At 49.8% G+C, this 142,793-nt stretch overlaps 2 protein-coding genes across 2 annotated transcripts; both read left to right on the top strand.

Moving 5' to 3' along the window:
• The first annotated feature begins 1,960 nt into the window (after positions 1–1,960).
• Positions 1,961–29,462, top strand: CRCP (CGRP receptor component). Its single transcript, XM_075565014.1, has 6 exons — positions 1,961–2,093; positions 12,601–12,637; positions 13,930–14,028; positions 15,476–15,570; positions 21,253–21,310; positions 28,080–29,462. The coding sequence occupies exons 1-6, from the start codon at positions 2,086–2,088 to the stop codon at positions 28,227–28,229; spliced, it is 447 nt and encodes a 148-aa protein (XP_075421129.1). The 5' UTR covers positions 1,961–2,085; the 3' UTR covers positions 28,230–29,462.
• Positions 29,463–64,584: 35,122 nt separating this feature from the next.
• TPST1 (tyrosylprotein sulfotransferase 1) lies at positions 64,585–141,751 on the top strand. Its single transcript, XM_075565013.1, has 6 exons — positions 64,585–64,799; positions 87,288–88,244; positions 112,945–113,143; positions 137,621–137,671; positions 140,598–140,650; positions 141,241–141,751. Exons 2-5 carry the CDS (start codon positions 87,400–87,402, stop codon positions 140,613–140,615), a joined length of 1,113 nt encoding a protein of 370 aa, XP_075421128.1. The 5' UTR covers positions 64,585–64,799; positions 87,288–87,399; the 3' UTR covers positions 140,616–140,650; positions 141,241–141,751.
• Positions 141,752–142,793: the final 1,042 nt, after the last annotated feature.

Raw genomic sequence — 142,793 nt, 5'->3', positions numbered from 1 at the left:
TATATGTACATAGATCAATACCCCTATCACTATTTATTAGTATATTTACAAATGTACGTGCCTATATTTACACCTCTGTATATAGACTTTGCTTCCTAGTTCTTTCTTCTATTTCTGCTTACTTTCCTCCTGCTCCACTATCATGTTTACCCTTCATTCAGCTCTCAGAAATTCCTCTCAGCTACGTTATAATTGATTAAACCCCACCTGACACTCCTTGCCACTGATTTTAGATCCCTTGTTGTTCTCTTGTTCCTGAGTTTGTTGGCTCCCCACTTCCTTTCCACTGCCTCCTCCACTCCCGTCTCCCCAGAATCATCGGTCCCATTGTTTTCTCATTGAGATTGCTTATCCTGCCTATCTTATATAGACATCAATTAATCAATCAATCAATCAATCAATCCTCAAAATAGTTCTAGGTCTATCTGTTGACTTTAATGAATGACTTCCAAGCAGGTCTGATGCTGTGTCAAGTACTGTCCCCGCACCCCACCCCACCCCGAGTCAGAAGTCTATTTTCGGAATTCCCCAGGGACTTGGTGGTTGTGCTCCCCTTGCAGCTCTGTTGGCTGGGCTCCCTTTGTGATATGCCCATTGTGGGGCGTCGTACTTTCAATATTCTTTGCCAGCAGGCACCGTAGTTCAAATGCACCAACTCTTCTTCAGTCTTCCTTAGCAGTTAATATTTGTTGAGTGCTTATTCTGTGGGGGGAACTTTACAAATATTACTCACAGAGTTATGGTTTACAGATCAGGGAGCTGAGGCTGGGAGTTGTTCAGGCCCCAAAGTCCAACAGCCTTTAAGAAAATGCTGGGGGTTGATAGAAACACAAGCCAGTTTGCTGCAAAACCTGTACCATTAACTGGCAACAGAGTGGACAATTGCTTAGCAAGGGCCTTGCAGACAATGAGTTCAGAAACTGAGACTAAACAGTGAAGTACAAAAATTCAGGGGTAAAAATCAGTAACTGACTCCTTATCCACAGGGACTCTATTGATAGTTGCATACTTCCTTCTCATCTTTGATATTTTAAATCTATCAAATAGACAATAATATTTGCCATGACCCCTATTTTTAAATACATAAAATGTAGTAAATCAGATAGCTTTACCTTCCATACCCTGTGGTATTATTTTTCCTCTAGAAGTACCTTGGAAGAAAGGCCTGGTGATCTTCCAAAAACATCAGCTATTGAAAAACCCTACGGACACACAGTGAGTCACTATTGATCAGAGCCCGCTGGACAGCAGCAGGTTGGTTGGTTGGTTCTTTTCCTAGAGATAATTAAAACCACACATCCTTTTTAAATCTTTTTAAAATCTTATTTTGAGCATTTTCCTAGCATACCAGATAATTTGCATGTCATTTCATTTCCTGGCTGCATCTAAATCTTACAGGGCTGTAACATAATTGAATCCGTTTTGTTTTTTTTTCCAAGCATCTGATAATTCCCTTTGGTTAACTTCTCAGAAAGGTTCCAAGGTCACGGCCTGTGCTGGTCTCTATGGCTCATCCTCTCTTTTGGACCCAAATTAACTTTCAGTGAAGAACAGGAATGAGGTGGTGGCGGCGGCAGCGGCCGAGTGAGTGTGTGTTTTAACTTCTAAAAGAAGTCATATTCAACTATCACACACATGCCCAAAAGTGTTCACAAGTGTGCAGCTCACTTAATTTTCAGCAACTGAACACTTGCGTTTCCATGACGCGGATGAAGAAATCTGAACATCTCCAGGCCCCAAACCCCTTTTCCATCTTTTTCTCGGAGAGCTGGGATTTTAAAGCCACAAGCGCCTATTAAACCGAGTGGCGCCTTTAGTTTCTACTGACACGTTGGCCAAATCTAGACTACGGACCCTAGGGAAGCCTGCGAACGCCGCGGAGCCCAGGTGGGCGGAGATCCCCGGCCGTCCCTAAGTTGCCCGGCAACGCGGGGGCGGCGGTCCTCAGGGCTCCCGGCGTGCAGCGCGGCGATCCCGGCGTGCCCCGCGACGCGGAAGAGCCGGCGAGAAGCGGTGGTAGCGGGACGCAGTGTGGCGCGTGCTCCGCGGGCGGCCGGAGGTGACGAGTCGCGAGACGGGGACGACATGGAAGTGTAAGCCGCCCCACCCCCCTCCCCGGCGCGCTTTGGGACTGTGGGGCCGCTTAGAGCGCTGGGACCTGAGCGACGAGGGGACGGAGGGACAGTGAGAGGCCGGGGGCCCGGACTGCGACCCTAGAGACGGCACGTGGGCCGGAGTGTGTGACAGGCGGAGTAAAAGCCCTTCCGGCAATTTAAGTCTGCGCCGGCCTCTCCAAGATTGCTTCCAGAAGTGGGTGGACATGGGAGATTCTCACTCTGCCTGTGGGCTTTCACGAGGCTGACCCTATCGTGAAGACATCCTTCTGTCGTGTTACCTGTTACCCACTGCGATCGAGTTGATTTCCTGCCCCTCAAACATACACCTGCCTGATAGCCCCACCCACCCACACACCCCTTTCTTGGCTTCTCATCCTTTTGCTAACTCAGCTTGGGTGCCCGTTTTAAAAATTGCCTTTCCTCTTCAATTAATCCCAAAGGAGCCCTCATTTTGTTTCTCAAACAACAACAGCAGCAGCAGCAGCAAACAAACAAAAAGACTAACAACCCGGATGGTGCATGGTTTAAACCCCGCGCTGGTAAACGGGAAGTCAATGATTCAAGCCAGTCAACTGCTGCTTGTTTGTAGAAAGATGAGGCTCCCTGCTTCTGTGAAGATAGGGAACAGCCCTCCCCTCTGTCTTACAGGGTCTCAGAGTCAGAATTGACTTGATGGAGTGGGGTGGGTTGGGATACAATGGTTGGTCAGTCTTATCTATCAAATGGAGCCCTGGTGGTGCCATGGGTTAAGCCTTGGGCCTCTAACTGAGAAATTGGTGATTTGAACCCACCAGCCTCTCAGAGAAAGATTATGTAGTCTGCTTCCTTCCAGATTTACAGGTTTAGAAACCCAGAGGGGCCAGTTCTACGCTGCCTCCTCACTGCCATCTAGTCAGTGCTGACTTAGCAACACCCCCACACACCCCTGGTTTTCCGAGACTGTACCTGTTTACAGAAGTAGAAAGCCCAGTCTTTCTCTTGTGGTGAACTGCCGACCATGGGGATTGCAGCCCAACTCTTAACCACTACACCAGGGATCTTATTCTTTCTGACAGGTTTGCTATGAGTTGGAATCGAATCGACAACTGTGGGTGGATTTGCCTCTCATAACAAATTGGTTTATTATCCAAGTAAATAATTATAAGTTGTCTAATAGGTACGTGTTTACTTGTTACTGGGTGACTTGTCTCCCTGAGAGACTAAGTTCCATGAGGGCCAGGACCCTTATTGTCTCTCCGCCTTGTGCTTAGTGCTGCATCTGGCACCCAGTAAGCATTGAGCAGACAGATTGAATGGAGTAATGCAACAGTACTCTATTCGTTGAATAAGCAAACATGAACTCACTCACTTCCTAGCTAGGAGCCCTGGTTATACATTGGGCTGCTAACTGCCAGGTTGGCAGTTCAAATCCACCAGCCACTTCTCTGGAGCAAGATTGGGCTTTCTACTACTGTAAAGAGTTACAGTTGGGGAGGAAGAAAAAAAAAGAGTTACAGTCTCAGAAACTGACGGGTAGTTCTACTCTGCCCTTTATAGGATGGCTATGAGTTGGCATTGACTCGATGGCAGTGAGTGAGCTTCCTAGCTGCTAGGCAGATAAATTTTTTCTGATTTTTCTAAGTGACCCAGCTTGAATTGTGGCTTTTTATTTGTTGACCTGGGTTTTTACTTGTTGAACAACCTGCCTGCTTCCCCACGAAGTCAGACTTAAAGCCAGTCAGGAATTCTGCATTTCGTAGTTTGCTGGGAAAGGACATGTTTGGAGGGAGGCTGTATGGACTGGAACAGAACGTTCTGGAGGCCTGGCTTTCGGTTCCTGCTGGTCCCATGATATAAGGAAATCTGCTCTTGAGGCTCTTCAGCAGAGTGTGGGATCTCCAAGATGAGTGAGCCTGGGGTGCCTTTGCCGGGCTCTGGTAGAGTCCAGAGCAAGGAGTCCAGAAGGGAAACTGCCCCAGCTTGGCCTACTTTTTTTGGGTGTTCCGGTCATTGAGTGATTTGTACATAAAACTACACGTGAGAAGGTAGAGATTCTCTATTAAACCCATACCCCTACAGGGGACAACACTGGAGACACAGCATGGAAATTGCACCCGATCTGACCCCACCACACCGAGGCAAAACACTAAGGGCATAGAACAGAACAGCAAGGGGAGCAGAACAAGGAAGTCCCGAGGGGCCAGGGCTTGGCACCCCATCAGACTTAACCAGAAAACACTGCTAAAGGTCAACAAGCCCTTGAACTACTTACAGGCATTTTTTTTTGGTCGTTTGTTGTTGATTTCTTTTGTTGCTTGTTTTGCTTTGCCTTGTTTTTTTGCGTGTGCATATTACTATCTCTGCAGGTCTATTTAGATAAGCTAGGCTAGATAAACAATGTGGAGGAGAAAACAACAGGACTGATGGTTCCAGGGGGAAATGGGAGAGGGGGAGGTGGAGGAAAGGAAGTGGGTGTTAACCAACCCAGGGACAAGGGAACAACAAGTGATCCAAAATCAGTGGTGAGGAGGGTGTAAGAGGCAGGGGCAATGTAACCAAGAGGAATTACTAAAACCCAAATGAAGGCTGAGCATGATAGTGGGACAAGAGGAAAGTAAAAGGAAATAGAGCAAAGAACTAGGAGGCAAAGTGCATTTATAGACGTCTAAATATAGGCATGTACATATGTAAATATCTTTATATATGATGATGGGGAAATAGATCTATGTGCATATATTTATAGGTTTAGTATTAAGGTAGCAAATGGACATTGGGCTTCCACTCAAGTACTCTCTCAATGCAAGAACACTTTGTTCTATTAAACTGGCATTCCTTGATGCACCTTCCCTACATGATCACTGGAGACAAATGGGTGCATAAAGAAATCTGTTGAAGAAAGCTGATGATGCCCGGCTATCAAAAGATTTAGTTAGCACCTGGGGTCTTAAAGACTTGAAGATAAACAAGCGGCCATCTAGCTCAAAAACAACAAAGTCCACGTGGAAGAAGCACACCAGCCTGTGTGACCACGAGGTGTCAAAGGGATCAGGTATCAGGCATCAATGAACAACAACAAAAGATTGTATCATTGTCAATGAGGGAAAGTGCAGATTGGGGACCCAAAGCCCATCTGTAGGCAATGGGACATCCATTACAGAAGGGTCATGGGGAGGAGACGAGCCAGTCAGGGTGCAGTGTAGCAATGATGAAACATACAACTTTCCTCTAGTTCTTAAATGCTTCCTCCCCTCTCCACTATCATGATCCTAATTCTACCTTACAAATCCAGCTAGACCAGAGGACGTAATGGAAACACAGTAACTGGAAATCCAGGAAATCCAGGACAGATGATCCCTTCAGGACCAAGGAGACCAGGAGGGTGGAGGGATGGTGGGGTAGAAAGGGGGAACCAATTACAAGGAGCTACATATAACCTCTTCCTTGGGGGATGGACAACAGAAAGTGGGTGAAGGGAGACAGCAGACAGTGTAAGCTATGACAAAATAATAATTTATACATTATCAAGGGTTCTTGAGGGAGTGGGGAATGGGGATGGGAAGCTTTACATTTACTCTCTTAGTCTTGAAAAGCAATGTTCATATTTAGGGAAGTGGACTCAATTATCTTCTGCTTGTGCTGTTCTGTCAGTGTTGAACTGCTAACCGCAAGGTTAGTGGTTCAAATCTATCAGCTGCTCCTTGGTAGAAAGAGGAGGCTATCCTGCTCCTACAAAGACTTAAAAACCAAACCAAACTCAGTGCCATTGAGTCCGTGCTGACTCGTGGCGGCCCTGTAGGACAGGCTAGAACTGCCCTCTCAAGTTCAAGACTGTAGCTTTCTTCAGAAATCCAACATAGGAACCAATTACAAGGATCTACATGTGACCTCCTCCCTGGGGTATGGACAACAGAAAAGGGTGTGAAGGGAGACGTCAGACAGGGCAAGATATGACAAAATAATTTATAAATTATCAAGGGCTCATAAGGGAGGGTGGAGCGGGGAGGGAGGGAAAAAAAAAAGAGGACCTGATGCAAAGGACTTAAGTGGAGAGCAAATGCTTTGAAAATGATGAGGGCAAAGAATGTACAGATGTGCTTTACACAGTTGATGTATGTATGGATTGTGATAAGTGTTATATGAGTGCCTAATAAAATGTTTTTTAAAAATCCAACATAGGATCGCTGTGGGTCAGAATTGACTCTGTGGCGGTGGGTGGGGCCAATCTTTTATGAAAACAGAATGTTGAGACGAACCGATGCCTTTAAACTGCGGTATCGGCGAAGAAGGTTGACTATACCATGAACTGCCAGAAGAATGGATACCTGTCCTGGAAGAGGGACAGCCCAGAATGCCACATAGTTCATCTCGCATATTTGGTGGCATTATCAAGAGGGACCAGCCCTTGGAGAAGGACAGTGAAGAGGAAGACGAAGGAGCTGACGCCATGCAGATGGTGCGCTTGTGCAGATGGTGCGGGACAAGGCAGAGCGTTACTGAGTCAGAACTCACTCGGCAACACCCGACCACCCTCCTTTAGAGGCTGTGTCAGGACTTCGGTTTGTAGCTGGGATGCTGAGGCACAGAGAAGTCAGAGAATCCATTCTGTCAACGGGCCTGACAAAAGGTTACGTGTCTGCTTGCCACACGTGACATCGTTAATGGATCTAGTGCTTTTCCAAACATGACGAGTTGGTGACTGGGTGAATTCGATCAGTTGGTTCATCATTGCACTAGCAAGCATTAGCCTGTGTGGCAATGAATAGGGCCTGTTTACTTGGTTTTCTGTACACGCAAGCGCACTTCTAAGGCAAGTCTCTGAGAGATCACTGTGTTCTGTTTACTCAGAGTTTGGTTTTCCAGAGTGGTGTTTACAGCCTTGAAGTGGACTCCGCAAGCCAAGCAGATTTTCCAGGTTAAAGTTCAAACAGCAAGGCAGCTTCTGTCAGCTCGATCATTCTTCCAGGAGGCTAAGTGACTACCTGTAGTGGCGATTCAGTCTTTAAAGCAAACTGGGGCTATTTACTTTACGCACCTGTACCTAGATGGGCGCTGGCTTGTGTAGCCGCGCAGGGAAACACAGAGTTCAGTGTAGGTGCGCAGCTTTGAGCGTGTGATCGCTTGTGGATGCGGTATATGCTCACAGCTTTAGCTAAGCAGCAGTATGTCCTGCTTGCTAGCAGACCGTACCGGGAAACATCCCTTGGACAGTGGATCAGTTGCTAGATCCTAGTAGAACTATAAAAGTTGGAGAAAATGCATTTTATGTTTTTTGACGATAAGATCTAGTAATGTCTTTTTACCAAAAAAAATGTTTTTAATTGTATGGCCTTTTTTTGGTTGTAGTTTTTCACATTTCTGTTCTCAGGTTTCTGGCCGGGACAGGCACAGATCTCTGGGACGGTTGTGAAGACAACGCCACAAATACCTGCATTGACCTGGAGTTGCCTTTGGTTCACACCGTCCTCTAAACTCACTGTCAGCGACTCAGTTCTGACTCGTAGTGACCCTGCAGCACAGGTCCAAGACTGTAACCCTTTACAGAAGTAGAAAGCCTTGTCTGTCTGTGCCAGGTGGTTTCGAACTGCTGACCTTGCAGTTAGCAGCCCAATTTGTAACCACTACGCCACCAGGGCACCTCCCATTTTGATATACTTGCCTTACTTGTCTCCCTCTTTAATGCTTCCTGGGAGGATTTGTCCCTCTCTCTGTCCCTGCCACTCAGACAAGTATGCGTGTACACATTGTCCAAACCATTTGAGAGTTGGTCGTAGACATATCCAATGCATGGATCTAATAACTCAATAACATAGAGGCTCTAGTCCAGTGCCTCCAACTATCCCAGTAATGCCCCTTTAGCTGGGAGTCTTTCCCCTTCCATAGCCCAGGATCATCATACCTTTCCTTGTGTTGTCCAGTTTCTTTCATCTCCGTTACTCTAGAACAGTACCCTAGCCTCTTTCCGGGACATATGCCCCAGAGACGTTTGAAGAATCCAAGCTGGTTGTTTTGAAGACTGTCCGTCCGTTTGGGTTTGTCTGACTCTGTCCTCGTGGCTGGATTCAAGTGAAGCAGTTTTGGCAGGATTGAGATGGGTGGCGGGGTGTCTTTCAGCACATCACACTAGGAGTGCTCTTCACTTGATAATTTGACCAAGCTGATGGCTGTCAGATCGCATCATATCCCTATCAGGTGGTGGTGGTTAGAGCCCATCTTGATAAAAACTGCCTTTATTTTCTCAATCGACACGATACGTGTAGGGTTTCATAGGAAGTAGACACTTCATTCACTCCCACTTACTGCGGCTGTATTGAGTGAAGGAGGCTGGCACACATTACCATGGCTGTGTTGCTGTTGTTAGCAGTGATTCCCTGGACGACAGAGCCAAACACTGCATGGTGTCCCGCGCCGCCCTTGCAATCATTGTTCCGTTTGGGTCCACTGTTCGGCCAGTGTAGCAGGGACTTCTTCACTGACCCTCTCCCAAGCATGATGTCCTGTTCCGGGACCCGTCCTTGTTGATCACGAGTCCAAAGTCAGTGGACAGAGTCTTGCCTTCTTGCTTCCAGCGAGCATCCTGGCTGTACTTCTTCCGAGACAGATCTGTTCATTCTTTGGGCTGCACACAGGACTTTCAGGGTTCTTCACCAGCATCGGTTCTTCATGTCGTCGTCCTTAGTCATTGTCCAGCTTTCCCACGCATGTGAGGCCAGTAACACTTGAAAAAGGCCCAACACAGCAGGTCACTGGATTTCCCGTGGACATTGATTGTGGATCCAAGTGAAATGAAATCCTCGGCAACGTGGTCTTTCCTGCATTTCTTCTATGTTGAGGTTGCTTACTGGCCTGCTTGTAGGCTGTGTTTTCTTTATCGTGAAGTGTGATGCACACCGCACTCTGCAGTCTTTGCGCATCGTCTGTAGGTGCTTTCAGCAGGCACAGGTTGTTAACCAGCCTTTCTCGAACCCTGATCTGTGTACGTCTTCCTCTAGCCCAGCCTCCCTGATTATTTGTTCAGCACGCAGAGTGCAGAAGTATGGTGCAAGGATACAACCAGGCCCTCCACCTTTAACGGGATTTAAAAATACATGCTTATCTACCTAAAAAAGGAAGAACTCTGACCGAGTCAACTTCTGCCGGCATGAGCCTGCTTTGTTTTCCAGTCCCCAGACCAGAAGAGGGTGGCCCTCTTCCTTTGTAGATTGGTTCAAGAAAAGGCCGGTCTTTGCATTAACTGCATAGTCCTGGGTTCTGGGGCAGTAATAACTTGGAATAACTAGAGCATGGAATATTCCACATGCTGCGGGAGGGGAAGGCTTTGGAAGTGCAGGTCTGGCACTGGTGCCCCAGATGGCTCCATTCGCCTTGATGAAAATTAACATTTACAGTTCTCCCCCCCCCCCCAACACACACATATACATACATATACACACCCACACACCCACACACCCCCTGCCTCTTCCAGGAAGGATTGGATTTGGGAGAGCACAGGGAATTATAATTAAGTTTTAAGCCTAGATAGGAGGCAGCCTGCCTGGCCGACTTCCTGATTCAATCGGCAGAGATGGCCTGTGGTTTGAGTTGCTGTCTTCTATTGTATTTGAGCCATTAACCCACGCACTAATTAAGCACAGGCCTCCTGCCTCAATTAGCTTCTTTGCCCATCTCACTGTATTCCATGTGACCTGAGTGCAGTTAGGGACATTTGGGCAAAGGGGCACTTTTGTGAAACCCTGGCAGCATTTGAAAACCACCTTCCTGGGCTGGCTTGACCTCTGTGATGACATCACTGCCTGGGTGAACCCCAAAGCCTGTGTGGGGCCTGGCTCCATCCCTGCTGGGTTCTCTGTGTGGACTGACTGTGGGAGAGGCATCCTTTGTCTGGCCCTCTCAGGAAGATACGTGTCAGCAATGCCATCTTACACATCTGGTAGAAGAAAGCATAGTCCCTGAGTTACGAGGGGGTGCCGTCCCCACGGACCCGTTTTAAGGCAGCTCTCACAGGAGTAGCACTGAGGCTGGCTGTCCCCGTGGAGACTGGTGGTTCGGAAGCCCCGGGGCAGGTCTGGAGGGTCTCTAGGAGTCGGGATCCACTTGAGGTCCGTGACTTTTTGTCAAGTGGCCACACGAGATGATACCATTAGCAAGTCATACAACATTGTACGGAGGACATCTTATTAGTGAGAAGATGGCAACAAACACACTCAGGGATGACCCAAATCGGGGTCTACCAGTCCTCCCTCTTGCTCATTAGGTTCGGCCAAACTCCTGCCCCTGAACTCTGCGGGTTTCTGTCATCCGCTCTGGTCTCCTCTCCATTCTCCATCATGGGCTGCTTCCATGTGACCTCGAACAGGTTGCCTAATCTCTGGGCTTCAGTGTCGTCATTAAAAAGTCGATCCTCCTAGCAGCTCTTTCCATGCAGGGTTCTTAGTGAGAATGAGATGAGGCGGGATCTTCAGAAAATAATAGCCCCCTCGGGTACAGAAGTTCTTCGAGGTACCAGTGGTGAACTTGAAAAACTTAAATTGTCTCCTTATATTGTCCTAGCAGCTGCATGAGCTAGGAGGTGGCTGGTTACATGATGGGCTGCTAATTGCAAGGTTGGCAGTTCGAAATTGCCAGCTCCTCTGGAGAAAGACAGGACTTTCTAACCCCTGTAAAGAGTTAGGGTCTCGGATACCCACAGGGACAATTCCACCCTGTCCAATAAGATATGGGTCAGCATCAACGTGGTGGCAGTTGAGTTTGGAGGGTGTGACAAGCTTGTGCTGCGGCCGTAATGAGCACCTGATGAGCTGAGAGGCCCAGCCTCACAGCCGGATGGGTCTGAAGGGGCGGTTGTATAATTGAGTAAATTAAGGAGACATGAGACAAAGCCTGCAAGGGCTCCCCTCTTCCATGGAGACCGGAACCAGAATGAGACAGTAAGCACATATGTAACAGGAAGGGGTTATATTAGAGGATTCACGAAACAGGAGGGGGATGAGCTAGGAGTAGACACGCAATAGGAAGGAGAGGCACTAGAAGCATACATGTGACAGGAAGGTACATATGTAACAAGATGGGCTGATCTAGAGTCAAAATGGTAGCCTAACCTTGGTCATCCCTGAGCTCTTCTCCAGGGGAATAATCTGTGATCCTTCATCAGAAGGGATTGGGCCCTACTTAGGGTGGGATAGACAATAGGGTCAGATTGCTCTCGCTGGCAGACAATTTTCAGGCAAGCAGTCTTCAAGCAGTTAACCCTCAAGCATACATACTAGCAACCAGTGCTTGCAAGTAGCCCCTTAAAATTGGCATTACGGGGCATGCGGTGGGGCATCGTGGGGAGTAACTTTTATTTAGGAGAATGTGAGTGGAACACGTTTCCAACCTATGAAAGTGAAGGTCTCCCTCCACAGGAGCTCCGGCCGGCTGCCCAGATTCCCTAATGTATGAACGGAGAGAATTTGTCGAATACACTCCCATACTTTGTGAGTGTTCATTTAGCCCTTATAAAGTGCCCTCGGGAGGAAGATGAGGCTGTCTACTCCTGGAGAAGACTGGTAGTCTCAGAAACCCAAGGGACAGAGGCTGTGAGTCGGGCCTGACTCCCTGGCAATGAGTGTTTGGTTCTAGTGACCCTTGGTGGCTCTGTCAGTTAAGAGTCGGCCTGCTAACCACTAGGTCTGTGGTTCAAAACCACTAGGTGCCCCAAGGGAAGAAGATGAAGCTGTCTGCTCCTATAAAGACCAGACCCTCGGGAACCGTTTCTCTGTAGGATCAGGCACATTGCAGTCCTCTAGGCGACGTTCGTGCTAACACTTTCAGGAGGTCTGTGCAGCAGACCGGGAGAGTGGGGCATTCCTCGTGTTTGTCACCTGCTGGACTCATTTGGGCAGGAAAGATGACAATTTTCCTTCAATCAGCTGTCACTCAGGAGGACCAGCCTGGCCACGTGCTTTCCACTTGACTGCATAGCTGGAGAGGGCCTTCCTTGGGGTCTGGTGGCTTCCCAGCTTGATTCCTGTGTGTGACCATGATTCCGCGGACTGTGCCGAGGAGCCGTTTCTGTAGATTGAGCTGCGGCCTGGGCCGCCCCAGTCTTTGTCAGTGGCAAGTAGCCTTGGGGAGGCCATGAGTATAGGAGATGCCCACTCTTTCATACTTCCCATACCTCTGACACCCCCTTCCTGCTCTTGCCCCGTGTTGGCCCTGTGCTCCCCTTCTACCCACTGGCCTGATTTGTCCTATGTCAGCCTGACAAGGCCTGCCACCAGTTGGGTGTTTTTCCCATCAACCTAGGGAAGGATGTTCGAGAGCAGCAGTGACTAAAATGGAAAGTCTGTGCCCAGACAGTGAATGTCTAGCCACAGAAACCAGGGAGGGCTTAGGGAGTGTCCCCATTTGAGGTTTTCGTCCCCAGATGCCAGACCTGGGTCTGACCCAGGAATTGCTGGACAGCTAGTGAGTGAATACCCACAAAGGGAGGAGGCTCCGACTCACCACTGCTTTTCTTCTGCAGGAAGGACGCCAATTCTGCACTGCTGAGCAACTACGAGGCAAGTAGCTGTGATGGGGACCGTCGAATCCTACTCTCCCAAGTGTTTGCCCCTGGCAGGTGACTCCTGGCAGGTGGCAAGCTGACTGGGGTTAGAAACGACAGCTTGTCCTGGGGTTCCCATGTATTTTAAAGCAGACAGATGACCCCATCTAGTGGACTTGGGACTGTTCTAAGCTTGTAAATGACACTCCGGGGTAGGGGGGCACTGTCAGGTAGGTGTTGGACTGCTGAACCACAGGGTCGGTGGTTCAAGCCCACCAGCTGTTCTGTGGGAGAAAGATGAGGCTGTTTGCACCTGTGAAGATTTACAAAGCCCTGGAAGCCCAAGATGGGGATGCTATGAGTTGGAATTAACTCAACAGGTAGGGGTGGTGTGGTGTGGTGTGGTGTGTGTGTGTGTGTGTGTGTGTGTGTGTGTAAAAGTAAGTAAAACACCTGGTATTTCAAGGAAGCTGGAAATCCTTTTGCTTACAGGAGGCAGTGTGCTGGACCTCCCAGAGACTGGCTTTGAAGCTGTGGGAGGTGGCCTCCTGGGCCAGTGTGGGATTTACTCCATGTTCAAGTGTTAGCCACTGGGGAAACACACTATGCTCTGGGTCTTCTGCTGTTACTGAAAGGCAGGCGGACAGGGACAAGGGGCAGTTGTCTCGGGCAGCAGCCTTGTTAACCTCACGTGCCTTCATGCTTTGGTATCCTCTGAAACAGTAAAGGGGTCCCCTCTTCTACCCATTAACCCTCGGACCCCACTGACGTTGTATAGCAGAGTTTCTTCCCTCTTTTTATAACGTACCTATGGTCACTTTCTTTTCCATGTTTATTGTACCAGGTTTGCCTTATTAGAGAATCAGAATCATCGTGTGTGTGTGTGTGTGTGTGTGTGTGTGTGTGTGTGTTTTTAAGAAAATTTGTTTTTGAGATCAGAAGAGATGGCTGGCATGGGAAGTGGGGGGTAGGGCACAGAGAACTTCATGGAAGAAGAGAGCTGAAAACTGGCTGACTTCCTCCGGGGCCTGTTTGGAGCCCTGTTGGAGTGATGGGGGACAAGTAACTTGACGGGTTTGTGTCTTTGACCCGTATGAGAGTGCTCCCGCTGCTGCTCTGTAGACCTCCTCCTCGTTCACAGTAGTCAGTATGTCCTCCGCCTGACTCACTCTGCCTGCGTGAAGACTGGAGCCCGCGTGGGGGGGGACAGCTGAGCTTCCCCTTTTTATGTGGCCTTCAAAGCCATGACCTGGGAGTAGACACAGGGTGCAAATTTATTTTTAAAAACTCGTGCGTGCCTCTTCCTAGGTGTTCCAGTTACTGACGGATCTGAAAGAGCAGCGTAAAGAAAGCGGGAAGAATAAGCATAGCTCCGGGCAGCAGAACCTGAATACCATCACCTATGAAGTAAGCGGTCCTGCTGCAAGACAGTGCTTTCCTGTGCCACCAAGTCAGGGCGGCTTCCTAGCTGGATTCTACTCTGTGTTTAGAAGTCATTCTTCCCCGTGTTGAAAATCCAGAAAGTATCAAGTAACATCCCGAAGAAAGCAGTTTATCACCTCAATGTCTGCTTGGCATGTTGGTGCCTCCTCTCCCTCATTTTTCGCCCTCAGAGTGGCTGGTGGTTTCAAACTCCTGACTTCGTGGTTAGCAGCCCAGCTCGTAACCTACTAGGCCACCAGGGCGCCTGCAAATATCCTGTAGCTTTTGCCAGTTAATTTTCGCATGGACCTTACCTGCCGTGACTGTCAGTGAGGTGGTTTTCTTTCTCCCGTCTCATTCCTGCTTGTTGCCACAGGAAGAGCTGCCCTGCCCCACACGTGTATTTCCTTATCCCGCCATTGATCTTGGGCCGTCTATACCCGTGTGGACTTTTTATTCCTCAAATTCCCACGCTTAAAAAAAAAATTGTTCAGGAAAGGGGGAGCGGGGAGGGAGGGGGAGGGAAAAAAGGAAAACGAGCTGATTCCAGGAACCCAAGTGGAAGGCGAATTTTGAGAATGATGAGGGGAACGAATGTGTGAGGGTGCTTTACTCAATTGATGTATGTATGGATTGTGATAAGAGTTGTATGAGCCCCAATAAAATGATTTATTAAAAAAACAAAAAACAATATGTAATTACATATTATAAAGTATTTATTTCTAATTACAAATAAGTGAATTTTGTCTTTAAAAAATCAACATGTAATTATATATTGTGAAATATTTCTAATTACAAATAAATGAAATTTTGTCTTAACAAAAAGTTTATAGAAAAAAAAATAGTCTGAAATCGCCTAAGAGCTGCAGTGTCAGAGTTTTCTTTTGAAGAGCAGAAAGTTTTTTCTCCAAATTGTACCAGTCATTTAAAAGTGTTTTGCTTCAGTGATGGGGAGGCTGTACAATTCAGTGACATGGACGGCATTCTTTTCCTTGTGGACCATGTCCACCCTCCTTTCTGAGTGGTCCCTCCCCATCCACATGGACGCAGGGCCCTCTAAGGTTCTGAGCTACTCATGCCACATGGGCCCCACGCAGATCGAGCTTCAGAGCGCACAGGGCTCCACACAGGCAGGCCTTTTTTGGGGTGAGCTAAAAGATGGCACTTGGGACTGGAGGGGCTCTCCTCGGGTTTCAGGCTTAACGACGCTCTTGGGGCAGTAGTCGGAGGGGTTCATTTGGCCTCCGAGGCTCCAGAAAGTCTGAATTTCTTATGACCCTGGCGATGTTTTCCTCTTGAGGGACTTCCTCCTCAGAAAAGGCCAGATGGCCTGCAGGGCTGTGTCATACAGAGGTCAATGCCGAATTATAGCCACAGCCTCCCCACTTTCTCAGGGCTCATTGTCTTCTGCCTGCTTTGCTCTCTCTCACAGACATTAAAGTATATATCGAAAACGCCATGCAGACACCAGAGTCCCGAGATTGTCAGAGAATTTCTCACAGCGATGAAAAGCCACAACTTGACCAAGTAAGTAAAGGTGACCGTTAACTAGGAGGAGGAGCACACGTCAAGTAAAAGGAGAGCTTGGAAAAGCCTTTCTCTGCACCCAGGGATACAAATGACACCTCAGTGTGTCGTGAGCCCTCAGTGCCCTTTTCACGCGGCACTGCTGCCATTGCGGAGATGAGACAGCCAAGACCCAGGAACAGGGCTTTCCAAAGCCCGGGTAGGACAGAGCACCTTTTGTCTCCTGGGCCTTTCCTCGGAGTCCTCCAGAATCTGGCCTGGCTCCTCCAGCATTCAGACCAAGTGGGCTGAAAAGTGGGGCTCACAATGAAAGGACTTAGCACAAAGCTGATCGGTGAGAAGCCGGACGATGTGCTTGCCTGCCCTTCAGAGGGGGACTTTGGTGAATGAGCTGCACGTACAAACCTGTAAAACGCCGTGAAGCATCAGATCAAATGTTTCCCCGGGAAGGAAACTTACCTCTGTTTCTTAGAATTCATACCAGAACGGAAGGCTCCCAAACCTTTTGTCATTCATTCCGCCTCGTCAGTATCTCGTGGAGGGGCTGTTCTGTGACAGTTGAGGCACATGTCCGATACACAAGGAAGTCAACTGTATGATGAACTCCGAAGACGGCGTTGGGTGTGCGAGGTCCACCTAGGAAGGGGTACATGAAAAAACCTGGAAAACTCTGGGCAGAGCTTTCATAGTACGTGTTTTTCCCACCAGGCGAGCATCACCTGGGAAGGTTCTCTGCTCCCAGTGAATTTTTTTGTGAGAGCATTTTCACTCAAACCTAGTTTTTTTGTGATGGCTGATTTAAGAGAACAGCGTGTGACTGAAATGTTGTTTCTCGCTCAGGAAAAATGGCACAAAAAGTGTTGTGATGTTGACCACAGCTTACAAGCACAGCACTATGAGAAAAACTTAAGCATACCCGAGAGTGGTTTTCTCATTTCAAAAAAGGTGAAAAAATGTCAGTTGATGACAAACCTCATTCTGGATGTCTGTCAATTTTCCAAAGGACGAGATGTCAACTCGTAGTGCATTTGGAGTTTGTTCCAGTTGGCAGACTGTTACCCAAGCTTTCTAGTGAAAGGTTCTGAGAAGATTGTGTAACAGCGAGTGACAAAAACAGGCCTGATTTGTGGCAGGCGAGGACCGGTTTTGCTGCCACCATAATGCACCTGCTCGTGCAGTCCTCTCAATGCTCAAAGAAATCCAGCATGCCTCAAGTCTTGCCTCACGCACCTTCCTCACCTGACCTTACTCCGTGTGACTTCTTTTTGTTTCCACAAATGAAGAGGAACATGGAAGAACAGTGATTTGATGACAGAAGAGGTGAAGAAAAACAACACGAGGGAGGTGCTGTCAGCCATCCAAACCAATGAGTTTGAAAAATGCTTCCGAGAATGGAATCGCAGATTTGACCAATGTATTAAGTGTCATGGAGAGTACTTTGAAGGTGGTTTTGTGAAAAAATTTAAATACACAGATTTGGAGAGAAAATGCCGGGTTTGGGGGGTACCCCTTTGTACATTTTACAGTCAGTTGTTTGCCCTTTCACTTCTCTTTTTTTTTTTAATGCTATTTTATTTTATTTATTCTTTTCCCATTTATTTATTTATTTATTTATTTTAAGTTTTAGCAATTTATTAGGGGCTCATACAATTCTTATCACAGTTCATACATATACATACATCAATTGTATAAAGCACATCTGTACAGCCTTTGCCCTAATCATTTTTTTCTCCTCTTTTCTTTTTTTACATTTTATTAGGGACTCATACAACTCTTATCACCATCCATACATATACATACATCAATTGTATAAAGCACATCCATACATTCCCTGCCCCAACCATTCTCAAGGCATTTGCTCTCCACTTAAGCCCCTTGTATCAGGTCCTCTTTTTTTTTCCCCTCCCTCCCCTTTCCCCCCTCCCTCATGTGCCCTTGGTAATTTATACCTCGTTATTTTGTCATATCTTACCCTATCCGGAGTCTCCCTTCTCCCCTTCTCTGCTGTCCCTCTCCCAGGGAAGAGGTCACATGTGGATCCTTGTAATCAGTTCCCCCTTTCTAATCCACTCACCTTCCACTCTCCCAGCATCGTCCCTCACACCCTTGGTCCTGAAGGTATCATCCACCCTGGATTCCCTGTACCTCCAACCCTCATATGCACCAGTGTACAGCCTCTGTCCTATCCAGCCCTGCAAGGTAGAATTCGGATCATGGTAGTTGGGGGGAGGAAGCATCCAGGATCTGGGGGAAAGCTGTGTTCTTCATCGGTACTACCTCGCACCCTAATTAACCCATCTCCTCTCCTAAATGCCTCTATGAGGGGATCTCCACTGGCCGACACTTGGGCCTTGGGTCTCCACTCTGCACTTCCCCCTTCATTTAATATGGTATATATATACATATACACATACATACACACACTTATATCGTTTTGGTTTTTTTTTGCATGATGCCTTATACCTGGTCCCTTGGCACCTCGTGATCGCACTGGCCGGTGTGCTTCTTCCATGTGGGCTTTTTTGCTTCTGAGCTAGATGGCCGCTTGTTCACCTTCAAGCCTTTAAGACCCCAGACACTATCTCTTTTGATAGCCGGGCACCATCAGCTTTCTTCACCACATTTGCTTATGCACCCATTTGTCTTCAGCGATCCTATCATGGAGGTGTGCAGTCAATGATATGATTTTTTGTTCTTTGATGCCTGGTAACTGATCCCTTTGGAACCACTCGATCACACAGGCTGGTGTGTTCTTCCATGTGGACTTTGTTGCTTCTGAGCTAGATGGCCGCTTGTTACTTCTTCACCCACTTTGGCTCCAGCCGTTGTGTTGGGAGAGTGAGCATCATAGAGTTCCAATTTAATAAAAGAAGGTATTCATGCATTGAGGGAGTGTTTGAGTAGAGGCCCAAGGTCCTTCCGCCACCTTAATACTTGACCTATAAATATAGACACATAGATCTATTTCCCCATCCTCCTATATATATTTGCATGTACATGTCTTTGTCTAGACCTCCATGAATGCCCTTTGACTCCTAGCTCTTTCCTCCATCTCCCTTGACTTTCCTCCTGCCCTACTACCATGCTTCATCGCCACCTGGGCTAGAGTATACCTCTTCTCTAAGCAACCTTACCCTTGATCTTTTCCCACCGTGCCTGCCACTCCCCCTTCTCTACCATTTGGGGTCCCATGTTTTTCCCTTGTCCCTGGGTTTGTTAACACCACTTCCTTACCCCCCCACCCCAAGTCCCCCCGGAACTGTCGGTCCCGTTGTTTTTCCTCCAGATAGTTCATCCAGCCTGTCCTATTCAGACAGACCTGCCTTTCACTTCTCTTAACTGCCTTTCTCAGAGCAGACGTTTCTCATTTGGACACACTCAGTTGTTTGCTTTTCAGGTGAGCAGTTGATGTGTGTACAGCTCTTTTCCCAGCTCAGGAATGTCTGTCTACCTTACTCTGTGTTGGACACTGAATCTGGAAGAATGAAGAATAATCGATGCGTTTGAACTAACGTGCTGGTAAAGGGTATGAGAAGTGCCACAGAACCAGAAGAACAAGCACGTCTTCTTGGAAGAAGTACAGCCAGAATGCTCCTTGGAAGGGAGGAGAAGGCGAGAAGCTGCTGCTGTAGACATGTTACCAGGAGAGACCGGTCCCTGGAAAAGGACATCGCGCCTGATAAAGTAGTGGATCAGCGGGAAAGAGGAAGCCCCTCAGCTTGACCCAGTGGCTGTGGCAGTGTCCTCAAACAATTTTCAGGACCTGTTGAAGCCCACCCACCCGAGGGCCTCCAACATCAAAGCTAGTTTTGCTGTTCTACGGCCAACCGGTAGAGGGAGCTGGCAGGCTTCTTTCTTAGGCTGGACCAGGAGGTAGCTGTCATCAGCACATTGGAATTAAAGTGTCCTCAATAGCCGATGACCCAGAAGCTTGCCTGCCAAACGCCATCGAGTGTCAGGACAGAATCAGAGTTGCAGCAGGAACGTCCACGGTGCATCCTGCTCTCTGGGTCTGAATATCCTCTGTCAGGGGAGATGACTGAAGATAGCAGCCCTTACCTGGCCCGGCCCAGCCCTGCAAACTGCTGCTCCGTTCATCTGCATTAGTGCCTCGACCACCAGAGAGTCCTGAGGGCAGGTGCTGTCGAGGCAGTTCTGCCTCACACAGACCCTGTGTACCCCAGCACAAAGCACTGCCTCCCTCACCATTGTTAGGCTTGAGCCCACCTGTGGCTGCGCCACTGTGTCAGTCCATTTCAGTGAATGTCCTTTTTTATCCTTTCCTTTCCTGTCACCCTCTATTTTTGCCAAGCAGATTTCTTGCTCCAGGGGCCGGTCCCTCCTGGTCACATGAGACAGTGGCCCGCCGTCAGGCTTCTAAAGAGCCTCCCGAGGATAGGAACTGTGTTCTATTTAAGTTGATCACAGTCATGTTGGTGCTCAACTTATAGTCACCCTGTCACCTGCCATTTCTTCCATGGCACGTTCCTTCCCCCAGAGCATGTGGCTGTTTGTCACAGAAGGTTTTCCCTCAGGCACTTCGTTCTCAAGGAGCTGCAGCCTGCCTTGCAGCCTCAGGTTCCATCTCCTCCCTCAAGGGCACAGCCACTCTGCCCGGAATAGTGTGAGTACTGGCTGGCTTTCGGGTCCTGACACCAGCTAGCCAGGCCCCTAAGTAACGAGCTTGAAGTGCCTTCAAAAGGGCTTTCGGTGCACAGATTTCTCTTGGGGCTGGGCACTGTGTGCGGGCCATATGCCTTGGGACCAGTGAAACACAGTCAGTGGGTTGTTGGGGTTCCCTCGCCCCTGGGGTGTTCAGGGCCTGGCACCTTGCCCCATGCCTCCTGGAGTTCTCCTTCCCAAGGGGCCCTCCTGGAAGGCAGGAAGTGCCATGCTAATTGGGACGCAGAGGAGAAAGACTGAGGCATCAGGGTGGAGCATCCCATCCTGTCTTCAGATGGTGGCGCTGGCTTTGCTGAAACAGAGTCTGCCGAGAAGCTTTTGCCCTCTGAGGTCATGCTTTTTGTTTTGGTGCCTCTGAATTGTGAACCTTTTTTGTTAATAGTCAAGCACTCAACTCTTAGTGGCATCCTGAGGACCTACTGAGGTCATTCTCTGAAAACCTCCTGGGGCCACAGTGCATGTATTCGTCTTCCTTTCCCTGCAACCTTGCTCTCCGGTGGGTCCTTTCTGCTGCCTGACAGGTCTCGTTTCTTTGTGGGTTGTCAGAAAGAGAGTCTCAGGCTCTTCTTAGCTCGACCTGCCACCCAGGATGAGTGTGTCTGGCTCTGCTCCCTCTGGTGTGTGTTAAGACAGCATTCCTCATGCTTTCCCAGCAGGGATGACCGTGTCACGTATGGACTTCTCCAGCTCTGCCTCTGCCACATTCCATACAGTCCAGGTCTCCTTTCCCTCTGGGATCCCGATGCCCATTTGTGCTCTTGGATCAGCGTCAGGAACATCACTTCTTGGGTCCTGTTCTCTCCTCTTCTGAATGAAGGATGAGGTGTGTTCCAAGTGGCTCCGCCCACACACACACACCAAAAAAATATCCACAGCTTTGGTGGCAATGGCCCTCTCCCATTTATATCTGACAAGCGTGTTCTCGAAAAAGCTTGGTCGAGACTCAAGATCTTTGGAGGCATGAGCTTTTATGAGTGTTTTATCCTTTTCTTTGGACAGAGCTGAAAAGCTGCAGCTGCTGAACCACAGGCCTATGACTGCTGTTGAGATTCAGCTGGTGAGTAAAGGGGTCCCGAGCTTGAGGAGGGTTAACCCCTCCCCTGCTGGGCTGGAGTGTGGATTGGGTGTTGGGCTGAGAAGGGATAAACCTAAGCTGCCATTTCTTGACAAGGCTGCCCAACCACACGTGCCCCCTTCCCACTGCCCACCCCCCAATTTTATAAGAAGGAAGCTCCTAGTTCTCAAGGAGTTAGGAGAAATTCAAGACTGAAGAAGATTCCATTCCTCCCCTGACATGCTCAGGCGCTCTGGCAGGAGGGGCATAAGAGCATCAGACCCAACCTAGCTGCCCTTCTGCTCTTGCTCTGGCTCCTTTTTTGGCTAATGGAATATGCACTCATTTCACACATACATTCCTTATTGTTTGGCAATTCAACGTTTTGTAGGTGGTAAACCTGACCGAACTCACTGCCGTCAAGTGGATGCTGACTCATGGCGAGCCTGTAGGGCAGGGAGAACTGCCCTGGGAGTTTCAAGAACTGTCTATGGGCGTAGGGAATCTTTCTCCCGAGGAGCCACTGGCGGTCTCGAACTGCAGATCTTGTGGATTGCAACCCAATACGTAACCACTACGCCACCAGAGCTCCAGGGGCAACTTGACAGCAATTAGTCTAATCAGCTGTGCAACCCACAGTGCATCAAGACCATATTTCCATAACAGTTGCTTCACTTTCCCTCTTCCTCCATCCCCGAAACACCAGGACCTTGTTCTTTGTACATCTGCTTTTCTTGCTGTTTTATATAAATGACAAGGGGGCTTCCATACATTCTTGGGGCAATTCCATTGTCTTTCTGATTCTCCCCTTGTGCTTTTGTGGTTGACTTACTCCTCAGCATGTTGTTGTTCAACCTCCATCCGTACCGCAGGGCTCAGAACTTCATTTCTCCTGCTGCCTGAGGAGTGCCCCGTGCAGGGACGTGCCACATTTTGCCCATCCATTCGCTTGTCTGCAGACCTCGAGGCGGTTTCTGCCTTAGGACTCTGAGCAGCGCTGCAGAGGATGTTGATGTTCCGGCCTGTTGGGATCTCTGCTTTCGGGTCTGTGGGGCGTATAGAGCTAGGCGTGCAATTGCCTGGTGTTAGGTTAGGGAGATTGCTCTCTCAGAAATCACCACACAATTTTCACAACAGTTGTTCACATTCCCACCAGCACTTGAAGGATCCACTGTCCCACACCCTCTCCGGCATTGGTCATGTTTCTTAGGCGTGTAATGTGAACTCACGGCGGCTCTCATGTGCATCTCCTCTCGTGTCTGGTGACTGTTTGATACCCTCTGGGCAACGTGTCTGTTCCAGACCTTTGCCTGTTTTACAATTAGGCTGCCCTGTTTGTTGTTTGTCAAAATTTTATGTATATTTTGGTCGCTAGATTCTTGTCGGATACCTGGTTTTCCAAAGAGAGTCTCCTGGTTGGTAGCTGATCTTTTCACTTTTTTTCAGTCGTCTTTTTTCTTTATTGGGGGCTCGTACAGCTCTTAACACAATCCATCCATCCATCCATTGTGTCAAGCACATTTGTACATTTGTTACCATCATCGTTTTCAAAACATTTTCGTTCATTCTACTTCGGCCCTTGGTATCGGCTTATTTTTTTTTTCCGAATCCTTATTTTTTTACCCTCCCTCCCTCACACCTTCCCTCCTTCACCAACCCTCAATAATTAACAAATTATTATTATTTTTTCATATCTTACACTGACTGGTGTCTCTTTTCACCCACTTTTCTGTTGTGCGTCCCCCTGTGAGGGGGTTATATGAAGATCATTGTGATCGATTCCCCCTTTCTCCTCCCATCTTCCCCTTTTCCTCCTGGTATTGCTATTCTCATTATTGGTACTAAGGGGTTTATCAGTCCTGGACTCCCTGTGTTTCCATCTCTTATCTGTACCCGTGTACATCCTCTGGTCTAGCCAGATTTGTAAGGTAGAATTAGGGTCATGATAGTGAGGGGAGGAAGCATTAAAGAACTAGAGGAAAGTTGTATGTTTCGTCGGTGCTATACTGCACCCTGACTGGCTCGTCTCTTCCTTGTGACCCTTCTGTAAGGGGATGTCCACTTGTCTACAGATAGGCTTTGGGTCTCCATCCCCTCCTCCCCCCTCATTCACATTGATAGTATTTTTTGTTCTGGGTCTTTGATGCCCGATACCTGATCCCATCGACACCTCATGATCACAAAGGCTGGTGTGCTTCTTCCAAGTGGGCTTTGTTGCTTCTCAGCTAGATAGTCACTTGTTTATCTTCATGCCTTTAAGACCCCAGATGCTGTATTTTTTTTATTTCTTCACCACATTTGCTTATGCACCCACTTTGTCATCAGTGATCATGTCGGGAAGGTGAACATCATGGAATGCCAATTATTAGAACAGAGTGTTCTTGCATTGAGGAAGTACTTGAGTAGAGGCCCAATGTCTGTCCGCTACCTTATTAACATGAATATATGTCCATAGATCTATTTCCCTTTCATTATAAAGATATTCACATATGTACATGCCTGTATTTAGACCTCTGTAAATGCCCATTTGCCTCCTAGTTCTTTCCTCTATTTCCTTTTACTTAACTCTTCTCCCATTATCATGTTAGGCCTTCATTCGGGTTTCAGTAATTTCTCTCATTTACATTGCCCTTGATAAAGCCCTACCTGGCATCCTACGCCCTCTTCGCCATCGATTTTAGAGCACTTTTTATTCCCTTGTCACTGGGTTTGTTAACACCCACTTCCTTTCCCCCAACTCCCCCTCTCCCATGTCCCCCAGAGCTGTCCTGTTATTTTCTCCTCTGGATTGTTTATCCTGCCTATCTTATCTAGTTAAACATGCAGACACATATTAAGCACAAAAACATGACAGAGTAAAATCAAACAACAAAAGCAAACAACAACAACAACAAAAAAAAAACCCAACGACCAAAAAAAAAAGCCTGTGAATAGTTCAGGTCTGTTTGTTGACATTAGGCGTGTTTTCCAGTCCAGTCTGATGGGGTGCCACACCCTGGCCCCAAAGTCTATTTTCAGTGTTCCCCAGGACTTCATTACCTTGCTCCCCTTGCTGCTTTCAGTGGTCTTTTGATGAACCAAAATTTTAAAAACTTGAAGAGGTTTTATTTAATCTTGTGTGCTTTTGTTATTGTACTGATGGTCAGTTAAAGATGAGGTCTGTAGTCGCTGCTTGTCTGAGAGTTTGTTCCTTTGAGTTTACACATTTAAATCTTTCATCCATTTTTGTTTGGGTTGTGGCCTGAGACATGAATCCTCTTTTGTTTATTTCTGCATGTGGAAATCCAATTTTCCCAGCATGTTAAAAAAAAAAACTTTTTTTTCTGAGCACCTTTTATTGAAAAGCCTTCCCTTCTCCCATCGAGTGGACTTAGCACCCTTATGTGGCCATCCCTAGATGCACTGTAAGGGACCCTGGCGGCATGGAGGGAAACATGTTGAGGTGCTCACAGCAGGGTCCCTCCCAGTGGGAGGCGGATGAAGCTTTCTGACCCTGTAAAGATTAGGTCTCGGAGATGCACTTTGCCTTTGTTGTCTGTGCAATCAGACCTCACTGCCTTGGCCTTCTCTAGCAATGTACCATAGACCTGCAGTCACCCCTGTTCACGTGGGGGAGACTGGATCACACCAAGCAGAGCCCCCGGGAGGTCTGTCTGGTTGCTCTTAGAGCAGCAGTCTGTGGCCTTGTGGCTTTGTACAGTCCTTGGTAGTTAGGGAAGCAGGCTCATTTCCTGGACCCGGCTCCTCAGTTCATAGCAGCCAGTGGCTCACGTGCTTGGGGAGTGGGGTGGGGTCGTGGGAGTGTTTTTGCCCAAATGCTGTTTCCTTGTTGTTTTTGTTATTCCACTAGGGGAGGGGGCCCTGACCAATGGTCTCTTTATGCCTCCATTTTCCCAGAAGCCTCCCACACCCTCCTGGCAGACTCCAAAGCCTTGAAACCTGAAAGATATTCTCCCTCCTGTGCCATACAGCTGGGCATCACGCCTCATACTCTGCCTCCTCTCTGCCCTTCTTCTCCCACAGTGCTGAGCGCATTCCTCAGCTGGGTGCCTTCCTCCACAGCATGCCTGTTGCCCCTCTCTCAGCCCGAACACTTGACCCTTCAGTGGGCTCGTCACTGGAAGCCCGACAGCACAGGAGGTCTTAGGTGGCACCAGTCGGCTCTGGAAAGCTTAGGCGAACACAGCGTCAAAAAGACAATGGGATTGCCCACGCCTTTGGGGAGTCAAAAAGACAATGGGATTGCCCACGCCTTTGGGGAGCCCCTCGTAGAGTCAGAGATGGTACAGATGAGCACGTGCTAACGCGGCAGCTGTCTCAGCTGGGCTCTCCAAGACACAGCCTCATTCCTCTCCAAGTGCTACTCAGGTCATTCGGCCCTGAGAACCAGTAAAACAGAATCCCACCATCGGTTTTAGGAAAGACAGCTCTTTGTCAAATCTGCTCTAGAACAATGAGGAAGGACGTGGGCAGTGATGCCTTGATGAGCGGGAAGGGGCTCACCAAAGAGCCTCTTTTCTGTAAGGGGTCACTGCTACACGGCCTTGCCTTTCCTTTCCAAGGAAGCTGGGAAGCTTCCTGCCCAGACTCACTCTTGCCCTTCATTCTGGAGGCAGCCCACATTAAAGCTGAAGCGGGCCTTGTGGGAATCAGGCCTCGGGCGGAGGGGAGAGCCGGTTTCTTGTCCCCTCGTTATTCCGTGCAGTGGACCGCCTTGGGGGTGTAACGTGGAGTGGGGGCGACAGCAGTGAGAACCCCTGCCCTCTGGATGAAGGATCACATGGCGTGTCTCCTCTAACTTTAATCAGCAGCATGTGTTGGTGTGGCTTCCTGACACATGGAAGGAGGCCCTGCTCCCCATCCCAGGGCCTGCAGAGGGCCTCCACCACTGAGGTCAGCTGCCTCTGTGCCCCCCTCGTGCTGATCCTTCTTACCCAGGTAGCCCAGAGGGGAGCAGGGGCCTCACTAATGGGGTCTGGCGGGGTGGGGCCTGTACGCTTCAGAAACCCTTCTTTGTGCCTGCAAGCCCTGGTCTTCAGCCTGGTGAGAAGGTGGTATGGGCCATCTCATCAGGCTGTTCCGGCTCCTTCCCACGAGGCTAGCAGGTCTTGAGAAAAGTCCCGGGTGCAGGCTTTTATCACCAGGCCCCTCCCAGCTGGGGATTGACCATACCTCACAAAACAAAGCCGAAGCTAGACCCACAGCCGTCAAGCTGGCTCTGACCTCTAGCAACCCTGCAGGACTGCATAACGGCTCTGTTGGGTTTCTGAGACGGTAGCGTAGCTCTTCGTGGAGGAAGGCTGCCTCATCTCTCGCCGTGGAAGGCTAGTGGATTTGGACAGCCAGCTGTGCCGTCTGTGGTCTACTGTTTAACCCACAGTGCTGCCAGGATCCTCGGATTGGTCATTCAGCAGGCCCCTTGTGGGAGGAGGGTGAGCTGGTCTGCTCTCGGAGATGTGCGCCCCACGGAGCCCTGGTGGCGCAGTGTGCTGAGCGTCAGACTGCTAGCTGCATGGGCAGCCATTCAAGCTTCCACATGCTCTGAGGGGCAGGGAGGAGGCTGCCTCTCCCCCGCGGGGCAGGTCTCTGCCCTGCAGGCTCGTTGCGAGCCAGTGGGCTCAATGGCAGTGGGTCTGGTCTTGGGTAGCACTGTCCACTCTCAGAGAAGAGGACGACGAGAAAGGACGAGAATCTCCCAGTGCTCATCGGGCAGCCATTTCTTCCCAGGCCTAGAACGGGACCCCGGCAGCCCCCCTTGGCGAGGATGCAGTTGGGAGATGGGTGCTGGGCCAGTCTACCCGCAGCGGAGAGGCATAGGTAGCTGAGTGCTGACTGCTGGGAGCGGTTGAGGGATGGAGGCTGGGGACTACCCTGCCTTGCCGTGTCCTCCTCTGGCCATGGACCAGCTCCCTCTGAACTGCTCACACTGCCCTCCATCTGACACGCAACACAGTCAGGCTTGGTCTCCTGTGGTCCTGCACAGGTGTGGCTCTTTTCCGACAAGGAGCTCGTGGTTGACTTGGGTCCTTCCTTCACCTGAGCCTCCATGTGCTGGGGATGAAGGTGGGAGGAGTCTCCAAGGGTGTCATTATTGCATGGAGCTCTCGGCCTGCAGCTGGAGCTCGGAGAAGAGAAGGGTTTCTGGCCATAATTAGCCCTGGGAGTTAAGTGCTGATAACACGTCTCTAGCAGTGGGTTGGACTAGGCCCAAGCTCTCAGCCCTGTTGCCAGGCGTACATCTGGCAGATGGACACTAAGGCCCGGCTGATGTGACCCAGCGCAGATGGTGAGGCTGGGAGGTGGCTGGATCCGGCCCTCACTCCCCTCTCCAGTTTCCTGGAAAGGGAAGGTCCCTCAGCTAGAGCCAAACCCTCCCCAGCTCCCCACTGACCAGCATCCAAGAGAGGCAGTGATGGGTTTCTCCTGTTGGACAGGGGCTGGGGGGACAATGAGGTTGGGGAAGATTCCACCATCTGGTGCATCGTGGTCCCCTGCCACGGGAAGAGTTGATGCTGCTCTGACCATCACCCATGCTTGCCTGGGGTTCCCGCACGTGGAGGGCCATCTCACGCACAGGCACTGCCCTGGGCATGCACAGTGTAGGGTTTCCTGCCTCCGTGTAAGACTCAGGGAAAAGGCGGGGCTGTCAACTCCTGGAGATGACTGTCAGGCGCCTTAGTTCACCCCAGGGTGGGGTATGAGCCAACCAAGTGGCTGGGGGCAGGGCTGGCCTGTGCGGCTGCCAAGCCCCTGGTGTCCTTGTTGCCCCCAGATAGTGGAGGAGAGCGAGGAGCGGCTCACGGAGGAGCAGATCGAGGCCCTGCTGCACACCGTCACCAGCATCCTGCCTGCTGACCCGGAACCTGAGCCCGAGCCTGCGGGCACTGCTGCCTCTGCCATGGACCAGGAGGGCTTAGCCTAGCCCAGGGCACCGGCCACCCGCCAAGAAGCGCCACTTCCGGGTACCGAGAGGGCTGTGATTGGGTTTCCCTCACCACCCCAGCAGGCCTGATTCTCTTGATTACTGGGTGGAACACAAAAATTCACCTATCTCCAAAAAGTAAGCTAAAACTGAAGACTTGTGCCTCGGGGAGAAGACAGGCTGAGGTAGTCTGGGCAGGGGGCTGAGGAGAGGAGAGAGTATGGGTTGACAGTGAACTCGGCCTTCTCTGTGCTTGGAATACTTCCTGCCCGGCCTTGGTGGCCCTGCAGGAGGTCCTGACACAGCTGCTCGCAGACTCATGTTTCCATGCTGGGCCTTGGTAATTGGTTCCGTGTGCTGCCCGAGGCCCGTGCCAGGGCTCCGAGCTCGGCAGCTGAGAGCGGCCCGAGGTTACCTAGGGGCCCTGAGTGTTGCTTCCCTCCCTGGGATGGTCTCGCATTGGCAGGCCGCCCCGTCTGCTGGCCCATCCTGGTGGATGGCACCTTGAGAGTCTTCCGCGACACACCAGTGGAGCAGTGACACCCATGTCCCCAAGGCCAAGCCAGTTAGTTGCCTCTCTAATGGTCCTGGTTTCTGGAGATGGGAGCCCTGGGAGGGGCCGTCCTCTGGAGCAGGTGAGCTTCGTTTATGTCCTGGGCAAACCCTCCCTGCAGAAGAAACCTAGGGCGCCCTGACCATCCCTAGCCTTGGCCAGGGTTGGAGAACTGGAGGCGATCCCAGAAGCACTTTAATTTGCTGGCTGGGGCAGGGTTGAATCGTTGAAGACACTGGACGCTGACCATATGGAGAGCTGGTGACTTCTTCCCGGCCATGCAGTGGGTCCAGGTCCCCAGGAGATGGCTGCACGCATGCTTTCTGTGCTCGCTCTTTGCCCTGTGTGCTGGGGACAATGTCCAGTGGCTCTGCTTTCTTCAGGGCACTGCTAATTGGATTGCTCCCCCTTGCAAGCCTGAAGCTGTTGCAGGTTAGACCCCCTCCGTTACAAGCAACTGCCTTAGGGCGGTCTCAACCCCGCCATCCACACACGTGTGCAAAACAGGCCGCACAGGCCTCCTAGGAGCCTGCATCTGAGGTCTTGTTGATGTGCCCAGCAAGGTGTACCTGTCCCCAGGTCTTTGGACCGTGTCTTAACCTAGCGTGGGATGGGGTGGGGTTTCTGAACTTACTTGGGGCTTCCTCTAATGAATAAATTGTTTCCTGGTGATTCCCCTACCTTGCGAATCTGTGACTCCTCAGGTTTGCCGAACATCGAGGGCGTGTGTGCTGAATCCAGTGTAAAGGCTGCACGGTGTGGCTCCTGTCAAGCAGCTGGATCTCTGTGGGTCTAAATTCTTTACTGGTGTTAGAGAACATGCCAGGTCCTCGTCCTCGACTGGGGCCTGAGCGCCCCGAGCCTCAGTTATGACTGAGCGAGGCAGGCCCAGGAAGGGTTAACCTTTACCAGAAGCACAGGCCCGTGCCCCTTTCCTGCCCCTTAATGAATGTTGCAGTTATCCAAAGCCTGTTTCCCTAGGAAGCAAGTGATGGGGCAGTCTGAGAGGCTCGGCTCGTCATCTACAGACACCACAGTCCCGCAGGAAAGCAGACCGGTGCTGGCACAGCTGGCCGTGCCAGCACAGGGTGGCCACAAGCCTCCGCTTGTTTGTGTTTTGTTTTTTAAAAGGCTGTATATGCCTGTACCCCATAGCAGAGCGCAGCACACGAATGCGAGGTCAGCTGTGTCTCCTCCGCTGTTCCAGTGCTGGGTCTTGTGAGTGGTCTTGACCAGAACAAAGTGCGCTGTGCACACGCCCGCCGTCCTCGCCTCTGTAAACGGCTACTGAGCGGGTCCTGGACAGTTGCAGGCCCGGGCCGCAAGCAGGGGCAGCACTGCGGAGAGCCAGTGTTTTATCCTCTTTCCCTTCAGCAAGTTGTGTTATGTGCGTATCAAAGGTGGTTCACAAGCCTTTTTCTAACCCTGACGCCCCGTTCTTTATGCAGTTGAGCTGCTTGGATGCTGGTAAAAAGCGTGGTGAGAGGATACACCCCCCACACACATCTTTCCGGATTCGAAACCACACAGCATCTACTTGTTCTGTTCACATGACTACAACTTGGTCTCTGTGCAGGTTCTCTCTGAGAGTCTTGGCATTTCCTTGTTGATCTGCTCTAACAGCTTTTGAATTATGTTCAAGGGAAAGAGGGAGTAAAGCTGCCCAGAGACTTTGTTTTTTTATTGAAATATAACTTTAATACCGCAAAATACACCTTTGAAAAATGTGCAAGTTGGTAATGATAAATATTCTCCCCACGTGTACAAGCCATGACCAACTAGTTCTAGAACATTCTCATCCCCACAGAAAGCACTCCATTCTCTGGCGATCACTCACCACCTCTGTGTTCTCTTTTCATTTAAATGGATTTATATAACAAGTTGCCTCTGGTGGCTGGTTTCTTTTATTTAACCAATCACGTGTTTTCAGAATTCAGCCAAGCATTCTTTCCCACTGAATAGCACTCCATTCTACAATCAACTGTGCCCAAAAGAATGGACTGGTTATTCAGTCATTTCGGAGGAAGCTTCTGCTCAAGCACCAGGGCTTCTGAAGAGAAACGCCCAAGCTGCACTGACGGCATTGCGGGGAAACAAATCTCCGGGAGCTGATGAAATGTCAATTGAGATGCCTCTTCCAACAAATATGCGGCACTGGCAGCGCTAACTTGAGGATGCCAAGAAATTTGTAAGATTTACAGTAGAACCCCGGACCTTGATGCTCATCCTTTCTAGAAGGAGCGTCGTGATGCGATGCAGTTGAGTTCTGAATAAATTATTCCCATAAGAAATAACAAAATGGATTAATCCATTCTCAACCACCAAATTTTTACCCAAACCTTGCCTTTTTATACAGAACATGACACACAAACTTCTAAGTAAATAAGTTTATAGTTAAATAATATAACTTAAATAAGAAACAGCATTAAAAAGGTTTTTTAACAACTGCAGAATGGGCCTTACCTTGAGACTGATGAGGAACTGGATCTGTGGACACACGTGGAGAGGAGGGATGGGAAGAGTCATTGTTTGGAAGGGGAAATCCCCTTCTATAAAATCAACTGGTAGGTGCTTTTCAGTAGTTTTTCCCCTAGAACCTGGCTGGCTTTCACGTTAAAAAAAAAAATCTATGTGGTCTGCTGTTGGCGTTTCCTTAACTTCTATAAAGGTTTACTAAATTATCAAGAATACCGAAAACACAGTTAACCAGTGCCTTATAATGATTCTTTAAAAAAAACCTCTTAGGACCCATGTTTTTTATCTAAAAATGGTACAAAAAACCACAAGATCTAAGAAAATTATAGAAAAAAGCTTGGAACCCAGCTGCAAAAAGTTTAAGCAACACGTACTAACAACACCAGCTAATACTGAGTGACTGAAACAAACTGCGTTTGTTTACAAACCACACGTACAAACCACACGTGTCGGGTTGGATTCTGATGTTTTCTTTGCGCTCCGAGGCAAAATTGTGTGGACATTTCGCGTTGAGATCCGATTATGCTGAGCCCTGATGCGGTCTCGTACTGTTCTGGGCCTGGCTGTCTCCGTGTGAGGTCTGTCTGGGGGCCCATCCTAAAGAAAGGTTGTCAGGGGAAGTCATCCCCTAACACATCATCGTGGGTCCGGTAGGCACAATTGTACCGCGATAAGTAAAGATCATAGTAAAGTCATAGAGAGCATGAGAGGTAGAAGAGAGATATTGAAATAAATTGAGTCAGACACAATTCATAGTAGCATGCTCACCTCAGCGCTGCTTGGTGGTCCACGTGGAGGGAGGGAGAGAGAGTCTTTAATACTAGCCCAGGCTTTTACATTCTCTGGGGATGTGCAAAGCCCCCTAATTACAGGTGATTACATACATCACAGGAAGGGGTTGTGCTAAAGGTAATACAGTAATGGGAGGGGGTGGTCTAGGGGTCTCCACGTAATAGGAAGAGGAGGGATTGGGGGTATACATGTGGCAAGATGGGCGGATCCTAGGTCCAGGATGGCAGCCTAACTTTGGATGTCACAGGTCGGTTTAGCCTGTTCCCTGGCTCAGCTAACAGAGACCATTAATCCATCGTCCCCAGCAGCAGGGAGCAGGCCCACCCTTGCGGTGGGGGAGAAGGCAGTCTGGCAGGGACTGCCTTCAGGGATGTCTGTAAACAGCTGACCTCCCCCCACAAAAGGTGATTTAGCAGCATGGAAATTGTCAAACAGTACCATTAATGTCAGAAGTAAAAATTTGCTGACGCTAATAAAGTTACATGGAGTTGCAGGGGAAAGTAATATATGTCAGGAAGCCTGGCGAACACTCACCCCTAGATGTAAACAGCTAACAGCTCTAGCTGAGTGGTACAAATGAAGGATTTTTCATTGATTTTGTTGAGAATATGCACAGCACAGTGCCCGGTTCAGCAGCTTCTCTGTGTGTGACTCAGTGACGCTGATTGCATTCCTTGAGTTGCACAACCTTTCTTACCCCTTTCTGAGTTCACATGCTCAGTGGGCCTGAGCTAGTTTATTGTGCCAACCTGGCCGATAAACACATGTGGGGCTAATTGAAAGGCATACAAATAAGTGGCTCCATGAGCCTTGCTTTCTGATGGTCGCACCCGGGTGCAGCTGCCTTGGCAGTTCCCTGCTTCAACTGGCAAGGCTGACTTCCTGCAAGACATCCCTGAGGAGAAGCCGCATGGACCTACCCTGATGCAGCCCTGGGTGCTGGAGCAGCCGTGTGGAGACCCCTGCCAGTGCTGAGATGCTTACACGTTCACTGACTCGGCTTTCCTCCTGCAGTCGGCATCATTGCGTGTGCTTTGTGAGATGGAGGAGGACTTCATGGATTGGTGTTGGACATATGGGTTAATGTTGGACTTGGCTTGGGCAGCACTGGGTTGAGATGTTTTCTTGATGCACATTTAACCCGTATATAAAACTCTCTTATACATGAGTTTCTGTGGATTTGTTTCTGTAAAGTACCCAGACTGACACGGGGCCCTAAACTTCCCATTGCTTTTATCTCATTGAGCCCGTAAAGAAGGTTCTTAAGAGCTTAACACTCAAGGCAGGCAAGTTTTTACTAATTCCGCTAAACTATTGTTTGACTTTAAGAAGACTTCAGGGATAGGTGACAGTTAACGTTTAAAGATTCACCCAGGGCAAGAGTTTTCAGGTGTTGATTTGACCCTCGTGGGTCCAGAAAATCTGGGTCCCATGGGAGTCAAATGATTCCCACATTTCCCCTCATTGATCGGGACTCTAATAGAGAATCCTTGACCAAAATGTTCAGTATTTGTAGTTGAGAGCCACCCAATCCTGATCTCATGGCCAGAGGACTGTTCCCTTCTGGTCACTTTATGCTGGGCGTGTTTGTTGGTAGGATCTCAAGATGATGACTTTGATGCATTCGCTCTGGCATCCATTGATGCTTCCTTGAATGGCGACTGCTTGGACACCAGCCTTATTGCAGATACCACACTTGATGCTCAAGGTGCAATGTCTCTGTCACAGGAGGAAACAAATGCTGAAGTGACACAATGCCCCAAGGACTCCCAGCAAGCAGTAGAATTGGGAGTAAACGCCAGCTTAGTTGGCACAAAGCTGGGGCTTCACATGCTACAAGCAGGGAAGCTGGAGTTGATTTTTCCAGCCAGTCTATTTTGGTTGCTGCTCCTCATATTCCAAACGCTGACGGAGGGGAGGGGGTGGGCAGGCCGCCTGCCTTTGGGGCTGCGGACTGGGAATGTTCGGCAGTCAGGAATCCAGAGTCACTCCCACCCCCTTGGATTAAGCACCAGCTGCACAGACCAAGCCCATTCGATTCTTCCTGGCTCTGTCAACGTAGCCTTGCAGGCACAAATGGTCACTTTACAGAGCCTGGAGTTCTCCGTTGTCCTTTCTTAGGAGAGGAAGAGGCAGGGATCGTGACAACCAAGTACCCTATTCTCTCCTCTTTGGGAAAGGACCAGCAGCACATAAGCAGGGTGGGGTCTTGGGTTGGGAGCCCGAGCCCTGAGTCATAGGGAGTGAGGGGCAGGGCAGAGTATGCTGAGCCAGGAGTCCTAAGGGGGCACCACCCTGGATGCTGGACGGGATGTCCTCAGATGCAGGCAAGGTCACGAGAGGAGATCGCAACCGAGGCCAGCCCCAACAGGTCATGATCATGTAGCACTGGGGTTCTATGTCTGGAAATCTCCAGGACTAACAGGGGCCTATACCTGGTGGACTGACCCAGGGCAGGGACGCATATGCCCAGGAGTGGCTAATGGCTCAGCCTTCAGGATGACCTGCCAGGGGCTCGGCCTCAGTGTCCCACCAGCAGGCTGCACATGCCCAGCTCCTCACCATTGATCTTACAGATAGACCACCTGCTAAAACCAAGATTACAAAAAAAAAAAGTGCAGGTCATAGGCATTTTCCCCCCTCAGAGCATATAAAATTTATGCTAGCCTGGTGGCATAGTGAATGACAGTTGAGTCAGCCACAAGGTCTGCAGTTCAAAACCACCAGCCACTCCGCAGGAAGAAGACGCAGTTGTCTACTCTGGTTCAGAGCTAAAGTCTCCAAAACCCAGGGGCAGTTCTACCCTGTCCCATAGGGTGGCTCTGAGTCAGAATTGGCTTGATGACGGTGAACTTTTGAGTGGTTTCTGAAGTGTGCAGTGGCAGTGTGAAGAAGTTGGAGAGATTTCTAGAATGACCAAAGTGTAACAGACACAGTGAGCATACACTGCTACAGAGATGGTGCCCAGAGACTTGCTCTTGACCCTCTCTGGGCCCAAATGGGTATTTAGAACAGAACCAGCGAAGTCTGGTCTCCATAGACTCCACCAAGGGCCTTTCTATATGTGTGAATAATTTCAAATGTATTAAAAAATTGCAAAAAGGTTGATACTGATGATTTTTCTGACTCCTGCCTTCGCTTCCTAGTGCATCAGTGACAGAAATGACCGTAAGTGGATGACTCACAAGCAACTGTTTCTTCTCTCCGCCTAGGGGTCGGAAGTCATGGTGCCAGGTCTAGCGAAGGGTTTCTCTGTTGCTCTGGGGAGAGGTCTCTGTCTCTCTTCAGCAACTGTGGGGCTGGCATTCCTTCAAGATCTCCATGTATCTGGGCATCAATCTTCCCCTGGGTCTGGGAGGTTGTCAGTGAAGGATCCCCCAGTCCAAAAGATTACGCTATTGCCAGCGTTTCTATCTTTTTAAAATTAATTTATCTGTATTTTCCCCAAAGTTTTTTTTTTGTTTGTTTCTGGTGAAGTAGGTGGGTTTACATATCAGATCATCTGTTGCCTTCAACGACTTAAACCATTTTTTAAAGCTTCCAATGGTTTGCTCAGTTGCCCCCACCTCCTTCCTCTCTACCCAAGTTAGGGAGCCCAGGTGGTGTGCTGGGCATTGGGCTTCTAACCACAAGGTCAGAAGTTCAAAACCACCCAACCACTCCACAGGAGAAAGTTGGGGTTTCTGCTCCTTCACGAATCCGGTCTTGAAGAGGCTCTTTCTGGTTGACCCCCCTTGAGCTCTCCGGAATCCTTACCACCCCACTGGCTTATCTCAGCCAAATGTGATGAAGCTGCAGTCGAAGTTAAGCACCTCAAGACCAAACCAGCAGATGATGGAATGGTGTTCATCCAGAGTCATTTCAAACCAGCTACTGCGGGCAGCATGAACACAGACATTGCACTTCAAAGGCAAGGGCAAGTGGAATGCCTACAATGAGCTGGGTGGATGCCATGAACGCTTGCATAGACAAGGTAGAAGAGCTACAGAAAAAGCCTGGAATATCAAAAGGGACTGGATGTGAATACCAGCCAGTCCATGGATCCTATCAGATGCAATGCTTGCTCTTTCTAACATCGTGGTTGAAGTCAAGTCATGAAGGTAACCGGCTAATCCCCCTCCTCAAGCTGTCCAAGAGAAGGCTCTCCCAGGTGAAGAGCAAGAAATGGTTACTAACTTGTGCTGTGTAGTGTTTATTTGTCGATCAATTAAAAATGAATTTGTTACTCAAAATCAATAGAAGAGTTATATAGTCTTGGAAACTCACAGAGGCAGTTCAACCCTGTGCTATAGGAGCATTCTGAGTTGACATTGAGTCGTTGCCAGTGTGTTCGGCTTTGAGTTTTCTACCCAAGTTAACATCTTTCCACCCTTTACTACTGGTTCCCCTGCCCTCCCTTCTCCTTCCTCTGTCGAAATCTCTTTTGGTATGAAAATCTTTCTTGATTTTCTTCAGTTTCTCATATGACATTCTGTCCTTTTATATTTGCCTCTTCCCAGAGCATAATGTCCCCTAAATCCGTGTTCCATTGTGTGGATGGACTGTGATTTATTCCAGCTTTTCTTTCTCGGTGCTAGAGCCCTGGTGGTGTAGTGGGTTACGTGTTGGGCTGCGAACCTCAAGGCCAGCAGTTCAAAACCACCAGCCACTCCAAGGGAGAAAGAGGAGGCTTTCTACCCCAATAAAGAATTACAGTCTTGGAAGCACCCTGTCCTGTAGAGTCGCTTCATGATAAATTTGAATTGACTAAGTGGCTGTGAGTTTCCCTTTGGTTTTGAGCCGATCTCTGTTCTTTCTCTCCTTTGATCACAGCTTTTTGCCTCTGCTCATCATCTCTCTTTTAATTGGAACCATATCGTGCACTTCAAGGCTATGATGGCATCAAGGGTGCCACATTAATCCTCTTCCTGGTTTATCACCTAGGAGGTCATCCCGTGACTTACCACCTCACATTACTACCTGTCAAACCACTGGGCATCCGAGCTCGGCCAAGTTGACGTAGATGTATGTTTGAGGTGGTGGGGAAGACAATTGGATACACCACATTTCTATACAATAAATAAAGGAAACAAGATGTGTGGGGAGACCAGGAAGGTATCTGGCCCCTCATCAACTCCCTCCCCTTCCCCCCCCTAAAAAAAACAACCCCAGAAAAACTTAGCACCCATTGACGCTCCTGGTCTGAGCCAGGCTGTGGCCTGAGCATGACGCTTGCAGAGTAATGCTTTTGTAAGGCCATCATTGCCTCTGTATTTCTCCATTCTGCCTTTAGCTTTCCACCGGACCCAGGAACCTTCCTGCTCATTCATTTGCTCATTCATCTATTCATTCCCTACTCGGGGAATTGACTCTAACGATTCATGACCTAATTGTTTTGGTTTTCCCACTGTCCCAGATTCACCTGTGGATGCTAAGCCAAGCTCGTAGGGACCATCTGAAAAACTTCAGCCCTCTTCCAGCAGCCGACCTGGCCACCCCCACATGGACCAAGGTCAGAGATCTGAACTGTTTGGGGTGTGAGCAGTGCCTGAACGATAACATAGGTTTAGTTATGTCCCTCAAGCATGTGTTGGAAAAACTCAAAATCCCATTTGGGAATAGGTTTTCTCTGTTCGTGGGAAATAGATGGGGCTGGCTGCTTCTGGGAAGATGACAGAAACCCGATGGGGGTGGTTCTACTCTGTCCTTACAGGATGACCACGAGCCTGAACCAGCTAGATGGCGACAAAGTTTGCAGGGGTCTTAACTCGGTCTCTTGAGATGGTGAAATAGTAAAGCAAGAGCGGAGAATAGACACGAAGCCACGTGCACACAGCTGAGGGAAGGAAGCTAAGAAGAGACAAGGGTCTTCTGGAATCGGCTGGCAGTAAGCCTGCCCCTAGAGCTGGCACCCTTAATTCCGACTTCTAGCATTACTGATGAAGGAGCCCCGGTGGCGCAGTGGTTAGCCTTTGGGCTGCTAGCCAGGACAGCAATTTGAGCCCACCGGCAGCTTCAGAGAAGCAAGAGGAGGCTTTCTGCTCCTGGAAAGATTTACAGCCTCAGAGACCCAGAGACCATTCTACTCCACCCTGTAAGGGTGATTATTGGTTCCAGGACAATGAGTTTGTTTTGTTTACTGTGAGCCGCCACTTGTGATACTCTGTGATAGCAGCATTAGAGAACTGAGACCTCAGGTTGACTCAAAGGAGACTGGGAACTACAGTTTCGCAATTGCGAATCTCTGCAGCCCAGAGAGTCGCACCGGGAGGAGGATGGATTGGTGTGGGGTACCAACCTCCACAGTCGAACAGGTCCAAGGGGCAGTTGTGTAATTGGGTAAAATTAAAGAGACATCAGACAAAATAAAGCCTGCAAATACATGACTCTAGGAGCTGGATCCACGCAGAGAGAGCGAACGTGTTTCCAACCAAGGCTTATAAAAACACTCTAGGGGCGTGCCATTCCCTAAGTACCAGACCTACATGCGTAACAGGAAGGGCTTGTACAGTAGGCGTACGAGAGACAGGATGGCATGCACATAACAAGATAGGTGGGCTCTAGAGTCAAGATGGCAGCCTAACCTTGGTCGTCCCTGAGTTGGCTTGACCTTAGGCATCCTTTGGCTCTCCCACAGGGAACAATCCCTTATCCTTGTCAGAAGGGAGTGGGCCTAACTTAGGGTGGGATTGTCTTAGATGGCGAACAGCACCTTAAGCTTGGCATATATCATGGGGAGACATCCTGGGGAACAACTCTCCTGCTTCCCACACATTGGGTGCCGAAGCAGCCCATCTGCCTCCCCCCTTGCATTCTTCATGTGAATGCCCCCCAAATCCACCCAGGTCCTTTGACCAGGTTTGATAACCAGCTTCCCATAATGCTTGGCCCCAACATCCTGAAGTTCAAATGGGAATTAGAAGCAACTCCTCCAGATAGCCTGTCCTCTGGGTCCAAGATTTTCAACCGTTCACAGTACTCAAAGAAAGAAACACAGTTCACGCTATGGTCCGTATAGAGACGTATGAGGGACTTCCATGTTTCATTGCATTATCCCATGAACTTTTTGAAGCCCCCTAGTATGCTTACGAAGCAAAAGTTGCATGAAGCAATCCGTATCTCCACCACACCCAACTCTCAGTTCCTCTTCAGCTGGGCTCTCAGAGAAAGTTGAGGCTGTCTGCGCTTGTAAAGATTCCAAGTCTTGGAAGCCCACGCACAGTTCTACTCTGTCCCACAGGGTCACTACCAGTTGGAATACACTCCGTGGCAGTGAGTTTTGAGTCTGAGATTAGACTCTGTTCTCTTGAACAAAAATGCTGCTTGTGCTTACTAATAAATTTCATGGCTCATGAATGGGCTGTGCCCACAGCAGGAAAACACCCTGGTTGCTAAGGGCTCTTGGTCTCTCCATTTAACCAGGGAATTCAAAACTCAAAAGGGGAAGGTGCCACAAGGACCCAAGCAAACATGTGTCTTCCATGTAGATTGACTTAAAATGACAGACCTGTGACAACTTCTAGCCATTGTTCACAAGTACTCATTCCCTCCTCTGTAAGAGGACCATCCATCCCCAACGCCTTTGTCAACTGTTTCCTTGTGAGGCTTGGCCACATGACGTCTTCCAGCCATTAGGACGTGAGCAGGCATGGCCTCTTCCATGTCTGAGCAAAAGCTTTCGGTGCCATTGTGTTGATCCTTGCGTGTGTTTCCTAGTGATTCTGCCCTGTGCTCTAAGTCTGGTCTGTTCTAGATAGAGCTGTTCCTTCCCCTTAAGTCCCACGGTGCCCACAGCCCACACATAAGCCAAGACATCACATAACATAAGAAACTGATGTTTATTGGGGGAGCCATTGAGATGCTGGAGTTGTTATTACAGCAAACACCGACTAATACAGCTTCACTGTAAAATAATACCATAAAAAATGCAACCAAAGCACCTTTTTTTAAACCTTTAAACATTACAAAAGCATAAAAGACAAAAATAGTTCCTCTTTCATCTTCTACTCCATCAGGCTCACGATGCTGGTATGTATTATTTCAGAGAAGGAAACGTTTGCAGGCTTACTCAGGTAACACTGTGTGAGAAATCGAATCAGTTTCTGAGTTGCAGAAGTAAACATTTCATACGTGAACTATGTATATATACGAGGGGAGGTTCCCCCCCCATGACATTTTTTTCAAAGCTGTGTATTAAAAAAAATTTTTTTTAACAAAACAACCTTATCGCTTTCAAAGTACTCTTCATTACATTGACTACATTTGTCAAATCTGCGATTCCATTCTTGGAAACATTTTTTACACATCTCTTTGGAGCCGACAGCACCTCCCACGTTTTCCCATTTACCTCTTATGCTTACTCACACCGCTGCCCTTTCATGTCCCTCTGTGTTCATGGAAGCAAAAAGAAGTCGCACAGAGGAAGGTCAGGTGAGTCAGGTGCTGGGGCAAGTGAGGCATGCTGTTTTTCACCAAAACCAAAATGGCTGCGTGAGCTGGTGCGTTGTAGTGGTGGCAAAACCAGCCCCCCACCTGCCACAAATCAGCCCTTTTTTGTCACACACTTTTGTACAATCTTTTCAGAACCTCTAAATAGACAGCTTGATTAGCATTCTGACCTGGTGGAACAAGCTCCAAATGCATTATGTGTCCACAGTTTTGTCCTGGAGGTTGACAGAAGTGCAGAATGAGGTTTGTCATCAACTGACATTTCACCTTTTTTGCAATGAGAAAACCACTCCTACACATGAGTTTTTCCTTGTAAGCTGTGTTCAACATCACAACAGTTTCTGCAGGATTTTTCCTGAGAAGGAAACAAAATTTCACAGTGGCACGCTGTTCTCTTAAATCTGCCATCACGAAAAACGAGGTTAAGTAAAACTGCTTTTACGAACAAATTCGCTGTGACAAAGAGAACCTTCCCAGGAGACACCACTGAGTGCACTGACTCAGCAAGTTGCTTGGTGCTCACCTAGCGGGACAAGTGCACACTATGAAAGCTCTGCTCTGCCCAGCACAGTTCCAGTTTTTTTGGAGTTACCTCCCCGTATGTAATATATATATATATAACGTATAAAATATGTATAGATGACATATATAATATATGTGTATGAATAGAATTCACATTTTGGCATCCACAGTAACGTCTTACTGACACTCTGCCCATTTGCCTACATACTGCCTGCGGTGCTTTTGGCCTCAAGCAACAAGACTGAGTAGTTGCCAAAGGAGACTGGTCTGTTATGAGTTGAATTGTATCCACGTACATGTAAATCCTAACCCCTATATAACATATTGCATTGGACAAATCTGCAAAGGGCCTCTTTAAAGTATTAAAAAAAAGCAAATGGCAGTTTAGTATAAATTGTAACTCAACATAAAGGAAACAAAACTCACAACTGGAGCAAATAGCATGATCCATGGAGAAATGGTTGACGTTGTCAAGATTGATTTTGGTTGAGTCCACAGTCAATGCTCAATGGGGCATTCAGGAATTCAATAGCAGCTTGCACCAGGAAGACCTGCTGCACACGGCCTCTTTCCAGTGTTGAGGTGCAAGGGTGCTGCTTGGAGGACGGTGATCATTAGGTTTGTTGTGCCAACCTAGCCAACCCATGGATCATGTCGCCAGAGCTTTAGACCCCTTCAAGACCTGCTTCGCCACACTGCGGGTGCATTCATCGCTTGAGCTTGAGGCTGGTGGATCCTGCTGCCTTGCGTTGCTTGAGTTTGACAACCCTATTCGGGTTTGCTTTGCTAAGCTCTCATGTTACTGACTGTTGCTGACCCACCTGCTGTCTGCGGCAGACTCTGCCTGTCTGCTTCCTGGACCTTGGACCAAAATCCCTGCCGTGAGTTGAAGGCTTTTCAGTTTACTAACTGCTTCACAAAAGTGAGTCGCACTGAGCCCTCTGTACTGCTGTGTGCACTAATTAGCTGTTATGTTCCTTCTCGCTATATCTGCTCTGTTTTTTCTCTAGAGAACTCTGCCTAACAAAAGTACTAAGGTGTTTCTGACACAAGCCATGTATTTTCAATGATCTCGGACGCATGTGCCAGTTGAGCAAAGAATAAGGACCACCACAGAGGAATGGATGCATTTGAATGATAGTGCAAGACGATCGAAAATACCATGGACTGAGAATGATGAGGGTAACAAATGGCCAGATGTGCTTTACACCATTGATGTATGTATGGATTGTGATGCGTTGGATGAGCCCCCAATAAAATGATTTAAAAAAAAAAGAAAATACCATGGACTGCCAGAAGAACAAACAAATCCGTCTTGGAAGTACAGTCGGAATGTTCTTTAGAAGCATCACGTACTTTGGATGTGTTGTCAGGGGAGACCGGTTCCTGGAGAAGGACACGGAGCTTGCTAAAGTAGAAAAACCAGAGAAAAAGAGGAGGACTCTGGACTGATTGGACTTGGTTAACACTGGAGCTGCTGCAAGGGTCTCAGACATGACACTTGTGGGGATGGAGCATGACCACTCAGTGTTGAGTGCTATGGTTAGGTATCCCGGAGTCTGAGCTGACTCAACAGCACCCAACAACCATGACTAAATCAGCTCTTGAACTTGTAACCAAATGGCTACAAATCCTGGACTGCTCCATTGGCCCTCAGGTTTGATGATTTGCTAGAATGACTCACAGGACTTGGGAATGCACCCTGCTGATGCTTATGATAAAAGATACAAAAACAGGACTGATACAAAGCAGGTGTTGTATGGGCAAGTGTTGCTTTCTCTATATAAATGTGACCACATTTTTTTTTTAAAGAAGAGATGCTAAGTTGAGGTCTCAGAGCTTCCACAACAAACAACTTCTCTGGCCTAGTAAGGCCTCGCATCATCTTTCATCAACTAGGAAGCTCTCCTGAACATCGGTGTGCAGAGACGTTTGGGGTTTCATTACATGGCAATGATTGATTGGTTATCGCCCTTGTGGTTGAACTCAACTCCTGTCTCTCTGGCCTCAGGGTGGGGTAATACCCCCTGGTGAGTTATTCTGGGATGGCCTGCCCCTACCTGAGTCCTCACACTCATATTACAAACATTTTCACCATTCAGTAAATTGGAAGGGTTTAGAGCAGCGGTTCTCAACCTTCCTAATGCTGCAACCCTTTCAGACAATTCCTCATGTTTTGGTGACCCCCCCCCCCCAAACATAAAATTATTTTCACTGCTACTTCATAATTGTAATTTTGCTGCTGTTATGAATCAGGTGACCCCTGTGAAAGAGTCATTTGACCCCCAAAGGGGTCGTGACCCACAGGTTTAGAAGTTATATAATTTCATGTCAACTTGATCTATAAGTATAGGGGTGGAGTCTAGCCTGTCAATCAGGTCACAGTCTGATGATGCCTCCTTGTGGGCGTGGCCTTCTCATGAGGACTCTGAGAACTTCCCCTCTCTCTCTGCCTTCGTCTTTCTGTGGACACGCCATGTGAAGCTACACTGAGACCTGAGTGAGCCATGTGGCAGAGACCTACAGAGACAGCCCTGTGATGCTTCCTCTGCCACTGGATCCACAAGACTTTCCACCCACCAGCCTGTGATCTTCCTGCCCTCGCATCATTGCATGTGCTTCGGGAGTCTGAAGAGGAAATTATGAACTAGTATTGGACATATGGGCTAATATTGGACTTAGGGATTTGATCTGGACTAGGCTGGGATGTTTTCTCAATATACAATGGCTCTTCCATAGAAAGCTCTTTCCTATTCAAATATGAATGTCCCTGGATTTGTTTCTCTAGTCAACCCAAAGTGAGACAGAGGTTATCTCTCAGGAACCAAGGACAGAAATCACATTCGTTGGGTGGAGTTATTGAACACACTGAAGTCCCCAAGTGACTTTAAAGTGCATATAGGTTGAGAATCATTCCCTTTTAGACCAGTGTTCTCAATCTTGAATATTCTACAAGTCCTTTGGAGCTCTCATAAAAATGAACATCCGGATTCAGCAGAACTGGCATAGGGACGAGGTTCTGATTTCTAAGAAGCTTCCAGGTGCTTCTGGTGCACGTGGGCCGTGCCTGGACTACCACGCCATCTAGACAACTCCTAGAACGGATTCTGGAGATATTTCTCCTCTAGTTACCTGTTGCCCAGTGCTTCAAACATCAGAACACACTGTGGCCATTTTGCACAGAAAAGACAGCTACTGAGTGGGAATTGAGTGACTCGGCAAAGCACTCAGACCACATGACAGAATCGACCTAATGAGGGGACCAGTCTTCCCACTGCCGGGAACAGAGCCCTTCTGCACAGATGCCAAGGACCCGACCTCACTGTGTCCGCTACTGCCGCCAGCAGCAAAGCCACATGTGTGCCTGCAACACAACCTCACAACAGTTGCTAGGCCACAAAACTGCGTGCCTCTGCGGCCACTATGAAGTGACACCCAGAGCCAACTCTCTCACGTTGCCTATGGCTCACACCGTGCGTGGTGGATCCTGGTCACATACTCGTTCCCTGGCGGCAAGGAGTTAGCTTCACAGACTTTCATCTCGGGGGCTGGGGAATTCCATCCTGCATGAACAGACACCATTTTAAAGGATATAGCGATAACATCCAACAACAACAACCCAGAATATCCAATGTTGATGAGAGAGGAAGTAGATATGTTCACACATCATGTGTATGAAATAACCCCATTTGGTGCAGAAAGGGAGAGAATTTGGGAATTCCAAAGGATGGCGATGGTAATGGATTAGGAAGCACACATTCTTTGAGGGAGGGCAGGAAAAGGGAACATTGAAATTCATGCATTCCTCAGACTGAGAAACAAAACAAGTAAAGTCATTTTTTGAAATGTCTCTGGTACCAGTCCGTTCTGGAAATTGATTAACGAAGGAAACAGTCGAGCGTTTATGCTGCCCTTTTGATCTCAACTCTATTTCCAGGCACTCAAATGATTGATTTGAGTATATCATAAAGAAATTATAAGGTTAGTGTTTGGGCTGGGTCCGGAATAGGCAGCATGGTCTCCTCTCCAGCTCCTCAGGAGGATAGAACTTCAAGGCCCCTGTTTCCAGCCTCTCAGGAAGATAAACGACCTATTGCAGTAGGCATCTTCTGCCCCAACATTCCAAGGAGCTGCTCTCTGCAGACCAAGGTTGGGCAGCCCCTGCCCCAGCACTCCAGGGAGTAGATTGGCAAACAACAAAGGCACTTCCCAGGGATGGCATCCTGACTCAAGTTCCTGCAGCTGCAAGTAAAAATCTCTCTTCTTATTGTCATATATAAATATACTTATATATGTACATGCCTGTATTTAGACTTCTATAAATGTCCTTTGCCTTCTAGTTCTTTCCTCTATTTCCTTTTACTTTCCTCTTGTCCCACTATCATGCTTAGCCTTCATTTGGGTTTCAGTAATTCCTCTCGGTTACATTTCCCTTGATCAAGCCCTACCAGGCTTCCTAAACCCTCCTCACCACTGATTTTGCATCCCTTGCTGTTCCCTTGTCCCTGGGTTTGTTAACACCACTTCCTTTCCCCCACCTCCCCCTCTCCCATGTCCCCATGGAACCGTCACTCAAGTTATTTCCTCCTCCAGATTGTTTATCCAGCCTATGTTATCTAGACAGACCTGCAGAGATAATAATATGCACAAAAACAAGACAGAGAAAAACAAAGCATGAAAGAAAACAAAACAACAACAAACCAATGACAAAAAAGAGAAAAGCCTGTAAATTGTTCAAGGTCTGTTGTTGACCTTAAGGAGTGTTTTCCAGTCGAGTCTGATGGAGTACCACATCCTGACCCCAAAGTCTATTTTTGGTACTTCCTGGGGACTTCCTTGCTCTGCTCCCCTTACTGTTCTGTTGCACACCCTTGGTGTTTTGCCTCAGTGTGTTGGGGTCAGATTGGGCACAATTCCCACACTGTATCTCCAGTGTTGTCCCCTGTAGGGCTATGGGTCAGTGAGGGATGTCATGTCTCATAGTGGGGCCAGCCATATGGTCCTCTCTCTGCATTAGCTGCTCTGAGCAGGGATATCGTCCTCAAGGCTTGGTGGGTCAGGATGTGCTCCACTCTCTTCCTCCCCCTTCATTTGCTCTTGTGTGCTCTGATCAGACATGTCCTCCTCACTGAGCTGTAGCTTCAGTGCTGTCCTCTGAAGTAATTGGGACCAACCCCTCAGACCTCTCAACTGGTTCCCTGCTTCATGCCAGCATGTCGCATTCACATCTTGGAGCACCGGTTGAAATCTTGTCCCTCATTCCCTGTGGAGATGTAAACAACACCCTCCCCTTGGGTGGATTAGTTAGGCCTTTAATTTATGACCTTGGAAACAGGTATTCATTGTAGAATTCAGAGGCCAAGACAGATACACCACATCATTGTTCTCCGATTTGTCAGGCTAGAGCAGAGCCGAAAGCAGGTCCGATCCACTCCAACTCGGAACACACTGTACTCTTCTGGGTCCTTATCTAGTGAGGTGGCCTAGGAATTGGCTTCCGTGCATCCGAGGTCTAGCAGGAGAGCGTCGGTGCCTTCCTCAAATTCCAGCCGTCCTCATGGCGGTGCACTGGGCCAGAGACTAGAGCATCCATTTGGCCCGTAACTTGCATAAGTAGGAGCCATGGACCACAACCTCGGCGATGTTCAAGGATTCTAGAACTTTCAACTCCAGCAAAGTCTTGCTCACTTGCTCCAAGGATGGGATTTGAGATCCATTTTGGTCCAAATACGGTCACCAGCTGCTACATCGGAACCAGAAATGCTTTGGGATTTTTTACGTCATTGGGAGACTTTTCTCACAGTGGGTTATCTTTCCGTTCTGGGCATGCTCCCATCTTGAATTCTTGTAAAACAAACACAGTCTGGCAAAAGCCAGACCTAAGTGCACCCCCGCCCCACCACCCGCCTGTAGTTGGTTCTTCAAAAAGCACAGTACTCACAACAGACTTCATTGGCTCCTGCAACTGCTGTTTTGTTTTAGAAAGATTTCCTACTTTGGCTTAGAGTTTATAGGTTATCTCAGGGCAGCATTTCAGTGGTTCATCCAGCCTCAGAAATCGAAATTCTGTTTTACACATCTAGCCTTCTGATGGGGACTCTCTAGACAATGTGGGTAGTGTCCAAATCAGAGAGAGATGAACTTACTGACAACAGCCAATGAGCCAACGCACGGCAAGCCCGTGAAGAAAACACGACTGGAGGCCTAAGCCATCCCATGGTTCTTTGCGACCCATACGATTTTCCTTGGCTGATCTTCAGAAGGAGATGGCCAGGCCTCTCTTCCTAGTCCATCTTAGTCTGGAAGCTTCCTTGAAACTTCATCTTCCCCCTAGTACTACACAAGCCACCACTGACGCATGCAGGTCATGAAGAAAGTCAATTCTCAAGTCCCACCTCCACCTGCCTAAGTGGCTTCCTACAATACTTGTGCTTTGGTGACAGACTCGTTTCACTTGACCTGATGTTGTCAAGTTCCACCCACATTGTAACAGGGGTGAGTGCTTCATTTTTCAGGGGTGAATAATATTCCAGTGTGCAGCTAGGCCACATTTTGTGTATCCATTGGTCTGTTGATGGGCGCTTGGGCTGTTTTCACGGACAGTGCTGGAGCGGACGTCAATGTAAAGGTCTCTGTTTACATTGTTGCTTGTGATTCTCTTGGAGTGGAATCGCTAGATCTTGTGGTAGCTCAATTTTTAACTTTCTGGAGCACTGCTGAATGTTTTCCCATGACTGTGCCATTGCATAGTCCCAATGGTGAGATGCACGAGGGCCCCAGTGAGCAGTTTTAATTTGTCTCCTTTACTTCTCTAGGCTCCGATATCCATTGTAATAGATGCACAGAACTCACCGAAAAATTCAGGATTATAGGGTTTATTGGAAAAGGCAACAAGTTGTAATGCCAGTGAGAAATGCTCAGGATTGAGTTGTTTATCAGGAAATGTTACAAAGTTCTGTCAAGCCCGCTAATCAATGCCCCAAGGACAGACCACTCAGCTATAAGCCTCAGTCTGAAGGCATTCAGTTTAAGATCAGTGGATCAGCAAGCCAAGCTCCATCAATTAAGCACCCAGAGGCTTCCTGTTCTAATAAGCCTCAGCCTGAAGGCGCTTAGTTTCACTCCCTTGGGTCAGCACGTCCAACTTCCCAATGAAGTGCCCTGTGGCACGCTACTCCACAAGCCAGACTCCTGCCTCGAAGCACACATCTTTACTTGCCCCCTGGGCTGGGGAGTGCATCACTTTGCTCATGCTCTGGCTCCCAGTTCTGTTGCTGCTCCTCTGATGGTAGAGCTGTCACTGCATCCAGGAGGTTCCCTGTGCAGGGATCTCGGGTCCAGGGAACAGGCTACACTCCTGACTCTTGCTGGTTATGCGACTCTTCCTCCTGCTTCTCAGGGAGCTCATGTGGTACACAGAAGGACGGCACTCCTGGGAAACCTATTCAAAATTACCTCCAGGTAAATCCTATCAGTATCTTCTCCCACCTTTTTACCAGATCTCTGCAGGGAAAGGTTGTTTGGTGGGAGTTAGAGACTTTGGCTGGAAAAGGCACATTCAGGTCTTCACCACCCCTGCGTCCAGTTCCTCTGAGCCTTCGTGACATCTGTTGTCCCTGGTGCTCTGACGGTGTGTTTCATAATCATCTGTTTTATGTGTACTCGTAATTGGTAGTGCTTGTCATTTCGATTTACATCTCCTTAATGACTAACGGCATTGAGCATCTTTTCATGTTTGCGGGCCATTTGTTTTTCTTCTTTGGTCGCTTCAACTCCTCTGCCTGTTTTTAAATTGAGTTCTTTGTCTTTTTGTTAAGAGAGAGGGAGGGGGGAGCGGGTAGGGAGGGGAAAAAAAAAAGAGGACCTGATGCAAAGGGCTTAAGTGGAGAGCAAATGCTTTGAGAATGATTGGGGCAGGGAATGTATGGATGTGCTTTATACAATTGATGTATGTATATGTATGGACTGTGATAAGAGTTGTATGAGTCCCTAATAAAATGTAAAAAAAGAAAAGAGAGAGAAGAAATAAAATGATTAGGGCAAAGAATGTACAGATGTGCTTTATACAATTGATGTATGTATATGTATGGACTGTGATAAGAGTTGTATGAGCCCCTAATAAAATGTTTTTTTTTTTTTTTTAAAAAAGTCTTTCCTAAGTGCTTGTTCCTCGGTTCTAGATGTTTCTGTCAAGGAATCAGACTTAGCTGCCTTTGCCTAGAAGTTTCCCTAATTCCCATAGACCATCTGTCTACCTACCAATCTACTTACCCACCTACATCTGTTGAGCTATACCTGCCCATCTTGCTCGCTCTCTCTCTCTCTCTTTCCCCCCCTCCCTTCTTCCTTCTATATCCATCCAACTGCCCACTTACCTACCAGTCTGTCTGCCCTACCACCTACCTAGCTCAATTGCTTGGATTTTTATGTGAGGGGTGCTTTGACATTGAATTGGCTTGTGCAATTGTGGAGATGACCGAGCCCCAGGTCCACAGGGCTGGCAGCCCGGACGGGAGGATCACCAGCAGGTGGGACGCCCGGGAACATGGGCTGACGCTTGTTGACGAGCAGTCAGAAAGGCAGAAAACTCCAGACCCCGCTGCTACTGGGATCTCTGAGCTTAGGGAGGTCGTAAGCCCCTCTTCCTCTCTCTTTTCAGTAAACTTTTTTTCAAGGAAGAGTTTTTGTATTTACAAAAATATCCCAATTTGTTTTCTCGCATTCATTCACCCTTCACATTAAATGATATTGTACGTGTTACCACCCGAGAGCCAGGTTCGATTCCTCATTACCGCCAGAAATACATGCTCTGTGCGGATTCCCTTCCTCTGTACCACATGTCCCAGGAGCCACCCCGAACACCACACCGTTCATTGGGTGGCCCCGTCTCCTTAGCACGCTGGGCTCTCGCCCTCATCCCCTTTGTTCTCGACACCTTGATGGTTTTGAGGAACATGGGCCAGATTTTGAAGGAGTCCTGGTGTCGCGGTGGGTTAAGTACTGGTCTGCTAACCAAAAGCTGAGGGGTGCGGACCCACCAGCCACACTGGGGGGGAAAGAGGAGGCGGTCTGCTTCCATCAGGCATGACAATCTCAGGAACCCTCTGGAGTCGCTCCACACGCTCCTCCAGGGAACCTATGAGGAGAATTTTGTGGCGGTGAGGGTCTATAGAATGGCCCTTCACTGAAATCTGTCTGATGTTGGTTTCAGCGCCAGTGTCTTCGGGGTTAGACAGGTTAGGGGCTCAGGGATTAAGACCCCAGGGGTCCAGTGGCATCCTCATCAGATCTGGTCCTAGATGTGTGCTCTCATCAAGCCTTAGTGCACCTTGGTCACCTGGCGGAGGTGGTGTGGGTCGGGTTTCCACTCTGTCAGCTCCTCCTTTTCTCCCCGTCCAAGCTGTCCTTGGACGGAAGTCACTGGGAGCGGCCGCACAGGGAAGTGCTTTTGTGGAGTAGTGTAGCAACCCACCCACGGCCTCAAAGAGCTCGCGGACACCTGCAATTAGAAGATAATGATGTTTCTCCATGACCTTTTCAAAGTCCTCTCGTCTATTATTTGAAATTCTATGTGGGAGATTTGTCTAGTCGCCAATCATTTATTCATGAACTCATGGATGTTTATTTTCTGTCTTTGGTTTTAATCCAATCTCCTCTAGTTATCTTCTTGTTCAAATCATTCCAGCTTTGGCCACTGGGAACTGTTTCTCTTGGCGCCTGTGCCTCTTGGACGCACTGTAATCCCCTCAGGGCTTCTCTCCTGGAACCCCGAGTAAGGCAGCTAGCCTCCTACAAAGGGCTCAGAATTCCAGAACTTTTAGATCCCCAACGGAACAGTTCAAGATAGTTCTAATACAAAAGTTTATCACCAGGAACTAGATAAATGGAAACAGAGCAATTAGAAGGGAGATGCTTAGCATGTTGACACGTGGTGCTACCTTGAAAAACAAAAACCCCCCAAAAAGGAAAATGAGCTGATTCCAGGAACCCAAGTGGAAGGCGAATTTTGAGAATGACGGGGCAACGAATGTATAAGGGTGCTTTACTCAATTGATGGATTGTGATAAGAGTTGTATGAGCCCCAATAAAATGATTTATTAAAAAAAAAAAGAAAAACAAGAACCCATGTTGACCACCAACTTGAGAAATTATTGAGCTGCTGTGGACAAGGTCGTTGAAAACACAATAAACGGTTCTTAAAAATGTTTACAGTCATAAGACATCAAATAAAAGGCCAACACTAACTCCACCTAATAATTGCACTCTTCATTATTATCAGATAAAATGAATTAAAATTATGTATTACTTAATTAAAAAAAGAACAAGGGAGCCCTCATGGTAACGTGGCTACATGTTGGGCTGTGATCTGCAAGGTCGGCTGTTCAAAACCATCGGAGTACTTTGGGAGGAAGATTGGCCTTTCTGCTCCCAGAAAGAGTGACAGTCTCAGGAAACAGCAGGGCGGGTCCACCCTGTCCTCTGGGGCCACGGTGATATAGTCGGCATCGACTCCATGGCATGAGTTGAGAGTTTGTTTTTTATTTTTTTAATAATATGAAGTTGATACAATGATAAATGAAGAAAGTTAATGGGTTAAAACTGAATATGAAACAGTGTCTTGGGAGTAAGTTATTGGGGGGGGGGGTTGACGAGCAGTTTAAACTATGAAATACAAAGTTAATGCTCTGGAATGTAAACCCCCATCTAGCATATAATTTTAAAAAACGACTTAACAATAGTGTTACTTAATCTTTCTGGGGAAAATGCAATATGTAAAAAAATCTTGACGTGGGAGACTTTTTATTTTTCCTCTCATATATCTCCAGCGGTTGAAAATTTAATTCTGACCCTTTCACTCATATGGGGGATGGCAGAGAGAATTTCCCATACTTTCCCTTAAAATAATCCCCTTTCTTCTCCTTTTTATGTTGATTGTGACTTTATTTATTTATCTTGGCTTTAAAAGAAAAATGTATTTTCTAGAGTTGCTCAGCCTGTCTCATCAAATCATGCCAATAATAGAACCCCATGAAACCCCACCCCCAAGCAATGTCTCTTTCCCTCCTACCTTCTTTCCCTGTCCCTCCCGCTACGATTTCCTGCCCCCGGCCCTGTCCCCAGTCTCCTCTTCATCTTCAAAATCTTATCCTTTGGGGTGAACACCACTTTTCTTTTTCTTCGTTTTTCCTTGTAAGAATGGTGTGCTGAAATATTGATCTTTCAGAGACTGACTGAGTTTGCTCAGCCTCGTGTTCTGGTTCTGTCCAGGTCTTGCAGTCTGGAACGGAACCGTCACGGTGGTTCATTGAGACGTCATGCTCCGTCATATGGAAGTGCCGGAGTCGATGCATTCTTCTGTCATCAGAGTTTGGGATTGTTTTCTTTTTGCTGTTCTGGAAAGTACTACAAGAAACACGGGGGGTGCGTATTCTCATTTCTTGGTAATATTTCCGAGATTTATACACACCGTGGCTTGGGGCTGGGGCTGGAACTTCCATCTTTTTATTGAGGATGAGCAGTGGGGCTTGTGGCCCCAAATTATTCTATTTGCTTTTGGTCTTCAGATTCCTCATAGGAGACAGAGCTTCTCCCGCCGCTCCCGGAGTCCCCTTCGCGCTGTCGTGTCTCCTTGGCCCAGAGTCTGAGTCACTAGGTATATAAGAAGCCTTGCTTTGGCGGTGACGATGGTGGTTTTCCTCTGACTCTTGAAGAAATTATCGAAAATTCTAGAGCCTGGAAAAAGTGCTCAAGGAGAGTCTCTTTGCTCAGGGCCAATTTAAATGCAGCGCGAAACTCTCCGTCCTTTCAGAACATTCCTAATATGGATTTCCAGTTTTCTGACTCATCACCCACACATGGGTTTGTCATCCTGGGGTGGCTTGTGCATTACTTTGATCATGGAAGCTATACCACCAGTCTATCAAGTACCAGCAGGATCACCCCGGACAGACAGGTGCCAGCAGCACGAACACACTAAGACTAGGAAGAAAGACCTGGCGATTGACTGGGGAAATGAAACCAGTGAAGACCATAGAGAATGCGGTGGGATGTCTTGCTGGAACATGAGCCATCTAGGTTGGAAAACAGACAGTGGGCACAACCACGAACTCACGCATGTGGATGGCCTTGAAGAGAATGGCACAAGACTGTATAACATATATGGACCAGACCTGGGGTCAACATGAGTCGGAGCCAACTTGATAGCAATGAGCAAGAACATATGAGGGTCATTCAAGAAGTATTGCCACAGTTGATTCCAAACCAAACAAGTCTTTGCCATCAGTGGACAGCTTCACAAAGGGCTCCCCCAATAATACACTGGGCTTACACGCCCTGAGCGGCATTAGAAAAACAAAAGCGATCCAATCTAAGCAGGGACTTCCTGCAGAACCCGTGAAACCCAAGGCAGAAAGGTCAGCAACCATGGCTCCAGTGACTGCTTCTTGGAAGCTGTGTGAGACCGGGCTTGACAAGAGAAACAAATCCGGAGACAATCCCAAGTGTGTAGGAGAGAGCTTTATATCAAAGAGCAATTGTATTGAGAAAAAGTCATAGGAAGCTTAAATGGCTTTGCTAGTTTGACCCAAAGTCATGGGATGCAGGCCACCCGACGTTTTGACCCGGGAGGTCCTGTGGGTTAACCATCGGTTAGCAGTCGCTCCATGGTTTCCGACAAGGCTCCTTCTCCATCTTGTCGAAAGCATTTTGGCAGTTCAAAGGACGTCCTGACAAGTGAGGTACAGTACCAGGTTAATAAGTTTTTATTTTATCAGATTCTAAACTTTCTAAATGATAATTTGTACTAAACATCTGTAAAAGACAGGTGGGGGGTAGCTCTTGTTGGGAGGTGTGGCTAAGTTGGTCCCAGCTCATTGCAACCTTACGTCCTGGAGACCAACACACCGTCCTGTATCATCCTCACACGGCTCTTGTGTCGGAGTCCTGAGTTGCAGTCCATCTCCGGGGACATCTTCCTTTTTTCCACTGGCTCTCGATTTCACTACGCATGGATGTCCTGCTCTAGGGACTGGTGACTCCTGATAATTTTTCCAAAGTACAATTAAAATAGAGACGAAGGGCTTGGACAGCCATTTCACCAAAAAAGATCTATGCGTGGGCCACAGGCGCCTGGAAAGATGCTGGGGGGCCATCCGCCATTAAGGAGATGTCAATCAAAATACAAGGAGCCATCCCTTTGCCCTCGTGGACGTGACTGCGTTTCACAAACGAACGAGCAGTAAACAGAGGCTGGTGAGGCCACAGAGGGACCAGAGCCCTGGCTCACTGCTTTGGGGTTTGTACAGGGTGTGATCAGTGTGGAAAACAGCTTGGCCGTCCCGTCACGGGCTCATACGCCAAAGGGCCGTGTGATGCCAGAGTTCCGCGTCCAAATTCCACATCCAAGAGAACTGAAAGCAGGAACATGGACAGATCAGGGGTTCACCGAGGTAACATTTAGTAGTCCTCTTCCTAATCCAGAAGGGGGAAGCCATCCCAATGTCCATCCACAGGTGAACAGATACACCAAAGGTGGTCTCGCCTGCCCCACGTGGGACACTTCCTCCGCCTTCAAGAGGAGCGGAGCCCTGAGGCCTGTCACCGCATGGGTGAAACTCGAAAACAAGGCACCTGTGTGAAATAAGGCTGTCACAAAAGGGCAAGCATTGTCGAATGCCATTCTAACGAAATAGAACAGGCGAACGAAGCGTCACCAGGGCTTCTTAGGGGTCACCAGGCCTAGTTTGTTTTCTTAAATACTGGTTAGGCCTTCCCTCCAGGAGAGTAGCCCCCTCTTCCAGAGAGCTCAGAGTGAACTTGGCTCCAGGTAAGGCTCAGCAAATGTTTCTGAGTTGTCCTCCTGCTGCCGGCCTGCAAGGGGCCTGGGAGATCCTGTCACTGTAGCCCAAACAGAGCCCAGGTTGATTTGAGAAAGTCTACGGGAGTCTAAGGAGGCAAGTGCTCATGACAGGAAGCAGCTGAGTGTCTCCCTCCCCCTCTGGACTGCGTCAAGAATTCAGTGGAAATCAAACAAGGCATCTACCTGAAACCATGTGATCAATGGTCACAGAAAGAGGTTACAGGTTTTCATAGCAATCACAGGATACAGTGGAGACTCTGGGAAGAGGCAGATTTCCCAATGCTCCTTAGGCAATTATCTGCACCTACATTTCTCCAGGGGCCATTCGAGCCTTTCCCTGAAGCTTCGTGCGCCCTTCTTTATCCAAACTGGGGTAAGGCTTCCGTGTCTGGCCTTCTCAGACAACCACCCCTGAGGCCTCTGAATGGGGGTGCCCCCTTGTGAGAGAGAGCCAGCTCTCACAAATGGAACGAAGGTCGAGAGGGGCAGGCATGGGCACAACTGAGAAAGATAGATAAAGGATAAGATAAAGTTGAGGCGTAGCTTCTCCAGGCTCCTCAAAAAGAGGCCCAAGGCCCAGAACTTTAGAGAGCAGGCTTACATACAGCTCTTGTCACGTATCCTGCGTTCCATGACAAGTTCTCACATTGTTGACCTTTTCTTTGAAAGCAAACAAAGAAGCAATAATATTTCAGCCGATTGTCTATAGTCTGGAGGGGAAGATAAAGCCCAAACTAGGTCGCTGAACACTTGCAGAATGCTGTGTTTCAGCCTTTCCCTACGGAACAGGAGAGAAAGTTTATCCTAGTCGAAGGTCAGACCATCCAGGGCCTCAGCTCCCTGGGTGTGAGCGGCCAGCTCCTTCCCATGGCCTTGTCTAAACTCTGGAATGTAATGGTCCTGTTCTACTTGAAGGAGGATATGACGTTCAGACTGCCCCATCCATGCACTCTGTTGCTTGGAAGCCTGGGAATTCTGGGAGGCATGGGCGGGGCAGTTTTATTTTGGATTTTTAACAAACTGAATCTTTAATTATATGTCTATCAGTTTGATTCACAGCAGACTAACTTTCTCACCCTAATACTACCAGAAAATACTGCCCTGCGCCACAGCACCCACACGGACACCCAGCCCCCTTACAGTCCAACAGCAGAAGGGCAACTCAGAACTGTTTGCTGAGTTTTACCTGGAGCCTAGGTACTATTCACTTTTAGTTATTGGGAAGAGGGGGTTATTCTCCCAAGGAAGACTCGCACACCAGCCTCCACAAACTTTTTGAAGCCCCTTATAGAGATTGATCTCAAGGAAAGGGCTCACAAGTTTGTAGAAGTCCAGGGGTCAGGTGTCAGACCAGAAGCTTCTCCTGACTCATATGGCTTCAGGTACCGATGGACCCAAGATCATCAATTAGATAGCAGTCTGCTGCCTCACAGGCTATGAGACTATGTTACCTGAGGCTATAATGCCTGAATCAGCAGCCAAAACAGCAGGCTGTTGTCTCAAGCCCAAAGAGCCAGAGGTCAGATGATAAGCCAGATGCCTTTGAGAAAGGGCTGAGGCCATGAAGAGTGAAAGGCTGGCGGCAAGAGAATCATTGCCCGTGTGTGAGTTGAGGCTATGGTCTGGATCCTTTTTTGAAGCTAAAACTGATCGTTTTCACCAGAGTCACCACAAAACCACAAGGGACCCATTCTCCAGGGTGTCCTATCAGCCCCTCTCACCGTAACTCACTAGCTGTCAATCACACCTTATTACAACGTAGACTGAGATTCAGCAGGTCTAGGTGGGGCTTGGGCCCTGGCGGCCTCCTGGGTTGTGCATTGGGCTGGAGCTCCAAGGTCAGCAGCTGGAATCCCATTGGAACCCACTAGCTGCTCCTGGGGAGAAAAGGAGGCTGCTTCTGTGAAGATCGACAACCGCGGAAACCCACAGGGACAGTCCTGCTCTGCCCACGGGGTTGCTGTGAGTCAGAAGTGACTGCATACGAGTTTGTGTTTTTAAAATGAACTTCCTGTACAGCCGCCACTCATCTGTCAGTGGCTGAGATGTTGGAGGTCGATTGCCAGGCCTTTCTTCCAAGGTGCCTGAGTGGAGCCCAGCTTCTGACCTTGCAATCAGCAGCCTAGTGAACACACAGTTGACACCCTTTCCCGCTGCATCACGAATGAGCAGTCTGTTGGAAGATGCTTTGAAACGTTGTGGAAAGATCCTGTTGAATGCATCAAACCTGCTCATACTAGAGCTTGCCAGGATTCCTGCCTGGTCCACTGGCCTTGCCTGTCATTGTGGGAAAGTGGAGCTGGCCTGCTCCCAGGGGCTGTGGGGTGCTGGCCATCACTGGGCAGGAAGGAGAAGCAAACCAGACCGACTGGGTCATGTGCACAGAGCAGGGCTGGAAATTGAAAAGACTAAACAGGAGCAGAGGTGGAGACCTCAGATGCCCCTGCCATGCCCACTCCCCTTCTGAACCCACCTGCTGCTCAGGGCTGCTGCCACAGGCCGACCCTCTGCCATCATACAGCCCTGGATGCTCCAGTTTGCTGGACTCTCACCTCTTTCCGTTGGTTCTGGATTGAATTGTGACCCGATCCCCACTCTCCATATATGGGTCAGGAGCCCTGGTGGCGTCATAGGTTACTTACTGAGCTGCTAACTTCAAGGTCAGCGGTTCAAACTCACTAGCTGCTCCATAGGAGAAAAAGGAGACTAACTCCCGCAAAGATTTACCAAGACCCAAAGGGGCTGTTCCGCTCTGTCCTCTAGGGTCACGATGAGATGGAATGGCAGAGCGATTGAGCAACCTGAGAGGTGCCCGATTGTCCAGGCTAGCTATGAGTCTGCGGATTGTGTAATTGGCCTTCATTTTGTGATGGGATGTCATTGTCCTACGGTCTGTAAATCCTCACCTCTGTGATGTCATCGTCAGGAGAGACCAGTCCCTGGAGAAGGGCGTCATGCTTGGTGGGGTAGAGGAAGATCCTCAAGGAGATGGGCGGACACTGCGACTGCAATGATGGGCTCATACGTGGGGACAATTGTGAGGGCGGCACAGGACAGGGCAAGGCTTCCTTCTGTTGTCCACTGGGTCGCTATGAGTCAGAATGAGTGGGTGAGGGAGGAAATAGGGCCCAAATTAGCCAGGCTGTGATTCTCAGTCTTGTGTGCTGCTCCTCCCTGTTGTGATGAGAAGGGATCCTCCGAGTGCTGTAGATCTTCACCTCACTGGCGTTAATGAGGCAGGGTCAGAGGCAGTTATGTTAATGAGGCACGATGCACTCTCTAGGGTGAGGGTGTATCTCTTTTGAGCTATAAAAGGGATTTAACAAAAGTGAGCAGAAGTCATTGGGACCGACTTCCACTAAGAAAGGAGAGCTTGGAGTGGAGGATGTCCGTTGGACCTCGGGGTCCCAGTGCCGAGAAACGACTAGACCTAGCAGAAGACTGATAATTAGGGGCCTCCCCAGCCAACAGAGAGAAAAGCTTCCTTGAGAACATAGGTTCCCAAGTTACTGGGCCAACTGCCAACTATTCAGAAGAAAAAAAAATTACTCTTCATCCCCCCCACCCCCAGCAATTAAACACTTCAGCATAATAGCCCCAAATCCAGGAGAAAGTGTAGGCATCGGAATTTGCAGTCCCCTGGGATCATTTCCCCCTTTGGGATACACTACCCTAGATCTAGTGCCCTGGCTTTGGACTTCTAGCCTTCTAAACTGTGAGAAAATACATTTCTGTTTGTCAAAACCGGTCCCCTGTGGTATTTCTGTTAGAGCAGCCCCAGGGAACAAAGACACCATGGCACTCCTTGCAATGCCCAGAAGCAGTGGAAACCCACTGCCATCAATTCCAACTCTCAGCGACCCTGTCAGATCAGTAGAACTGCCCCTGTGGGTTCTGAGACTGTGGGTTCTCAAACTGCTGATGTTGCAGCCCAATGTGTCTCCCACGACACCACCAGGGCTCCATCCAGAAGCGGCAGGTATAGTCTTATTTCAGAGTGTTCCAGGGGCAGGGTTTTGGACTGATGGGCCTGGCCTGACCTCCTCGCTGACTCCTTCACTGCCTGTTTGCTTTGCTCCTGCAAATATTTGTTGTGCTGGTTGGACACAACCCTGGGCTGGTGCTTAAGGTGGCACGTTGGGGGTCAGAGGGAGCTCCACAGGAGACGTCTGGGTGCTCCCTTCCACACTCGAGCAAGTGTGAGCTTTTCTGGAGATATTCCATAGGGATGGCCGCTGCTGGGAGCTGCTGGCTGCCAAGCTGTGCCTGCCTCCCAGTGGTCCCGAACACGGCCCTGTGTTCTATCTCCTCCGATGCATGTGGGAGCTGGATGCAGAATGAGGAAGCCTGAAGAAGCACAGGTGCATTGGAATGCTGGTGATGGGGAAGAACATGGGCAACTCAAAGGACAAACCGAGGTGTCTTGGAAGAAGTCCGGCCAGAGTGCTCCTGGGAGGCAAGGAGGGTGAGACGCAGTCTGGCGTACCCGGACATGTTGTCAGGACAGACCAGTCCCTGGAGAAGGACATCGTGCTTGGTCAGGCAGAGGGGCAGTGAAGAAGAGGGAGGCCCTCCATGAGCTGGATGGACACAGGGGCTGCAATGTGGCCTTGAACATGGGAACCACGGTGAGACTGGCGCAGGCCCGGGCAGGGTTGTGCACAGGGTGGATGCTAGCAGTTGGAACTGACCATGGCACCCAACAGGAGTAACGGGAGAAAGTGTCTGTGTGTGTGTGTGTGTGTATGTTGCCTACAGCCATCTGTCAAATCCTTCCTAACGAGCATCCCAAGGCCGATGCTGGCCCATCCAGTGCTTGGTGGCTGCAGGGAACACTCAAGCAGTTGTCCATTTGTTAGGGAGTTGGGGACAGGGGAGTGTCACTCTGTCCCACTGTGGCAGTGTCTCGCTGTGATGCTGGAAGCTCGGTCACAGGCATTTCAAATACATCAGGGTCACCCGTGGTGGACAGGTTCCCACGAAGCTTCCAGACGAAGATGGAATCAAAAGAAATCACTCCTGGTCTACTTTTAGAACTCCCAACCCTCTGCCATCCAATCCAGGCTGACTCATAGGAACCCCTGTGAGCTTCCAAGAAGGTCAATGTGTCTGGGAGCAGAAACTCTGGTCCTTCAATCCCTCGGGAGCAGCCGATCGGTTTGAACTGCTGACTTTGGGGTTAGCAGCCCAATGCATCACCCTCTACACCACCTGGGCTCCTGCCTAGGTCTAGAGCTTCATGAGCCTTCACGAAGCCACGAAGGCCAGATCAGGAGGCAGAATGTCCCCAGCCCTTCCTTCTGAAACTCCCATCATCCTCCCTGTCGCCAAACCTCCCTTACTCCTCCCCCCGCAAGGAGATTGGAATTAAAAGAGCCCCATTCCTGGACACCCTCCCCCGCACCCACACAGAGCTTCCGTGCAGTAAAACAGATACCCGTGGCCCAGTGTCAGCTTCCCCAAGATGCCCGGATGGTGCAGGCACCTAGCTAGGCTTGGCAACCCCCCTGTAGCTCACAGACTGGCTTTCACCCTGAGAGCACCTTGAAGATGTTCTGCACCCCTGTCGGAGGCCCAGCCCGGTCTGGCTGACTGCAGGTGCCCGCGGAGCAGCGGGCATTTCCTGGAAGGGGGCTTGGCAGCTCCAGGCTCAGGAAGCCCCGTGAGTCGCTTCCAGCCTGGGCATGTGGCCCTCTCTCCTTGGCGGCGGCAGGAGCTGCGCAAAGAGGGAAGAGGTATTTTTGGAAGGGGCAGGAGCTGGGCTGGATTTGCAGCTGAAAGTGATGATGTGGCCTGAGGGCCTGACCTGACTGGATGGAGGGGAGGGCCAAGCCAGGAGACGCGCTCCATTGGCCCCCTCTCCCCCCTTTTCTGAAATTGGATGGTCACTTTCCTTCTGTCTCAAGTCCCTCCGTCCCACTGGCCTCCCGGGGACTGTGACAGCCTCCTGAAACTCCCGCGCTCTTGGATGGTGTTTGCACGTAAGTGTTTGGTGTTGGCCCGGCTGAGCTGGGGTCCTCAGGCCCTTGGAGGTTGAGAGTAGGGTTTGCCTTCAGTCCCTCCTCCCAGCTCTCTGGCTCTGGCTAGCTCACTACAACATCTCTGCCCTTACTGGCTTAAGGGGCCTCCTGCTGTTCTCACTGAGTCCCTGTATGGTTCACCTGGGGGCCCCTAGCGTCTGGCTCTTGGGGAGCCATCATCAACTCTTCTGTCCCTCCAGCCATGAGATGTCAAGTGGGCTCCTCTGGGCCATCCTCCCTCTCCATCATCTTCAAAGGTCACCTCAGCCCCCCTTCCTTCTGAGCCACCTCTGCACCTTCTCTGGCATGGATCGCATCCCCCCCCCCATCCTCCTCATGTCTAGTCTGGTCCCAGACCCTTGCTCTTGCCCCCCTCATACTCAATCCCCTTGGGCAGGGACCTGGTGGGGCTCCCATTTCCCGAGGGCTGTGGCCCCTCTTCCTCCATCCTCTCACCACGGCCCATGCTCCAGCAGGAGGGCAGGTCTGCTGGGTGGTTGTCTTTCAGTCTTTCCAACAAACTCCCAAACAGCCACACAAACAAGAGGAGCCTCCACAGCACAGGTGGCTTCGGGTGGCACTGGACTGCTGACCACGAGGTCAACCGCTGGTCCCCCTCAGCAGCTCGGCTGCAGAAAGAGGAGGCTTTCTGCTCGCTCCTCTAACGACGGGTAGCCTCAGAAACCTAAACTCAACAGATGTCAGTGAGTTTTTGTTTGGATGCCAACCCAAAACCAAACCGACTGCCAGTGAGTCCGTTCCGACTCAGAGGGACCCTGCAGGACAGGGGAGAACTGCCCCCTGTGGGCTTCTGAGACTGTGACTCTTTACAGGAGGAGAACCCCAGTCTTTCTCCTGTGGAGGCCAGCAAGCCTCTGAAATGGAAATGGTGCTGCCTGGCCAGCTTGCCTCAGCCTGAACCTTCCTGGTGGTGGAGGGTGGGCGGGGAGGCGGTGGTGGAGGAAAATTTCCTTCTAGGAAGCAGTTCTGTAATAAGAGGTGACACGCCCCCTCGCCAAGCTGGCTACCCGGGCAGAAGCCAGGCAAGGGCTGGCTATAGGGCACCGGCTTTGAGCTCTTACTGGACTAGGGCTCACAGGTATGTCTCCTCCCTCCCTGCACCCGAGGGGGCTGTCCAGGCTGCGGGGGAGAAAGGAACTCTGGGCTTTTCCAGTTGCCCTGATGGGGTAGCGAGTACCTGTTGAAACCATCGGCCACTTGGCGGGAGAAGAGCAAGCCTCTGTACTCCCCTGAAGAATGTCTATCTCAGAAGCCCACAGAGGCAGTTCTACCCTTGAGTGGGCATCGGCTTGACGGCAATGAGTGTGGCTTTTCAATTTGGTTCATGGTGGGTAGGTGTGACGCTCTGTGCTCTCAGGGAGGTGACCAAGGAGGGCAGAACCAGTCACCTGGGAGAAGAGATAAGGCTGGGTGGGGCTGATGCAGAGCCTTGGCTGTGGTTGTCATGGAGTCAGCTGGACTTAGGGCGACCACCTGGACCCCTTTTCTTAAGTCCTTTGTTGTGGCTGCCGTCCCTTTCCCTCTCACTGGGGTACCCCCCCCTCGCTCCCGTGTGCACCGTCTCCTGGCTTTGTGAGCGAGGATAGAATGCTCTTTGTTTAGGCGTGGCGCACTGGACATGAGTGCTGGATAAATCACGCAGAGAAAAGAAAGCAGGCTTCCTATCAACTCTACCCGGTGTCTTCCCGGAGAGCTCTTGGTGGGGGGAGCCTGGGGGTGGGTGGGGATAGACATAAGAATATATACAACAGAAAAGTGGGTGAAGGGAGACAGAGGACGATGTAAGATATGAAAACAATAGTCTATAATTTATCAAGGATTCACGAGGGAGGGAGAGTGGGGGAGAAAGAGCAAAAGAAATGAGGAGCTGATATGAAGAAAATGCTTTGAAAATGGTGATGGCAACAAATGTAGAAATGTGCTTGATCCAATGGATGAATGTATGGATTGTGATAAGAGCTCTAAGACCCACCAATAAAAGAATGTAATAAACAAAAAAATATATATCATATTAATATCATATTAAGTAGAGAGTCCAAGCAAACAGCACAGAATCTGAAGGATGCCAAGGAATAGAGAGCAGACAATAAGCCGCTGCGGTTTCTTTCCAGAAACAACCCCTTATCCGTTTGCTGTGCATCCTTCTGGAATCAAGAGCCATCTGTCCCTGAGAATGACAAGCTCTCGTGTGCCCAGTAGCCACACTGAGCATGCTGACACTCCTAGCTCCCCAGTGGGTTAGTGGAGGTCTGCTGCGAGCCCTTTCCAAGGCCGTCCCTCGGTAAATGAGGTCCCCAGGGCGTTTCTCCCGCAGAGCTGCAGGGTGGGCTTCAAACTGCCGGCCTTTAGGTTAGCGGTTGAGCGACACACCTTGAAGTACCACCAGAATGCTCACGGGGCAAGGACGGCCAGACTTAGTCTCACGGACTTTGGACATGACACCGGGAGAGACCAGTCCCTGGAGAAGGCCATCACGCTTGGTACAGTGGAGGGGCAGCGACAAAGGGGAAGACCCTTGACACGGTGGCCGCCACAATGGGCTCCAACAGAGACCGATGGTGGGGGTGGCACGGTCTGGGTGGCATCTCCTCTGTGCTACGTAGGGTCACAGTGGGGCTGAAGGAACTGGCGTATCTGTCCATCCACCAGTTGCTGGGTCATTTAGGAATGCTTCTCCTATTGCACACCTGTGAACAAGTTTTTGCGTGGCCCTAAAACCGCATTTCCCAGACAACAAAGGGCTCCGAGACAGTGGTTTTGAATACCAGTTAGATTCCCGAACCTCGGCTTTTTCCAGCCCAGGTTAACAGAGTGGAAATGGCCGCTCGGACAGAGCCTGGGGCCTGGGTGTGCGGGTAGAAAAGACCTATCACCCCAAGGCTGGCGTTTGAGATTGGGGCGTCAGTCCTCTTCCAAGCTTCTCTCCTGGACCGTTTCAACCTTGCACGCATTCACTTCTTTTGTCGAGTGGTCCATCTTAAGAACGGACCGGCCTTCGTTTTCATTCTTGTGCAGAAGGGCATCTTGTGCAATTTTGGTGTTTGCATTTACGAGTTAGCGCCAATGAGGCCAAAGCTCTGCCGCTGCTGTAGCCAATCCTTTGGGACTGGTGGCGACCCGGAGTTAAGGGGCGGAGTTGTACCCCATGGAGTTTTCTTCTCTATAACCTTTCCAGAAACAGGTCGCCAGGCTTTTCTTCCGCAACCAACCCTACCAAAGTTGAGGTGAGTAGTTGAGTAGAAACCATTTCCACCACCCCGGGGTCCTAGTGGACTGGCGGAGGAGGGAATTTCTTGGAATTTCCTGAAAATGCGGGTTTTTTGCGGTCCAGAGGCGTCCAGGAGGGGAACGTGAGGGCACTAGGGTTACGGTTCTTTCTTCCGGAGCCTGGGGGAATCAGGGTGCAGTCACCAGCGTGCGGCTCCCTTCTAGCTGGGCCACACGTGTCGTTGCCCGGGCAACCGCAGGCGTGGCCCGGGCGCCCCCTAAGGGAGCACGTAGATGAGCGGCGGGGCCAAGGGCGCTCGCGACGTCGGCAACGACCGGAGGGTCCCGAGCAATTCCGAGGGCGGCAGCAAGGCCCGCCCCCTTGACCAATCAGAAACGCGGACACAGCGCCCGGGCCGCGCGCCCGGCAGCCAATCGCGGCGCGCGTGTCATCCCGCGGGCGCCCCGGCGGCCGGCGCTGAGGCGGCGCCCGCGGGAGTCGCGGCTCGGGCTGCCGCGGGCGCGGGTGGCTGCGGCGCTGCTCTGCAGAGCCGGCGGGCGGACGGGCAGTGGCTGGCGCCTGGCGGTGCGATCGGGCTGCTCGGGCGGCGCCATGGCCCCCACCTAGGCGGTGGGCGACGCAGCTGAGCCCAGGATGCCAGGGCGGCGGCGCGGCGGCTCCTCTCGCATCCCAGGTAAGGGGACGCCGCGCGCTGCGAGTCCCCGCCCAGGGCCCCCGATCCCCCGCGGCCCCCGGTCCCGTTGCCACGATCGGCCTCCGCCCCCTCCCCGTCATCCGCACCACTTCCCCGGGCCGAGACCCCCGCCCGCGGTCTCCGACCCCTGTCCCACCTGCACCCGCGCCACCTTCCCAGCCTCCGCCCCGACCCCAGTGCAGCGTTCCCCACCAGCACCCCCGCGACTTCGCAGGGGTCGTCGAGCCTTGGTCTTCTGCCCTCAGACGCCCTCCAGTCCCCGCGCGTCTCATCTGTCCTCACTGTCCCCCACCCCTGTCTCTGAGACGCCCTTCTACCTGTGGGCGGTCAGCCCCCTGCCTCCCCACCCTGGTGATCCCGCTGTAATGTCCTAATTCGCCCCTGAAAGCGCTGTCCTGCCCCCCTAAAGCAGCCCTTGCCCGCTCTCGGGCACCCAGTGTGCCCCTTGGCCTCCGGTTTTTTCCGTGCACCCCACCTAGTGGGGCCCTCCTCCAAAGAGGGCACCCCAGATGGGAGGTCTCACAGTGAGTGTGGTCAGGGGGCTCGACTCTTACTTCCCCGCTCGCTGCTGTAATTCAGAGGAGCGAAGTGTCCTTAGGCTGCTATTTGGGGAGCTTGACCATATAATTAGTCCGCCCCCACCCCACCATCGCCAGGGTGGGTTGGATCTTGGTGTCTGTTTCACGTGTGGCGCTGTCATCTGGGGCAGTCCAGGTAGGGGGCGGGATGGGGAAGGCCACCCTTTAGGAGCATGGGTGTGTGTGGAAATCAGTGATCAGTTCTGCTGGGAGGGAACGTCTGGCCAAATTCCTCTCTAAGACCACCAATGAGGAATCATCCACCCCCCTCCCCCACCTCCATTCCCCCTTCTTTCTGATTAGCAGAGGAACATCTATACATGTTGGGCTGCTAGCCAAAAGGTCAGCAGTTCAAAACTACCAGCTGATCCTCTGGCGAAAGACCAGGCTTTCAACTCCCATGAAGAGTTAACAGTCTCACCCACAGGGGCAGTTCCACAATGCCTGGTAGGGTTGCTATGAGTTGGAACTGCAGTGAGTTTTCTCGGTTAAAAAAACCCCAAAACTTTCAAAAATTATAAAAGCCACGTTCCTGGCTTCATGCCCTCCTTGCCACATTTGCTCTGCTGGTGTCCAAGCCTGGCTTGCTCAGGCGGCCTTTGCTGCTCCCGGGCTCTCCAGGGTTGACTGGAGGAAACCACAAAAACTGCGGGGAGCTCTTGGAAAGTTCTGGGTTGAACTTGACCTGCATTGTCAGCACCACCTGGATGGAGATCTGTGAGGACTTGCCTGGGAGCGGCCTTAAACAGCAATGAGGGTTTAAAACATTTTCCCTCCCTTAGCACTCTTGTGCAACTCTGCATTGCTCTTGCCTTCGATTTGTTACCTGGACTTCCCAGAAAGGTGGGTAGGCCTCATTGTTGCCCGTACCTATTCGATTTCAGGAGCCCTGGTGGCCTAGTAGTGATGCCTGGGGCTACTGACTGCCAGGTCAGCAGTTTGAAGCCATCAGCGGCTCCTGGGCAGAAAGACTGGGGCTTTCTACTCTTGTAAAGAGACCGCCCCAAACAGCAAATGGAAGCCTCCCGTGATACTTCCCCTTTCTTCTGTCCGAACAACGTGGCATTCCTCGGGGTTTTGCATTTATTGCTCTTCTGTCTGTTGGTGCCCCGCTCTCTTTGCATGCTCACACTTCCCTTCCGTGGCTTCCGATCAGCCCTCACGTGTTCATGATTTTCGGAGTCGCATTTTCCCACCAGGTGTCTTGTCAGTTTGTCATACTGCGGTGTCTTGTGTGTGGCTGTGATGCCACTGGTATTTCAGATGCCAGCAGGGTCACCCAGAGTGAGCAGGTGTCAGTGGAGCTTCCAGACTAAGAACAGACGACGAAGACGGATTCTCTCTCCACCTTGGAGGAGCTCAAACTTTAAAACCAAACTCGCTGCCATCGAGTCAATGCTGACTCACAGTGACCCACTGTGGGTTTCTGAGACTGTGACTGTTGGTGGGAATAGAAAGCCCTGTCTTTCTCTCACGGAGCTGCTAGTGGTTTCAAACTGCTGACCATGTGGGCTGCAGCCCAAGGCATAACCACTACACCAGCAGGGAAGACCACTTCAGAGGAAGGAGCCGCTGAAAGCTTCAAAGCACTGTCAGATACTGAAGGCTGATGAATGGAAGCCAAACAGTGCCGGAGGGTGGGCTCCTTGGTCAGAGGGCACTCGAATTGTGACTGAAGACCCTCGAGGAGCTGGATTGACACTGTGGCTGCAACCATGGGCTCAGGCACAGGGACAGATAGGAGGAGGGTGCAGGACCAGGCAGTGTTTGGTTGTGTTGTGCACAGAGTCACGGTGGGTCGGAACTGACTTGATGGCACCTAACAACAACGGCAAGGTGTCTTTTCAATCCCCATTTCCCTAGAGCTTCAGGTGTCTGCCTTTATGTGTCTATGGGATAACTAAGGAGCCCTGCGCTGTCGTGGCCTCTTGAAGTTTGAATCCAACAGCTGCTCCTCGAGAGAAAGATGAGGCTTTATATTTCCATAGAGAGTTAGTTTCGGGACATCCCCTTTCAGAAGGGTCTCAGGGAGGAGATGAGCCAGTCAGGGTGCGATGTAGCAACGACGAAACATACAACTTTCCTCTAGTTCCTAAAGGCTCTCTCCACCCACCCCACCCCCCACTATCATGATCCCAATTCTACCTTGCAAGTCTGACTAGACCAGAGGATGTACACTGGTACAGATAGGAACTGGAAACACAGGGAATCCAGGGCAGATGATCCCTTCAGGACCAGTAGTGTGAGTGACTATACCAGGAGGGTGGAGGGAGGGTGGGTTGGAAAGGGGGGGAACCGATTACAAGGATCTACATGTGACCTCCTCCCTGGGGGATGGACAATAGAAAAATGGGTGAAGGGAGACATCAGACAGGGCAAGATACAACAAAATAATAATTTCTAAATTATCAAGGGTTCATGATGGAGTGGAGAGCGAGGAGGGAGGGGTAAAATGAGGACCTGATGCCAAGGGGTTAAGTGGAGGGCAATTTTTTGAGAATGATGAAGGCAATGAATGTACAAATGTGCTTTACACAATTGATGTACGTATGGATTATGATAAGAGTTGTATGAACCCCTAATAAAACAATTTTAAAAAAGTTAGTTTCGGAAACCCACAGGGGCAGTTCTACCTTGTCCTATAGCAGGTGTCCTCAAACTATGGCCCGCTGAGGACATTTATCCGGCCCACCGAGTGTTTTTGCCCTGTTTGTTTTTTTACTTCAAAATAAGATATGTGCAGTGTGCAAAGGAATTTGTTCATAGTTTTTTTTTTTTTAAACTATAGTCCAGCCCTCCAACGGGTCTGAGGGACAGTGAACTGACCCTCTGTTTAAAAAGTTTGAGGGGCCAAGTCCTATCTGGTCGCTGTGAGTCAGAATGGGCTCGATGGCAGTGAGGTTGAGTCGTGCCACTGCTAATGGCCCAATCTGATCTGGCCTCTTGTTTCCCTGAAAGACCTTCAATCGCTTTAAACACGTGGCTTCTTGGACCTGGCCCCCCTCCGTCTTCTGCCTCACCCTTTTCCCAGCCCTTGGGTCTAGAGCGGAAACTAGATCAGGACAGTGGGAGAAAGACCCACGGAGCTGAGTGCGAGGTGGCCCGGGAGCAGCACCCCTGAGGGATGAGGAAGCCCTCTGTTCACAGGCTAGAGTCACTGTTTCTGACTAGTCCCACTCCTCAGTCTGGGTGAAGTGATTTTTCCTTCTCTCCTACTGGGGCTGTCTGTTTTCTTGTTTCTCCTCCCAGCTAGTTAGTAAGCTGGCTGCAAAAGGCTCTGTGCCCCGTCTCATTGTGGCTTCAGTTCATAGTAAAGCACACAGTAGGTGCCCAGTAAACTAGGATTGTCTTCAGAAGAGATGCCTCTCCAGCGGAAGCGAGACATTATGGAAAGGAGAGGAGCTGGGCATTTGTGGAAGAGAGAATAAAACTCAATTCCCTGCCATTGAGTCCATGCCAGCTCTTAGCAACCCCATAGGACAGGGTAGGCGTGCCCCTGTGAGTTTCCAAGACTAGCCTTCCAGGGGTAGAACATCCCCTCTTTCTCCTGGTGGTTTCAAACTGCTGACCTTGCTGACCAATGTGTAGCCACTCCATCCCCAGAGAGAATACTACCGTTACAAAAGTCTGTGGTAATTTAGTGCCTTTGAGAAGGAGCGAAGTTTGGAGTGGCTGGAAGGAGGGGCGGTTGGGTTTTTGTGAGAAGGGGCAGGCATCCCCTCGATGGCAGTGAGTTTGTTTTTCTGTTTGGTTTGGAGGACAGGAAGACATGGTGAAGTTCCAAGAACAACCTTCTGCATCAAACACAGTTTGATCCCAATGGGCGTGTAGAGGCTTTGAGGGATGACACCCTGGGGAGATCTCACAGAGTCTGGCTCTTTCCCATCTAGAACTTCTTGTCTTGCTGTGTGTCTTGACTTTGACCTCAGCCACATACAATCCCATCACCATCCCTTGCCTGGGTGGCTCTGTTTGTGTCTCTCCGTCGTGGAATGCCCTTTGCCTGTGGGTGATGCATGCAGCAAAGCCTTCTCATCCCAGCTCAATCCATCCTCCTCCAGATCTTCAGAAAGTCTCTCTGCTGGCTGCACCTCTCCCATCCTCCGACGACGCTTGAAGATGAGGGGGCTGAAATCAGGACTGGTTTCTGAAATTCGTCTCTGCAGGTAGCTTGAATATGCGGGTCAGAACCAGCTTGGTGTTTGAGATAGGCCCCTCAGGGCCTTGAGTTGTGCTGTGGAGAACGGGCTAGGGCAGGGCGAGGCTGGATGCACAGGTCTCCAGGGGAGCGATGAGGAGGCCGGTGAGGCTAAGGGGAGGGAGACGGAAGCTTTGAGAGCAACTCATCCAAAGCACAGGAATCAGCACATTTGAATATTGGAGTTGTCAGGGAGTATTGAACGCACCACAGACTGCCCAAAGACCAAACAGAAGGACAGACAGAATGCTCCTGAGAGGCATTTTTGTCTCATGTACTTTTGGACATGTTGTCAGGAACACCCCCCCCCACCACCACCACCAAAAAACTCACTGCCACCAATTTGATGTCGCTGTTACTCTTTTCAGGAGTAGAAAGCCCCTTCTTTTTGCCAGTTTTCTACCCAGATGTGATTGAAAAATCATCTGGGGATTGTTGAAAGGGTAAGGGCAGGATGCCACCCCCAGACCTTCCGAGTCGGGCTGGCCCTTGTCATTGACGGGGCCAGGTGTGCACAAGGCTTTCAGCGCTGCATCCGTGGCTCAGGCAGAGCAATGATGGTGAGGTGGGCACAGGACCAGGCGTTGCGTTCTGTTGTGTACGGGGTCGCCGTTGGGCCAGGGCTGCCTCCACGGCACCCACCAGCCACAAACAACAAACAACAAGGGATGGTGATGGCAGTTGGGGCCAAGAGCACCAGAGGGGGCGCTAGGGCTCTGAGGAGCAGTCATTTTGAATCCACACTTCAGAGATCTCTGTTGGCTCGGTTAGGACACTGGGACTTGGCACACCTACCTGTAAAATACTCTGTATCTTCTCCTTCTTTTTTATATAGTTATTTTCTGGGGAGCTCTCACAGACATTGGAACTTTCCATAGTTCAGTTGCATCCAGCAGTACTGTACACGTCTTTCCACAATCAGTTTCCAAACGTTCTTCGTCTTGAGCTCCTTGAAGTATCAGCTCCTCTTACCCCCTGTCCCCGTCCCACCCTGGAACCATGATCTCTCCAGGGCACGGTGCAGCACTGAGGAAACACAGAACGGCCCTCTAGTTCTTTACTATGCCCTTTATTTTCAATCATTTTAAAAAAAAAAAATGGGTCAATTTTTCTGAAACCTAAGAGTTGACATCTGGGAGCATGCTTTCCTTATTCTCCGCCTCGCACGGCACTGGCATAGTTTAGAAACTTGATCAAGATTGGCGGAATGAACCCATGGACAAATAATGTGAAACAGATCTGGGACCCACACTTTCACAAGCCCACCAGCTGTGTCTTCCCTGGCTGCCCAGCTGGGCACCATCACACTGGCAGGGTCATCCATCCCTGCGTCTAAAGCACAGGCAGAGCGTCTTGATAAGTGAGAGTGGCCTGCTATTTGTTCCACAACGACCTGCTTGGCTCTTAAGATGGTGACAGGTCACAGAGCTGTGTCAGGCTTTCTCTTTCGCTGAGTTGATCGGAAAGAGACTTCCTGCCCCATTGTTGAGATAAATAGATCTTGTTGTATCTTTTAAAGGGAAAAGGCTCTGGTTTTAAGCAGCTCCGCCCAGGGATTTCTAACGAGAACAAAAACTGGCCTCATGAATCAAAGACCTGGAATCAGCAGCACAGCGATTGCCCTGCAGCTCGGAGCATGAGGAGCGCAGGAGGAATCTGCGCTGAGCTCTCCACCAACACTGGGGACGGGAAGGGAAAACCCTTTAATCCCCAAACATTTTATGTCGGCTGGCAGGCCCCCGCCCCTCCCCACCGTCTCCTGTATCCATCATAGCAGCGGGCTTCATCGCTGCTCCGGGATGGGATATGAATGGTGGCGTCCTTCATCCTCCTGCCTTTCTGAAACATCGTGTGAGCTCTCCACAGAGCAGAAGCATGGCAACACCCCCAAACCCCAACTACAGAGGACTGGGCAAACGTGCTCTGGCACATTCATACTACGGAATTTTATGCATGAGGAAGCAAGGCATGGGCAAAGCTAGAGTGCATTGTGCCTAACAAACCCAGGCCGGTCTCACAAAGATAAACATTTACTATCAGTGTTGTTGTAAGAAAAACAAAAGGTGTTGACACCAATAGACATGACATCGATGACTATGAGGAGGCCAGGGCTAGGGGGTGGGATTAGGGAGGCAGAAGGGGTGGGGCGGGCCCAAAACACCCTGAAACAACGGAGGTTTAAAAATATACATATGAGCTCTTTTTTACACAGGACTCACTGTGGACAGTTATTTTCAGCCCTTGAAAATGCTGTGCCCTTTCCGGTGGCCCTTCAAGGTTTCTGATGAGAAATCCTGCCGTCCTTGCCTTTGAAATCGTGTTTTCCTTTAAGTAAAGGAGCCTTTCTTCCCAGTGGCGCAAGGTATTTCCTTTGCCTTTAATTTTCAGAAGTTTAATTATAACTCGTCTTGGCTTGGATTTAGCTTTTTTTTTTTTTCACTTTTAGTTTATTCTCTTTGGCATCCACTCAGTTTCTCACACTGCAGACGACAAAGCCTTGGTTTCTTCGACTGCTTCTCTTCCGCCTCTCCTCCTCGTGATACATGTTAGATCTTTAGTCACTGGCCCACAGGTCCCGAGACTCTTAACAATTGTTTGCAGTCTGTTTTCTTCCACTTGTTCGCATCAAACAATTTGGATGGTTCTGTCTTCAAGTTCACGGATTTGTCAATTGTGTTCTTTCAGCTATTGAGCTCATCCATGAGTTTTTGGCTTTCTTGGTTATTTTTCAATGCTGTCATTTCCATCTGGTTCTTTCCTCTATCTTCTATTTCTTCGGTGAGGTGCTTTATTAAAAAAATTTTTTTAAATCGGGACTTTATCTGTTTCAAGCTTTCAGAGCCTTGTTAGATGATTTCAGCACCTGAGTCATTGGGCTGTGGCATTGTTCATTCTCTCTGCTCCGTAGTGTTTGTTACCTTGCTGCTCCACCACACATGGCTTCCTTTAACCAACAGAAACGCGTTTAGGAGACTCTAAGGAAAGACTCTCTCGGCTCTGCGGAAAGATCCCTGTCCCCTTTTAGCCCCAGCGATCTGTGTGGCACCGGCATCAACCCTCCCACGGGACTAGGACCTTCTCAGTGCAGGGGCTTACGTGCCACAGAGCCAACTTCCTCCTGGCTGCTCTTTCTTGGTGGTTGTCGGTCCCTCTGATCTCCGCTCGCTTCTGCTTTTCTTTCTTGTCAGCTGAGAGGTGTTGCAGGCCACACAGCCCAGGGAAACTCCCAGCACATTAAGTCAAAGTGTGACGGGGGACTAGGGGTGTCACCCTGCTTTTATTCCTTGTACAGCTGACTGGCTTATCCCCTCAGATTGTTTCAGGAGCGACTGGTGCAGAGCCCCACAGACATCATCGCACAATCGCCAGCCCACAGTATCTCGGTCCACCCAGGGTGGCACATATTTTTCAGGGATGGGGGTGGGGTGCTGGGGGATGCAGTTCAATCCCTGAAAACATTGGAGTCGTGGTCTTGCAGGTACTTGGTATGTTGAGGACCTTTGGGTTATCTCCTGGACATCTTGGATCCTGTTTAAGTTTATGTTGGGGGTATCCACCCTCAGAGGTTTAATGTGTACATTCTGACATACTTTTTTGAGTAACCTCAAGATATACTTGAGTCCGTCTTCACTACTGGTCGATTCCCTATTTGCATATCCACCTGTTTACTAGTATTTGTTTGTAACCTCCAAACCAATATTCACGGTTATGTCAGTCTGGGTTGACAAGCGGAAACAAATTCATAGGCACTCATATGTGAATAAGAAAGAGCTTTATATAAAGGAGCAATTGTATATTAAGAAAACATCCCCTGTATAGTCCAGATCAAGTTCATAAGTCTGATATTAGTCCATATGTCCAATACCAGTCTGTAAATTCCTCTTCAGACTCCCGCAACACATGCAATGATGCTGAATGCAGGAAGGTCACAGGCCAGTGGGTGGAAAGTGTTGTGGATCCGGTGGTGCTGGAAGCATCTCAGTGCTGGCGTGGGTCTCCACATGGCTCTTCCAGCTCCAGGGCTCTGTCTCCATCAGTGTGGTTCCATCTGACTTGTCAACAGGAATGTGTCGCAGAGAGACAAGCAGAAAGTGTATTTGGCCTCCCGTGAGCTATTTATCTCCTTCTTGCCTCCAAATGAGGTCATCAAGCTGTGACCTGATTGACAGGCTAGACTCCGCCCCTTCGCAAGTTGACAGGAGATATGTAACTGCCACGGGGAACATGCATGGTCCTTCAAGGGCACATGGAGAGAGTGGTGTGCACATACCCATCTGAAGTCGCATAAACCATTGGCTCAGTGCTTGTAAGGGCGTCACAGAATGTCACTTCTGGGAATAATGGGAGTTGACTGAGTCACAGGCTGTGTTCTATTGTGCCTAGGGTTGCTATGGGTCAGAACCAGCCCGACGGCACTTAACAACAGATGAGTTGGAAGTGTTGAAGATCAAATATTTATTTGATAGAATTCAATGGAGCGAGCCATCTCTCTGATCCTAGACTTTTTGTTTGGGGAAGTGTTTTGGTTATTGATTTAATTTCTGCTTGTTATAGATCTATTGAGATTTATTATTTTTTTTAAATCACGGATCAAGGTGAGACGCTGTAGCACATGTAATGGATTGCAGCCAAGTGCAAATGTAGCTGTTAGTGCGACAGGGAAACAGAAAACGGGCACGAGTCCTTTTCTTGCTGTAGTCGCGTTGTCACGATGGTCTGGCAAGGAACCTGCATTACTCTGAGGTCTGCCCATGTGAGCTGAGGATGAAGCAGAGGGGGACACAGGGCTCCAGGGGTTCTTGCTGTTAGGTGCCGCCCCATTGGTTCTGACTCACAGCAACTCATTGCTCAACAGAATAGAACACCGCGTGGCTCTGCGCCCTCTTCACAGTCCTGTTGGCTGGGCCCCATTGCTGCAGCCACTGTGTAGATCCATCTCATTGACAGTCTTCCTCGTTTCTCGCCCACCCTCCACTTTACCGAGCACAAGGCCCTTTCCCAGGGACGGCTCTCTTCTCATCACCCACCCCAGGTACCTGAAATTGGGAATGCAGGTTCCAACGTGCAATCTTCGTGTCGCTGTTTCGTGCTCTGTGGGGCTTTCTCCTTTGTTGCGAGAATTGGTTTTGTTGTGGTTGAGAATAGGCACGGCAACAACCAGAGCAGCCAGCCACAGCCCTGCCTACTCACGCACCAAGACATACCCCTGCCACGTGGAGAAGGCAGCCACGCGGAGTCCCTTCCTCAGGCCGGGCACCAGTCCCCTCCGTCCTGCTTGTTCCTCTCCCTTCACCACGCAAGAGCGGTTCTCAACCCGGGGGTTGAGCGACCGTTTTACATGGGTCACCCGATTCAGAACAAACAAAATGACAGTGATGAAGTAGCAATGCAAATAATGCTATGGTTGGGGGTCACCACCACCTGAGGAACCGGATGAACGGGTCACGGAGTGAGGAAGGTGGAGAAGCGCTGCCCTAGAGCACAGCGTCTCCTGGTTGTTCTCTAGTCTTCCGAGTGCCCTTGTCCATTTGAGCGCCTCTAGACAGTCCTTGGAAGCACAGGCATTTTATGCTAGTTCAGCTAAACTATTGCTTGGTGGCGAGAGGACTGCAGGGGATGTTCCTGCACGAGTTTTCTTTCTTCTTTTATGATCATTTGCATACGTAGCTGAGGTTTCGGTGGGGGTGGGGATTTCATTTTGTGCCACTCACTGGGGTCCCTATCATAAGCATTTAAAATAGTTTTCTTGATATCTAGAGGGCTCCCTTCCCAAAAAGTGATGGGAAAAGGATTTTTTTTCTTACCCATGATGGGTTTTGGAATCGTTTTGTTGAGTCAAAAAAAAAAATTCTGTTTGGAATAATGATGGGAATTGTAAAATGTTTTCATTGTTTCCAGATTACTTGGTTTCTGTTTATGTGCAGGCCCTTGTTTCAGTGTTTTGACCTTTGTTGGTTGAACATTTGCTTTGCTTCAGGCAGGTTTGTAAATATGCGAAGGTTCAGTAGAGGTTTCCTGAGTTGCTTATTCATCTGTAAATTCCTTGCTTTCTACCCCATCCAATATCCTTGCCTGCGCTGCACGGGTGGTGGATGCCATGTGGGCTTTACTTTGTGTTTTCCAGGAGCTTGAAGGCTGGAGAAGCAGCGCTAGCGCAGTGGCCGTGCCGCCAGCTCAAGGGTTGATGGTTGGAGGCAGCAGGGATTCAAACTGGTTCAACATGTGTATTAGTCCAGGTTGACTAGAGAAACAAATCCAGAGACACTCGTGTATTTAAAACAGAACTTTATATCAAAGAGCAATTGTACATTAAGAAAACATCCCAGCCCAGATCAAGTCCATAAGTCCGATATTAGCCCATATGTCCCATACCAATCTATAAAGCCCTCTTCAGACTCACGCAACACATGCAATGATGCTGACTGCAGGAAGATCACAGGCCAGTGGGTGGAAAGTCTTGTGGATCCGGTGGTGGTGGAAGCATCTCAGTGCTGGCAGGGGCCTCCTCGAGGCTTCTCTAGCTCCAGGGCGCTAGCTTAGCTCCACATGGCTTGTCGGCAGGCAGATGAAGCAGAGGGTGTATGAGTATCTGACCTCCAGGGAGGTATTCATTTTCCATCACGTCTCCAAAGGAGATCATCAAGCTGTGACCTGACTGACAGGCTAGACTCCACCCCTTCGCAAGTTGACAGGAGATAATGTAACTGCCACGACATGGTTCAGTAGTTACTATTGTGACTAAGGGCTGCCTGTGGGTTGCATGACAACCAGATCTGTTGCCCGTGGGATTTTGGCCCGATTCCAGGCTCAAATCCTGGGGGTGCAAGTGGTCCGGCGCTCCATTGCCAACTGAAATGTCCCGTGGTTCAACTGCTCTGCAGGAGACAGATGGAGCAGTCTGCCCCTGGAAGGACCTACAACCTTGGAAACTCTGTGGGGTCGGCTCTCCACTGAGCAGCACATATTCCCAACAGCTTGGTCCATCAACCACCATCTTTGGGGATGGGGGAGACACGAGCATAGCCATCTGCTTCCTGCTTGGAACAAAGGTCTGTGAGCGAGAGATTTGGTTGATGTGCCATGTGTACTGGCTATTACTGAACCGGTTTGCAGCCCTGGTTGGAACCCACCAGCTCTCCCCCCATGGGGATAAACCCTGGCGATATGCCTGGTAAAGATTCCAGCCTAGGAAAGCCTTGTGGGGCAGGTCCTCTGTCATGGGATATCGCTCCTTAGTCAGAAGCCCCTCAACAGGACCCCATACCGCAGGTAGTCTCGTGGGGTAAACGGACCACAGCTCAGTGGCATGCGTGTACAGACCAGTGTCTTTTTACCAAGTAATTCGAGGACTCAGGAGGAGCCCGGTGAGCTGTTGACCACAATGTCCACAGTTCAAACCCACCAGTGGCTCCGCGGGAGACAGAGGAGGCTGTCTGCTCCTGCAGAAATTTAAAGTCTCAGAATCCCACAGGGGCAGTTCTACTCTGCCCTCTTGGCTCGCTATGAGTCAGAAGGGACTCGACAGCAGTGAGTTTGGTGTTGTGGGTACCCAAGAGAAACCGATTGATTTTGAGGGTGCAGGGAGAACCGTCGGGAGGGCTCCCAAAGGAGCTGTGGTTAAGAGGGAGGGAGAGGCATTGCCTAGGAGGGAGTAGCCTGAGCAGACCAGTGCTCTTAGTGTCTGATGGATTGGGCATCTATCAAGGGGTACATGCTGCATGGAGGGATGAGGGGGGAACAGGAGCCACTGGGAAGGGGCTTGCAAGGCACCTCCACATCCACCCTCCGCCTGACTGTCAGAGCAGCCTCGTGAGGGGAGCACACAGCTGTGGCTTTCTCTCGAGCGTTTCATTCCCAGTCTGTCTACCCCTGTCTGTCATCATCTCTACCCGACTGACTTGCAGAGAGACCATGATTCTCATCATCTGGGTTGTACAGCAGCGGGGACCGATGCTTAGAAAGGTGGGGCTCCCCCAAAGGCCATCTGACTGAGAAAGAAGGAAACACCGGGTTCCACGCGAGAACCCAGGTCTTCCGAGGCAGACAGACATTCTCTGATGCCTCACCCAGCGTCACGCTTCTTTGTTCCTTTTCCTGTATCAGTTAATTCTAAAAAGGATGAGATCAGTCGTGGAAATGCCCACGGCAATGGCATCTGACGTCATCTAACTTCACACGGGGCAGGAGAGAAGCTAGATCAGCATCAGCCCGGTGTAGATGGTGTCTCCGAGATGAGGTCAGACGTCCCTGCCCTCTCCAGTCTTTTTCACCAGTTCCGACACCAACCATACCAGCACTACACTCGACTCTATGGGGTTCGGTTCCTGGTTGCAGTGACCACACAGAACTCCCATTCACAGTACGGGGTTTATTGGGGAAGTAACAGGTTATAGCCTGGGATCAGGATCAACAGGGTACAACTTGGGATCAGGGTCAGGAGATGTCTCCTTTCTTCAGAGCAGGACCACTCCCTCAGCTCCTTTGGGTACAGGGCTCATCTCGGCCCCTTCAGTCTGAGTGGGCCTGCATGGTGCCCTGCTCAGGTGTATAGTCAGTGCTCCTTCGCTCATGCTGACAAGTGCCTAGAGACCCCCCACTCTGCCAGGAAGCCTCCTGGCCCAAGGCACTCCGCCTCCTCGCTCCATGGGTTAGTGAGTTTAACTCCTCCTCTTCGTTCCAGGAGACATTCCACTCTGCCAGCAGACCTCAGGCCTGCAGGTGCTCAGCTCTCTCACCCCCATGGGTTGCCGTGACCACTGTAGCGGCGGCCTCCCTATATGGTCCGGGAAGTCCCCGCACCATCTGGTGCCGGTCTCCTGGTTCTGCCGCTATTACTTCTCTGCTGTGCTTGCCACTGGCCTCAGCATCTTGTGGCATCTCCTGTGTTTCAGCTCTCTCTGTTTCCTGGGTCTAGGAGGTTCTCCGCACAGGGACCCAAAGGCTGTGCTCTACTCGCAGGCCTTCTTTGTTGGCGGTTAGTGAGGTCCCCACTTCCCATCTTTGAAATGGGTCATTTTAAGCTCAAAATATCCAGACTGACGAATCACCTTCTTAGGGTTCATGCACCCTTTAAAATTTTTTTTTTTATTAGGGGCACATGCAACTCTTATCACAATCCATACATACATCAATTGTGTAAAGCACATTTGTACATTCATTGCCCTCATCATTCTCAAAACATTTGCTCTCCACATAAGCCCCTGGCATCAGCTCTTCATTTTACCCCCTCCCTCCCTGCTCCCCCTTCCCTCATGAACCCTTGATAATTTATAAATTTGCCACAGTACCTTATGGCTCCATCCAGTCATTTTGTAGGCGTCTCAGGGCCATGGCCAGAAAGGCCATAGAAAAGCGACTCTGCACTGCAGCAGCAGAAAAACCGCACAAACCGCATTCCTGCAGGAGAACGTATCATTTCAGCAGATTTTGGTTCATTTGGTTGCCTTGTCCGGGGTGGGTCAAAGAGACTGAAAACACACGTTTGAGGACGCTAGAAGAAAGGGAGCTAGCCAACAGTAACCACCTGCTTCAAAGGCCTCACGAGATTCAGACTTGATGACTTCTTTTTTTTCTTTCCTTCAGTGGGTTTAAGAAACTGAGTCCCAGATTGTCAGCTGTGCGGACCTTTTTTTTTTTTTTCATCCTTGCCAGTCCTCAGGATGCATCCAGGGAAAAGACATTCTGTGGTGACTGACCGGGAGCTGACATACGATGGGACTTTCAACAACAGGGTTCATCTGGGTCAGCTTAGAAATTCCTGCTGAATGCCAAACCTGGCATCCAAACGAACCCTTAACCACTTATTCTTCGTCAAGTTCAAGCACGGGATAACCATTATTTTTTCATTTACTAACAAGCTAGACATGACAGAGGAGCCAGCTAGAAGCTGTAGGCACGGTGGCATCACCTGCTGCTATCTGCCACGTGGGTTGGCATCATGGGTGGGCAAGGGAGGCAGAGAGCCAATGATTCACCAAGAACGGGACACCTTGAGGGTGTGGTCATCAGAACAACAGAGCAGACGCACTGCCGTTGAGTCTGGACCAACTCATAGCTACCCATCGCTTGGCCATTTCCCCCTCATCTCTGTGCTTGCCCCTTCTTTCGATGGCAGCCACGCCTTGTGGTGAGCAGCCCCTTCCCCATACAGTCTGCAGAGCTCTCAGCAGAAGTCGAATGTCAGCACTCTCTAACTCTCTGGAGCTTTCTTTTCCGAGAGCCGGGTTTCTGGCCTGCTGGGAAAGCGCAGTCCTATTAATAGTGATTTCTCAGAAGGTCTGATGCCGTCTCAATGCCTCTTCTTTCCCTGGAGAGAAACCGAGGCCGGCATCTGAGGGCTCCTCTCTCATTCAGTCTCAGCGCCGTCCCTTTGAAAGGATATTGTTCCTGTTTGTCTAACATGACAGTGAAGAGGGGCTTAAGGTCATAAGAGAGAGGTGTGTGGGTGTGGGTGTGTTGGAACACACACACGTGCACATGGCTAAATAGACAAGCATCATGGTTAGACCAGCTTTGACTTACTTTCTTCTGAAATCACTCACTCATTGCCACGCGGATTCCACTCACAGCGACCCTAGAGAGCAGGGAAGAACCTCCCCTGCATGTTTCTGAGACTGTCAATCATGATTGGAGCAGGAAGCCTCATTTTTCCCCCATGGAGCGACTCGGGGTTTCAAACTGCCAACCTTGGAGTTAGCAGCCCGACTTGTCACCCTCCACACTCCAGGGCTCCATCTGAAACCCCAGGGCTGCCTTTCCCAAGAATTTGAGAAGAGTCTGGAAGGCCGACAGGGTTTCAAGCTCCCTGCTTTGAGCGGAGGCTCGTGGGCTTGAACTCTTTGAGAGTGAGTGAGGAAAAGACAGAAGCTCTTCTGAAAACTGGCTCGGTAAGCTTACGAGAGTGGGCAGGGCTGAGGATGGTGTGCTACAGGAGCCTCAGTTTACCCATCTGTAAAAGGGGCACGTGGGACCTCGCTGACTGGAGGCCCCTTTGAGCACGGAGGCACTGTGGTTCTGTGATTCCCTGAGTGGAGAAACTCCCAAGGAGAGGAGACGAGGCTGGGCAAGGTCAGCGAGAAGCCATGAGAATGTTTGTAAGGAGACAGACTTCTCGGCCTTGTCAGGACCCCCGCAAGCAAGGCCAGCAGTTCGAAACCACCAGCTCCTCTCTAGAAGAAAGATGAACCTTTCTACTCCCAAACCCACCTGGGACAGGTCCACCGGGTGAGTCTGAGAGGGTGGCACTGAGTTGGAATTGAACTTGATGGCACTGAGGCCACATAAATGACAGCGTGATGGAATCTCCCCAAATTGTGTCAGTCGACAGAGCCGACAAGGGTCCTTTTCCTCTAACTCAGTGTCCCCGCGTGGGCCACCCGCCCCCCCTCCGGGGACTGCTGGAACAATCCAGGCAGGCAGGCTGCCAAAGCAGATACCTACAGGTTATGCTGGATGGTGGGCCATCGTACGAACATGTTTCATGGCCGGAAGTGCCCAGTCATTTTTTTCTGAAAAGGGGACGGCTGCTCAATAAGTTTGCGGACCTACACTCTCCACGGTCCCTTTAGTAAAGAAAGAGTAGGAGTTGTGGGGGTGCAGTGGCCAAGGCGCTGCACGGCTAACCGAACGTCCAGTGGTTCCAGCCCACCAGCCTCTCCCTGGGAGAAGGCGGTAGCAGTCGGTCCGTAAAGATTAGGTCTTAGAAATCCAGTCCACGTGGCTTCTCCTCTGTGCTCCATGCTCCCTTTGACTGGGAATCGATTCAACGGCAGTGAGGTTTGTTGGTATTTGTCAAGGGAATTGTCTCCATTTGAGTTCCGATGAAACTTTGAATGTTAAGACATGCCTTCTCAGTGACTGCTTTAAGCAAGCAAGGCCCGCTTGGGAAGGCTATTTTAGCCTACCTCTTAGCAGTTCCATGTTGGAAGCCTGCTGGCTTTCCTGATAATCAGTAGAAAACAAGGCCGAGAAATTTAACACAGATTTCATGTTGGATGTCATTAAAATAAGCCTTGTCAAAACCGTTTTGAAAAAGTCGTACAGCGGCGTTTACAGTGTGGAGCTCACAGACGGTGAGGGGCTTCCATGACTCGGGATGAAGTTCCCAGGGACAGCCTGGTGATCAAGCGCAGCTGCAGTGCCAGAGGGGAGAAAGGCAGCTTGTTCTCCAGGCGACGCTTGAAGGAGCCCTGGTGGCACGGTGGTTAAGCACTCAGCTGCTCACGGAAAGATGGGTGGTTCAAACCCACGAGTCACTCCTCAGGAGAACATTGAGGCAGTCTGCTTCCGTGAAGACTGACGGCCCGGAACTCCATGGAGAGAGTTCTGTTCTGCCCTCCGTGGTCACTGAATTGGAATCAGCGCAACAGCATTGGGCTTAGGGGGCATGAAAATGAATGAAAGTGTTTCATGAAACGCAAGTGGCAAGAAGTAGAATTCTAAATCAACCCCCTATGTGTTGGTGGAGTGGGGGCCCTGGCGGCACAGTGGTGACGCACTGGGCTGTGAACCACAAGGTCAGCAGTTCGAAACCACCAGTGCCCCAGGGAGAAAGATGGGACTTTCTATTCCCGTGAAGAGTCACCGTTTCTGAAGCTCACAGGGGCGGCCCGCCCTGTCCTATAGGGTTGCTATGAATTGGCATGACTCGGTGGCAGTGAGTTTGGTGTGGTTTTATATATTGGCGGTGTTCGGCACAGTGACTCCATCTATGTACCAAAGATGGAAATACTGCCCGGTCCTGCACCAGCGTCACAGCTTTGGACATGTTCAAGCCCATCATTGCGGCCACCGTGTCAATCTGCCTTGTTGAGTTCTCCCTCTTTTTCACCGGCCCTCCGCTTAACCAAGCATGACGCCCTTTCCCAGGAGCTGGTCTCTGCTGAGGACATGTCCAAGATGTGTGAGACCAAGTCTCGCACCCTCGCTTCTCAGGGGCTGCTGTCGGCAGGCCAGCAGCATAACTCACATGCTTTGATTCTTCTCCGGTCCTCCGTATGCCATGTGCAACTTTCCTGTGCACAGGAGGATCAGGTGACCTCCACTTGTCTGCCAGTTGTCTTGTCTGTGTGTCGCTGTGTCGCTGGTGTTTCAAATAGCAGCAGCATCACCCAAAGGGAACCACTTCCAGCTGAGCTTGCAGGCTAAGCACAGACCACTTGGGAGGAATTCGCCCCGGAAAACCTGGCGAATGGCAGGGAAACCTTGTAAGGGACTGCAGATCTCCCATGTGCTAAGTGATGTAAAATCAGGGCACGTCGCCACTGAAATTAGGTAAAGAATCAGGCGCCTCTGTGGCTGTGCCATCCCTTTTTGCCAGGAGGCCGTGTTTGGCTGTCCCGATCTCTTTGGGTGAATTTCCTTATATGTCTTTGCACACAGATGTCAATAATTTGTAAGATAAATTTTTAGGCAGCTAAAGCAAACACAGATTTAAATTTTGATAGTTGTCGCCAGTGGCTCTCCAAATCAGCTGTTCCTGTTTACATGGAGCGGGGGCATCTCAGGACCATGAGGGGGTGCACACTCCCACTCTCGCTTCAGAGGACCTTCCTGGCTGCTGAGTGGCCAACAGATTCCAGCAAGGAGGGGTAGAAGCTGTTAGCTGCCTCAAGGTGTCCCTGACTCAGGCGGCCCCATGCTCAAGGGCACGAAAAAACACTGTCCACTCCTGCGCTACCCCCGCCATCAGCTGTGGATCGGATCTTTGTCATCCGTCGGGTTTCCTATGGCTGACTTCAGAAGTGGGTTGCCTGGCCTTTCCTCCTGGTCTGTCCTAGTGTTGATGTTCCACTGAAAACTATTCCACATCATAGCAGCCCAAAGCCTGACTTCCGGCTTGACTGACCGACTCGTCTGCCGGTCATCTTAGTAAGAGAGCCTAGGTGTGGCTGGGAGCATGTTGAGCAGTGGTTAGATTGTAGGTACAGTCTGAAGGTAGAATCGATCAGAATTTTTTTTGGTACATTGGATGTAGGCCATGAGAAAGAGATCACCAAATATATATTAAATGCATTAAAATCAAGTACATGCCACACTCCTTGATTTAGCAGTTCCTCTTCTGGAAGCGTTGTTCAAGAAAAGAATCGTGTGTGCAGAAACGTGTGGCTGTATTAAAACACAGGCATCACAGTGGTGTTTCTAGTAATGAAAAATTTTAAATCAGTAAATAACTAATAGTAAAATGGACTAAATCAGTGTTGACAGGTCTGTTCATTACTGTTTATGCAGCCATTTAAATGATGCACAAATATGGTTAAGGAGAAGGAAATACATTAATAGTCCAGCCCTAGTTGTTTGCTTTTGTGGATTTTATTGGGGATTGGGGATATTTTTGCGGGAAGTAAGTAGCCCTGGTGACCTAGTGGTCATGTCCAACTGAGCTGCCAACCAGAAGCTTAATAGTTCTAATCCACCAGCTGCTCCGCAGGAGAATGAAGAGGTTGTCTGCTTCTGTAAATCCACCTGGCCTCTCACTGCCATCCTAACGGCCCTATAGGACAGGGTGCAACTGCCACTGTGAGTTTCCGAGATGGTAAAGTTTTACAGGAGTAGAAAGCTCCAACTTTCTCCCAAGGAGCGACTGGTGGTTTTCACCTGCTGACCTTGCACTGAGCAGCGCAGGTGGAAACCTGCTGCACCAACAGGCTCCTCCTTTCTAGCCTGGGAAACCTAAAAGGGCAGTTCTACTCCGTCCTTCAGGGTGGCTGTGATGGGATCGATTCAATGACAGTGAGTTTTTAGTGGGAAGGTGGTAGAAGGTTTATATGTCAGGCAGTTGCTTGATACAACGGATGGCTGGTACACTAATTTGAAGGTCTGTCGAACTTTGGATCCGTGAATCTTTTGTATCTGATCTGGGCTGAGGGAAGATCTAAAACGAGCGTTATTTTGCTTTTGCACAACCGTATTTTAAATTGTGGCTAAGGTCATTTTGGAAAGAAGGTGAGTCCTTTGTCACCTATTGAATTCTGACACTTAGCCGAATTTGGCACGTCGTCAGGCCATTCAATGTGTCTACCATGTTGATAATACCAGACCGAATGCGCTCAGGACGCTTTGCCATTTTAGAGGATTACTGCTCTTCTCTCCTGCAACATGCATTATGCAAACCCCCTCAGCCAGTGGGATGTGCTGGCAGAGCTTCCCTGGGGACTATCTAAAATGAAATCAGCCGCCGCCGATGTTTACTGCATTGCTGAGAGCACTTCTCCTCGTCCCACTAAGTGAGTTTGGTTTGTTGTTCCAGGTTTAAGTGAATTTTTATTCCCTATAAGTGTCCATTAAGAGGAAAATATGAGATCTCTTTTTTTCTAGGAGTATTTATTGGTTGCTCTCAGCCAAACCTATTATTTACTTCAGGTATTCTTGCCACCCAGTCTCTCACCATGGAATTGTGTTTGATCAGAAACATGAGTGATGGGGACAGAAAAATGACACGTTGTCACCTGTCTCCACTTCCCCCTGCATGGTTTTCATCCAGCTTCCTTTGATTAAAAAATTGGTTTTAAAAGTTATTCTACAGTAAGATTCACTTTTTTCCCCTTTGATGTTTCTTTTAAAAAATCATTTTATTGGGGGCTCACACAACTCTTATCACAATCCATACATACATCAATTGTGTCAAGCACATTTGTACATCCGTTGCCCTCATCATTCTCGAAACCTTTGCTCCCCCCTTGTGATGTTTCATTCTGTGCATTTTAGACACATCTATTGATCCATGCGGGCACCATCAGGATCAGAACAGCTCCGTCACCCCAGATGATTCCCAAATGACGCCCCTTTATACTCACGCCATCCCCTCGTCTCTAGCTCTGCCTTTAGAAGAAGGCCTCATGAATGGGGTCACCCAAAGGATCGCTTTGATGAAGTCACCAGATGCCTCTCAGATTCCTCCAGGTGGCTCCCTGCACGGAGAATCTGGGTGGCAGGCAGTCCACACTCTACCCATTGCCCACGGAAGTACATTTGGCCGCTCCCAATGTGGTGCTTGGGACCCAACCAACCACCCAAACCAAGCCCTTTGATGTCATGCAAGCAATCACGCAGGTCTGGTTTAGAGCTTTCCCATCCCTGCAGAACCTCCCCTTGCGCCCACTTGCAGGCCAGTCCCAGCCTTTACTGCTGTTCTCTGACTCCATGAACTTACCTTTTCTGGTTATTTCATATACATGTGGGCAACTCTTTCTTTTCAGGTACGTGTATGCACATATACATATCCACCCATATTTCTATTTTTTTTTCATTTTTCAGCATTGCTTTCTAGGGATTTCCCCGACGTGATATCCTAGTGGTTAGCCAATGATCGGACGGACGGTACTTGTGAGGCCAGTGTAGCTGTGCGGGAGTAGGGAGCACATTCAAAGTTCAGACTCTTTCCTAATCCGCCCTGGCTTTTACTTCCCACTCGGTGGTCCCTTGGTGCTTGCAGCCTCAGGCTTGACCTTGACCTTGTCTCAAGTGCGTGACTGTGACCTTAGGCTACCAGCAGAGTTGTTAACTCCCCTTGCTGACCGGCTGCCTGGGTCATCCCTGACAGCCCAGCTGGGTATTTGTGCTCACCCCTCCACACCAAGTGGGCTCCCCTCAGCCCTCCAAGCTGTACCCTGCCCGCTCTGCAAATCTGCACCGATTGAGTGCCTGTGTTTGCATCTCCATCTACCCCAGAGACTGACTGTTTCCTGAGAGCAGGGACCAGGCCTTTTCAAAGTTGATCCTCAGCCAAGCTCAAGTGTCTGACCTGCAAGGACCTGAAGAAATAAACCTGTGGTGTGGATAACTGGATCAGCGCTGTCCGTCTCTGCTGGAACTTCCCTTTATGGGGCAGTGTGCAGACTGGCCTTCCCGAGGCTGAAGCAGGCCTGACTAGCCGCAGCCAGCCTGTTTGGCAAGGACTCCCAACATGCTTGGGCAGATTAAGCATTTGCTTGACTCACCGATAGAAGTAGCTTTATTCATTTTTCCATTCTGGGCCAGGTCCACAGTTTCTGAATAGTTCCATTAAGGAAAGCTGTTTCTGATTATAAGCTTTGATTAATTTTGCAAACCTGGGGTGGGGTGGGGGATGGCGTTGGTTGGTTCCAGAACCCCTGCAAATACCCAAATCTGAGAAATCTCCAGTCCCTCATACAAAATGGCTCAAATTCTTTATCTAACATGGCATAATAGTTTCTATAGACCACAAGCACATCCTGCCATATAGTTCATCTCTAGATGAGTTACAATACTTCATGCAATGTAAATGTATGTAAATAAGGTAATGCATACAGCTTCTCACAATGTGAACATTATGCAAACACGATTATGATACCGCTTGCGTAGTAAACGCTATGTAAATGCGATTACTTATAATAACCTATACAATGCACATGCTATGTAAATAAGACTATTTATACAATCTGGTACCATGTCAATAGCCCTTTATGCTCCCTGGACCTTTGAGGGGTTGCTTTAACCATATAATTGCCACCCAGCCCCCTCTGCTCTGCCCCACCCCATCCCCAGGCCCCCTCCACATTCTCAATCCAGGACTGGTGGAAGCATACTTGCAGCGCCCCCCAGATCTGGCGGTCTGGCTATTCTCGGGCTTGACTTGTCTGCCATTGGAACCACACTCTAATGGTGACGCCCGGAGGTTAATCTGTGAGCCGTCGACTAGATGATAAACTAGCTTTCTCCTTGTCCTTCCAGATGCCGATCATCGTCTTCCTCAAGTACAAGCTCCATGGCCTGAACGTTTTCTGAGCCGTGTCTGGAGCGACATCCCTGTGTAGCGGCGCATGCGCGCCAGAACCCCAGCAAGATGGTTGGGAAACTGAAGCAGAACTTACTCCTGGCCTGCCTGGTGATTAGTTCTGTGACTGTGTTCTACCTGGGCCAGCACGCCATGGAGTGCCACCACCGAATCGAGGAGCGCAGCCAGCCGGCCAGAGTGGAGAGGCCGAGGCCCACGGTGGGGACCGCCCTGGACGGCAAAGCCAACAAGACCCTGGCCTACCACAAAGATATGCCTTTGATATTCATCGGGGGCGTGCCCCGGAGCGGGACGACGCTCATGCGGGCCATGCTGGATGCGCACCCCGACATCCGCTGCGGAGAGGAGACCAGGGTCATCCCTCGGATCCTGGCCCTGAAGCAGATGTGGTCGAGGTCGAGTAAGGAGAAGCTTCGCCTGGATGAGGCTGGTGTCACCGACCAGGTGCTGGACTCGGCCATGCAGGCCTTCTTACTAGAAATCATCGTAAAGCACGGGGAGCCCGCGCCTTATTTATGTAACAAAGACCCCTTTGCCCTCAAGTCCTTAACCTACCTGGCCAGATTGTTCCCTAATGCCAAGTTTCTCCTCATGGTTCGGGACGGCCGGGCGTCTGTGCACTCTATGATCTCTCGAAAAGTGACCATCGCTGGCTTCGACCTGAACAGCTACCGGGACTGTTTGACCAAGTGGAACCGGGCCATAGAGACCATGTACAACCAGTGCATGGAGGCTGGCTATCACAGGTGCATGCTGGTCCACTATGAGCAGCTCGTCCTGCACCCTGAGCGGTGGATGCGGACCCTCCTGAAGTTCCTTCACATTCCCTGGAACCACTCGGTCCTGCACCACGAAGAGATGATTGGCAAGGCCGGGGGCGTGTCGCTGTCCAAGTGAGTAGACAATGGGGCATGGTATGTTAACCCTGTCCTCCGCTAATAAAGATGGACCAGTTGATCCATCCAGTCACCTAGCTGTCTGTCTGTCTACGGAAACCACAGACTCTTTTCTGGAACAAATAGTAGCTTAATTGATGGCTGCTTTTATTTGTTAATTCCCTACAAGTTCGCTGTCTCGATACAGGTGCTTTCATTTAATCGATTCATTTATGTATCACGGCCCTCTTTTTTTGTCGTGATAGATGTAAACCCCGCGGACACTAGCCTCGGGTTTTCCCACCGACATCAGGCCTCACTGTCCGCCGGGTGGTTTTCTGAATGATCACTCACATTAGTGAATGCCGTGATCGGAATGTCTGATTTTGAGCTGTTTTCATTACTTCCTTATTAAGAAGTCCATCTACCATGTTGGTCAGCAGATAGTGAGTGTGGAACCAATTAGAAATTTTTAGTGACAGGGAAAATTAAAGGCACTCTAATAAATCCCATTTTTTTTCACAGATGAAAGGAGTGAGTCACAGAAAGATGAAATTTAGATGACAAAGCTAGAGTTAGAATTCGTGCCTTGGTCTCCACACCCTAAACTCAGAACCAAGCGCATTGCCATCAAGTGGATTCTGACACAGAGTCACCAGTTGGCCCAGAGTAGAACTGCATCCTTTGGGTCCCTGAGACTTAAAATCTTCATGGGAGCAGACAGCCTCATCTTTCTCTCAAGGAGCTGCTGGTTCATTTGAACCACTGACCTTGTGCTTCGCGGATCACTGCGTAGCCCGCCGTGCCACCAGGGCTCCTTCGAATGTGCTCTACTTTTTTGTTGTGCTTTGTTTTCTTTTCCCCTGACATTTTCCTACCCGTGTAGGAAACAGCTCTGTTTTGGAGTTGTTGTTTTTTTTTTTTACCAAAGGCGAGTTCATTTCTGGAATTTAGAAACCTAATCCAGACAAGAAGTGCCTTCCGGTCAGACATTTTAAAACAAACAAACAAATCATTGCATTTTGCTTTCCTGCTTATAAAGTGCCGATTGGCTCGATCTGCTCATCGGACTTGATGATTTATATATTTGGGTTGAGCAAAGAAAGACAGAAACCACTGCTGCCAGCAGCGTTTCCACACCAAGAAGACTTGGCTCCCAGCACACGTTAGTTTCTTCTACCTCTCGCCAGAAAGAAAAAGCATTAGACTTCCCTCGCGTGCCCTGCTTGCTCCATTTGAGGATTGCTCCCTGTATGTTTCATCTTTTTTCTCAGTGGGTGGGGCTTTGTGGTAAATGTTGATTCACCATGTAGATCATCTCTAAGGGCCTGCTGTCAGCCTGCACCGAGCTTTCGGCTCGTGATTATTTAGAAAGTCTTCCCTATCATCGCTCTAGGTTGTGCCTATTGATCCAAAGAGAGTCACCTCTAGCTTCTGTCATCACCAGGGCATTTCGTTCCAGCCATTAACCGAGACGGAATTTCTGCTCACTTGCATTCTGCAGTAAGCATCTCCTTCTCTGCGCTGTCTGTCGGCCCGAGACTCGCATGTTAGCGCTTCCAAGAGGCAGCAGATCGGGCTGATCTCCAATGGGGATCGAAGAGATAGGCACAGTTTGGATTAACTTTGGAAACTCAGAGAAAGCTAATTTTAGAATCTCTAAGTGTTCTTCCAAAGCTTGTGGGGAGTTGGAACTTAAAGATAAACGAACTTTTCCCACCAACTCCCTGAAGCCCCTTCAGCTACTGACTCAAACCACACCACGCTCGCTGCCCTCTAGTCGATTGCACTCATAGTGACCCTACAGAACGGAGTAGTGCTGCCCCTTTAGATGCTCAGGATTATAATCTTTTGGGGGGGTGGACAGCCACATTTTTGACCCTCAGTGCTGACTCTGCAAACTGCCCTCAAGTGGATGCTGATTCAGTGAGACGATAGGACAGGGTAGAACTGCCCCTGTGGGTTTACCAGACTGTCACTCTTTACAGGAGTAGAAAGCCTCATCTTTTGCCCTTGGAGCAGCTGGTAGATTTGAACTGCTGGCCTTGAGGTTAGCAGCCCAACTTGTAACCAGCTACACCACCAGGAGTCCCTGTATATTATTACAGTCATCAAATATAAAAACTGAGGACATTCAAAGGAACTTTGAAGGCATGGATTCGAGAAGGGAAAGAGACTTAACTTTGTATGTACTTATAAAATGGAGAACCCGCAAGGCTCTGTGATTTGGCAAGAATCCCACGGACAGTTTGTAACAAAACCACGAGCATCATCTTCCAGAACTTAGGCTAGAATTCTGGCCACTACATCCACCCTTCAGAGAGCAACATGGGTAGGCTCCAAAGGCCAGAGGCCAGATGGTTGTTTGAAATGTGGCATTATGGGAAATGGTGGATGATTAACATCAGATCTCAAAATGTATGACTTTATTACATAACTGCCAAATTCCATCATTACATAACTGCCAAGTCATTGCGGATGTGACCCACATAACCTTAACCTTCAAAATCAGCACGACTCTCTCCTCTCACTTTAGTGTATGTCTAGATGTACGTAGTTAATATACAAAGTGCAATGACAGACTTTACTCACCATGTGGTAAAGGCGAAATGTCAAATAATGGGCCAGCCAACAAGGAGGAGGTGTGAACGATTTTTTTAAATTAGAGGCTTCAAAAAATTCATGGGAAAATTCTGTTCTTTTTCAGTTCCATTTTTCCATGACTCGTATATACATGTGTGTGTGTCTTAGAATCCATGATGCGAATTCTTCTTTAACATGACTGTGATATTCCCACTGGAATGCAAAAGTGAAGCGTGCTGGTTTTTCACAGTTCAAGGAAATGAACTGGATTATAAAATGTATAGCAGATGTGGAAAACTAAGAATTCAACCTTGGACCCCGTAAAGCAGTGGTTCTCAACCTGTGGGTCGCAATCACTTTGGGGGAGCGAATGACCCTTTTCCAGTAGCAAAATGACAGTGATGACGTAGCAACGAAAATCATGTTATGGTTGGGAGGTCACCACCACATGAGGAGGAACTGTGTGAAAGGGTCGCGGCATCAGGAAGGTTGAGAACCACCGGTCTGGAGACTCAGAGATCCGTTTCACATAACCACACACTGCACCAACATGGCCACACTTGAATAATGCAGGAAAAGAAACGCAAAGGTGTATAAAGCTCTTTGAAACTGATCTTCCTCCTGAAACAAAAGGACACACCCATCAAGAATACAGGCAAACGTCCGTGACCTCAGTGCTGGCTCACCCAGTGACTTTAGTAAAACACCCTTAGGGAGAAAGGAGCCCATGTCATTTCATTCTCACATGAGCACTAAGTGTACGGCTTCAGGAAAGATACATTTGACCCACCGTTTTAGGTATCTAGTACTGCTGTGACAGAGCCCCACGAGTGATGACGTTAGCTGACCGAAATCACTTTTCTCCCGCTTGGGAGGCCAGACACCTGGATGCAGCCGCAAGCTGGGCTCTGGTGAAGGCATTCTCTCCAGGTCATCTCCGGGGGAAGGTCCTTGTCTCCTTTCGACATCTGTGGACCTGGCATTCCTAGGTAATCTCCAGGTGACTTGGCATCCATTTTTCCCCACTGGATCTTGGAGGTCTTCAGAGCCGGGCACGTGGGTTCGAAGAACAGCTCTCTGTATTGGCGGTACTCAGGTCCCTTCTGCCTTCTGCTCGCTCCCTTTCTCCCTTAGATAAAAGGTGAGGCAGGCTCTACACCTCGGGCCAGCTCCTTTCACATCCATCGGATCAGGGCTGCGACTTAAGGGTGTGACATCTCACCCTTACTGACGGATTTTTCACATCAGATCATGTCATGGGAGGTGGTGACATCGTTACACAACTGCCAGATTGTTGCTGTTAAGTGACACCGAGTCAGTCGGCTCTGACTCAGTCAGTAGCGACCCTGTGCACAAGGGACCGGAACCACCCAGGCCTGCACCCTCCTCACAATGGTTCCACACTTAACCCCTTTGTTGCGGCCGCGGTGCCCATCTGTCTCCTGGAGGGCCTGTCTCTCCTTTGCTGACTTTACTAGACAAGGCGTCCTTCTTCAAACTGCCAGATAATATCACCCCGTAACTGCTAAACCACTAGATTCCTGGCTCAGTAGACACATATCTAGGGGATACAACTCAATCCACTACATTCACGTGGGCAGGGATGAGCCCATAACAGAAGCTAAATACAAGGCGAATGTCCCAACGTGGAAGCTGCTTTACACATGTTCTTAACTGTAATGCCCCCAATCTGTGCACCAGAATGCTTACTTGGGTCCCCAGAGACTAAGAAACTTCCAGTGTTCAATAACTTGAGACGATGTGATTCATTCTCCTCACTTTACATGGCGGTCGGTATTGTTCTGCAGTTTGTGAGTAAATCATTGAATTTGTAAGAGCAAAGAATAGGAAGGAATGTTTTGTATCTTACCATGTTGGAGCTGAAGAGATCAATGCAAAAATAAAATAGAGTCATTAGTTGTGATGTTTGGTTTCTAACCACTGAATCCCTTTTATTTTTTAGTTTGTTTTTGTTTGTTATGTCTGAATTCCTTTTATGACATCTTTCATTTCTTTATTATAATTACAATATTCATTATGAAACCGGTATCCAGATGGAAATGAGTTATTTAACTTTAAGCAAAATTGGCGAAAGTCCATTCGTCACTGGGAGAGATCACAGAATTTTACATTAACTCTTGCAAGAACTAAGTTCATGGACTTGTTTTCTTTGTTGTAGACTATGCAGAATGTTCTTTATGTGGAAAGTATCATCCAAAACCAAACCGACTGCCATCGAGTCAATATGCCACCTCCTAGAGACCATTTACAACAGCGGTTCTCCATCTTCCTGATGCTGCGACCCTTTCACACAGTTCCTCATGTGGTGGTGACCCCCAACCATAAAATTATTTTCCTTGCTACTTCATCACTGTCATTTTGCTACTGTTCTGAGTCGGGCTACCCCTGTGAAAGGGTCGTTTGACCCTCATGGGGTTGCAACCCACAGGATGAGATCCGCTGTTCTAGGACATCCTTGGCCAGATGGTGCAGCGACCGTAGCTGGGCACCATCCAATTCACGGAGTCAGTTAGCTCCACATTCCATCTCCTCCTCCTCCTCCTCCTCCCATTCTGCGCGCTCTTCTTCCTTCATTGTTCCAGGTGGGTGGAGACCAGCTGTGCTTGGATGGATGGTCACTTGCTGGTTTTGAAGGCTCCTGGCACTGCAGCAAAGCAGGAGGAGGCACAGAAACAAAAACCAGTTCCCTGAGATGCCCCATGCCATCTCGAAGCCCCTGAACGAACAGAGGGTGTATTTGGTCACCCAGCCTCAGAAGCTACACTTTTTATATTTCCATTAAGTAACTAGCAACTTGATATTGTGACAGAGGGGGAAATCCCAGCGTGGACTACTCATAGCTTTGAAAGCAGAATGATAACTTTCCCTATTCATTGAGGGCAACGCACAGATGGACAGTGTGGAGACTCACACTTTATTTACAGGTAAACACTGTCCCTTACGAAGCCTAATGCAGAAGGGCCAGGGAAACACAGAGGCAGCCTCCGGCTCCACAGTGATGTCAGAAGAGAGTTCATGCCGCCGTCCTCACAATGACGTTGCTATTTTTAAAAAGCCACGTGATCCCGTCAGGTCGAATCAGTAAAAGAATTTGAAATTCTGCAGTCTCTGGTCAGCGGTGACCAGGATGTCACTTTCAGTACAGTGACAGTCCTGCACCTGGCCCTTGAGCAGAAGACTCAAGACTTACCCAGAGTGTCTGCTCAAGGAGGAGCCACGGCTAACCTCAGGATCCCAGACTTTCAGCTCCTCTGCTTCCAGCTTGGTCTGCTCTTCTTGGGGTTCTTCAGCAGACACTTGCCGGAAGGTGTGTCACTCTTTTCCAAGTCCATTTCTCCTGGCAGGACCACCTTCTCTTTTCTGATCACAAAAATTCCTTGAGGAATATTTTTCCCCACGTGAATCCGCTCCTCTGTCTGATGTAGCATGAAGTTAGCAAATTGATCAACGCTTCTTAGAAAGCCCGTCGGCATCCTTCCATCTGGAAGCGGGACCGAGTGCTTTCTCTACAAGCTCCTTCTGAAGAGGTGCCCCCCTCCCCCGCTCTCCACCCCACCTAGGGAAGACGGGTCTCATTCCCAGACGTCACTGGGAGGAGATGAGCTACTCCCTGTTAATGTCTTCGGCGAGACTGGCAGTGCTAGGCATACAGTTCATTCGGAGCCGACATCCGGTTGCAGAGATGACGGCAGTGGGCCAGTGGGGTCTCACACCTCTCCCTCTTCCCGGGACAGGGACCCTGCTAGGGACCACACCTTCCCCTGCCTTACAGCTGCTCACCCGGAAACTCCCAGAAGCTCCATGCTGTGGGTCCTCGATGTAAATCGAGCCATCACACGGCTTTTTCCAATTTAACTTTTTATGGGCATACAACTTATCGACGGCAATTACAATACTCAGCTGTGCAGCCGTACCCCAAAGCAATGCTCTTTGCCATCATTTTTAACCTCCTCTCTCCCCTGCCCTCCTGCCCAGGGTCACGGGTAGCAAACGTTGGTGTCTGGACACTGGCCTTTTCCCTGTATTTTTATGAACATGGAGGCAGAGAATGTTTCTCCTTTGGCAACGGACATTTCGCTGCAGATAATGTCTCCAAGCACCGTCCTTCCAGACGTGTATGCAGACTGGGCGCAATTTCATTCTGCATGCATGGTGCATGAGCACCCACTCAATAGCACCAAACAGCAGCGACAAAACGGAGGTTCTGTTTGCCGTGTTCGGTGGACCCCCAGATGGTTCCCCATAGCGGGTCTTCCGTTTAGCACTCCCACCAGCAGTGGCAAAGGACTCCAGCGTCCCATTGTCATTCTTACCGCCACTGCCTTTTCTGTCTCCGCCAGCCTGTTGCTCTTGTTACGAGGTGTCTAGCGCCCTTGAGCCACTTTGGGACTTTCCTTGAGCCTCTGAGCAGCAGAAGGAAGCCCTGCTCCATCCTGCACCTCCCTTCCATCTTCCTTACAGCACTTGTTCCGTTTGAGACCCATGGCGCAGCCCCTGTGTCAGCATATCTCATGGGGGGACTCTTTTCCACTGACCCTCTGCCCTACCAGCACGAAGTCCCTGTGCAGGGCCTGGCCTCCCCTGATAACAGGTCCACAGTACCCGAGGTGAAGTCTCGCCATCTCCCTTCTAAGGAGTTGTCAGCTGAGCTGCTTCTAGGGCAGATTTGTTTCTTCTGGCCACTCAGGATGGTTTTCGTACTTCACCAACGCCAGAATTCAAACACATCAATTTAGCCACCCGAGTGGGAGTGTAATGGTATCTCATTGTGGCTTCGCTGTGCATCTGCGGTGACTGATGATGCTGGACATTCTTTTTTCATGTGTTTAGCGGCTCTAGAAATGCCCTCTTTGGTAAAATGCCTATTTCGGTACTGCCCCCAGGCAGTGAGGTTTATTTGTTTTTAAATTGTTGAGGTCTTCTGTGTTTTGGGTTATTAGATTCTCATCACATGGGTGGTTTCTACAGCGATCCTCAAAGTTGGTATCTTGCCTTTTCACTTTTTTGGTGAACATAAGTTTTTCTTTTTTTTTAACAATTCATTGTAAATTTATTATTTATTTATAATTACAACTTAACTCTTTACAATAAAGTGTGATGATATAAAATATAGTTACAAAGTAAATTGTCTTGGGATTGTGATAAGAATTATATCACTATGAAATACTTCTTTTAAAAAATCATTTTATTGGGGGCTCGTAAAATTCTTATCACAATTCATGCATCCATCCATTGTGTCATGCACATATGTACATTTGTTGTCATCATCATTCTCAAAGCATTTACCTTCTACTTGAGCCCTTAATATTGACTCCTCATCTTTTCCCCTCCCTCCCTAGACCCCCCTTCCTCATGAACCCTTCATCATTCATAAATTATTATTATTTTGTCATATGTTATACTGCCCGACATCTCCCCCCGCCCTCTTTTTTGCCATCCATCCCCCAGGGAGGAGGCCTTATAGATTCTTGTAATCAGTTCCCCCTTTCTACCCCACATTCCCTCCACCCACCAGGCATCGCCACTCTCACCACTGGTCCTGAAGGGTTCATCTGTCCTGGATTCCCTGTGTTTGCAGTTGCTATCTGTACCAATGTGCATCCTCCGGCCTAGCCGGATTTGTAAGCTTTTCATTTTTATGCGGTCCTGTTTGTTGATTTATTTTGTGATTGCTGTGATACTAGATACTTCATTGCTGATAGCTAGGCCTTACAGCCTTGGCCCTGCTTGTTCTTCTGAGAAGTTTTTGGTATTAGTTTGCACATTTAGGTTCTTCATCCATTTTGAATTTGTGTCTGGTATGAGGCAGGGGGTCCACTTTCAATTTTCTGCACATGGCAATTTAATTTCCCCAGCACGATTTAGTAGTTTGTTATTATGTGTGTATATGTGTGTGTATACTGTTTAAAGAGACTCGTCTTCCTCCATTGAATGGACTTGCATGCTTACCCAGAATCAGTTGCTCATGGTTTGGTTTGAGTTTCTCTCGGGACTCTCAGTTCTGTTCCATTGGTCTCTGTGTCTATTGTTAGAGTTGGAACTGTGTAAAAAACATACCAGCAAACAAAGAAACAAACAAAAACCCCAAGCCTACTGCCATAGAATCAATTCCAATTCATAGTGGTCCTATCTAGGGTTTTCTAGGCTGTATATCTTTATGAGAGCAGACAGCCTCATCTTTCTCCTGCAGAGCAGGAAGTGGCTTTGAACTACTGACCTTGAAGTTAACAGCCCAACACTTATGTCCCCACACCACCAGGGCTTCTAGGCAGTTTATTCTCTTATATGCTAGAATAAATGGGATTGTTTATTTCATTTTTCTTTCACATTTCATCTGGCTCGTGTATAGAAACCCAAATGACTTTTATTTGTTGGCTTTGAATGCTGCGCTTTGCTAAAGTCTTCCATAAACTCCAGGAATTTTCTTGTGGACTCTGGGATCTCTCTATGTCAGATCATATCACCAATGAACAGAGATTGCAGTAGGAGCTTGTTGAACAATATCTACTCTGAGTTTCACTCTTCAGATATCTTGAGCAAGAATTCGAAGATTTAAAGCCATTGTGATTAACCTGCTCCCATAGCTTGTGAAATTTTATTCGTTTCCATCAGGGCAATTTTCAGAAGGTTACTAGAGCATCCAGGGTTGTGTCTGTTTTTTTTTCCTTTAATACTTTTATTGGGGGCTCGTACATCTCTTATCACAATCCAGACATTCATCCATTGTGTCAAGCACATTTCCACGTATGCTGCCATCATTTTCTTTCTACTTGAGCCCTTGATATCAGCTCCTCATTTCCCCCCTCCCTCCTCCTCTCTCCCTCATGAACCCTTGATAAGTTATAGATTATAATTTTCATATCTTATCCTCCTCTGTCGCTTGTCACCCACTTTTCAGTTGTTCATCCCCCTGGGAGGGGGTTATATGTTGATCCTTGTGATCGATTTCCCCTCTCTCCCCCCACCTTCCCCTAATCCTCCTGGTATCTCTATTGTCATTCTTGGCCCTGAGGGGTTTTTCTATCCTGGATTCCCTGTATTTCAGGCTCTTATCTGTAGCAGTATGCATGCTTTGGTCTAATCTGATTTGTAAGGTACAATTGAGGTCATGATAGTGGGGGAAGGAAGCATTAAAGAACTAGAGGAAAAAGCACACCAGCCTGTTGCATGATCACGAGGCGCCGAAGGGATCAATTATCAGGCATCAAAGAACCAAAAATCATACCATTGTGTGCTTACCTCCCTGATACGATAGCTGAAGACATATGGGTGCATAAGCAAATGTGGTGAAGAAAGCTGATGGTGGCCGGCTATCAAAAGATGTAGCGTCTGGGGTCTTAAAGGCTTAAAGGTAAACAAGTAGCCATCTAGCTCAGAAGCAACAAAGCCCACATGGGAGAAGCACACTGGCGATCACGAAGTGTCGAAGGGATAGGTATCAGGCATCATCAGAACAAAAAAATCATATCATTGTGAATGGTGGGGGGGTACAGAGTGGAGACCCAATGCCCATTTGTAGGCCACTGGACATCCCCTTACAGAAGGGTCTCGGGAAGAGACGAGCCAGTCAGGGTGCGATGTAGCAACATTGAAAAATACAACTTTCCTCTAGTTCCTAAATGCTTCCCCCCACCCACTATTATGATCCCAATTCTACCTTACAAATCTGTCTAGACCAGAGGATATACACTGGTACAGATAGGAATTGGAAACACGGAATCAAGGGCCGGTGATCCCTTCAGGACCAGGGGTGTGAGTGTCAATTCTGGGAGAGTGGGTTGGAAAGGGGGAACCGATTACAAGGATCTACCTGTGATCGCTTCCCTGGGGGACGGCCAACAGAAAAGTAGGTCAAGGGAGGCGTCAGACAGGGCAAGATATGAGAAAATAATGATTTATAAATTATTAAAGGTTCATGAGGGAGGGGGGAGCAGGAAGGGAGGGGAAACATGAGGAGCTGATGCCAGGGGCTTAGGTAGAGAGCAGATGTTTTGAGAATGATGAGGGCAATGAATGTACAAATGTGCTTTACACAATGGATGGATGTATGGATCGTGATGAGTTGTATGAGCTCCTAATAAAACGATATGAAAAAAAAAGAACTAGAGAAAAGTTGTGTGTTTCATCCATGCTTTACTGCACCCTGACAGGCTCATCTCTTCCCTGTGACTCCTCTGTGAGATGTCCAGTTGTCTACAGATGGGCTTTGGGTCTCCACTCCATGCCACCCCCACCCCCATTCACATTGAGTATGATTTTGTTCTGGGTCTTAGATGCCTGATACCCTATCCCATTGACACCTCATGATCACATGGGCTGATGTGCTTCTTCCACGTGGTCTTTATTGCTTCTCGGCTAGATGGCCGCTTGTTTATCTTCAAGCCTTTAAGACCCCAGATGTTATATCTTTGGATAGCTGGACACCGTCAGCTTTCTTCACCACATTTGCTTACGCACACATTTTGTCTTCAGCAATTGTGTAGGGAAGGTGAGCGTCACCGAATGCCGAGTATGAGAACAAAGCGATCTTGTGTTGAGGGAGTACTTGAGTCGAAGCCCAATGTCCAACTGCAACCTTAATTCTAATGTGTCTGCTTTTAAGATCAGTAAGATACTATTAAAATTCCCTGAAACCAATCCATGAAAATAACAACAACAAAAAGAATAGCAATACTAAAAGACCTACTGAGGAGCTCTCAAGTCTGAGGGAATGAGATAAAAAGCAAGGCAGTGAACAAATGTACTTGTTTGAAACGTGAGAGCAACAAAATAAAACAAAATACAGTGGGAGTCCTTAAGCAGAACAAGCCCATGAACCACAATACAGAGAAGACGGATGCATGCTTAGAGGCAGAAAAGGAGGTAGCAAACAGGTGGGATGGAAAGGGTAATTGAGGTGATAAGGACAGGGGAACGAAGAACAGGAGCACCGACATGACCCAGCTCCTGCTCAGCAAAGCAGGGAATCATCAGAAATCAGACCCAGAGCCAGGAAAGATGAAGCGAAGACTACGCACAAGCTGCTGCTGCTACACAGAAGAGTTGTCTATGAAATTCAGACTATTGAAATGTACATTTCCATGGTGGCATTTAGTTTGGGAAATTCAGAATGCTCATAATATCAGGTAGTAGTGGCCAGAAAATAGTTCACGATCCACATGGAATTTTCCTGACATTTCACGGTGACAGGAATATTAGGAGCAGGCGACGATCGCCTGGCTTCGTGCGAGCTTGGATTATCTGAGCTCTGCTCACTCGCTGTCATGGAACTGGCTCCGGCTCTTCGAGACCCGACAGGCCAGATTAGAACCGCTCCATAGGATTTGTGAGACTATTGGGGAGCGAACAGTCTCATCTTTCTCTGGTGGATTTGAACTGCCCACCTCGTGATTAGCAGCCCAATAGTTTACCCCCTGTGCCACCAGCTCCCCTTTGGGTTCTACATGTTCAGAGTAGAACCTCCCAGAAGAATTTTAAAAGCTTTAAAATATTCCTTCCCCCCACCCCCACATAACTCTTTTTTTTTTATTTTAACAATTTATTAGGGGCTCATACAATTCTTATCACAGTTCATACATATACATACATCAATTGTATAAAGCACCTCTGTACAGTCTTTGCCCTAATCATTTTTTTTCTCCTCTTTTCTTTTTTTACATTTTATTAGGGACTCATACAACTCTTATCACCATTCTTATCACATTCCCTGCCCCAATCATTCTCAAGGCATTTGCTCTCCACTTAAGCCCCTTGCATCAGGTCCTCTTTTTTTTTTCCCCTCCCTCCCCTTTTCCCCCTCCCTCATGTGCCCTTGGTAATTTATACCTCGTTATTTTGTCATATCTTGCCCTCTCCGGAGTCTCCCTTCCCCACTTCTCTGTTGTCCCTCTCCCAGGGAAGAGGTCACATGTGGATCCTTGTAATCAGGTCCCCCTTTCCAACCCACTCACCCTCCACTCTCCCAGCATCGTCCCTCACACTCTTGGTCCTGAAGGTATCATCCACCCTGGATTCCCTGTACCTCCAGCCCTCATATGTACCAGTGTACAGCCTCTGTCCTATCCAGGCCTGCAAGGTAGAATTCGGATCATGGTAGTTGGGGGGAGGAAGCATCCAGGATCTGGGGGAAAGCTGTGTTCTTCATCGGTACTACCTCGCACCCTAATTAACCCATCTCCTCTCCTAAACGCCTCTATGAGGGGATCTCCATTGGCCGACACTTGGGCCTTGGGTCTCCACTCTACACTTCCCCCTTCATTTAATATGGTATATATATACACGTATACATATACACATATATACACATACATACACACACTTATATCATTGTTTTGGTTTTTTTTTTGGCATGATGCCTTATACCTGGTCCCTTGGCACCTCGTGATCTCACTGGCCGGTGTGCTTCTTCCATGTGGGCTTTTTTGCTTCTGAGCTAGATGGCCGCTTGTTCACCTTCCCACATAACTCTTAAGAGAACAAGGCTTTCTACCTTGAGCTACTTGTCTTCTGTGAAGGAGGTGGCCGATCTTGAAAAATTCGAGCCGTTCCTCCAACACGTTGGCGTGCTGGAAATAGGTGCGCTTCTCTTACAAGTCAGAACAGATAAGTGGCTGAGGGCTCGCAGCTGGAGGAAGGGGACTTGAATAAACAAAGGCTACAGTTACTCGCGCAGAGCAGGTGGTAAAGGGAGACAGCATGGAGGGAAAGCTGGATCTCCGGCCTGCTGTCAGTGAAGAACAAAGAGAAGCAGAGCAAGGAGAGCAATTCATAACACGATTCATACTCTCTTTGAGGGAGATGATAATGGATGGTAAAAGTTTAGAGATGAGATCTTGTCTTTGTTTGGATTAGCGTCCTCTGTAAATGATAGAGACCCCAAACAGAAAGGGCTTTGAAACAGACTCATAGCTGTTAGGCAAAAGAAAGCAGACGGGTTGGGGACAGCTGTCTTGGACATTGCCTCTGCCTGCTAGATGTTGGTAGCAGCCGCCTCTCCTCTCAGTTGTGGCAACTCAAACTGAGGAGATGCTGTCACATGTCCCCTAGGAGGTGTAATATGCTTTTCTCCCACTCCTATCCAAGACCTTGGCCCCCTCTTATCCAGTGACCTTGGCCCACTCTTATCCAGTGACCCTGTCCCACTCTTATCCAGTGACCCTGTCCCACTCTTATCCAGTGACCTTGGCCTGCTCTTATCCAGTGACCCTGTCGGGAGCTTTGGGTAGTGGTAGCCAGGGAACATGTGGTCCTTCTGGCCTTAGGGTTGTGGAGACTGGTCTTTGCGTGGCCTCCTCAGACAAACTGCTTCTATGTGCCTTTCGATGGGCATCACTTTTCTTTTCCCTGGACTGGGAAAGACCATTATTTGGACCTTCGATGGCTGCCCATGCAGTTTTAAGACCCCAGCTGCGACTCACCAAGTAAGATGTAGAACATCGTCTCTGTGGACGTCGGTATGCCAAGTGACCTTGGTACCCCACCGAGACGGTGGTCCTGGGCTCTCAGGCCCAGCCATTCATTCCCACAAGCTGCTTGGTTCTCTCTAACATGTGCTTATGACTTGGCCTTTTTTTCTTCTTGACAGCCTTTCTCTTATCAATATTGCCAATCACTTCTCTTGTCAATTAAAAAAGAAACTTTAATAATAGCTTTTCTGTACAAGGGTGTGTTAGTCTGGGTTGACTAGAGAAACAAATTCATAGACACTCATGTGTGTAAGAGAGAGCTTTATATAAAGAGCAATTGTATATTAAGAAACCATCCCAGCCCAGTCCAGATCAAGTGCATAAGTCCGATATTAGCCCATATGTCTGAATCAAGTCTATAAGTTCCTCTTTAGAATCACGCAACCCATGCAATGACACCGAATGCAGGAAGCTCACAGCACAATGGGTGGAGAGTCTTGTGGATCCAGTGGTGCTGGAAGCATCTCAGCACTGGCGTGGGTCTCCACATGGCTCCTCCAGCACCAAGACTGGCTCCATTAGTATAGCTTCATCTGGCTTGTCAACAGGAATGTCCCGCAGGGAGAGTCTGTGTGTCCCGTCTCCAGCAAGCTTTTTTATCTCCAACTCCAAAGGAGGTCACCAAGCTGCGACCTGATTGACAGGCTAAACTCCACCTCTTTGCTCTTTATCGTCTCAAGTAGACACCAGATGATGTAACCACTACAGAGGGCAAGTCAAGAGGCACTTGGGGTCTCGGGCTCCAGTTCACACAGGCAGTGTTTACCAAAGAAAACATGCGCAAACGCACCTTGACCGCCAGTGGATGGCTGCACACTAGTTATCTCAGTTACATTCTCAGTCTCACTAGGCTGCTTTCAAAGGACTTCCTGAGCTGACTCGAACAGCGAGAAAGAGGAAGGTTCCTCGCTCGGATGAGGACACGGCAGCTGCAGCGAGCGCCTCAAACAGCGGTGAGGACGGCACTGGACCGGAGTGTGTTCGTTCTGTCGGCCGCTGGGTTGCCTCGAGTTGGAACCGACTTGACAGCACCTGACATCAAGAACCCCAGCAGCAGATCCCCGCAGAAGCCACTCTGTCGATGGTCCATTTGGTTTGCAGAGCCCCAGTGAGACGAAGACGGGTTTAACTGGGACCACTTGTCAGCAGCCTTCCACCGATGGCAGAGTTGTGCTTTTAAACACATTTTGTTCAGATTAAACCCATGCGTCTATGAACTGGGACCCCAGTCCCAAGGCCTCTGATTCACTCTCTTAAACCCACCTGGCATATACCAGATACGGGATGACAAAGGAGAAACCGCCACAGGTGTTAGAGAAGCTAAAAGAGGTATTGTGAGACTCACTCCATGAAAGTTCATTTGTAATGCATTTCGAAATGAGAGACCACGTAAATGGATTTCCTAGCGAGGCGGTGAGCTGAAAAAGTTAAGTAGCATCAAGGAGATTGAAAAATACCAAAGGCTCAATAGAAAGTAAATGTCTAGAAAAGAATGATGGCAACATATGTACAAATATGCCCGATACAATTGATGTATGGATTGTTATAAGAGCTGTAAGAGCCCCCAAGAAAATGATCTTTTAATAAAAAATGGGGAGAGAGATTGAAAAAGGTTTTGAAGAGAGGCCATTTACAGTGGCCCACACGATTCACAATGGGATTATTTCAAACCTTTAGAAAGAATAGGTGGACTCAGTACTCCGAACTATTTTAGAGCATGGGGAAAAGATGGCAAGCCCTTCCAGTCATTTTATGAAGCCATCATTTAATTGTAAAACCCGATAGAAATTACAGGGAAAGGAAACCTCAGGCGTATTTTCTTAGGCATATAGATGTTAACATCACAAAGAAAAAAATAATAAACAGTTTCCCCAGTATGTCAAAGGCTGATGATGACCAAATCATTTGTGTTCTACAGATGAGAGAACAATGAGGCCACATCGTTGGCTGCGTCAATGAATGGAAGGAGGAGGACCAGAGGGTCATAGCATGGCGTGCAGACACGGCTCTTAGTAAAAAGTCAGTTGCCATCCATAGCGAAAACTCGGGTACAGAAGGAATAGGGGGAACGTGGCTTATCTCGAGTAAAGATGATTTTTCCCAAGTAGCTATCCTGTGGCAGGCCCGCGCCACACCCTGGGGCTGCAGTGGTTGACCAAGCAGAGAGCCAGACCAAGCCTGTCTTCCTGGGACCTGCATTAGCAATAGAGAGCCATCCCAGAGAGACTGGACAGGGGGTCAAGAAGCAGTCAATGCTGCAGGGGAGAAAGCAAGAGCACAGAGAGTTGTCAAAAGCTGGGGTGTAGTTTTATCACCCCAAGGTGCATCCAGCGACACTATGTTCCAACTGAATGATTAAATAATTGGACACGTCCTACAAAAGTTTCTTTTAGCCTCCAGGTTACACAGCTCTCCCTTCCTTTCTTTACCACATATTGTGATTAAAAACAAAACAGAAAAAACAACACCCAGGGCCTCTACCCCTTGTGATGTTATTTGCAGTCTGAATTTTGCTGATGGCAAACATCAGGCACTTTAGGCACGGAGGGCTAATTGCTCAACATTTCCTCTGAAATGCAAATCGGCAGGCGCCTCCCTCATCAGCTGCCAGGTAGAGCTCTCTGTGCCTGTCACCGCTGGGGGTCCCCGTGCCCAGTTGTGTCAGTTAGGCGACTCTTGTGAAGTGTTGGTGTTCTGCTCCTATCATTTCGCTTCCAGATTGCAGCTGAACACAGTTTACAGGCTCGGCCCCTGCGGTTTAGTTCATCTTCCCTTCCTTTTAAGGGAATTAGCGCTCGCCCCCCTCCTAGTTTAATCTTCATCTCTGAAATGATAGTTTTATTTCTTTCTGAGGTCTGTCACCTCATGCATGCCTCTTTTATGTCTTGCTTCGTGTTTTTGAATATCTGAGCTTACTTTGACATCGTGAGTTACACTTGGCATCTTACGGGCTTGCTTTTCTGGTGGCTTCCAGGGTGCATAGGGATGCTATTCTCCTAAGCCTGCTTTTGGTTCGGGGGAAACCCCTCTTAGCCCTGGTGGTGTAGTAGGCTGTGGGTTGGGCTGCTAACTGCAACGTCAGCAGTTTGAAACCACCAGCCACCTTGCAGGAGAAAGATGAGGCTCTCTGTTTCTAGAAAAAGTTACAGCCTTAGAAACCCACAGGCCAGTTCCACTTTGTCCTCTCGGGTCTCTTTGAGTCAGACTCGACTCGACGGCACTGAGTCTACAGAGGGAGAGTCTCAAACACAGAGAGCTGTGGCCTCTTTGGTGGTCTCCTGGGCCCAGTCTGCCCCCCCACCCGCCCTGCCACTTCCTTCCAAGCCTTCCCTTGCAAAGAAACGCTTAGCCTTGTAGGTAGAATTGAGATCACTCTCGCTGGATATCTTCGCCCGCTGCTTGCGTTTTGGGACTTGTGGGACAACTTTGTCGTCTAGCTTTGCGATCAAAGTTGTTCGTGGGATTGGGTCTGGGTTTGGTCATCTTGGGGCGCTTTGTCCGTTTCCGTGGGGGGGGGGTGTTGCAAAAGGATCCCCATAGCTTCTCGAGTTCCCTCTCCTCCTTTCCAGATGGAGGAGAGCAGTGACAGGGCCTGACTTGTCTTTTTTTAAAGGCTAGGCCACAGTGGTGTCATGGAAGAAGGAGGGAGACCAATGTTATGGATTGAATTACGTTCCCCCAAATTATGTGTTGTGCATATCCTCTCTACCCGTGGCTATAATCCCATTGGGGAACGGACCGTCTTGGATATGTTCATGAGTCAGTGTGGTTCCAATCAATCTCTGCTGAGATTCTGAAGCGATTTAAACAGCCAGTGATTAGAGCAGAGGTGGGAGAAGAGAGCCAGAAGCCACCTGATCCCCCAGAGCAGAAGCTCAAGGAGTCAAGCACCTTCCCCAGAGCTGGTGGGGGTGGGGAGAGAGCGAGCCTTTCCCAGAGTCCGCGCCCTGCGTGCAGACTTCTAGCTTCCTAGCCTGTGAGGAGAGTTCATGTGTTGAAGCCACTCCCCTGTGGTCCTTCTGTGCTCGCAGCACTAGAGAGCTGAGACGGCCTCCTAGAAGGGCTTGCCGTTGTTCCGGGCCATCGAGTGAGTGCGGAGGCACAGCGACTCGATGGACAACAGAAGGACACACTGTCCAGTTGTTCTTACGGACAAGCCCCTTCTTACAACCACTGTGTCCATCCATCTCGTCGAGCGAGGGCCTTCCTCGTTTTCACTGCCCCTCGACTTTACCAAGCGTGACGTCCCACTCCAGGGACCCGGAGAGGAGACCTGAAGAGACCCAGTGAGTGAGGATGTTGACTCAGACCAGGGGTCCAGCAGTGGCGTGACTGAGGAGCCCAATGTGGGTGTGTTTTGAAGGCACGGTTCACAAGCTTTCCTGGCAAATTGGATGTGGGGTGGGAGAGAAAGAGCAGTTAAAGAAAATTCTACTTTCATTTATCTCGAGTAAACAGAAGAATGGAGTTGTTTTCGACGGAGACGGGGAGGGCTGTGGGTATAGCAGACCGGGGCGGGGGTGGGGGTGGGATCCTGCCGAGCTCGCGTCAACTGGCAGTTAGACTTCTAGACAAAGATCCCCTTCGTGGGCCTGTGCTTCCTTCCCCTCAATTTCACGGGCTGACAGGACAGGCATAGTAAATGCCGAGACCTGAAGAAAGGAAACACCCTGCTTGAGAGGTCAACACAGAGACACGGAACACGGAGGTAGGACTGAGACAAGGAACGTGAGGTTGAGAGCGGCTTTATTAGGGCAGGGAAAGAGCTCCCGGGGTGGGGGGAAGGGAGAGCAGAGAGAGGGACAGGAGCATCTTGAGCTCCCCGGCGGATTCCGAGACCCAACGAGTTGGGTCAGGGAAATCGCAGCTTGTCGGTGAGGCGGTGGGAGCTTCATAGGGCCTGAGCTAGGGAGGTGTACATTGACAACAAGAAGGGAGAGTTTTCGCTTGCAGCTGCAGGACCTTGAATCACGATGCCATCCCTGGGAAGTGCCTTTGTTGTTTGCCAACCTACTCCCTGGAGCGCTGGGGCAGGGGCTGCCCAACCTTGGTCTGCAGACATCAGCTCCTTGGAATGTTGGGGCAGAAGATGCCTACTGCAATAGGTCATTTATCCTCCCGAGAGGCTGGAAATGGGGGCCTTGAAGTCCTATCCTCCTGAGGAGCTGGAGAGGAGATGGGGGCTGCCTAGTCCGGCCCTGGCCCAAACACTGCTTAGCCAGGCCACAGACATGGTTGGCAGTCTGATAACGCGGTGCATGTATATGCATAAGATAACACAGCATGGGACAGGCTTTTGCATGTCTGTTGAGATTACGTTTTTCAGCCCTCTTCCACAGGGCGCACCTTAATGTTTTCGGATGGTGCATCTTGAGACTGTGCGCGGCGTCGAACGGGGACTCATCCTGTGCTGTTACCGTCTTCTCCCTCACTGTTCAGGTAACATACTGGCCTTCAGCCCGATTCTTTATGCCTGTCCCTCCCAGCCCTGACACTTCCATCCGGAGGACTTACTAGGTTTCCCCTCGCAATCGCTGTGGGTCATAATTCAGGCTTGTGGTTTGGCAGCAAGCATGGCTGTAGTGTTTAATTGACACTCATGGAAAAATCTATGCTTGCATGAGGATCTTGGGGATTATGTTCACCTCAGCAGTGCCGGACTTTGGCAGGGGCCCCACTCCTCAAGGGGGGTGGTGGCTGCTGTCACTCTGACTGCTGCATAGTGCAAGGAGCCCGGGCGCTTGCCAACAGTGAGGGGGAGGGGTGGTGATGGGATACAGAACTCACCAACTCTGCTTCCCAGGACTGCGTCTGCCCTGTGGGGGCACATGAACCGGCGGGGTTGGGGGTGTGTGTGTCAGGGGCTCTGTTTTGAGGTCAAGCTGAGACTCCAGGGTCCGGTGAGAACTAGTTGGTGTCACACCTCCCCATTTCCCTCTAGGAATCCTATCCTTTTGAGCAAGGGCCAGTCGGGACTTTGCAGGCCGCGTGGTGTCAGCTGCCACTGTCGAGTCCTGCTGCTATAGAGTGGACGCACCCACGGAGCATACAGAAGCCAACCGTGTGGCTGTGTCCCAATAAAACTTTAGTTACAAAAACAGGTAGCAGGTCAGATCGGGGCCACGGTCAACTGTGAGACAAGGTTTTCGTGAGGGGTCAGGTCCTGACTCCACTCTCCAACATCCTTCCACTCCAGCTAGCCCTGGCTTTGGGACGGGGCTTTCCTAAGACGGCAGGTCCTCACTCACTCACGTCATGGTCTCTGCTGTCTGAGGGCCAGCCATCTTCTCAGTTCCAACGCTCCACCCCCAGACTCACCAACACACAGCTGTTGAGTTCTGGGGACCCCGTGGGACAGAGCAGAGCTGCCCTGGAGGGTTCCTGAGGCTGTCAGTCTTTCTGGAAGCAGACTGCCTGCCACATCTTTCTCCCACGGAGGGCTAGGCAGGCTCACACGGCGGACCTATCCATCGGAACCTGGCGCCCAACTCTCAGTGCCACCAGCGCTACTTGAAGCCGTGTTGCAAAGAACGCTGCCAAGCCTGTCTTCTCCCCACACCCCAGTGCAGCGTGGGCCCTAGAACAGGGCAGTGTCCGTGGGAAGAGGACCGGTGAGCGCTGAGAGCTGACGCTGGTGCGGACTAGGGCCCTGAGAGGGTGACTGGATGAACGGAAGGCGTGTGTGGCTGGCCAGCCTGGGCCACACGCGCTCCCCTCTCCCTCCTGTCTCACCCTGTCTGACCCGTGAATGCTCAGTCTCTTCTTCCAGCTCTGCCCATCAGTCACTCCCCATCATTTTTTAAGATCAAGCTAACGTCCGGTCATGACATCCAAGGGCCCCTGTGTGTGACCCCAACTGCTTAATGCCAAGGCCTTGCAGAAGTCAAGATTCGGGGGATGTTAGAAAGGCAGTGTGGTGCGCCTGTGTATTGGTTTTAACAGACTCTCTGAGACTATTGGAGTAGAAAGCCCAGTCCTTCTCCCGTGGGGCTGCTGGTTGTTTCGAACTGCTGACCGTGTGGCTCGCAGCCCAACACGGAACCACTACGCTACCAGGGCTCCAGAAACCCATGTGTACACCAGTTCCCAGCTCCTAGGCAGTGAGGTCATGCTGATGGCTTGATATCAGCCCCAGCAGGAGCACTTACACCCTGAGCATCGACACATAGCTAGGACCCTGGCCTTTCCTCCCAGCCATTGATTGGCGTCAGCAGCTGGGCACCATGTGGGTCTGCTCTCAGTGCAGTGCATATGGGTGTGTATTCTGTTGTCAACCTCTTGAGTCATGTAGGTCACGTGGCCGGGCCTTTCCAGGTCACACAAAATGCAAAAGCACCTATGACCAAGGTGGAAGTTGTCAGTGGTAGTTCGAAAAGAAAGGGGACCTTGGATGGACAGACAGGCAGACCTGGGTTCAGATTCAGACTCTCTGTGACCTGGGGCAAACCTCTCCCCTTCTCTGGACCTCCATTTCCACGTTGGAGAAATGAGAACTGATAATGCCTTCTCTTAAGGCTGTTTTGGACGAGACCTGGTGGTGTAGTGGTTAGGTATTGCAATCCACATGATTGGCAGTTCAAAACCACCAGCAGCTGCTCGGGAGAAAGACTGGTTTTCATTCCCATGCACAGTTACAGTCTCAGAAACCCACATGGCGTCGCTATGAGTCAGCAGGGAGTGAAGCTTGTTTTAGGAACATGGTAGTTACATGGTGGGCTGCTAACTGCAAGGTCAGCAGTTCAAAACCAACAGCCAGCTCCAGGGAGAAAGAGAAGACTTCCTACTGTAAACTGTTTACAGGGTCAGAAACCCATAGAGGCAGTTCTGTCCTGTCCCATGGAGTCGCTATGAGTCGGCATCAACTCAATGCAGAGTTTGATTTTTGGAAAGTTGTTTTAAAGGTTAAATGAGATCTCAGATGCCAAGCGACTGGCACAAAAGGGACAGAAAGCAGTCGTCTTTGTTTACCAGAAGGTTGGTTAGTTGGTTTCCTGGGCCAGTTCCTCTCTATTGCTAACTCCCATTCTCTGGAATTCCCGTCTCCACAGTAAGTGTCCTGCAAGTGAGCACTTGGATGCTGGGAAGTCTTTTCATCTTATTTGTCAGTGAGCTGTGCTCTTATGATGAGGACATGTCCTTGACCTCTCCCGAGCGTGTTTATGCAAACTAATGGAAGCTTCTCTTACCGGCAGCTGCTTTCAGTCCTTCATCGACTCCCTTAATAAGCATGTATCGAGCATCTTTTATATGCCGCTGTGCCAGATGCGGGTGATGTTAAGATAAAAACAGCACAGAGCGGCCCCTTACCACCTGGTGGAGTGGTGCTTAGCCGGGCAGAAGACCAGCTGTTTTGATGCAGGGAGATGAGCAGGCGTTTGTTGTTCATCTGGCTGAGAAATGATGGTGACTCAAACCGAGATTCTGGCAACAGGAAAGGGGAGGAGGGCATCCGACTGGAGCTGGCTGATTGGTTGGGGGACGTGTGGAGAGCCTCCTTTCTCCTGCCCCATCCTTGTGGGTGGCAGGACACCAAGGCACAATGGCCACACAACTGATCATACAAACCTGAATGCGTGAAACTTCCACGGGTGAACAGGAAATGCCATTCACCATCATGTTGCAATGTAAACACACCGTCCTAGACAAATACTAACGCCAACTCACTGTCACTGAGGCGATTCCGACTCATAGCGACCCTACAGGACAGGGAGTAGAAAGCCTCCTCTTTGCTCCCATGGATAGGCTGGTGGCTCAAACGGCTGACCTGTGGTTAGTAGACTCATAACCACTATGCTACCAGGGAGGCTATGGTGCTGGACAAGCTAGGAGCCCTGGTGGTGATGTGGTTAAAGAAGTGGGCTTTGATCCACATGGTCAGCAGTTTGAAACTACTGGCAGCTCTGCAGGAGAAAGACTGAGCTTTCCACTCGCATAGACACTTACAGTCTTGGAAACCCACAGGGCTAAAGACTAACAAACAGAGAATAGAGAGAGGGGGGCAAGCAGGGGCACAGTGGAATCCTGGGGGAATATTTAAATGGGGGAAGAGAATGTGGCCAATGAGCTTGCGGGAAAAGCTGAAGGGGACATCTCATCTGTTGCTGCTGGAGGGGCCCTTTGAATGACCGTTTCAGATACAGATGGTCAGCTCAATGAGAGCTCCCAGACAGTCCTGCACTGATCATGCCCATTTAGGCAGCACCCGACCACACACATCTGTGGTCCCATGAGGTTACAATACAGTTAAAGATCCCGGTGAACACAGCAGCGCCCGCCTCACCCCTTAGGCAGAATTCCCATGTCCAGCCTTTTGTATACAAAGCCATTGCGCTGCCAGGCGTAGCATGGTACAGGACATGCTCTTGACGGTCATAAAAATGCCAGCCCAACACATAACCACTATGCCACCAGGACTGGGAGCCTCAAAATCAAAGAAAAATTCTCCAGACTGTTCCAGGATGGACTCCGCTGCAAGCTATAAATGAGGGCAACCAAACGGCCAGGGGAACCTAGATCAGCTATGGAGGGATTGCGAACGAGGCTTGTTAAGGACCCAAGACCAAAGCAAGCCCCTCTCAGGACCGGACAGCGACCCGGCGTGCCAATATCCCATTATTTTTAATTCTCCTCCATAGACATCGAAAAAAAACCAAAAACAGCACTTCTTCTCCTTCTTTGGGAAATTGTTTCCTTTAGGGTGTCTATAGAGGAGTATTTTGTTCGTTTAGTAGATTTAGGACTGGCTGTTTCCCCCTCAATACTCTATTCTGAGAACTTTCAACTGTATAAGAGAATTAAAAATAGTGATACCCGCTGTCCAGATTCTTCCAGTAACATTTCTGCTCCGTTGGCGTCATCACACACCCTCTGGCTAAGAAGCCTTGGCGGTACAGTAGCCAAGCACTGGCAGCTCACAGAAAGACTGGCAGTTCAAACCCACTAGCTGCTCCGCAGGAGAAAGAGGTGCAGGCCACTTCCATAAAGATTCGTCTTGGAACCCCTCTGAGAGCACTCTCTGCCCACTAGATCTCGATGGGCTGAAACCGAACGGTAGTAAGTGTGTAGTAGGTACCCCTCGATCCGTTCCTGACGTCATCTATCCATCTATCTTTTTGTTTGTTTATTTTTGGAGGCGTTTCAGTTAAGTTGGCTGACTCCTTTCCTAAACAGCCTTATCTTTTTTTTTTAAGCCTCATTTTTCTGGATTTTGCAATGAGAGTGTCAGCACATTGTGTGCAGATGTTTTCAGCCCATCCATTTTCCTCTTTCTAGAAATCGGAGGCTGCTCACAATGCCTGTCCAACTTCGCATGTGAAAGAAAGAAAGAAAGAAAGAAAGAAAGAAAGAAAGAAAGAAAGAAAGAAAGAAAGAAAGAAAGAAAGAAAAGAGAGAGAAAGAAGGAAAAAGTCTGGTCAGAGGCGTGAAGAAGGCCCTGAGGGGTCCTCTTTCTCAACGGCTTTAAAATCGAGACACAGTTGTTGTTGTTTTTTTAAAATGTTTTATTAGGGGTTCATACAACTCTCATCACAATCCATACACACATCAATTGTGTAACGCACACCGAGACACAGTTGTTGAACTCCTCCCAAATGATCTCTAGTTCCCCGGTGGCTACGCGCAGGCCCTCACCCTGTGCTGGTTGTTTTCAGAGTGGAGAGATCCACAGACCAAGTCATCAAGCCGGTCAACGTGGGCGCGCTGTCCAAGTGGGTCGGGAAGATTCCTCCAGACGTCCTCCAGGACATGCCAGCGATTGCGCCCATGCTTGCCAAGCTCGGCTACGACCCCTATGCCAACCCTCCCAACTACGGAAAACCTGATCCGAGAATCCTCGAGAACACTCGAAGGGTAAGTGTTTTTTGTTGTGTTTTATTTCAGATTGACTAAGGAAACCGGGACGTGCCATTTGGATCCTGAAGGGGTTTCCCTTTTCTTTTAAGTTCATTTTGTTGGGGCCTCTTGCAGCAATGAAAGCAATCCGTACATCACTTGTGTCAGGCATATCTGTATGTATGTTGCCATCATGCAAAGGTTTTCCTTAGTGTGTGTCTTTGTTTATAATAAGAAAATAATTTTATAGTTGAGATGAATTCACTTTGTAGGGTGCTTCTTTCCCCAGCGTCTTCTCATGTATTTTTATTTAGCCATTTTATTGACATAGATTCATATATCGAATACATCAGTGGTTCGAGTACATCAAAAGGAATTGTGTGATCATGACCACAATCAGTTCGGGAACATTTCCTTCATTCTTACACCTGTTGTTATTAAAATCTCCCGTTCCCCTCACCTCCCCTGGGGGAACCCCAAGGAACGGTTGATCTAATAATTGTCTCTATAGGTTTACCTATCCTGGATTTCATACAAAGCAAATCTTACCAAAAGATCCAAGGATTCAGAATGGTAAAACCCAAGATCAGAGGAGGGAAGGAGACTAGAGCTTTCATTGTGAACACTCGGTTGGCAGAGGCTACAGATGACCCATGGGGAAAGCCTCAAATCCACTTGTTCCGATGGGTTACGCCCCTGTCAAATTCTCTCAAGCCACTGAACACGGATGTGAGCCACACCCGGGGGAAGTGGAAAGTGAACTGCTGCAGACACGGTTTGGTTTCAGCTTGTCACTGGTTTCCCCTTTAGATCCATTCTTAACGTGTCCTAGTTTGTACTATTTCTGCTTTCTTTGGGAGTGGGATTTTTCTGTGTTCCAATGTATTTTAAGGGTCACCCTGATGCCCCCATTGCCCAATCCCTGGGGAAGGCACTCACTGGGATGGGGTGGGAGATTGGTTCTCAGAGCTGATTGTCACTCGTGTGTATGGACACCAGCATTAGGAGTGATCCTGTTGACTTCTGCTTTTCCCTCTCTTGAAATCCAATGGCGACCTTGCTACTGAACCCTCGCTTAGATGAGCCTCGCTTTCCTGGCTAAGGAAAGCTGAGCCCTGGCTACGTTAGAGCCTTCAGCAAACCTCAGACAACCAAATGGCCCCTCGGACTGAGTGAAATGTGCTGTCGAAGTGACTTTGGTTTTTCTCGCAGCAAGTTATTCTCACACCTTTAAGAAGTTTCGTTGCAGAGAACGGAAAACGCAAGGAATGGAGCTGACCATATGGGAAAATGGCATGGAAAAGATAAAGGAAGGTTCCCATCAGCGTTCGGAAGCCCCTCCCATTCTCTTTAACCCCGCCTCCTGGAACGTTTGGGAGCGCCCTGGGACCTACCCGGTGGAAGCTGCAGGCACACCTCGTTTCGCTGTGCTGCGCTGCACCGTGCTTCCCAGAGAGGGCACGTTGTTTACAAATGGAGGGCTTCCGGCAACCCTACAGGAGCCCGGGTGGCACAGTGGTTACGTGTTGGACTGAAAACCTGGAGGTCAGCAGTTCAAAACCACCAGTCACTCTTCAGGAAAAAGACGAGGCCTTCTCCAGGAAAGCGCTACAGGCTCGCTTCTAAAACGTACTCTGTCCTCTTCGCCTTCCCTCCATTTCTCCGCCTTTCCAAGTGCGGTGATCTTCTGTCTTCACAGTGGCTTCTCAGAAGACTGGCAGGATCAAGAGATTCCCAGCCAAGAGACAAAAGCAGAATGGGCTCATTCCCCCAGGGACTCGAATGAAAGTTGGTAATGGGATCAGGTACAACTTCAAGAGAAGACATTGGAGAAGAACCGACTGGGGTCTGGAAGGAGCCCCCGAAGATGACGCCCCCCACATTTACCCAGACTCCCTAGCGGTCTGTCATGTTGAGGTTAGGTCTTTGCCACCATCGGATCAATTGAACTTGTATTGGCAAATACCTGGCTTCTTCCACTTCGAGAGGTTAACAATAAATCATGTGAGCCCCCCCCCCCCCAAAAAAAAGGGTTACAGCCTCATAAACCCACAGAGGCCATTCTTCTCCACCCTGTAAGGTCCCCCTGCGTCAGAACTGACCCAGTGGCGGTGAGTTTCATGTCGTTTTGACAACCCCACATCCAGGGAGCGTGTGCTCACCTGTGTGTTTCCCTGCCCCGTTTGGCTCCATCTCATGGAAGTTCGGGGTTCTGCATAGTGCTAGTGCGCACACTAGATGTCGACCCAGGTGGTAAGTTTTCTAGGCACGGGAGATCCAAACATTTGCGTTGCTGGCTCTGTCCTGACGCATCCTTGGCTGCGGTGGGCTGGGATGGCACCTGCGCTCCCGCGGTCTGCCTGAGCTTCACCCCTGCACGCTCAGGACACAACCATCTAGATGAGGTGGCCATGTGGCCGTGAGTTCATTGCTAGCTTATTTGATTTCTAGATTAGATGCCTCGGCCTTCTCAAGTGTTTCCCTAGGTCATTAATGTCATTGCCTTCTCCAGAAACTTAAATATCAAATCTCCTTTGTCTGTCTGTCTCTCTGCCTCCCAATACCTGACAAACAAACTTAGGTAGCGTGAGGTCAGTCCCCATGTTGATTTCTTTCTCTTAAGTCTTCCCTCACGTCGGTTTTCAGTCAGCAGGGGCTCCGTACGAAGATTTACCCTCGTGTAAACCTTTAGCTATGAAGGCAAACATTTAAAAAAATCACTTTATTGGGGCCTCGTACAACTCTTATCACAATCCACACATGCATCCATGGTGTCAAGCACATTTGTACATTTGTTGCCCTCATCATTCTCAAAACATTTGCTTTCTACTTGAGCCCTTTGTATCAGCTCCTCATTTTTCCCCTCCCTCCCAGCTTCCCCCTCCCTCATGAACCCTTGATAATTTAAAAATTATTTTGTCATATCTTACACTGTCCGGTGTCTCCCTTGACCCACTTTTCCATTGTTCATCCTGCAGGGAGGAGGTTATATGTAGATCCTTGTAATCGGTTCCCCCTTTCCATCCCACCCTCCCTCCACCCTCCCAGTATCTCCACTCTCAGCACTGGTCCTGAAGGGATCATCTGCCCTGGATTCCCTGTGTTTCCAGTTCCTATCTGTACCAGTGTTCATCCTCTGGTCTAGTCAGACTTGCCAGGTAGCATTGATATCATGTTAGTGGGGAGGGAAGCATTTAGAACTAGAGGAAAGTTGTATGTTTCATCGTTGCTACACTGCACCCTGACTGGCTCGTCTCCTCCCTATGACCCTTCTGTAAGGGGATTTCCAATTAGAAGGCAAATATTTTTAAAAGACCTCTATCTTTCATATAAACATTTTGTTATAACATAAACATATGAAACTTACAAAATTAACAAGAACGATCCATGTGGCCACCTTATGCATATCATTCACCCTTTTAAAACTTTTTATTGTGGTTCAGATGAAGGTTTACAGTGGTTTTACATTCAACTACACATGTAGCCTGCTTGGTAACGTAGAAGGGCGCTGTAAACGGGCCAGGCCCTCACTGAGGTGGATGGACACCGGGGCGACAGCGATGAGCTCAAGCACAGGAACAATTGTGAGGATGGCGCCGCCCGGCAGTGCTTCGATCTGTTGGTCGCCGTGGGTCGCCACCAACTCCATGGGAACTCACAACAGCAGATCTTGTTTCAACTCATCCATTTCAGTCCCCTCAGGGTATCCTTGCTTATCCCACTCCCTCCCAGCGTGTCCGTTTCCTGTCCTCTTCCCTCCCTAACCCTCGGTCCTGGAGTCAACACTGCCCTGGAGATGGCAAACGGCTGATGATTCTGATGCACGGTCAGGTTCAGTTCTAGTCCTGAAGGGTGACTGCGATAGTTGACTGTGCCAGCCTGGCCGATAAACACAAGTAGGATTAACTGAAGGGCGGAGGGATAAATGGCTCGGTGAGCCTCGCCTTGCTCATTCTGTGCCTCAATTTAAAGGGGTACACTACCTGTGGGATGCCTAACCTGTGGACTGTGTCGCTGTAAGTCGAGGTCCTTTTAATCCCACACGATTGGGATGTTCGTCTCTGGAGCTGGGGACCGATAGTTGGTGACCTGCCTTGCTGTTTGCTGCCTGGGTATATATAGCCCGGCTCTCTCTACAGAAAGGGACTGGCAACTGGCGGCTCTCAAGCCTTAAAGGACTGCTAGTGTCTCATTGCTTTATAATTTAACTGTTAATTTCTTGTATTAGCTATCTGTATATAATTTAACGGTTTAGTTCTTGAATTATATATCTATCTTTATAAATATATTTATATATAATTACTAGCAATCTGGTTTTGTCTCTCTAGAGAACCCTGTCCAACACATTTACGAAGGGCCATAGTCTTGGGGCCCCCACCAGTCTCTGTCCAACCAATCATGAAAGCCTGGTCTCTTTTATGATTTTGAGTTCTGTGCCACACTTTCCTCCCACTCTATCCAGGCCCTTCGAATGCGCTCCCTTTCAGAGTAGTTGGTAATCTAGCCGGGCACCATCTAGCTCTTCTGGCCTCAGGGTTGTACAAGGTGATGCGTGTGAGGCCCATTGGGCCAGTTGGTTCCAGGTGTCTTTCAGTTTGCATCACTCTTTTCTCCTCCAGACTGGGAGAGAACGGCGTTTGCATCTCAGACGGCTGCTTACAAGCTCTGAGAAGTTTTCATAACTCTGCCCCCTGTATGTGCTACCATGTTCACAGTTATCTGCAGCAAAGGCGTGTGTACATATGCAAATATTCTCAATACTTTGATGCATTGCTCCTCCTTCTGGGCATTTGTTATCCTTTTTTATATAAATCATTTTATTGGGGGCTCTTTCAGAACTTATAACATTCCATACATCAGTTGCATCGAGCACATTTGTACATGTGTTGCCATCATCATTTTCTTTCTTTTTATTTTTTACCACATCGTTTTCAAAACATTTTCTTTCTACTTGTGCCCTTGGTATCAGCTCCTCTTTTTACCCTCCCAAGCCCACTCCCACCCTCATGAACCCTGAATAAATGATTTTTTTTCATATCTTACACCATCTCCTATTTCTTTTCACCCACATTTCTGTTCTTCATCCCTCTGGGGTGGGAGGTGTACTTCAATCATTGTGATCAGTTCCCCTTTCCCCTTCACCTTCCCCCTACCCTCATGATTCACTACTCCCATTACTGTTCCTGAGGGGTTTATCTGTCTTGGATGCCGTGTGTTGAGAGCTCTTATCTGTACCTGTGTGCATGCTCTGGTCTGGATTTGGAAGGCAGAACTGGGGTCATGATAGCATTAAAGAACTAGAGGAATGTTGTATGTTTCGTCGGTGCTATATTGCACCCTGGCTGGCTTGTCCCTTCCTTGTGACCCTTTATGAGGGGATGTCCAGTTGTCTACAGATGGGCTTTGGGTCTCCATTGGATCCCACTCATTTACATCAATGTGATTGTTTTGGGTCTTCTGATGCCTGATACCTGATCCCATCAACACCTTATTGTCCCACAGGCTGGTCACTTTGTTGCTTCCCTGCTAGATGGCTGCTTGTTTAACTTCCGCCCTTTAAGACCCCACGCGCTATATCTTTTGATAGGCAGGCACCATCAGCTTTCTTCACCACCTTTGCTTTGTCTTCAGTGAGCATGTGGGCTGTGCAGTTTCTTTATGGTCTTACCATCTTGCCTTTATACACACAATTCTATACCCGACCTTTCTTCTTACAGTTCATTAGCATTTGCCCACTTTGCACATTCTTTTCAAATATGTTTTTTAATGATTATATGTCATCAAATGAGCCAACTTAAATTCTTTCGGGAGCTCCCTGGTAAATGAATGAATAAATGAACAAACAAAATATTATCCCTAGTAGATGCTATAAAATCTGTTTTTTTCTTTCTTGGATACCCTTTTGACTTTGACAAACCATACTACAGTGAACATCTTTGTATAAGCCTTATTTTAGGTTTTGTTTCTGTTTTAAGGATAGATGAATAGAATTAGAATTAAATAGGGGCAGTTTATCTGAGACTTGTAAAAATTGCTTGAGAAAAATGCCCGAGGTGTGTGTGTGTGTGTGTGTGGTGTGTGTGTGTGGTGTGTGTGTGGTGTGTGTGTGGTGTGTGTGTGTGGTGTGTGTGTGGTGTGTGTGTGTGTGTGTTGTGTGTGTGGTGTGTGTGTGTGCGTGTGTGGTGTGCGTGTTGTGTGCGTGTTGTGTGCGTGGTGTGTGTGCTGTGTGTGTGTGGTGTGTGTGTGTGGTGTGTGTGTGTGTGGTGTGTGTGGGTGCTGTGTGTGGTGTGTGTGTGGTGTGTGTGTGGTGCGTGTGTGGTGCGTGTGTGTGCGTGTGTGGTGTGTGTGTTGTGTGTGTGTTGTGTGTGTGCTGTGTGTGTGCTGTGTGTGTGGTGTGTGTGTGTGTGGTGTGCGTGTGTGGTGTGCGTGTGTTGTGTGCGTGTGTTGTGTGTGTGTGTGTGTGCGTGTGTGGTGTGCATGTGTGGTGTGCGTGTTGTGTGTGTGTTGTGTGTGTGTGGTGTGTGTGCTGTGTGTGTGTGGTGTGTGTGTGGTGTGTGTGTGTGCGTGTGTGGTGTGTGTTGTGTGTGTGTTGTGTGTGTGTGTGGTGTGTGTGCTGTGTGTGTGTGTGTGTGGTGTGTGTGTGTGGTGTGTGTGGTGTGCGTGTGTGGTGTGCGTGTGTGGTGTGCGTGTGTGGTGTGTGTGGTGTGTGTGGTGTGTGTGGTGTGTGTGGTGTGTGTGTGTGGTGTGTATGGGTGCTGTGTGTGGTGTGTGTGTGGTGCTGTGTGTGGTGTGTGTGTGTGCGTGTGTGGTGTGTGTTGTGTGTGTGTTGTGTGTGTGTGTGGTGTGTGTGCTGTGTGTGTGTGTGTGTGGTGTGTGTGGTGTGTGTGGTGTGCGTGTGTGGTGTGCGTGTGTGGTGTGTGTGGTGTGTGTGGTGTGTGTGGTGTGTGTGTGTGGTGAGTGTGTGTGTGGTGTGTGTGTGGTGTGTGTGTGTGGTGTGTGTGTGTGGTGTGTGTGTGGTGTGTGTGTGGTGAGTGTGTGTGTGGTATGTGTGTGTGTGTGGTGTGTGTGTGTGATGTGTGTGTGTGTGGTATGTGTGTTGTGTGTGTGGTGTGTGTGTGGTGTGCGTGTGTGTGGTGAGTGTGTGTGTGTGGTGTGTGGTATGTGTGTGTGTGGTGTGTGGTGTGTGTGCGTGTGTGGTGTGTGTGTGGTGAGTGTGTGTGTGGTATGTGTGTGTGTGTGGTGTGTGTGTGTGGTGTGTGTGTGGTGTGTGTGTGTGGTGTGGTGTGTGTGTGTGATGTGTGTGTGTGGTGTGTGTGTGTGTGGTGTGTGTGTGGTGTGTGTGTGGTGAGTGTGTGTGGTGTGGTGTGTGTGTGTGATGTGTGTGTGATGTGTGTGTGTGGTGTGTGTGTGTGTGTGTGGTGTGTGTGTGTGTGTGTGATGTGTGTGTGTGTGTTCCCAGTGGAGAACACACTTCACCAGCAGCATGAGATTGGTGTTTTCCTTCCTAGAGTTTTGCTACTTTTTATACTCTCACTGATTCATATGACTGGGCGCTTTTCGGGGAGTTATCAGAGCCCTATGTATGTATTCTTTTATGAATGATCACTGAAATTGTTCGAACGTTTTATGAACCACATTTTTGAAACCTGGGACATAAAGACGTCCGTCTAGCCTGGCATTTGTACCGCTCGATGATTAATTTCATCTCACAAAACCTCACTGCCGCCGAGTCCATGCTGACTCCTAGCGCCCCTGTGGGCTTCCGAGACCGCCACTGTCGACAAGAGCACAAAGCCCAGTCTTTCCCTTTCGGAGCTACTGGTGGTTTCCAACTGCCGACCCTGCGGGTCACAGCCCGCTCTGTAATCGCTGCACCACCAGGCTCCCGCTGCAACCTCTTGGTAATTGGTAATTCATAGCTTTCTCCTTCTCACAAGGCATGGTAGTTTGAGGTTTCCCAGGCCGCAGGCATCAGAGTTCTCTGCATACAAGTTGGCTCGCTAGCTCTTTCCTGGCTCTCCCAAGAGGTAGGTTGGGAAGAACATTGTGGTTTGAGCCATGTGACTAGAGAATTCTTCTCAGGCATGTTTGCGGGTTTTGAAAGGTTTTCCGAACGCCAAAGGAAAAAAAACCCCTCTTTTTCTTGGTCCGCTTTCCTCAAATAGCTTTGAGGAAGAAAAGATCAAGTATTTTCCAAGGCTGTGTCTGAACCTCTTGTGATAGTGCATCGAAGCGGACGTTCTCGTCCTGTGGGGCTGAATTTCACAGGCCATCTTGAAAACCAAGCCTTATGTGTCTCCAAGGCTTGCTCTCTCTCTCTCTTTATTGGGTGGGGGTGTCCCTGTAAAATGCCAGATCCCCACATAGCCAGCATCAGGAGTTCTGAGGTTGTGTAAAGTCAGTCAGGCCTAAGCAAGGTCTGTCCATGGTTAGTCAGGCCACGAGACAGGCTTCAGAGAAACAGATGGCTTGGGGGACTCTTCCCTTGACCGTGGGGTGGGGTGGGGAGAAAAATCCACCTTATCGACTTGGACTGGAGAGCCCGCACTACCAGGCCTAAAAAAGTGCAGGTTTTCATGCGATTCTGGGAAGTCTAGCACATGTGGGGGACATTTTTCCCAATGTTGAGTAGAAAGTTTTGGGCTTCATGATTGTTCCAAACGCAGATGGTGATTTAGAAATGAAATGTAACGTATGCCATACCCTAGGTCTCTAATCCCAAAGGTAGAGCACATTTTGGTGAACAGACCCTGGGTGCCACAGTGGATCGATGCTGGGCAGCTGACGGAGAAAGTTTAGTGGTTCAGGCTTCCCAGGGGAACCTCGGGGGCAGGCCTGACACGATGGCTTCTTAAAGTCACAGCCTCGAACACCCAGCGGCTCCTTGGGTTCCACACACATGGGTGGGGGTGGGGGGAGCCGTGAGTTGAAGTCAACTTGACACCAGCAAATAATGACAACCGTGCCCTCTGGGTTCAACCTGAAGCCCTCGCCCCACCCCATAATTCCTTAGCCTTGTAAGACTTCCAGCCTCTCTGGGAAGCTTAGGGGCCTTGTGGATCCTTCCCTCAGAATTAGGAACACATAAATACCTAGAAGCTTACCCGTAATTCCAGTGGACTCATAGATACCTCTAAACCGCATCACGTTAAGGACTTGTGGGTTACAATCTCCTAGATCAAACAAACCCACTGATAGACTTTCATCGCAGCCCGCCGTGTCCAGATGTGCCTCTCTTCAGAGCCACAGGCTCACTCTGTCCCAGCAGACTTCTGTGTATCTCCAGCCGAATGCTTTCCAAACCCCCAAACTCAGTGCCCCACGTGGAGCTTACTGTCCAAGCTTGTTCCCTGATAGGCAGTAACTACAAGGAATTGAGCCCATCAAGTTCTGGAGCTGAGCCACAACCCAGACAAAGCATGGAGGCGAGGCTGTGTGATGGCTGGGGCCAGTGCGTACGGCGGAGGGCTGGAATCTTCAGACAGCGTAAGTCAAGCCAAACAGTACTGCAGAGACCTGCGTGCTAAACCTAACAGTGAGGTGAAAATCGTAACCAAGGATGAGTGAGTGAACAGGGAACAGCAAGTAGTCGAATGGAAAGCAGCTACCAAAGGGTTTGTCCATTTGGTCGTGTTCTCAAAGAACCAGTGCTTGCTTTTTATAGTTCTCTAAATGGTTGCGGCGCTATTTCTGCTCGTATCTGTGATTCCCCACTCTGATCTTTACATTCTGTTTTCTACATACTTCCGTGTTACTGTTTCCTTCTTTTTCTGGCTTCTTAAGGTGGGCTCTTAGGTCACTGGTTTTAGACTTTAGTCTTGCTTAATATGTACCTTGAAAGCTATGCTTTACCCTCTAAACACTGCTTTAGCTGCATCCCACAAGTAGATGTTCTATTTTCATTACCATTAACTTAAAAACATTCATTTACCCTGTGATTTTTGCCATTGACCCATGAATTACTTAGAACTGTATTGTTTTAGCTTCCAGATTTCTAAGGTTTTTCTAGCTGTGGTTATTGAATTCTTATTCAATGCTCCTGTGGCAAGATCGCACGCTCTATGGTTTCCATCCTTTTCAATTCACTGAGATTCATTTTTGCGGCTCAACGTATGTCTTATCATGTTCCATGTACCATTGCACAAGAAAAGAACCTTACCTCTTTATTTGTTAGATAAGCCCAGATCATTGCTAAGGCTCAGCTCTTCTTTACCTGGGCATATATTTTCATGGACATTATGACTGCCAACTTAGCTGGCTCCGGGTTCCTTTGTAGATCTGGTGGAGAGTGTGTATCTCTTCATTTTGGCAGGCAGTCAGCCCAGGGCCTGTCTGATCTTTCCTCATGGTTACGTCCAAGTTTGGCATCCTCCGCCAGACTCTCCGATGCCACTCCCCTGGAGGGACTTGCATCCCTGCCCCGACGTGGGAGAGCTGCACTCTGAACCGAGGTCAAGGTCTCCACCTATGGCTATTGTCTTCTCCCTTGTCCCCCCAAATAGCGTCTATTGATCGCGCTTGCCTGTGACAATAACTGCACCGTGGTGACCTTTCCACTTCCACGGGCCCAGAATCCTGCCTCTTGTATGTGGTATAGGTGTGAGTGGCGGGGAACAGAGGACACGCTCAAAATTGGTTAGCAGGAAAGATTCGACTTGAGGGTGACTCACTGACGTGTGGCTGTCGGGGGAGGGGATCAGCAGGGATGAGGAAGCTTCCAGGATGGGAAGCCAAAGCCGCCTCTAGGGTGGGAAAGAGGGAGTGCTGGTACCAGAGTTGCAGTCCAGACTCTGCTGTGGCCACCCAGTGGCAGGACAGAAGGGGAGTGGGTGAGTGCGCCAAGAGTGCCCTCCCTTGGCTCAGCTGCCAGCCAGAGCCAAGCGGGTCAGGCAGCACAGCCTGTGGCTGTCGGCCACGGGAACGCAGGGAAGGACAGAGCTGTCCCAGGGCAAGTGGCAACAGTGGCCACCCCAGCGAGGGTCTCATGATGTGGCAAGGCCAGGCAAGGAAAAGAGCTACTCAGGTATGTGGAAAGCCTCTGAGTACATGCCATTGGCTCCTTCTTCCTGGGGGGATACTGAGCTCTGTGAACACACAGAGCAGTAAATGCACACTCTGAGACGGGGAGGTCGAGGCCAGAAGTATTTCCTTTCTTGATACACGAGTCTGCCACTTACTCGATTCTAATAACCTAGGGAGCGCCGTTGGATGCTAATGGCCATTTTACTCCATTCCAGTGGTCGGTTGTAAGGAAGAAGCGGGTGACTATGAGTCAGACCCATCTGGACGCCACCCAACGACCACCGTCCGGTGAGATGTGAGGAGAGGCGGTGGAGGGCCCCAGGGTCCTGCAGTTCAATCAGGCAGGAATAGCGAGCATCGCTTTGGAGGGAACAGATTGGATAATGATCTGGATCAGTTCCTTCCTTGTGAGACGTTAGAAAAGATTATACAAGATCGGAAATGCTATCAATGGAAATGGAAATCCCCGACTAGACTCCAATATGGATCCCATCTCCATTTGTAATAAAGTAGGCGTGCCGGGAGGGGCAGATTATTTGATAAGTTACGTGGTTGAAACTTGCCACAGAGGATAAAAATAAGATCAAGATGACCTCCCAATCTCCATCCACCAAAATAGACCCCGAGTTTAGTGGAAATGTGACCGAAACAATGAAAACAGAACCAGAAGGAAATATAAAGCACTCAATTTTCGGAGCTTCTTCTGAGCACAAAAGCAATAAAGACCACACTGGGAACAGTAAAATTTTAAAGTCGTACAGTGTAAGCAGTCCCAAGTTTGAGAGGCAACACATGACCTATTTATTGTAATGTTTAACATATGGCAACCCCAAACTTCACTGCCTTGAAGAGTGCAGAGAGTCCTGTGAGCTCGCAAGAGCAGGGGGACACCGAGGGCCAAGGACATGAAAAGGCAACGCAGTCAACCACAGAGAGGGCCGTAGGTGAATGCAAATGAAAAGGACCAGGCACTCTTTTTTGCTTAGTCAGTTGTGGAATAGCCGGTGAGGGTGTCGTGAGATCGTCCTCTTTGTGTTCAAATCCTTTTTGGGAAAATGTTTCGTAACGGGGAAGCCTGTGGGAAACGGGAACCTCCTTTACTTTTGGTGGGAATGCAGCCCTGTACAGCAGCTGCCGGGAAAACCATGTGTGTGTGTGGGGGGGTGGTGGGCTCCTCACAGAATTAGAAACAGAGCGACCGTCTAATCCAACAATTCCACTCCTTGGTGTGTACCCCAAAGCCCTGGATGCAGAGACTCAAAAAGAGGCTTGTACAATAGCCCCAAGGTGAATATAACCTAATGAAAGCCCTCCAGCAGATGAGCGGAGGACCAGCAACGCAGCCCCCTACAGGGAAGCCCATTGTCCTGACCCTGCCTTCTCTTCATCATGCCCAAGGTAGATGCAGCTTTTAAAAGGAAAAAGAAAAACAAGCCAAAGCACTTGCAGCCTCAGTGTGATCTTTCTAGAATGTTCTTCACACATCGATTTTTCTAGCGTGGCTTTGCTGCCTGGAGCCAGTTGTTTCCTTCAAGACGCAGTTGAACAGAAGAGATTTCATAGCTGGGCAGTGCTTTCTTCAGAAAGCCATGGGAACTGTGCAGAGCTTTTCCTTGCAAGAGGAGGACCCAACGGGAGCGAGCGCGCCAACGCCAGCATCCCCTGAAGTGTGATCACAGGGCAGCCCGTCAGCAGAGCCGCCTCGGGAGTCTCAGCAGGAAGACGGGCACTTGCTCCACTCCCTGTGCCCCGTCTACTGTCCTCAGTCTGTCGTGCGTAACACAGACCACCGTAAAGACCTCCCTCCCTTCTTTCTCCGTTGGTCCGTGCCTCCTCCATCCAGGATATAAGGACAGTTGAGCGTCAGCTGCCCTCCGTGGGGAGCCGGGGGTGAAAGGAGACAGTGGGCCCTTCGCTGTCCTTCAGGGTGAGGAGGGTCAGCCAAGGAAGAGCTTCCGGTACCCATGGGAACAGATGGTGCTCTGGACGCTGCATTTGAAGGAGGATTTTCGAGACGAGCCTAAGGGCCCTATGGACAGATGACAGGTTTGGGGACTATTCCTGGATGGAGGGGTCACCGGACACTCGATCGGTACCATTTCCTTGGCACAGAAGTGACTCAGAATTCCTGGGTCATAGATGACATGGGCCCTTAATTTTACTGCAGCCAAAGCTTCGCCCCAGCCCCGTCTCACCCCCACTACCACACAGAAACTCCCACGTCTCTCTCCTGACACTGAAAGCTACATCGCCTCGGCTTCCTGCAGTCAGAAGAGGGGCCCGTTTCACACGATTGGATCTCAGTTCAACGTTCTGTCCATCTTGTGCAACTTCACCCAAAATTCCATCCGTGGAAACATTTCTTTTGCTCAGAAGCATTTGTGGACTGGACTGACCCATTTCTGAGCTGGTTATGTTTTTTCTTTCCTTCTTCTTGGTTTAAGAAATACAAATAACCTGTGTCTGGTTGTTTTCCAAAGAGGCTCTGGTAGGGTATTGGGTTATGTATGGACGGCTAGCTCCCAACATCCATGGTCGAACCCACCGGCTGCTCCGTGGGAGAACAGCATGGCTGTCTGCGTCTGTACAGATTCCAGGCCTCAGAAACCCACAGGAACAGTTCAGCTCTGCCCCCAGGACCATTACCAGCTGGAACCAGGGAGCTTGGGGTGTTTTTTGTTTTTTTTTTGAGTTGTTCTCTGAACACGACCGGTGAACTTTCCAGAAACCCAATCTGAGACTTTGCAAAGCTGCATAAATATTCTGAGACAAAAGAAAGCATGTACATGCACATGCTGTCAGCTGTTTTACAATATTTGTGTTTTAGAAATGATGAGTCTCCCCCGCCACCTTCTTCTGCAAACAAATCTGCAAAAATATTTGGAGAGAAACGCAAGTCTGTAAACGTGCATGTTATCAGCTGCCTCCCCATGTTCGAGTTTCAGAAAGAAAGTCTCTCAAGGGCTGTAAAAGCCCCGTGGGATGGAGCTTCAAATCCAGGAACCCGCCCGCCCTATGTTTCCATTTCTGGCTGAAGCTCTGCGCTCCAGCTGCCTGTGAAACCATTAACTCATCATTTCTCCAGGGCCAACAGCATATTACATTATTAAGAATAGTGATTGATACTGCCAACTAAAGAACAGCAGGCCACGTTTGGACCCACTGGAAGGAGAGGAGAGAGAGGTGGTAGTGGGGCAGAGGTAGGTGGGCCAGAGGTGGGCAGTCGAGTTTGCCTGCACAGATGGGAAGGAGAGGAGACCCACAGACGGTCCCCCTGCCCTGGGAGGCTGCTCTCCAGGCCAAGCTGGGAGTGCGTACACCACCAGGCTCTCACGTGGCACTCAGCAGACCCCAGGTCCTTGGTGGCTGCTGACTGAAGATTGATTGAGGGTCTTTTCCAGAGGGTAGTTCACAACCGGGCAGCTGGCTTCCCTCAGAGCAAGCAAGCCGTAGTACACGAGAGTGAGCAAACTGGCTCAAGACAGATGGCAACGCAGCCAGCTAATGGGATTACCCAAGGTCAGGAATACTGGAGGCGGATGTGAGACACCACCGTCGCCTGCCCAGAGTGCACAAGACCAAGCCAGCGGCAGTCTTTGGCCTGACACCATCTCTGACAGCTTCCTCCGCCACGTCTAAAAGCGGTTTTTTGACTCTTGGGGGATGAATCACTCTCTGGACAGATCTGTTCCATCAGAGACCAAATCTTCATCACGGGAGGTGGAATTCTTTCTGTACTCCGCAGGCCTCCTCCTTGCCTTCAATACACGGTTGCTTATAAAGGAGAGCCCTTTTATCCCCAGAGAAGATGGGCTCTGGTGTCTGCTGTCAGGAGGAGATGCCTGCGGAAAGCAGGCCTGTCCATCTTTCCCCAAAGAATCGAAGCCTTCTAGCATTTTCCTTTGTGTCCTTTGTCATGTATCCGCTATCAGTACTTCCAGCCTTCCTGCTGGCTGTGTCGAATGTGCTGCAGGTGGAAACCATGTCTGTAGACTTGGTGGGAACTGTGTGGCCTAGAGCGGATTGCCAGGAGGCTGGAGGACTGGCCTGCAGGGAATGGTTGTAACCCGGGGTTAGCTGCTCCAAGACATTGTGGTTACATCTCAGTTGGCAGCTGTCACTAGGGGACACTGTGGTGACGGTGGAGATGGGGTGGGCTGGTAGGTCAGCTCCTAGTTAATCTTGGTAAGAAGTGGCTTGAGGACCAACAACTAGGATGAGGCTCTGCTGCATCATCCTTGAGCCAGTGCTCAGGACCACGGCTGTCTTGGATTTACCAAACTTCAGGAGTGCCGCCCCCTCCCCCTCTCCGTGTTCTAGGTAAGACTGTATTGGAGCGCCTTCAAACAGCTCGTGGAAACATGGAACGGAAGGAGATTGGCATTTCCCCACTTTTGAAGTCCCTCTTGGGTTGCTAATGGCCACGAAGCCAGGCCCAGCTCCTGGAAACCCCCCACCCCCACCGCACCCGCATGACAGGTAGAAGTGCTGCCTGACCCTGTGCCATCCTGTGTTCCGTTCCAGATGGAACTCCTGGGATCACAGGGTTGTCCTTGGCCGGATTTTTGGAAGTAGATCACCAGGCCTTTCTTCCTAGTCTGCTTTAGTCCGAAAGCTCTGCTGAGATCTGTTCTGCATCAGAGATGTTCACATGCCAGAAGCCCCAAACTCAGTGCCGTTAAATCCATGCCGAGGACAGAGCAGAACTGCCCCTGTCAGTTTCCAGAGCTGTGGGACCTCTCTACGGGGCAGAGAGCCCACCTTTCTCCTGCCGAGCAGCTGATGGGTTCCACTTGCTGACCTTCCAGGCAGTGGCCCAGTGCGTGTGCACCCCACCCCCAGGGCTCTCTTCAGTAGATAGATGGCGGGTCCCGAGGGGGCTTCAAGACATCCATGGGGAAATCCCATGACCTCTCCATTCCATTTTCCCACCAGCTTTGGAAGCCTCCTTGGATATGTCACCCCCAAAACACTGGAAGCTAACCTCGGCCTAACCCCCAAACCATCAGGTACTGTCTACCTTCCTCTCTGTGGGAGTCATTGCCCAGGCCCCGCAACGAGGGGGCTACCTGCCCTGCCCCACGGAAACCACACCGCACGCTCCACTTGCCTTTTGGCCTTCTGGAATGTTCTGCTCTGAGGGAACGAAGAACAGTGCGGTCACTTGCCTCTGTACCTCGATGGACAAAAGACCCAGGAAGGCTTTACAAGGGTGGGAAAAGGGGAAACCCGGAAAGCCACCCCCGTTTCCCCTTGACACTCGGAGACACTTCTCTGAGGCTCCTGGAATCTTCCAGCTGGGAATGATCAGGGCTTCCAAACCCCCTTCATCTTGCAGTTGAGTGACTGAGACCCAGAGGGAGACGTGCCTGCCGGCATGACTTAGAAGAAGCACGGTCGCAGACAACAGAAGGACTGTATCCCTACAACATAGACTGTATCCCTAATGGTAACCCATCGACTCCCCTAATAAACCTTGTCATCTTGAAGGAAAGCAAGCAAACATACAAAAACAGCCTAAGCTCCTTTCCCCACTCTTGCAGATAATTTTACTCTTCCTCCTGAATCGGCTGTGCCCAGAGGCCTTCCCAACCCCATGATAACAAGTTTTTTCTCAATAGATGCATGAGCCCCACACCACACCATCATCCCTAGCACTTTCTCTCACACCTCACTTCAGTCTAAGGAAATCCAGAAAACAAAACAATTCCAGGATCCCGGCACTTCCTCCCACCTCCACTGATGCCTCCTGAGGTCAGCCACCACCAATCCTCTGGGTCACCACAGCGCGCTCCCCCTGCCCCCCCCCTTTCTCCGCCCCCTTCCACAGGCGACTTGTGACCCAGCAGCAGGACAAGCACCTTTGAGATGGAGGTCCAGCCAGGAGCCCCTGCTGTGGACCGCCATTTCCCTACCCTGGACACATGGCTCCGGTTTTCCCTGCTCCCCCTGTTCAAAGCGAAGAATCCCAGTATAGGCAGACAGGAAAAGGGTAGCCCTGCCCGGAGTGCTCAGACTTCCGAACTCTCAGCGAGCAGCCTCTGAGAGTGGGGACGTAGCTCTGTTGCCAAGCGCTAACCACAAGGAGTCAGGAAGAGGGCCCCTCAGACCTGACTGATGCAAATCTATATTGTAATATACAATGCATTGTATGTATAAATGTATAAATACTATATAAAAGATACATAATATATATGTATATGTATTTTATGCAAATATACATATGCATTAAAACGGGGAGGGATGAGGCTGGGATTGGTCAAACTCCTGTAAGCTTCAGCTGGCAGGGCCTTGCCTTGTTCATTCCCCGTGCGGCTGAGGCCAGTGTCTGAGGCGGGGTGGCTCAGGAAACCGGGACGTGTGCTGCAGGTTTAGGAAGTTGGTCCCCTTGTGGTTGTATCGTCATATCTGTGCTCACTCCTGGCGACCCAACGTGTCTTAGACTGAAGCACCACCCAGCCGGCTCCGGCTTCACAGTCAACCCATCTCGTCAAGGTCTCTCTCCTTTTCGCCGCTCCTCCTCCGCGTCGCCAAGCATGGCGTCCTTGTCCGGCAGGACGGCCGTGGTTTGGGCCCGTTCTGTTCTCAGTTTGGGAGAGTAACTTAGTCCCCGGATGTGGCATCGTACTAGCACCTTCCTCAAGGGATGATGAGATCGGAAGCACCGACTCAACAGCATTGCTTTGTGGTTCGTAGGCGCCCAAGAGCCCTCAGTCCAGCAGGCTGACTTGTAGCTCGTCATCTTTAGCTGAGTGCTTGAGATGGGAGGGTCCGTAGAAAGGTCTGGATGGAGTACCTGGCTTGTGGCTGGCGCCGCCTGCCGAGAAACACCGCTCGTGGATGCAGGGGACGTGCCATTCGTGGCCTTGCTGCGCTTGGAAGCCTTGCAGCGCCTGCGTGCCTGCGAGCTGCGTAGGAACTGCTTTGTCCCTGGGAAGCATTCGTGTCAGAAGTTGACAGGCCTCGCTAGCTCTTCAGGCAGTTGCTCCCTGTAGGATACTGACCGGAGGCCATCCCCGGGCAACGTCCCACACTTTTCTGGATAGAGCATTGATCTGATGTCTTATTCCAGCCCCTTCGACATTTTTATTACATTTGCGGCACCGTACACTTCCTCCCACCCCTTTAGATAAGGCTCACCTCCCTGGGTCTGCCGGGGAAGGAGCTTTTAAGTTAAAGAGTTTCACGTACCCACTCTTACTCCGTATTGTGCCTCATTGGTTTTTACAACCAAACACGGAGAGGGAGGTCTAACCATGGAGAATGTGGTCGGAGCTCTCTGCTCCCATAAAGAGTGGCAGCCTCCTACACCACAGGAGCAGCTGTACTCTGGCCTCTAGGGGGCTCTGTGAGTCAGAGTCCACTCCGTGGCACAGAGGGTTTATCACCAGCCAGGGGTTAAGCATTAGGCTGCTGAAAGGTCGATGGTTCAAACCCACCAGCTGCTCCACAGGAGAAAAATGAGGCCGCATGCTCCTGGAAGTTCACAGTTCTGGAAGCCCTCAGGGGTAGTTCTGCTACCGTTATTCAGGTCAATTCGAGTCAGAATCGACCTGACAGTAATAAGTCGTTTTTGGTTTTGTGTTTTCCTAATCTAACGGTTGGTAGATCTAACCCAGCTTGCAGCTCCACGGAAGAAAGGCCTGGCAGTCTGCTTCTGCCAACTGCTCTGAGAACACTCTGTGGACCGGTTCTCCCCTGTGACATTCGGGGTCTCCAGGCATTGGGGCCAACTCATTGGCACCTAATGACAGGGCAGCAGCGAGACACTCGCCATGCCACCCCATACACAACACACACCCAGCACATACATAACACACAACACACATAACATATAATATACACATAGCACAACACACAACACACAATACACACATAAGACACACCACACATAACACACATAACATAGCACACAACACACATAACGACACACAGCACACACATACAACACACAAGCGTAACACACCACACAAGCACAACAAACACACATAACATACAGAATACGCACATCTCACATAACACAAAAGAGCAAGTTTAGAAAACACCACCAACCGTTGGCTTAGGAAATGGCACTGTGGGGGTCCCTTCATGTTCTCCCCAACGCCAGTCCTGTGGTGTTCTGTTTCCATGTCCTCCAGACCTGTGGGCACCAAGAATTTCCAGTGACTCAGAGTCATTGTGTACAACTTTTATTTGGAGTTTTTCTGCTTTATTTTTAATTTTTTGCTATTACAAACAATGTGAAACAAACATCTTTGTTCTTAAAGAAGTGTTTTGTTTTTAAATGTTTAGCCTTAAGCTCCTGGGTTCATTTGCTTATTGAATGTTGTTATTAGAGGCCAATGTATATACAGATGGCAAATTGAACTGTCACACAGAGCCCCTCCCCATAAGTGCTCTCCACAGCAAGAAGTACAAAATCACCAGCCCTTCAGAAGTCCCCCTCCTGCCTCTCCCCAGTGCAGCACCTCCTTTCTCTATAGCCTAAAAAGTGCCCTCATTCATACACCAGAGCCCTCTGGTAGTGTTAGAAGTTGGGCTCCTAACCACAAGGTCACCGGTTCAAACCCACCAGTCATTCCTCAGGAGAAACATGAGGCTCTCAGCTCCGTGGCAGAGTTTCGGCCTCAGGAACCCTCAGGGGCAGTTCTACTGTGTCCATGGAGTTGCGAAGAGTCAGAATTGACTCAATGGCACAAAGTTTAGGTTTTAGTTAGTTGTTTTTTTAATAGATGGATATCCGGATTCTCTTTCTAAGTTCCTCAGAGTGATTCTGTCTCGGCATGCATTGATGCTGAGCCATGACAAGGCAGACACCGTCTCTGTCCTGAGGAGCTGAGACCCAGGCTGAGCAGCCGGTACACACTGTGGAACCCAATGCCCAGTAAAGAACCCGGGCCCAGCCTTGCAGAGTGAGATGGGCGTCCTCTTCACGCCCTGTTCCCCAGCAGGCAAGTGAGCGAGTCTCCTGCTCGCCCTTTCACAGAGAGCTTTGGGTGCTCTTCCCAAGAGGGGTGCCCCAAACACCCCCTGCCACCGAGTCGGTGTGAACCCATGCTGACCCTGCAGCTCAGGATGGAACTGGCCTTGCGGGTTTCCCAGGCTGCACCTCTTTGCGGGAGGAGGGGTGCTGGGGAGGGTATCACCGAGGGCTGATCCGCATGGGCAGGGTTCGGCCGAGTCCTGGGAGAGCTTTTCTGACACATCCGTAGGCTAGAGGTTCTCGTGCTTTCCTGTCCATCTTGAACACCTGGAAAGAATCTTCCAAGATCCATTTCCTGGCTCTCTTCCTCCTGGGATTGGCGCCATGTTGTCTTTCTCCACACTCCTCTCTTCTGGTTCTCCGTTTCCATTTTAAGAATCAAAATGTCCTTCTCCCCCCTTTTGGCTCCCCTCACCCCAAAGTAAGCTGGAGGTGGGGTGCACCTGCCCACTTAGGTGGCCCTTCTCACTGCTGGGGAGCCCGCTGGTGGCACAGGCTTCCTGCCGGCTCGTGTGCTTACAAAACCTACATGCACAACTGCCTACCGGACCTTCTCAACACAGTGTTGTCTCACAGGGTGTACCCTTCGCCCCTCCCATTGTTCTCCTCCTCCTCCTCCTCCTTCTTCTTCTCCCCTCTCACCTCTCTCTCCATACAGGTGCATTAGCTGCCTGTCCCTCTAGCTGCTATGTTAGCAAGGCTGTTGTTCAGTTGTTGTTGTTGTTGTTGTTAAGGGACAGTCGGCTTCGTTCTGCTTTCCCCCATCACCCACGGCCATTTGTAACACTTCCAAATTGTCACGGTGAGACACCAGACTCAGCTCTGCTGGAAAGAAAAAAAAAAAACGTTTTCTTTCTAGCAGATGAGACGAGGTTGCGTTCCCAGCCCGCTCCACGCCCCATGCTGCAGTGCCGGGCTTCGCAGGCGCAGCAATAAAGGATTTGAGGGGAAACCGCAGGCTTAAACCTGCCCTCTAAGTCAGCACGCTTGTTTGTGACAACCTCCAAGAGGTTACATCCTGAGAGTTCTTTAGCCAAACCTTCCGCCAGGCCAGGCGGCTAATTTTCTGCTGCCCAGGACTCGGCTCCTGGTCTTAGGGAGCTTAGTCTCTGCCTTCCTTATGAATTTACAAAGAGCTGCCACACACCCAGGGAGAGATCCCAGTGTATGCAAATTGGACCTCCTGGGGCAGGAGATTGGAAACAACTCTCTAATACTGATCTTGGTTACAGAACTATGGGGCTTCATTTTACCAGTGCGGATCCCAAACCTATATCCCAGGGTTCATGAGGAGCCCTGGTTATGCGTGGAGCTGCTAACAGGAAGGTCAGCAGTTCGACTCCACCAGCTGCTCCTCAGCAGAAAGGTGAGGCTTCCTGTAAAGACATGAAGCCTTAGAACCCACACGGCAGTTCTACTGGGTCCTACAGAGATGGCTGTAGCGATGTTAACACAGCCCACGGGCGGACGCAGGCAGCACGTCACCGTCATCCAATTCACGGAAGAGAGCATGTCTGTTGAATCCCGGGACTCGGGGAAAACAAGAAGCATCTTGTCCGACAAAACCTGCTCCTCCAGCAGCGGGTGAGGGGGTGTTTGATAGGTAAGGAGAAGGGGACTTTCAGGAAAGACTCAAAGCATCAGGGTTCATGAAGAAACTGACAATCCTGGTGGAGGAGATCGTCCACTGTTGTGGCCGGCCTGGACACCAGCCAGCGGATCCTCAGAGCATCCTTCTTCCTGAGTGTGGGCTTCCAGGGGAGCTGGGTTCATGTGTCACGTCCAGAGGGAAACAGCCACGGTCTGGCCGTGCATCAGGAACTCCAGCCGAAGGACGCAAGGACCGGACGGAAACAGGCGAGGGACATGGGTGGAGCCCCGGCGAGATGTGACCCTGGCAGGCCGGGTGCGGCATCCGCCGTCTGTCCAATTAGCCAGCGGTCTGAACCAGCTCTGCAGCTTCCTCTTGCCTTTCCAGATCACCGCAGCACAATGGTCCCTCGCATTTCTGTGACTTCCAGGATGAACTTGACACTATCCTCCCTCCTTGGAGGGGAAGAAAACTGCTGCTAGTTTTGACTTTGAGAATGGACATCATTCCTACACCGAATTTCCCGGTCTCTGAAAGCAGTATGCCTGTCTCCCTGTTCATTTCGGTCAGCTGTCATTTCTTTCTCAGAGCTCTGGTGGCGTAATGGTTATGCATCGGGCTTCTAACTGCAGTCAGGAGTTCAAAACCACCAAGCACTCCGCTGGCGAAAGACTAGCCTTTCTACTCCTGCAAGGAGTTACAGAGTGACCATGAATTCTCCCAGGACCCCCGGCGCCTCCTTTCCCCGTAATGGCCTGGGGTGATCTGCCAGAAGGGTGCATTGATCCAGAAAACCCCACAAAATCATGCAAATCTTCGGGTCCATTTTACGAACACCCATGAGACTGCCCAGGCCATCAGGCTATGGATATCTGGAAAGCCCCCAGATATCTGAAAGATGCCACTCTGCAGACGCAGCGTGGGTCCTTCCGACGTCCCAGTGGTGGCGTTGGTGGGTGTGCCCAGGCTGAACAGTGGGGCTGGACCCAGGGTTGGTGGCCCAACAAGAGTGCTGAATTTTTGCTCCACAAGCTTAAAAATGGGGAGCGTCATGCTGAACGTGGGGTTTAGATGTGGATTCTCTGGTCATTGAGCACAACCAGGTGAACAAAGCCCCCAGGATGCACTGCTGGTCATACAGAAGTCATGGTCAGATGAACCCATCCATGAGCTCCCGGCCACATGGAAATGGTCCCGATGGAAAAGGAGCATGGTTCTTCAGCCAGACAAGGAGGGTGCCCAGACGGAAAAGAGTCTTGGCGAAACTGCAGACGTAAAACAAATGACTTGGGGGTCAATTCAGCTTCAAATCAAAGTTAAAGTTGAAGCAGGGAAATAAAAAGAGTTAGACAGTATTGGAAACCCACAGGGGCAGTTCTCCTCCGTCCCACAGGGTCGCTGTGGGTCAGAATTGACAAAATGGCAGTATGTTGAGTAATTTCTTTTAATAATATTGTATAGGTAGTACCGATGAAGAACACAGCTTTCCCCCGGGTCCTGGATGCTTCCTCCCCCCAACTACCATGATCGGAATTCTACCTTGCAGGGCTGGATAGGGCAGAGGTTGTACACTGGTGCATATGGGGGCTGGAGGCACAGGGAATCCAGGGTGGATGATACCTTCAGGACCAAGGGTGTGAGGGGCGATGCTGGGAGAATGGAGGGTAAGTGGGTTGGAAAGGGGGAACTGATTACAGGGATCCACGTGTGACCTCCTCCCTGGGAGAGGGATGGCAGAGAAGCGGGGGAGGGAGACTCCGGTTAGGGCTAGATATAACAAAATAACGATGTATAAATTAACAAGGGCACGTTGGGAGGGGGGAGCAGGGAGGGAGGGGAAAAAAAAGAGGACCTGATGCAAAGGGCTTAAGTGGAGAGCAAATGCTTTGAGAATGATTGGGGTGGGGAATGTATGGATGTGCTTTATACAATTGATGTATGTGTATGTGTGGATTGTGATAAGAGTTGTGTGAGTCCCTAATAAAATGTAAAAAAAGAAAAAATATTGTATAGTTGTCTCTGTTAAGGTTTTATGCATCTTTTATGAGATGAAGACTTAAGTACGTGGTGGTTTTAAAATGTCTATAAATGGTATAGATTTCTTAATTACGTACTGCTGGTATTCGAAGTTTTATTACTTTTTATATTGACAAGCTTACAGTTTTTTTAACTGTCAGATTTTACCAGGTGAAATCTAAAGCATCTATCATTTTAAGGTGGCCCGGAGCTTCGAGGGTGAAAGACAAAGCTTTCTACTCCCATGTGGAGTTGGAATGTAGGAAACCCACAGGAGCAGTTCGACCCTGTCCTAGAGAGTCACTATGAGTCGGCATCGAGTCGATGGCCATGAGATCGAGACCTTCAGAGCTCGGCAGCTAACTGAACGGTTGGCTGTTTGAACCCACCGGCCACTCCGAGTAGGAAAGATGGGGTCCTCTGCATCCCTAAGGATGTCCAGCCTTGGAAGCCCTTGGGGGCTTTTCTGCTCTGCGCTAGATGGTCACTGTGAATTGGAATCTACAGCAGTGGGTTGGGTTTGGGTTAAGATGCAAATCATCCTGGAGATGGGTGGGGTGGTCTGTGGAGTAGAGCCAGTTTGGTATGAAGGCCGGAGTTGTAACGCTGGAAAGTTCAGCGGGAACCAGGGAGGGGCCTTTTGCTACACTGGTTGCTGCAGAGACCTGGCCTGGCCTGGCTTTCTCCGGGAATGTTGGGAGGCTTTTGTTTCTCCCCCAGATTTCCTGGGCCCGCTCCCAGCCAGCCCCCACCAGAGACCCTCAGACAAATGGGGAGCAGGGCTTCCGAGGAAAGGGAGCCGGCACTGTGGGCCCCCAGGCCTCCCAGAAGGAACTCCCATCAGGCTTGCTGCCTACAGCTCACCCCTGCTTTGTTTCTCCAGGTCTACAAAGGCGAATTCCAGCTCCCCGACTTCCTGAAAGAGAAACCCCAGGTACGGTCTCCACGTCCTTGTCTGACACAACAGGTAGACGCTTGTCCTGAAGCCACCTGCTTCAACAGAGAAGCAGAGGGCTGGAGAGCCCTGGTCCCAAGGTTGGCCGCTGGTCCCCGTTGGTTTGAGCAGCTCCTCGCCCACAGCGTAGCTGCAGAGAGTTTTGCTTCTACGTGAAGCCAACGGCTTCCTGACAGCAAACAGCTGCCGGCCGAGGTGGCCTGACAGCCAAGGCGCCAGCCCTGGTGATGCACCCTGGCCTGCTGAGACTGGGCTTCACACAGAAATGCAGCGGGCCTCCGCCTTTCTCCTTCCATGCAGAGCATAGCAGACTGTGGATACTGGGATGCCCATGGCCACACACACACCCCCCCCCAGCTGGCAAGGAAAGCGAGCCTGGAGCTCGAGACCTGTGTACACGAAACTCAGTCTGGAGTCAGTCCTGTCATGGCGGGCGCTCATGTGCCAAGTATGTGAAGGACAGAGAAATGGGGAGTGAGTGACAATCTCTGCCATCCCCAGAGCTCTCGGGACGATTTGAGACCCGGACCTGAGGGCATCAGTGGGTGTCCCTCTGGCACAGTGGCTGGGCTGCTGCCTTGAGGTGGCTGCCCTCCTCCCCCAGAGCCGGCTCGTTCACGGGTCGTGAAGGCTTAGCACTGGGCTTGGGTTCTAAGATTGTTCCAGAGCCGCCTTACTGGGCTGCTGGAGACTGGTGGAACCCTGAGACTCTGGCCCACGGTCGTCCTTTAAGCCTAGAACTGAATTCTCTCTCTCTCTCACACACACACACACACACACACACACACACGATAGACAGGCCTATATGGTGAAGAGTGGCAGACAGGAAAGAAAACAAAAGACAGCTCTCGGTGTGTGTTGGTGAGGGACCTCGGTCAAGGCTGCTACAAGCCTGATGTAAAGAGGCCAGCCTCTCTTTAGAGACGCCGAGGCTCACGGAGGGGGGGCTGTCTTTCCTAAAGCGACTTGTCTCTGGGAACAGCGAGCTGCCAGCGGTTGGCACATGTCGCTTGCCACTGCCATGCTGCTTTCCAGGCAGGATCTTAGCAGCATGTACGCTTTAACCCACCCCCTCGTTTACTCCATTCATTCAACAAATGCCGTGTCTTTTCTGAGTGAGGAATTGGAATAGTCCTCAGGCACCATCGGTAAGAGAGAACTCCGGGCCTCGGGAACTCCCGAGCCTCTGGCAAGCTGATGTGCTCTTCCAGACCAGGAGAGGCCAGGACGGGCGGTGGGAAGTCCTGGGAAAGGCTGTGGTCTCCTGCCCCAGACACCTGGCTGAGTCGTGAACGGGGAGTGGTCCTTCACCAACGATGGGAAGGAGGGGCTGTCTGGAGGGGTGTCAACTCAAAAGGAAAGACCGGGCAGTGGATCAGGGTGATGTTCGAATGACATGATGATCGAAGACCACGTCACTGAACTGTACATTGGAAGAATGGCAAACTGACAAGTGTTTTATTCCGTAAATGTGCACCATGATTTTGAAAAGTCGGCTGGTTTGCACATCAGTGAAGGAGGAGAGATAGGAGATTTGAAACTCACCCCCTACACAAGAGGGAGCACCCCTCCCTCACAGCCTGCACAGAGGGAGCACCCCTCCCTCACCCCCTACACAGAGGGAGCACCCCGCCCTCCCCGCCTACACAGAGGGAACGCCCCTCCCTCACTAAACTAAAAACTCCCTGCCATCAAGTGGGTGCCAACTCCTGGTGAGCCTCCAGGACAGTGAAGCTGCCCCTGTGGGCGTCCAAGGTGGTCGGTCTTTACAGGAGCAGAAAGGGTCTTCATTCTCCGAGGGACAGCTGGTGGTTTCGACCCCCGAGCTTGCAATTAGCAAAACCCACTGAGACGGCAGCATGCCGTGCTCGACCCCACAGCCGACACGAAAGCCATTTCCAGCGCTAACCATGAAAGGCCAAAGGAGAAAGGTTAGAAGAGAATGGGGGAGCTATTTTCATGGCCTTACGAGGGGAAGCTTTCTCAAACAATACTTCAGAGATGTGGATCAGCCTCGGATCGATCATTTTTAAATGGCTATATTGAGCCGCAGGCAGCCCTGGGGCTGCTTCAGCTAAGTGCTGGGCTGTTGTTGACCACAGGTCGGAGGCTGGAGCGTCACGGGAGAAAGATGGGCTGTTTGGAAACCCCTGCAGCGGTTCTCAACCTCTGGGTCACGACCCGTTTTGGGGTCGAAAGACCCTTTCACAGGGGTTGCTGAGTCATCACAGTAGCAAAATGACAGTGGTGAAGTGGCAATGAAAATCATGTTACGGTTGGGGCTCACCACCACATGAGGACCTGTCTGAAAGGGTCGGGATGTCAGGAAGACTGGAAACCCCTGGTTTACAGCTGCACTGAGTCAGAATCAACTTGACGGCGCTGGGGTTTTTTGTTGAGTGACATTAACACAGAGAATCTTTACTTACTAAAAAGCATCATCAGAAACGTGAACAAGTAAACTACGTGGGAGAAGACACTTGAACCAATCCCTGCTCTCTAGATCACTCCTAGAAACGAAGCAGTAAGAAAAAGCCCGTGGAAAATGAGCCAGACCATCAACAGAGATGCAGCTCAAAACCAAGAGGGACCTGCCAAACCCCCCCCCCCCCCCAGGTGGCTCCGATTCAAAGGAAAAGAGAGTAAGGTGACCTTGGAAGACTTGACTTGTCTACCCTGCCGTGGTGGCACTGAGACCCGGTCAGGGGCTGGTCTGTTAGCACAAGGTCTCCTGCAGGAGCAGCGAGGCTGGCTGCTCCCTTGAAGTTGACAGTCCCACAAACGGTAGGTAGGTGGCACTGTGCGTGGGAATCCACTCAGTGGCAGTGGGACCCACCCCTTGCTGCTGGTGAGCCTGCTCAGGGGGCCCACCGGGACCTTAAAGCATCTTTCTCTTCCTCTGCAGACCGAGCAGGTGGAGTAGCCGCACCCAGAGCCGTGTCCTCGCCCGGAGGAGAGGTGAGGGCCGGGACACCGGCCGAGGGGACCGGGAGTGGGAGAGAGCGGCACGCCCCAGGGTCAGCGACCTGGGCTGCAGTCCTGAGCACATGACTTAACTCTCTGCCCGGACCTGCTCATCTGTTAAATGGAAATAGTGTTCCCAAGAGAAGGGTGGAGACCATGACTGTGTGCTAAGAGCCCGATATACAGGGAGGAGCCAGCGTGGTGTAGCGGTTACGCAGTTCAAAACCACTAGCCGTCCCACAAGGGAAAGGCAAGCCTTTCTGCTACCATAGAATTACAGCCCTGGAAACCTATAGGAGCAGTTCTATCCTGTCCTGTGGACTCAACTCGCTGGTAGTGAGTTTGGGTGTTTTGTTTTTTGTTGTTGTTGTTCCGTGGCAGGAGGCCATCATTTGGGAGGGGGCTGGCATGCCCTGGCTGAGAGGAGGTGGCCCCAGGTGATGCTGTGGCAGCTGTTCTCATGCTGGCCATCCCCCTGCCCTAGGCTGGGTGGGAGCCGGGGACCCTGGCAGTGCCCGGGGCCACCACGGTGCTGGTGCAGAGAGAAAAGACACCTAGAACCCCACTCTGCCTGTTCACCGTAGGAGAGACGGCGGCCTCTTCCCGGAACAAGAAATGTCTAGGACTGGCTGTCATGGCACCCAACTGCCATCGGTGGACGTCTGTGCCATGGGCGGCTCTCCAGTTCCTGCCTGGAGTCAGTGGGGCTGCCATGGCCTGGTGGCCGGTGATGGGCCAGCCCTTGCATATGGAGCCCCAGCAGATGTCTGCTTCCTGTGCCCACCGCCCTGGTCCTCGTCTTTGCTTAGCAGATTCCAAAGTGGGTCTCCAAGGGGAGGGTCAAGGAGTGGGCTCCTTACAGCAGGAAGGGGTCTGCTTCTCATGGAACCTTCCCTCTGTCTGTCCGTCTCCCCCTCCCCCCCGTGTGTCCATCTCCCCTAGCCTGTTGAAACGTGCTGATGTGGGTCTTGTTTGGTGTCTTGGTGTCGTAATTATGCCAATAAGCTGTTGTCTGTTGGGGAGCCACTGCCTACACTTACAATGGATTGATTTTTGTATTTTATTTTTCAAAATAAAAGCTTTCGATGTGAAGCATTTTAGCGGCCTCCGAGTCTCTCTTCCCTATCCAGTGGGGACAGCAGCCAGTTCCTGCAGGGGGTTCTGCTGGGACTCCTCTGTGCGTCCTCTCTGCTCTGGGACCCTTGAGGGTCAGCTGTGGCTGCCCCCCTCTCTCGGCATCCTGGTCTGTGGCACGCAGACTGCCTTATCTGCAGGGCCTGGTAAGTGGCTGCTTCCAGAGGCCATTGTTTTGGAGCCCAGAATGATCATTCGAAATTCCCAGTTATGACAGGCATTCTCACCCCTGCCTCTCTCATCTTACCCATCTAAACCCCTGCAGTCTCCCCCACCCAGTTGTTCAAGCCAGAACCTAGGGCGAAGCCCTTGTCTCCCTTCAACCTCTGTGGGCCCCACGTCCCTTGGAGATCTCCACCCATCTCAAAATCCAGCTCTGTCCCTGGGTCTAGAGGAGGATCCCTTCACGGGGACCCTGGGTCCAAAGGACATGCTCCACTCACAGCTTGTCTTTCTTGGTGGTCCTGAGGTCCCTCTGGGCTCTTCTTGCTTGTTTAATCTGTTTTATGCCTCAAAAGACATGGACTCTGGGTTCAGCCTAATCCTGTAGACTGGACCCTGTCTCACTAGTATCCCTACCCCTAATCCTGCCTCGTTAACAGCAAGGAGATGAGGGCTTTCAATACAGGGCATCTACATCGTAGAGAATCACGACCCAGCCAAGTTGACATGTATTTGGTGGGGGTGAGGTGGGGGGGGACACAATCCAGCCCCTAGCACCCACCTCGATTCTAATCCCTCCCTCCAGAGAATATCTGATTCCTATTCCCCCTAAAATCAGAAGTACTGCTCAGACCGGCTGTCAGAGAGGCAGAGCTGCCCTGGGGAGGCAGAGCTGATGCCAAAGATGGTATCACGGTTTGACTCTCCGCTGAAGGGCTGGCAGTTCAAACTCACCCGGAGAGCTGCAGAAGAAAGGCCTGGTTATCTGCTTCTGAAAGGTCGCAGCCCTGAAAACCCTATGGGGCGCCATTTCGCACCGGCACCAGGCTTGGGTTTGCTG

This window comes from Tenrec ecaudatus, chromosome 12 (genome assembly GCF_050624435.1).
Source record: "Tenrec ecaudatus isolate mTenEca1 chromosome 12, mTenEca1.hap1, whole genome shotgun sequence".
Classification (NCBI taxonomy): Eukaryota; Metazoa; Chordata; class Mammalia; order Afrosoricida; family Tenrecidae; genus Tenrec; species Tenrec ecaudatus.
The sequence above is the reverse complement of the archived record's forward strand: the minus strand, read 5'-3'. Positions and strand labels throughout refer to the sequence as shown.

Bases quoted from the DNA above. Each gene is read 5' to 3' on its own strand.
- TPST1 (XM_075565013.1), top strand. From the start codon at position 87,400: ATGGTTGGGAAACTGAAGCAGAACTTACTCCTGGCCTGCCTGGTGATT. The intron at 88,245-112,944 runs GTGAGTAGACAA...GGTTGTTTTCAG, and splicing joins GGGGGCGTGTCGCTGTCCAA to AGTGGAGAGATCCACAGACC. The intron at 113,144-137,620 runs GTAAGTGTTTTT...TTGTTTCTCCAG, and splicing joins TCCTCGAGAACACTCGAAGG to GTCTACAAAGGCGAATTCCA.
- CRCP (XM_075565014.1), top strand. The intron at 12,638-13,929 runs GCAAGTAGCTGT...GCCTCTTCCTAG, and splicing joins CACTGCTGAGCAACTACGAG to GTGTTCCAGTTACTGACGGA. The intron at 14,029-15,475 runs GTAAGCGGTCCT...TCTCTCTCACAG, and splicing joins TGAATACCATCACCTATGAA to ACATTAAAGTATATATCGAA.